We start from the raw sequence: 144,179 nt of genomic DNA on the forward strand, positions 1-144,179 counted from the left end.
GAGCGCTGTCCGACCATCGCCTCTGCGCGAGCGCACCCGGCAGAGGCCGCGCTAGCTGCATCTTGCACACTGCCCGTTCCATATAGGGATGCATATGCACTCACAAGCTGGCGATCCGGCGTTCCAAGGACCTCCGTTTTCACAAACATTTGTAGTTCCGAAACCCGTTCCGAGGACCCTCCTTTTTACAATAAGCCCGCTCCAAGGCCCCTGTTTTTTGTCTCGCCCGCGGCACACCCCTACCACTTTTTTGGTCGAGTGCCCCCCCCCCCCCCCCCCGGATCCTATACCGTTTTACCATAGTAGGTCCATGGTTATACCATGTATAGCTCCATGGTAGCTCCATGCATGGGCGAAAATCCCAGGGGGACGCGTCCCCCCTACCCAAAATAGTAGGGGGGACACAATATCAAATGTCCCCCCTACTACTTTTGTCTTTTATGATGGAAAGAAATACATGATTCAAAATCGAAATAAAACATGTATTATAGATGAGACTTTTGGGGTGATAACCTAATAAGCCAGTTCACGGTTAGCTCATGATCAACTTTTCTCCAATTGACCTTTGTGATTTTTCATTAGGATAAGCACTATCATTTTCAAATGTAGATGTTGCGTAAGCTTTACCGGTAGAGTATTCAAATTCTAAGAACAAAAGGCATTGTATAGACCAGGTGACTAGAATAGTACATCAGGGATAAAGTTTGGAAATCTGTTTTATTGTCTGCCTTTGGCACATTTGACTATTGTTTAGGCTACTGTCAAATACCAGTGACTATGAAGGCTCTATTTATTACTCTTCAGCTTGGATGTGATAAATATTTTGAAAGGAATACATCAATAATCATCAAATCACAAATGCCTATGTCAGTGAATTTGAAAGCCACCTTCATGGTCGTCTCCAATGACCTTTTCTGCTCGTGCGCAGTTTACAACCGTGAACAGGCTTATTGGGGAGAGATTTCCGCCTATGGGTAGCTCCATGTACATGTATACCTTTATCAGATGCAGAGGCAGCGTTATAGTGGGGGGGGGGTAGAGTTGGTAGGTGCATAGCCAGCTAGGGGGTAGTCCCCCCCCAAACAAATGCCCCAAAAGAGAAAAAAAAAAGAAGGGGGAAAGGGAAAAAAGGGAAGGAGGGTAAAGCTTTATTGAATTTTTTTGTGTTCTTTTTTGTCAAAATAAAAACCTAAACAAGACGTTCTTCTCTCTCTTCATACAAAATTTCGAAATTGCCTTTCCCTTTGTTTCCCCACATCTTTTTTATACTGCGTTTTGCCCCTTCCCGGCTATGGGAATCTTGCCGGAAATTATAAAGTAGGACCATACAATGTACATGCATGTAAAGAGTACCTTTTTTTTAATATTGACACAAAATATCCACTTGTGATTGTCAAAACGTAGGCCTATCAGAGGGCTATCAGCTAATGCTGCGCTGCGCGCTCACATATTGATTGGTGAGTTATGTATACCTCTATATCAATTCTATAACAAGCTACTTTAAACTTCCCATTTTCATTACAGTTTATTTTTAAAAAATTGGATCGCGATTTGCGCTTGTATTAATGTTAAAAATGTATTAACCCATGTGTCCTATTTATAACTACAAAATGCTTAAAATTTCCAGTTTTCAAGACTTAATAATCAACAAATTCCACACTCTCATTAAAGGGATGGTCCAGGCTGGAGATATTTATATCTTAATTAATAAAGTAAAATTCACAAAGCAAAATGCTGAATTTTTTATCAAAATCGGATAACAAATAACGAAGTTATTGAATTTTAAAGATTTGCATTATTCCGGTGAAACAGTTCTAGGCATGTCTTTGTGAATATGCTTTAGGTTGGCTGATGATGTCATATCCCCACTTGTTCTTTTGTATTTTATTATATGAAATTAGGTTTATTCAGATTTTTCTACCAAGAACAAAACAATGGGATTGACAACTAATTAAGTGCATTAGTTATTTATTGCCCCAACTTATTTCATCAAAATGGAGACACATCATTTACACATGTATGAAAAAATGAAACATTTATTATTTCATGTAATAACATAAGAAAAAGGAAAGTGGAGATATGACATCATCAGCCCACCTAATGAATATTCATGATGTACATATAACTGTTTTCACAAAATATTGATAAACTTTAAAATTAAATAACTTTATTTGTTATCAGATTTTGATGAAATTTTTAGCATTTTGCACTGTGAATTTTACTCTATTTATTTAGATATAAGTATTTTTAGACCGGACCATCCCTTCAAGAATATAAAATCCAGAATGAAATGGAATAATATGTTCATATTTACGTTTGTTTTATACTTGACATTATCTTTCTGAAATTTACCCCTCCAGCAACCAAACGCATGCGGTGTGCCACATTTAGTTTGATACCCTTTTGAACATCACTTCATTTTTGTTAGAATTCTGTATTTAGATTAATGATGTAGAATACTGGGGAACCTACAAAAGAAATGAGAATTTAAAAGTTTATGAAAGGGAAATAACCATGAAAACTTTTTAAAAAAGCATCAGGTCAAAATCTATCACAGAATTAAATTCTTGAGTAAAAGGTCAAAATTTTTTGCTTGCTCACTTTGCTAGCTCGCAGCTTTTATAAACTTTACCCTTTACACCATGTCTACCCCCTAAAAATGTTAGACCTAGACCCCGTAACACCAAGGTTAGCAATTAATCGCTAAATGAAACAGCCTATCAACATCATTGATCATTGGCGACGGGAGCCAAACATTTTAGGGGGGAACACCAAAATTTTTTGACAAGCAAAAAAAAAAAAAAGTCTTCAACTAAAAATTAAGGGGGAGACCGTCACTTCTGCCGCCTATGTCATTGATACATGCGCATTTGCTCAGTAGATTGCACTGGAACCAATCAAAACTGTTCTTTGTGTTACGGGGCCCTGGAAAGTCTAAAATCCCCCCTAAAAAAAAAGATGTAAAAATGTATTTTCAGTCTGGAATGTATTTCTCTTTTCAAGTAAACTTTGAAGAACAAAGAGAAAAATAAAATCTGATCATTCACAGATATAGCAGGATTTTATTCAAATATTTGAACAAATACTTTTTATAGAAAAGACAGTCAGCTTCTGATGCCTCCATAAAATGATTAATCCATGCTGGCCATTAACATTTGTTTTATTTACATACAACATTTTATAAAACAATACACACACTGCCTAAGCTCAATCCAAGAAGAAAAATTCCTCCAATTGTAAAGATATTCTACTGCTTTCAATTGATGTTTGTATTCAAACATTCACAATGCACACCCAGTAACAAAGAAGGGACATAGTCTGCAGAAGAAAAAAAACATGGAGTACATAAAGAGCCCAAATTTGGCCTTTATAAATTCATTGATCAAGTTTGTTCGAAAATTATGCTTGTAAGAATGGATTAGAATTGTAGTATCTGTATAAGTCAAATATCTTTGGACCATAGATATCTGTTAGAGTCTGAAGAAAAATGAGTTCAAACTTTTTGAATAACACAAGTTTTGCATTATCTGGTTTGAAAATTTTTATTGACATGTGCAAGATCAAATTTGGTAGATTTAATTGTGCACTATAGAGTATGCATAACTTGATATTCCACCATTCAAATAATACTTCACTAAAAACCCTTTAATTGTGGACTAAAATATGTGCTACTTGCATCTCCTAAATCAGATTTTGCCTTAGTCTCTGAGATTCAACTTTGGCAGATTCAACTTTTGGATAATGATGTTTGAATTGAATTACTTTTCTATCACTAGCAACAGAGCAGCTATCTTAAATCGAAACTTTCAATATCTATAGATCCCAATTAAATAACTTGTCAACACAACAAAACAATTCCATCATCATCTAAGCACATTACTCCATGTCATGAGTAGCTCTATTTAAGGCAAAAAGTGACATTGAATGCATAGTACAATGCAGTACAATTCATTTTCAAATTCGAAATTAAATCATAAGTTCTTGGCTCTTGATTGGGTGATTTCAAGTTGGCCTTGGTGTTGGTGTTGGAATTTGGATTGCTTCCCCTAGCTCCAAAACTCATTCAGTTTGTAAAACTGATCCAGATCACATTATTGACATCTCAACAACTAGTGATTGACTTTTCGAGACCATCTTCATTTCATGTTTGGTGTAATAATCCTGTAAAAATTGACCGAAAACCAACACCAAAAGGTAAACACAGAACTTGAAATCACCCATTATCAGTTGTGTGGCCTTATAAGAATAGATCAGTTGTACAATTAGGCACAACATGTACAAAAAGTTACAAAATTATAGATATCAACTTTATCCCTTTAAATTATCCCCCCCCCCAACTGGAAGGCGGAGGGGGGCATTGAGAAAACATCAAAGTTAAATGGAAGAAAATGCTTTATTATGCTGCTATATTCTTGTCAATCAAAATTGACTGCTGCTGATGTAGTATGATTTTTCGAATTACAAATAAAAACTCAAATCAAATACAAGACTCATTTGTCATGAATTGGCAACATTTTTAAATTTTAAAGAGTACTCTTTTTGCAATTTGGATTTCGCTTCCTGCTGATAGCCCAGGACTACAAGTTGAAAATAGCTGAGTGTGTATCGTACAGACATAAGATTTAAAATACAACTATGTTGAAGCGATCTTTATTGCTTGGCCGGCGGTGTGTATTTCCCCTCCTTGATCAGTTGATCTCTGTGCTTGATAATTGTCTTCATTCTTTCCACCTGAATATTGGAGAAAGAGAGAGATGGCAGAGGGGGAGAGAGGAAGAGGGTGAAGATGATAGAGAGAGAGAGAGAGATAGAAACACATAAAGAGAGAGAAAAACAGAAAAGAGATAGAAAGTCAGAAAGAGAGGAAAAGGTGTGAATGGTGGATAAGATGAGAATGGGGAGGGAAAGAAAGATAGAGATAAACAAATTCAGTTCAGCTCAATATCAACTCAGAATGGAAATAGAATACAGCAGGCCTAAATACAAACTACATAAAATTTGGATGAATAGAGAAATGGATTCAAAATACAACATTTATGTCTTTTGATTGATAACATTATTTTCAACATTTTCTTATCAAACTCATATCATTACAAATGACAATATGAGTGAAGTGGGGAAGTCAGTGAGAGTTCGGATAAATGTTATTGTAAACAAGGGGTAAAAAGGCAAATAATGACAAACAAATTACCCTATAATTATGCAAGATTTCAAATTATTTGAAGATTTATTTGTGATAGATAAATGCTTAGTCTAGAATTCTAACAAATGTAGAAAAAAGTTCATTATCTTTTTTAAGAGAATGGTGGTGTCCCATTCTCTAGCAAGTAGCAACCTTCTTCATCTAACTGCTCTTCCCATTAATCTTGTTTTTAAAACTGAAAATGTTTCAGAATAAAATTATAATCAATAATTCATTATTTTGCTTATCAGTGACACTCTATTATTATCTAAGTTTTATGAGATTATGGCATTCAAAAACCTAACCTTGACTTTGACAAAGCTGTCAATGTTATCATTAAAAATTTTAGGGCTTAATTGTCACTTCTGCTTTGCAGGTGAGCCAAACAATACAGTTACGTTAAGCTTGCAATATTGACACCGCCTTTGGGAAAGCGGCACCTATATTTTGCTTCGATGCAGCCAAGATAGATATTTCATTGTTATGTTCTTCTTACCCTCTTGGAGCCTGTGACACACTCCTTGAAGTCTGCTAGCTCTGGAGCACATTCCTTTTGAGCCCTAGTAATGCCAATCTCAGCTGCACATCTAATGTAATCTGCCTCATAGTACTTGCACTTTGGGTCAGGGAGCCCACCAAAGCCATCTAAACCTTGGTGTGTGGTGTAAACCTTGTCAAAGTCATAAAACCTGAACAGCGGCATGTCTGGATATGAAAAAAAAATATAAAATCCATATTTTATTGTTCAAAATAGACACAAGAATTGAAATACTCTGAAAATTTGTTTTGCCCAAATGATCGTGGGCCCGGCAGCCGCTATGATGGAAAGATCGCTGTCAGTGAGGAACTGCATGTATATAAACTGGCCAGCAAAAGAAAGTACTACCCACTTCTTTCAAAGGCTGCACACAAAAATTCACCCCATATAAATAAACAATTTTGTACACAGGTATGGTGCAATATCCATTAGTAATCACATACCCAACAGGAAGTGATTATCTTTATTACAAAGAAATAAAATGACATGTACAGCATCTTGGTCACTGAATCAAAAGTCACAAAATGTAACAGAATGAGCCGTCCAGGTTTTACACAACAGTCAATGTCAAAGGATGAAATAAACAGACACAAACAACAATGTTCAATAATGTGTATGTCCTCGTGCCTGGACACATTCCAGGCATCTCTGATGCATGCTTTGGACAAGTTGTCTGGCGTAGTCCTGGTGAAGTTCTGTCCATTCCTCCTGCAGAGCTTGGATCAATGTTTGCCGATTGGCATGGTGTGCATGCCATGCTCTCCTGACCTCAATCCCATTGAGCATCTGTGGGATGAACTTGGCAGACGGTGAGATCAAGGGAACAGCCTCCTACCAATCGGCAAACATTGATCCAAGCTCTGCAGGAGGAATGGACAGAACTTCCCCAGGACTACGCTGAGGTAAAAATAGGGTTTAAATGGAGTAAACAAAATCAACAGTGTCTGATTGTATGACACTAAAAAGGAAAATATGAGAGGCCACCTGTGAAAAATCTAATTTATTCATTTTATTTGTCAGATATAACGCAAGAAATACAAATGTAAGTGTTTAGAGTATAAACATACCTCAGTTGCATGATGAGTAACAGAAGACAAGGAAAATATGAAAATTGCTGCAAACATGTCCAAGTGAATAAAGTAGTGCTTTGCAATAATAATTAAAACATAGAAAAAGGTGTGCAATCCGCAATGGAAAAATACTATTTACAGAAATAATGCTAAAAATTACAATGATCATAAACGTTGATCACTTAATTTATGGAAGCTTATATAAGAATATAAGGTTTAAGAATATAAAAAATATATATGTTCAACATTTCAAAGTTGAGTAGAGACTACATTATTGCTTTAACATTACATATGGGCCGAAAGGGGCCTACCCTACGATTTAAAATGCGCCTCTTCATATGTAGGGGAGACCAGGGTTAGTTGGAATGTGGGGTAAGTTGAAACATTGTAATTTTCTTTAACGCCTTTAAATAAATTTATGCAATACTGCCCTCAATTTATTGCTATTATCAACAGCCATCCACCATATTACAGACAACACATGTGCAACAAGCCTGGTGAAGTTAGAAAGGAATTTTTGTTTTTTCACCTTCTGAGTAATTTTTTTCTCTTTCAGAAATCTTTCATTATCTCAGAGAAGTTTATATACACAACAAAAAAAGTAAGTCCCCCCTAAATCAAATTGCTGTAACTTTTGAACGGAGTTATTTTTAGATATGATATTTCGTAGGTGGTTTTCTACACTCATTAAGCAACTCCTGGGGGAAAATGAGATTGATCGGTTGAGTCATGCATGAGTAATTAAAGATTGAATTAAAAATGACCATTTTTGAAAGTCACAAGAGTCGTTTTTCAGATTGTGCAAATACAAAGTTGGGCAAATGTTTTTTTTAAGGTGAATTTTATGGTGTTATGCTGTTTTACTATCCATCATTTAGCCACTCCACACACAAAATTGATATCGTATGTTCATGGTTGAGTGAGCACAATATCGCAGGGGCCGCGGAAGCGGGGGTGGGGGCCACTTTTTTCCAAAATCATGTACAAAAATGTAAAAACGACCATACGATTGTGATTTTTTGCATGGTCAGCCCCCCCCCCCCCCCACTTTTGGCTCAGCCCGCTCCCCCACACTTTGAAAACCGTTCCGCGGCCTCTGTATTGTGACGTATCATCATAGGGGTTTTTGGTAGTATCCTCGACAACTTAAAATTTGAAAATGTTGGTGGCTTCCCCAATTATAGGCCCCTCCCCCATTTTTAAAATTCTGGATCCACCACTGATTTGTCCATAAATTAAACTGATCATGAGAAATTGTTAGGAAAAGAATACATTTATGCAGTATGAAGAGTACATTCATTCCTAAGTTTTCGAATGTGCTCGCTCAACCATGAAAATGTTAAGTTCGGTAAGTGTGTGGTGATAGAAATGATGGATGATAAAAACAACATCAATTAAAGTCACATTTGAAACCGAATTTGCCCCCAATATTCACCTTATTACCCTTTAAAATGAGTCTGTGACATTGAAAATACCAATTTTCTCACTTTGATGCGTGCTCACTCATCCGTAAATAAACAAATCGATTTCATTTTCGCACAGAATTCTGCCCATAGGTTGATAAACATTACTGCCAAATGACAATGCTAAAGACAGCCTTGAAAAAAAGTTCTACCATATTGAATAAGGGGTTACTTATTCTTAAACACATGCACCCATAACGTACACAAGTCTATGAGAGAGGAAGTCAAAATTTTAACAAATATGAAATAAGGGGTTTGTTTCATGGACGGTTTTTGTTACTTCTGCTAACAGTTATTTCATGAAACTTCGCACATGGCTTCAGAGTAACACTATCCAAAAGGTGCGCACACCAAAATAACAATTTGATACGGCAAAGAGTGGGGCCAAGGCCTTGAACTTTCTTCTCATTTGCATACTTTTCTAATATTGTGTGCTCACTGATGCATTAAACATCAGGATTTTCATAAAAATCAAATCAAATGAACCATGCAAGGAGGTTTGTGACAGATATCCATAGTTACAAGTTGCATTTTTTGCAATAACGTAAAAAAGAGCTAATCACATTCCACATGTTCATTCAAGCGTGAATGTTTAATTAAACACCTTTGAATCATTGAAGCATGTTAATTGGTCATAAACATAACGAAAAAGTTGATAAAAGATCAGTTTCAGTTACCAAAATGAAACAATACTTGCCTATGATATTTGAAAATCATATTTTTTGTTTTCAATAAATGTTCATTGAACCGTGAAACGATGAATATTATTGAAGATACTCTTCCCAAAAATAACTGTCACCATATTCTATCATTTTTGTTGATGAAAATGTGTAAAAAATCCAATTATAGCAAATTTGGACTTGTGTTTATTGAACCGTGAAATTTAGCCCCAAAAATTGTATCGTCTTTTAGAAAGTACCTTTTACAAGCCTTCTGACTATTTTTCATGATGAGAATGTGGAATCAGTTCCAATAAAATGGAATCAAAGTCATGATTTTTGGCTTGTGACTTTTGAAAAGTGACATTTTTGCCTTCTGACGGTGCTCACTGAAGCATGACGTAAAATATGTCCATAACATTTACTCAGAGGGTAGCTTATAAAATTACCTACACGCTCATGTAAAAATATATCAAAAACTCGCATTGGTTCGGAAATTATTGATGTTTGTTCAAGGGGGGACTTACTTTTTTTGTTGTGTATAGATCAAGTTGGCCTGTTTGGGGGTATAATGGACACTTGTACCAAGCTACAAAATAAAGTTATTAATATGCCGTGGTGAAGTCCCTTTTTTGTGCTGTTGACTTATAAATGTCAAATGGGCCTCCAGGGTTAGTTGGAACAAAATTGAAGGGGCTAGTTGGAACATGTTTCAACTTACCCCAAACATAATTATGAATAAAAACATTGCATATGAGAAAAAAATGTATTCAGTATTTCACACTCTTCTGAACATGTATTGTATACCATGCTTGTTTTTTTCTCAGTTAGGTCTGAGTGTGCATTTAAGGCCTATTGTAGGCCCCTAATGCAATATTTAAACCCTTATGAAACTGGGGGGGGTCAATTTAAGCCCCCACTTGACAAATTTGGTCACTACGCCGTCGCGCAAAATTTTTTGACCGCACCGCTTGCTGACTTTTTACTGTCAAGTCTTGCGCATCTTTCGAGCCCAAATTTGCGATGCCTGGGTGCTTGTTTTCGGAATTATGCAACATTTTGTACGTGCAGGTCGGACCCAAAATTGCTCAAAAATGTGATTCCGTGTACAAGGTCAATGCAAATTGTGTTTTTCAATCAAAAATCATAAATGTATGACTATTTTTATTTTTGTTGGTTCAAATGGATTTATTTTATGCTATTAATGATCGCAAAAGAGTCCCCGACAAAGTTCATCGGAAAAAACAAAGGTTCGAAAAAACAAAGAAATACAAGTTTAAAAAATAAAAAATACATAAAAAATTATATTTTTTGCAAGTTTTTGTGGATATTTGTTATAAAGGTAAAGATTGATACTCTCACCAAAAATTAGCATTCTACTAGCTTAATGAATTGATTTAAAGGCAAAAACATACAAAATTTTAATAGGGCAAATTTCATATGCTTATTTGCATAATTAATTAATAAATAATATAAACAGTTAATTTTTGTCAAGTAACTTTGATGCAGAAGTACAAGAAATTGCTGATAGTACACTTAATTGCATGTAAAATCAAACGCACACAAATAAGCGGAAATCTACTACACAGTTGGCTGGCATGAGTGGCTGTATAATAGAAAACATAAAGTTCAACAAATCCACTTTTAATATTTTGAACTTGAAAAAAATAAAGCAAATATGCTGAAACCATGTAATATTACGGTTGTAAGTAGTTTAAGTATAATTCTTAATTGACCATGCAGTGTTCCAACTTACCCCATACCATGTTCCAACTTACCCCGATGTAGGGTAAGTTGGAACGCTTGCGATAGTCTTTTTCAAGGTGGATTTTTTTTCAGTAACCATCATAGATTTAAAAATTTTATGGGGTACATTTGAAGCCCTTAGATATATGCTTCAAGCTGATATATTGATTGTTTCTCAAATAAAGTCTAGGCCTATTTGGATTTTACAGCCATTTTTGTCCAAAATGTTCCAACTAACCCCGGTCTCCCCTACTTTCCATAATCTTTTCTTTAATGAACTTATCTTCATTTGTAATGATTGCGATGGATTCGTAAGCTATAGGCCTAATCTGTGTCTTAAATTCAATTAGCTATTTTGTTACTGCAGATTTTTTGTTTTGTTTCACTGTTTCACATCCCAAGTTAGCCCAAATCCGACAATTAATTTTCATTGATTAAAATTAATCTCAGCAAAAAAATAATAATTATAATGGAAATGAAATAAAAATGAATAAATGATTTACCATTAACATTTTAGTTTTGTATCGTGTTTTTTTTTGCTGAACGCTATAAACACGTTTTTTACCTTATATAGGCCCTAATTTCTTTTAAAGAAATTTATTTTCATGTTGTTTAATAGATAAAGAGACAGCATGAGGGGTCAGAGAGATAGTGCCGCCCATTTCGATATTTCAAAAAAAAAATTAATGGAAATGGTGTGGGGATAGGACAGGGGAGAATAAAAGAAAACATATTCAAAAAAAATATTTGGGCCTACATTACCCCCGGACATAATACCCCGAAGAAGTTAAAATGACATCCGTTTTCGGTCGTCTTGCCATGCAAAAAGACGACCTGAAATTGATGACAACTAGCCCCCAATAAAAAATAACTTGGCACCATCCCAGATAAAATGAATCAATGAACCTTCTTGAACCTTCTGAAGTTTGCACCGGCAGGGCAGTAGACTGCAAATGGCCAGCGTGCTGCTCACGTGTGGGTTAGAGTGTTGCTCTAAAAAAACAAACCAAAAAATGTTTAAAGGTGATGTCAGTGTGGCTTGCCGTAAACGCATTTTCTCTCAATGCCGACGGTGGCGGGCGGTGTGCAAAGAAGATCATGCCTACGTAGGACATGTTAGTATACTATTCTACCTGCACTGGAACTGTGTATGTTAGCTGCAGTATACTTACACAAGTTTCATTATTGAAGGGAAAAATCAAACATTTGAAATATCTTGGTACACACATTCCATATTATAGCAACTCATCAGCAACTTTGGATAATGACAAACCTTGGATGACACCACAGATAAAAGCAATCATAATTGAAAGAGAAAAAGCTTTTGAGAAGAATAACAAACCTCTGTGGCGTAGTCTCAGAAATAAAGTAAATAGAATGATAAAAAGTGCAAAAAAACGTTATTATAACACACGTGTATCTCATCTTAAATCAACAAATCCAGCAGACTGGTATAAACAAATCAAGATTATTACAAAAAAGAACAACACATCTAACGTAATTGCTGTACCTGGTGTTGAACCTAATGATAAAGATCGTCAAGAGAAGACTGCTGATACCATTAATAAACATTTAATTAATATAGCATCAGATTTGGCGCCGTTGGATAGAAGTTGCTTACCAGCTTTTTTACCTTCTCCTTGTGTTTGCCCAGAAGTACAACCTTATCAGGTTTATTCTATGCTAAAGAAAATAAAATGCAGTAAAGCAGGTGTAACAGATGACTTACCCCCTCGTGTAATTCGTGAATTCGCTTGTGAACTAAGCCATCCTCTTGCCAATATCCTTAATACATCATTTCAACAAGGGTTAGTACCTTGGCAGTGGAAGCGAAGTCAGGTTGTTCCCATTCCCAAGTCAAAACCACCGAATATTAAAGAACTTCGACCTATATCTCTTACATGTCAATTCGCTAAAATTGCAGAATCATTCATTACGAAATGGTTATTGGAAGATATTTCTAAATATATTGACATTCATCAATACGGAAACAGACAAGGTCTGTCAACTACCCATTATTTGGTAAAATTATTGCATTGTGTATTGGACAACTGTGAAAAATCTAAATCAATATCCACTATTGTTTGCACAGACTTTTCCAAAGCCTTCGATAGACTTGACCATAATATTCTGATTCGAAAATTAATTGAATTTAACGTAAGACCTTGCATAATTGAGTGGATAGTTAGTTTTTTAGAAAATCGTTTTCAATCTGTTAAATATCAGGGTGTATTGTCGTCGTATATTAAAAATCATGCTGGAGTGCCTCAAGGCACAAAATTAGGCCCGATATTATTTTTGATCATGTTTAATGATGCATGTCAGAATGAATCTTTACCGCACTTTAAATATGTTGACGATCTTACTATAGTTGAAAATCGTTCAATACAAACTCCTTCTGTATTACAATGTCATCTCAATGCACTCGTTACCTGGTCATCTGATAATCATATGAAACTAAATCCGAATAAATGCAATGTAATCAGAGTTACTTTTTCTAAAAATCCACCATTACCTAATCTATTGCATATTGGTGACACTTCTCTGCAATATTCAGAAACTGTTAAAATACTTGGTGTCTATATTCAGTCAAACTTAAAATGGGATAAACAAATTTCAGATATTATAAAAAGGTGTAACAAAAAATTGTATATGTTCAGACTTGTCAAACAATATAAACTCCCTATGTCAGACCTTGTTCAAATTTACATTGGATATATTCGTCCAATATTGGAGTATTGTGTACCGGTATTCAACGGAGCACTAACTGCTAAACAGGTAAAAGACTTAGAAAAAATACAAAAAAAGAGTTTGCAAAATAATTCTTGGCTCAGATTATATAGACTATGAAGATGCACTAACAAAATGTGGATTAGAATGTCTTGAAAGAAGACGAAAAAAACTGTGTATGGAATTTGCTAAATCTCTTTTAAAAAACCCTCACTGTAACAACTGGCTACCAAAAAGAAAAAATATCTCAATCTCATTAAGAAGTGTTCCAAACTTTGCTCAGATAAAATGCAAAACAGATCGTTTTAGAAAAAGTGCAATACCTTATTTCATTGATTTACTAAATTCTAAATAAATTTCTACTTTCATACCCTTGAAGTCAACTTAAATCTTTGCCATTGTTTTAGTCTCCATTTCAATCCAATTGATATTTGAATTTTTAATTGTCTAATATTCATCACTTTTAATATTGTATTTACATAGTTTCTTTACCATTCTATTTTATTATATTTAATGAATTTTTATGTACACTTGCTCTTTAAAAATTATTTATTATTTATGTACATTACAGTACATGTTTAAATTGTAATTGTTGCTTTTATCCATGACTTGTGAACATTTTATTGTAAACATGCTAACTTCAGCCTTCTGGCTGTGTAACATGTATTGTTTTTATACGAAATAAACCATGATTGAATTGAATTGAATTGAATCTCGCAATATGTGTGAGTGGTCTGGAGGTGTCTTTCCAAGGACCATTCTTTGTATCGCCCAAATCGCCTTTGTGAAACAGTTGAGCGATATCTCGTTCTTACGTAGAATGGTTCTACGAAAGACCCTTTCAATGCAACAGGCCCCTGGTGATATCTAGCGGAATTAGTTTCGGCTAACAATTATTCGCGTTATATGAAGCTATGTTAACAGACAACTCTTGGCATGCTTGGTTTGCGTAGCCGTAGTCTCGTACTTCGTAGACATGTTCACCATGTTCACAGACAGTGCGAGGCCGAGGTTAGAAATAGTAATTATAAATTAGTATACTTACTAACCTCGCAATACGTGTGAGTGAGACACTAAAGTTAGTGAGAGTAGGCCAGCGCCATTATTATAACCTCGTTCGTAGGATGAGTGGCCAGGACCTAACTAACGTTAGATAACTTAGAATAACTTAAGACCAAGAGTTAAAACTTAGATAATTATAACAACATGAAAAAGCATGTGTGGGGCTGTAAAATTGGGCCACTCCACTCCCACCTCATCTGGAATAAAACGGGATATGGATTTTCGAGAGTACAAATAGCCATATGACATGTATGAGTTGGAAAAAAAAATATGATGAATAGGATATTCAAAAGGGGTTATTAAATGGTATAATTTTGTAATTCTCACCTCACCTCTAATTATAATTTAACAAGATCAAACGGCCCGAGCTCGGATCCAACGAAGATGGCGCTATAGTAATTCAATTCTGTGTATGTTTATGAGGCGAAGTTCAACGGTGGCGCTGGCAGTGCAGTGGCGAAAAGCGTCTTTGTTTTCCGACTTTTCCAGCCCAGATTCTTTTTACTTTTGTTCATGTGAGTTCCAACAATTTGTAATTTCTTATTACTGAGGCGTAACATAGATTCACGTACCTTACGGTACCGGTATGTGGTCTGTACTTTTTATCTTTAAATAAAAAATGAAACTTTTTCAAGTTCAACTCCTTTCTTAGTCCCATTCATTCAAAATCGTGCATTGAAAATTCGAGTTGCTTGTTTTGTATGAGTGTCCACCCCCCACCCGGGCCGCGTATTTTTTATTTACACCACTGCTCCGCCAAAATCCACAAAAATACGAAAGGAACGGCTCGCGGGCAAGTCTAATCTGTGCGCTCAAGCAATGCAAAGCTCTCGGATCGTTCTCGCGTGAGATTTGTGTTAAGTTCTCATTTGTATGAAGTTGATTATAGCCACTCCTAGTATGGTAAGACCACCTCTTTTGAAACCGACCACCTTGCGCGCGTTAAAATTATTGCGTATTACAAACGATACGCGCGGGAGAGTAGGCGCAGTGTCCATAGAAACGGTAAGAATCGATTTTACGAGAAAAAAAGAAGCAACAAACAGTAAAGATTTAGTAGAATTAATCAAAATTGTATTGACCAAACCCAAAACCCGCTGAAAAACCAAGAAATCCGATAGGAAACGGCTTTAGAACAAATATCCGTCGTCAATCGTCGAATCATGCGTCGGAGCTCGCAGTGGAAGTAGTGAGGCGATCATTTAGCATGTTGACGTCACTCATAGAACTGATTTGAAAGAGTAAAAATATTTCGCCACCGCGACAAGAATCGGCCGTAAACTTAGTGTACCGCGGGTGGTCGGTTTCAAAAGACGGGTGCAAATGAGCAAATGGAAAATCGTCGCATTCGTTGATCGTCGATATATACGCAAATTGAATCGGAGTCGCCGAGCGAAACATGGGAATCTGATCTGCTCAATTTTCTGCACAAATGAGACGAAAACTGGGTAAAATTGATGAATATTTTCGCAGATATGATGCTTAGAAGATTAGGTGGTCGATAAGGGGTAGTTCCAACCATACCAATGAGGTCCAAACATTAAGATGTATGGACCTCATAGGCGACATTACCCAAATTATGGGTTGGACAATGCTGTTCTGATTTCCAACCCAAGACTTTGGTAAATGTACACCTTAATACAAGTTAGAGTTATCCGATATACCTTTCATTCGGACGGCAAACCTTTATTTAGTTGTAAAAATAGTTGAAATTAAAATCGATTATTGTTAAACTTACATTTCAGGCCCTTTTTGTTGATTTTCGGTGAGCATTCCACACAGCTGCGACGAGTGATCAACTCCGAAGTGATACGCGTACTGGTCAGCTGATCGGTCAGGTGATCGGTTGGATATCTTTTTGTCAGACGTTCATAATTTATGTTAAGCGTATCAATCTTCAGTATCTTGATTTCAAAGCATCAGTATTGCAGAGAAAAGTCATTATTGATTGGAATCAGTGGCGGGGGGGGGGAGGGGGGGGGTGAGCATTTCTGCCCGTTCCCCCTTTTGAGATTTATAGTAAACATTTTGGAATTAAATATGTTATTAATACTAGTTATGGGGTGCCCCCCCCCCCCCCTCATGAGAATCACGTACAGCATTATTTGTAATGGGGATATTTCGTTCATATTCTTTTCTCTTTTTTGCCTTTTTTTTTAATTGCCAAATTCAAAATTTTACTGGGAACAAATTAACAATATGACTTTCTATACATCACTTTTAGGGACAAACTTTTTTTTATGGGGGTGGGGGTTGGGGGCTTGCCAAATATAATCAATGGTGGAAAAAATGACCTTCTTTTTAGTGACAACTTTATAAAAAAATTGTCAAATTTTACGCGAGACAAAATGACCTTCGATCATTGCTATAGTTAAAACCTTTTTTTTTTTTTTTTTCTTATTTTTGTGGGGGGGGGGGGGGGCTTGCCGAATATTACGCGGACAAAATGACTTTCATTTTGAGTGACCATTTTTTTTTAACTTGTCAAACTTTACGCAAGACAATATAATGACCGGTTTTTTTTTTTTAGTAAGAATCTTTTTTGGGAGTTGTCAAATTTTACTTTGGATTTCACCAAAAAAAAACGGGATAAGAGAAAAGGAATGAAGGAAGGAAAAGAAAGAAAGAAAGAAAGAAAGAAAGACAGAAAGAGAAAGGGAAGAGAAATAAAAGGCCATAAAAAAGCAAAAGGAAAGAAAAATGCATGCGAGAATAATTCCGAATGTTATGTCAAAATCTATTGCAAAATTGATATTTGTAATAAAAGTGACAAAGGTTTTGCTCGCTCGCCTCTTCATCTGGTAGGCGCGTAGCTAGGGGCGGTGCCCCCCGAAAAGGTCCCTCCCCCCAAAAAAAAATAAGGAGGGAATAGAGAAAATAAAAAGCGAAATGAGAAAAGGGGGATGTATATAACTTAGTTTATAATTGTTTTTCCTTTTTTTGGGGGGAAGGGGTCAAAACATTAACGTTATGTTTTTCTATAAATAGGTCTAATTGCTAAATATCCAGAGTTATCGAGACCCACCTGCTGATATTGCACTGGGGGTACACGATGGAAGGGTTAGGCCTAGGGGCCCCCGAAAGTTCTACAACCAAGATAAAAAAGAAATTAAGGGAATTAATGAAAAGAAAAGGAAAAGTGTAAGTTAAGATATCTATCTCAAATTTAGATTTGCACGAAAAGTTTTTTTCTCGCTTGCTTCACTCGCTTGGAACATATAAAGCAACTTTATTCCCACGCGCCATGTATGCCTACATTGGCCCTCTTTCTTTCTTTTATTTTTTATTTTTTTTACTCATCACGCTACCGTACTGCCACACACGGGTTTGCCCTAATGATCGTGGACAATCATAAAAAATATTATTTTCATACCATGTGACTGGGAAATTTTTGGCTCCACCCCCCCCCCCTCTCGATCCCTGTATCGATTTTGACTTGATAGGGGCCTATACCTGATGGAATTAGCTTCATTCAATATAAAATCATAACGGATAGAACGCCTTGAATACAGGCCAAACAGCCTAACGACATTGCCGTGTCACGTGATAACCAGTATTAAACGAGAATGTGCACAACCCTATGGCGACAAAATTTGCCGCAAAAGTTGAGCAAGTTCTGGACAAAAAGGCTTCAATACCCCAAGAAAAGATCAGGCGAGTACTATTTATACATTTTTTCAATTTAGTAATATCTAGAGTCTAATTTAAGAACAGATTTCGTCATGGAGCTCCATGGTAAGATCTAGTAATTTAGGTCCAACATTTAATTCGCGTGCACTAACTTTTTTAACACAGGAATTAATAGCCTTGGTGCTTAGAGTGATTATAGCCTATAGTATAGGCGCAGGCCTATGCCTGGCCAAAACCACCCGAATTCATCCTGTTACCACACTATTTTCTAAAGTAAAGTAAAGGTTATTGTTGATATTACGGAAAATCTCAGAACAAGCCAATACCAGAAGGCAAATATTAAAGGAAAAATAATAATTAAAAAGGACTAGGCCTAATTGCAATAAAATACAAAAGAACAAGTGGGGATACTCATCAGCCCACCGAATGAATATTCATGAAGACATGCCTAGAACTGATAATGCAAATCATTTAAATTCAATAACTCTGTTATTTATTATCTGATTTGATTAAAAAAAATCAGCATTTTGCTCAGGCTGTGAATTTTAGTCTATTTATTGCGATATGGATAGCTCCTGCCTGGACCATCCCTTTAAAAGGAGAGACGTATCCAAGTAGAAAAATTAGATGAACAAAACAAAAAACGTTTGAGGATAAGTTGGACAACTAAAAGAAAGTTATGAAATTTTAATCATATGAAAAAATGGGGAAATCACAAGACAAATTGCAGATTTTATGAAGTCATGGATGCACCACTAACCACTTAATTTTTTAACAAATGTATTTATACTAAAGATTCATTATTTGACAAAAGTTAATCACATTATTTTTTCAGAACTCGAATCAAGTTTACATTTTCATATTGTTATGTAGGCCTTCTTAAAACATCTAATGAACTAAAAATATTGAGCTTGACTATATTTTTTATACCTTTAATCACTCAGTTACACTAGCGTACCTACGGGGGGGGGGGGGGGCAGGGGGGGCACTCTGCCCCCCTGACGAGCCACAACCCATACAAAATACATATCACTGCCCCCCCTGACGAGCTTGAAAGACCTTTTATGCCCCCCCCCCTGACGAGCTTGAAGACCTTTATTGCCCTCCCTGACGAGCTTGAAGACCTTTTTTTTTTTTTTTTTTTTGCTTGTCAATTTTTTTTCTGGTACAATAACCTTTGTTTTTTATTGAAGACCTTTTTTTTTTTTTTGCTTGTCAATTTTTTTGGCGGCCGATTTTGCCCCCCCTGTGGAAAATCCTAGGTACGCCACTGCTCAGTTACTATAGATATCGAATCATAAATTCATATTTTTATGGTTGTTTAAGAGAACTATAAAGTCTGTATAATAATGGAATCATGAACACATCAATCATCAAAATATCCTGGTAAAAGTTTCAAGGAAATCAAAATTTCGGAAAAGGTAAAATTTTGTAGTAATGATCCTAACAGATAAAATAAATGGTTATAGTAGTGCACCTATAATTAAAAATTTGTTACTTTCTTATTAGTTGTCCGAATTCCCTCAAACTTTTTACTTCTGTCAATCTAATTTTTCCGGTCCTGTTGAAAAAATTTTATTTTGGGGTAGACTTTCCTTTAAAAAAATTGAGAAAGAAAGAATAGAGGGGTATAGGGAAAAGATCTTATCTGCCAAATGAAGATAATGATAATAATATAAAATCATATTTCTACAGCGCATATAAATGCAGAAGCAGTCCCTATATGTGCTTTGTAAATAGTTAGAGAAAAGCAAAAGTATCATCGACAAAATATGCCTAATTTAACGACAACAAAATAGAGGTCTTTTGAGTTGGGCAAAAAGCAAGAGAGCATGCAGAGGCCACTGTCGCCCGAATACAGAAAAGAGCGAGATACGAGAGAGGATGAGTGCTGAAGAGACCCGGTGAAGAGAGGGGAAAACTTAAGACGAAGAAAAGAAAAAAGAGAGTCTGCAGCTATAAGAACCCTAGTTCTTTCTTTGGTCATGGATCTGCATGAATATCTAGAGGTGCCATAACTGCGAAAAAAATGTTCGTAAGATTCCTACACATGTAATTCAAGCAGATTAGGTCCAAACAAACTCAACGCTTTTTAAAAGCTATATATCTTAATCATTATCGAAATAATGTGCGCGGCACGACGTTAGACTCTTGCGCGAGCCGTTTCTGAAGGGGTTTTCAATGTTGTGGCGGAGCAGTGGTGTAAATAAAAAATACGCACCCGGGCCCCACCCCAGGGGGGGGGGGGCACTCATATTATATTTTTGATGGGGGTGTGCCGCAACAAGGGTAAAATACAGGGTCTTGATCTTGGCACTCATCCTACGAACGAGATTATAATATAACCTCGTTCTCGGCAGCATACAGTGCTATTGTGCAAATATACATTGCTCATTTTCCCCCCATCCGTCATTCAAAGTATCACGAACTCATGCAATTTTATAAATGTGATACTTAGCCTAACATCTTTTCAAAAGAAGATCATTCTTACTGACCTTACAACATTACAAAAATGAATAAAAACTCACCGAAATTTATGCGTGATGGCGATGGATCCTCTGGGTTGCTACTATGGTGTTCAACAGTGACAAATCGAAAAAGAAAAAAAATCTCACGAAACCAGAGAGGTTTATCCACCCGTTTGGACGAAACTCAGCTCGTGATGCATTCTGGTAAGGAAGTCTCGATAGCCTCTATCAAGACAAATTGGCAATCTTGCTTCGTCTCGATAAACATATTTAAAGAATAAAACAGTGTAAATGACATTTAAAAAATGGAAAAGGGGAAAAGGAGAAGAGAGGAAGGGAAAGAATGAGAAGAAAAAGAACTTGAGGGCCCGGGGGGGGGGGGGGCACTCAGTATATAATGCATAGTGGGTATGTGCCGCGGAGGGGACCCCCATTTTTACACTCAAATTTCCGTTCCGAGGCATAGCATTTTTGTCTTATTGAGAAAAAGAACAAAGAAAGCCGCTCCAGAGCATAGCATTTTCTTCTTCTCGAGAAAAAAATCCGCTCCAGGGCTTCGCATATTTTCCGTTACGCCGTTCCGGTCGCAATTTTGGTGAAAAGCGGCCGCAGCTCGCTGTCCGACCATCGCCTCTGCGCTAGCGCGCCCGTCAGTCGTGCCGCCGGGCTAGCTGCAAGTACGTTCCATAGGGATGCATACGCACTCGCACACAGGCGACCCGTTCCAAGGACCCCCGTTTTCACAAACATTTGTAGTTCCGAAGCCCGTTCCGAGGACCCTCCTTTTTACAATAAGCCTGCTCCAAGGCCCCCGTTTTTTGTCTCGCCCGCGGCACACCCCTACCACTTTTTTGGTCAAGTGCCCCCCCCCCCCCTGGGCTTGAGGGGGGGCAAGAAAGGAAAATGGAAAGGGAAAAAAGAGAAAAGTAGATGAAGGGAAAGAAAGAATATAGAAATAAAAAGTCCAACGCGAGGAAAGAGTGAAAAGGAAGGAAAGGAGAACATAATGTGAGAAACTCATCCCGAAATGCTAATAAATGAGTGAGAAAGGGGAAAGAATTAAGAGATAGCAAAATGGAATCTATAATTAAAAAAAGAGGAGAAACGGGAAATAATGGTAGAATGGAAAGGCTATAGGATACGACCAAGAAATTAAAAAAATGTGAAAGAAAGAAAAGGAAAGGAAAAGTGTAATATATTATGCTATGTTCTATTACTATTTAAGATTCTTATGAAAAGGGAACAAAATTTTCTTGATATTGAAGTTTACTAAGAAATATTTGCCGCACTCTAAAGCTGTGTCCCTTCTGGATTTTTTTTCCCTTTGCTTTTCAAATTTATCTGGAATAGTTTGTTCTCCATTTTGGTTGTGAAAACCTTTTTTTTTTTTGGCTTTGCATATTTAATTGAGCACCCCCATTCAAAAAAAAGTTCCCAGGGCCCTGTCAATTATAGCTAAGATTTTTCTGGAAATAAGGTTCAAATATTTGACCCAAATCCCCTCCATTTGGATGCGATTTTTTTTTTTTTTGCTTTTTTTTTTTCTGACGAAAATCGCTTGCTTCCTTCCTTCCTTTCCTCCATTCTTTTTCTTTCTTTCTTCCTCAGTCTTTGTTTCTTTTTTTAGGGGGAACTATTCCCTCTATCTAAAATTTAGGAGGACGTGTCCCCTCTCGCCCCCCCCCCCCCCCCCACTTCCGCCACCTGTGACAGAAATATAATTCTGATGTACAAAAATAGTGATAAAAAAAAATTAGTGTCAGGTGATAAAAAGACTACCTTCGCAGGAACAGGCTTCACCGGAAACGGGTATTGATCAAAAGCATGAATATTCCAGCTCTGTGTTCGCGCTCCCATTAGCTTTCTTTTATTCAGCACAAGAGGGCGTTACGGCACTCTACATAGGATTCTATGGACAGACGAGGATAAAGAAGAATTTCCTGACAATTTTATACGATTTCGAAAGAAATCATAGAAGAAGGGATAATATTTCTTGGATGTGAAGTTACAACAGAGCTACTGTGGAACCAAAATCTTCGTTTGGTTCTTGACAATCATTGGTAAGTCCAACTCTTTTACTCTTTTAGTCATAAGTAAAAAAATTGCCAGGAAGCAGGCCTAAACACCGTACAGTCCCATCCCCTACCTTTTGCTGTATGGCGAATGGTCGGGGATGACGAGTGGATCTTGGGAACTAAATTATTATCTACTGGGTGGTGTGGAAAAACAGGTGGCATTATCGTGGTTTATGTCACCAGTCCATTCACTGCCGTTTATTTCGTCAGCGGTGGTGACATCTTTCCACTCCCATTGACTTTGTACACAACGAGCGCACACACACCGACACACACGAGAAGAGAGGTGACAAATTTCACGATAAGGCCAAACAGGTGTTATAATATGTTAATCAGTAGAGGCGCACGGACAAATATTGCCTTGGCTTGGAGACTATCTCCAATATCAGAGACTTTTGTAAAGAATTTTGGTATCCAGTTTTGGAGTCCAATTTCCTTTGTTTACATTTGCTGCAAAAGGATTACCTTGGCGGCAAATTAAAATGTGATTCCTCATGAAAAATTACCCCTTTTCACCGTCTACTTTTGTTTTGATAAGGATTTTTGTTGTCAATCACACACTAAACAAATTAACCCAGGGAGCTCCGGCCCGCACAGCGGGCTGGAGCCCAGGGGCTTACCGTGTATTTGACCATACTCACGGGACTAGCGTGATTTATGGTCTAAATATTACTCCAAATGAATTGTGAAAACAGAAATTATGCACTTACCACGATTATATGGATGAAGCTGAAGGTCTAACGAGTGGCAGTTTCCTGACATCGAGGCACAGACTGGAACTTCAAAAAAACGAAAAGTTCTCTCCTTCTACCCCCGTCTCGATCGGCCATTTTTGTTATGAATCGTAACAAAATGTTCCCTGGGTTAAAAACAAATGGGCTTCTGACCTCAGTTAGACAAAATTTTGGGTGGAAAAAATCATGCTTTTGTTGGTGTTGTTTCTTTTGTCCTTTTGCAAAGCAAGTCTCCAATGTGGGAGATTGTCTCCCCTATTGGAAAGAGTCTCCCATATTGGCCGTGCGCCTCTACTGTTAATAGACCAAAAAGCTTCAGTCTCTATTTTGGACTTGGTTGTACCGCTGAACTGCGTTGGCTCGCTCACCAATACAAAGACTGAAGAGCTTGGAGGCCCATACGTACAGACAACGTATTAGAATAGCAGTAACGTTAGATCTAATATTCGGCGGAAACCCGATTTTCCGATCGTTTTTTTTACATAAAATGTCACAAACTCACATGAAAAAGAAATTACATCCATATTTACGAAAAAATGTATAAAATTCAGAAATATCGTACCTTAGACCACAGTTACCGCTAAATCCTTTCAAATGATGATCAAAACATCGTCATCTTCGATCCTTTCGTTGGTCAACGTAAGTTGCCATCTTGGATGACGTCATCATCCTTACTACCTCGGGCGAAGTTCGTGCAGGCTCCACTCCACTTCACTACCGCTACACTCCACCTACCCGAACTTCGGGACAGTGAATCAGTTCGGATATACCGAGTGACAAAGGTGGGATGAAATGATGGTTTATTGTAAAAATTACAGAAAAAAAATATAACGAAAGAGATAAATAGCTTAACAGGGTGCTACATAACTTTTTTGAAGCACTTGCCCAGTCGGGCAAGTAAAATTTCAAATAGTTGGAAAATACTTGCCCGAATATAGATTAGAAAAAAATCCTTCAAAACAAAGTTTTATTGCTTCAAAACAAGTTATAGGCTTTCGGTTTTACATACCATACCATTGACGGCTTTAGAAATACATTTTTCAACAGGACTACTGATGTACCTTGTAGTTGTATTTTTTTTTTTTTATCTTGAACATCATGACAAAATATGTGGTCAATATGCTCTTTAATTAATTTCCTAATCTCATATATATTCCATATATTTTGGAGGGGACTAGGACACACAATAAAAAAAAGGGGAAATCACTGAAAATAACCAGAGAAAAAAAAATAAGAGAGGGGGAGACAATGAAAGAAAAAAAAATAAGGAGAAAGACAGAAAGGACGAAGAAATAATGGAAGGAAGAAAGAAAAAAATAAAAATAAAGATAGAAAGAGAGAGAGAGAATGGCTGCGGGGAAGAGAAAGATGGAAAGACAGAAAGGAAGAAAGAAAGAAAGAAGGGAAAGAACTAAAAGAAGGATGGAAAGAAAAAATATTTAAAAAAACTGAGGGGAAGAGAAATGAAGGAAAGAAAGGAACAAAAGAAAAAGAAAGAAAAAAGGTAAAAAGAAAGAAAGGAAGAAAGAAAAGAGAAAAAGAAAAGGTAAAGGATTGATGGAAGGAAGGAAAAGGGAAAGAAAGAAAACGAGAGAAAGGAAAGAAGGCAGAAAGAAAAGGTATAAGGATAGATGGAAGGAAGGAAAAAAAAGAAAAGAAAGATAGAAAGAAATGAAGGAAGGAATGAAGGAAAGAGATGAAGGAAGGCAGAAAGAAAAAATAAGGAAGAAAAGAAAGGATAGATGGAAAAAAGAAAGATCAAAAGAACGAAAGACAGAAATAAAGAAAATCAGAAAGAAAGGAAGGAGAAAGAAAGAATGAAAGACAAAAAGAAAGGAAGGAATGAAGGAAAGAAATAAAGAAAGAAAAGAAAGAATGAAAGGGATGAAGAAAGTAAGACAGGAAGAAAAGGTAAAAAATGGATGGACGAAGGAAGACAGTAAGAAAGAATGAAAGGAAGGGGGAAAAGAAGGAAGGATTAAATAAAGAGGTAAACAAAGGTTGGATGGAAGGAAGAAAGAAAAAAGATAGAAAGAAGAGAATGACAAAAAGAAAGACAGCTATAGTAAAAGAAAAAATGAACAAAAGAAGGAAATTTAAAGAAATAAAGAGAGATTCAAAAGAAGGAAAGATTGAAAAGAAAAGAAGGAAAGATAGGCAGAAAGAAAGAAAATAGAGAGGAAGAAAGCTCAAACTATCCAGTCATAAATAAAGAAGAAAATTTATCAATTTCCTTGGCTAAAAAAAATAGTTACGAAAGAAACCACATTTATCAACATACACACAAATGCATATATGTGGGACTGTCAATGTATTTCAGTGTGTGCGATACAGACGATCATTCGAAACCCAATCTTTTTGAAGCATAAAAGAAGTGAAAATTTCTCCTTTTAATGCTTACAAATGACAGAGAGCTACCCCAATTTTTAGGGAATATGGACATTACAAGAATTTTCATTGGTAAGAAATGTGAATTTTGACAGTTCTGTGGGAGATTTCTTCCAGAGCAAACTTCGTTCGTGCAGCACCGTACTCCGTAGAAACTGAACTACATGCATCGACTGCATGGACTAGGCACTAGCTAGCTAGGTATGCTAGACTGCCATTGATTCTGTGTGTGTGTGTACGTCTCTGAGCTGTATGTTTATTGCAGAAAATGGCGCAAATTTTGCAATTCGAATCATGACTTATAAACTTTTTTGAAAGAAATTAATGATATTGCTTTGTCTCTTTTTCTTTTCTATATTTTGATGGTGAAATATGGGGAATCTTTCTAAAATGTAATTTCCATAGGAGAATTTTGCTTGCCCGATTCGGGCAATCAGTTTTTGTCTTTGCTTCAAAACACTTGCCCGACTCTAACTTTTACTTGCCCCGGGCAATCGGGCAAGCGCTTATGCCGCACCCTGCTTAATATCTTACTCTACACCCGTATTTCACTCCGTGTCCATCCTCCGGTTATCCTCAAAATTTGTGATTTTGGGCCAGTATCAAATTCCTCACACGTATTATTCACGGCCGATTTCAAAACATTGTATGCAACGAACGTAGAGGGCAGCAACGCACATCAGTGTTGCTATTACTAGGAAGGTCCACTCGATATTCTTATTTTTTTATACATATTTTGTTAAATAGCGCCTTTTACGTCGAGTATGAAATTAATATCACAGAATATTTTTTTAATTGTAGAGATATATAAAATATCATACAATTTTTTTGCTATATACAGTGCGTATCAAAAAAAAGTTTACACTTTGAAGAAATCCTGTAAAATTATACATTTGTAATATCCTGAAGATTTTTTCCACATTCTAACATTGGTACAGATCCATTTAAGCAAATGGAGATATAACTGTCGCAAAATATGTCCGCTTGAGTGAGCACCACTTACTTTTGAAAATGTAGTGAAAAATGATTTGCGCAGAACTTTGAAATAGTTGTGCAAATAAAAGTAGACCTTAATCATGAAGAAAACGTGGAATTTAGTTAGTAAAATTGATTTGAAGATATCTTTTACCTTTTTAAACTGGTTTCCTTGCCGAAAACACTTCCAAGTGTGCATTGCGCCCCACCCCACTCCCCCACACACCGAGGCCATCGAGACGATATTTGCTTTGCACTGAGCTGTGATTTACATGAAATAGCTTAGGCTTGATTTTAATTTTGTTAATCATTGTCAATCTTGGGAAAAGTGTGGAGAAACAAGTATTAAATGAAAAAATGAAATGTAAACCCACTTTAAATGATAGAAACTCAGTGAAAAAATGCTGGAGATGTCTGATATAAACTTTTGTTCAGGTTCAGTTATGTCCTCAGATCCAGCTGGCACAAAAAGGGTAATGGTTGTGCTTCCTAAATGTTGAAATTTCAATTTGGGTGGCAAAATTGTTACAAATTGCTTGAATGTATCCGTTTTATTTCAATTGACTAAAAGTGTAAGGAAAATGTATGAGAAATGTTTCGCAGGGTAAGTTTGATTTCGCCCTTTCCCCTTGACACAGCGTGAAAACGAGCATTTCTGCGCAAACAGATTCTGCGAGCTTTACAAAAATGGACAGTGCTCACTAAAGTGTAACATTCTGTCAAAACTTTTACTTTCATTGGATAGATGAGATTCAAACCTAAGATTATATGTGAAAAAATTACCCACATGTTGTATATTTTTGAATTCCCAAGGCTTTTTCAAAGTGTAAACTTTTTTTTGATACGCACTGTATATTTTATAATAAAATTTATAATAATTGACGTCTTTCAAAAAGGATAACAGATCGATCAGGTGATGACTACGCGTATCACGTGATCTGAAAATCAAATTTGTACCGCTTTGATTGCACTCGACGGTGACCGGACCGACCGCCAAGAAAAGCTGAAAAAAGGTCTCAAATGTAAAGTTTCCCTTTATTTTATTACATTGAAAGTATGACTAGGATTACATATCATGGACAGTATTTTAATCAATCATGAACAACCAGCATACAACTCGGATTTAGTGAGTAATATCATTAAATACTTGGGTGCAGGAAACACTAAACGGTTCTAACCAGTTTTCAAGCCATTGTCGCCTATGAGGTCCATACATGTTAATGTTTGGACCTCATTGGAACTAGGAGTGGTCTGCAATATAGGATATTGTTTTCCATAATGGTATGAATCGCCAATATCGGCTGTGCACCTCCACTGTTAGTGTTAGGCTGTATTAAGAAACCAGGGGTGATTTACATTTTGGTAAAATCAGCAATTAAAGGCATGTCATTATCATGTTGATATTCTATTCTTTATGTTTTGATTTCTTATATTCAATATATGTCCATTTTCATGAGAATCAAATTGAAAAATGCATTTGTTTTATTTTATTACCTTTATTACCGGATCTACTGAAAAAATGCAATTACTTATGCAGTCGAGTTTCCAGGTCTATCACTTGCTATCTCAATCTAACTATTAAAAGAATGTGTGCCTGTGTGCTGTGCCAGAGTTACTATTCCCAAGGGTGAGTATATTGCACTGCAGACCAAAACTTGTCTAACTGTGACTTGAATCTGTTCAACGTTGATGCAGTAACTATCTCTGCCGGCAAGGAGTTCCAGTCATTTACAACTCTGGCAGTGAAAGTATTTTTTGCTAGTATGCAATGACTAGTTGTATAGGCTAATTGTATAGGCTTAAATTTCTTTTTATGCCCCCGCAGACGAAATCTGGAGGGGGCAGTAAGCGTTGTCCCTGTCTCGATATAACTCGAAAAATATTTAATGGATTTTAAAAAATTTTGGTGTGTAGGTAGATGACACCAAAATACAGGCTAAGTTCGAATTCGGAGTCCGCACATCAAAGGTCATAGCTCATTAAATATGCGAGTTGGTACTCGCGCAATAACTAAAAAATATTGAATAGATTCTAAATATTTTTGGTGTGTAGGTAGATGATACCAAATTAAAGCTCGAATTTGGAGTCTGCAGGTAAAAGGTCACAGCTCATTAAATATGCGAGTTTGTTTCCGCACATGTGACAACTAATGAAATATTCAACAGATTTTAAAAAATTTGGATGTGTAGGTAGATGAAACCAAAATACAGGTTAAGTTCAAATTCGGAGTCCACAGGTCAAAGGTCACAGCTCATTATATATGCGAGTTGGTTCAAAGGTCTGAATTTGTTCATTATATACATGCATATTGGTTTCTGCACAATATTAAGTTCAATCATATGGAAAGAATTTCTGATCGCATTAAGCGGGGGCATCTGTGTCCTTTGGACACGTCAAATTTCTAGTCTTGTTTTTATTATACCTTGCAGGATCTCTCATCAGTAAAATGCAGCACTGCAGCCTTGCTTTCCTGATGTGAATAATGAATTGGGAATCCTAGTAAAAGGAAAAGAAACAATCAGCTATGGCAGTTACTGTTGGGATAGACCAGCAACTCCAAGAGATGCTTGCAGATGTGTTGGTAAGAGAAACTTTGCAAAATGATGAAACAAGCTGAATGATGCAGGCTTTTAGAAATTATACAAGGATTTATTCGTCCAAGTTTGGACTGGCAATTTTTTTTTTACTGCTGGGCGAAGGCATTACGAGTATAATTTTTTCTATGTCATACATGTATTTCACATACCTTCCTGTGGGTCAAATTCCATATGTACATGTAGTTTATAACTTGAAAAGTGATCCTCTCTGAATAATGTTTGATAGGAACATTCCTTGAATTTAGATAGAAATGGGCATTACTGTATATATCATTCACCCTTGTACTTGTAGATTTTTGTATTGGTGGGGGTAATATTATTGTAGAATATTAAAGTTGGAAAATCTATACAGTTTCATACTCTTTTTCTTCATTGCTCAGATATTTATTATGTTATACCTTTCTTTTATTTTCTCTGCAGAGAACAACTGCGATTGAGGAAGCGTTTGCAGGGTGAGTTGATATATAACATTTCAAGGCAGTAGTCTGAACAGTTGCACTTTAGCCAATTTCTTCCAACATTGAACAGCTGGATATATATATTGTTTTTAATTCAAGTCAGGGATTTTAAGTTAGACATGATTGATTGTTTACTTTTAAAGAATAATTATTATTATTATTTATTCGGCATAATCAAACACATAAACAACATATACAAGCAATAGGATAAGGAGAGTCACATGGATGCCGGGAAAGGAAAAGATTAGCTAAATAACTATAACCCGAAGGTCTTCCTTTCCAATCCATGTGACTTTACAAAGATAACATACATGAGTTTATAAAAGAAATAAAATTTTGTTAGGCTGTACCATTACCTTGTTTACCCCAAGCACAAAGTACATGTAAGTGTCCATTTGGGCTTTTATTCATATCATGTTAAATATTTGTACTGTAGGGTTTTTTTGTGGATTATTTGACAAACTTCACTTTTGTTTCCTGTTTACAGGTTTGTTTGCACACAGGACTCTGAGAAAAACAAGATAATTGTTTGCTTTGAAAATTTCATGCGTTTTTGGTCAACAGTTCCTGCTGTGAGTATTACAGATCTGTGCCTGTAAAATCTAACAAAGTCATTTATTTCTGTCACTCACGAAATATAATAACTAGGATGTACTTTAAAAACGCATAAAAAAATAACAATATAAGCACAGACGTGTCAACAGAATGGGTTTTCCACATTGTGCAATATGATTAGAAAATCATACTTTATGTAGAAAAATTGTCACTATTTGTTCCTATCTAATAAAACTTAAATAAAAATAGGCAATTGGATGAATTTCATTACTTGGACAAGATCAATGATTATTACCCCAAATTCATTGATTTCTGATTTTTGAAATAAGTTAAAACCATTAAGTCCGTATTTAAATGGTCATAAAAAAGATGAAGTAATTTCAGCTCACTAGGCCAAGATCAAAGGTCAATTGGAAGTCAATATTAGAAAATGAATTTTTGCCATTATGACTTGTGTGTGTGTGTGCGCAAGGGTGCAGCATTGCATGTAAATATGAATAACAAGAACCATGTACAATGTACAAGACTTGAGAATTATACGATGAGCAGAAATTTTTATTTGTTTTATTTTCTTTATTTTTACAAGTCCAACATCACCAATATTCTGATTTCTTTCCATGAATATACAGTACATGTATGTCCAATGCTGCATGGAAAATAAATCTTGAATTTAAAAAGTCAATAATATGCCTCAGTAAATATAATGAAATTATGTACCATATGTATGGCAAGATAATAAAGTCTAGTGATATAATAGAAATGGGTACGATATGAAAATATGTGACTTTTACAGTAATAAAATTAACTGAAGGAGTGCAGTTATCAGCTAATAGGCCCATCACGAGGATTTTTTTTCTTCATAAGAACAAGTCTTTTTTTGAGCATGGACATTGATTTAGTTGATAAACATGGTCCATGGTATTTGTATTTTATTAAAAAGATTTTTTTTACCTGTAGGAGTCTCAAGAACGCATGCTGAAGCAATATGTGAATCACATTCACACTCTGACATCCCATCAAAGAATCAGAATCCTTTGTGATATCCTTGCTACAGCTGTTGATAAAGGGATCATTCCAGCAAAGTAAGTAGGCTACAGTCACAATACTGATTCCAATTGATATATTATAAGAAATAACATGATAGATTTGGTCTTTCTTTGGGAATAAATGCTTTATAGATTTAATAAATGAGCTTTCCTGTCATGTCTTGTTAATTAAGGAATCGTTCCAGATCATAGAATCTTGCAAATGCAATAAAGCTTAGGGGAAATATTTTTTGGTGTAGCAGTTCTGACTCTCAACTACAAAAAAAAGCATTTGCTGATAGGGTGTTCCATCCCACGAGTGGTAAATAAATTAAAAAAACCTTCGTAATACGAGTGTCGTGTGTTTGAATCCCATCACGGCCTTGCGTCCTTTTGTGAGGCGTCAATCCACACATTGTCACTCTCCGAGCAGGTGCTAAATAAGTAATTGATAGGTTTTGAAAGCCATTGCATCAGTGGCACCTGGGTTGGAATACTGCCTAGGTAGTGGAGGATAATACTTTATGATAATCCTTACCTGATCACTGGATTCATAGTATCTTTTGCAGCATGTTATTATTATCATTATTATTATCATCATCATCGTTATTATTATTATTATTGTTATCATCATCATCATTATTATTATTGTTATCATCATCATCCTTATTATTATATTCATTATTATTATTATTATCATCATCATCATCATCATCATCACCATCATTATTATTACAACAAAAAGCTGAGCTATCTATTGTATAGTTGATTTGTATGACTGTTTGCTCCTAATGATTAATATAATCAATAATTAATGATAAAATTAGTCATACAATCAACCGCTATTGTGTTAAACGGCTCACAACAATCCTCCTGTCGCACAATCTCTAACAGTACATGATCATTTTATCTGCACATTTGACTCTCAAATAACTAAAAAATATCTGCTTATAAGTACTTAAAACAGTTTTCTTCATCATAAAAAAACATGATTAAAGAGCACAGTAAACATTAGAGATATGCAATATTACAAAAATGTGGCATTTTTGGTTTTCCATAATTAAAGCCTAGAGTTAGACCAGGGCTTAGGGTTAGTATATGACTCAGTATATGGGCCATATTTTTCAAACAGGGAAAAGATGAGCAATTAATACTTTTCTTCAATGTGTTTGACTATAGGCTAGTGTGTGAAGCATTGCTTACTTCAAAAGCTCTGGACTACAAATCTTCTTACATGTGGTGCCAGTCATTTCACATCATACAGAAGATTATCAACAACACAGATTACAAGGTAAGAGATAAAATTGGCTTGTCACCTTGAAGTAGATATTCATTTATTTATTAATTTCAAGAGACTCCTTCAGGGACTCAGTTTTAAGGGGAGTGAGAGTGATCACTCGCTACCGCTCTCCTTAATCCATTTTTGGTAGAGCGATTTATCACTCGCCTCAGCAATTGCTTGACAAGAGTGTCAGTCAATGATCAAACTTCCAGTCATCCTTGAAAACTTCATTCGCTGTCTTTGTTTTGTAAATAACGCACAATTATATTGTAAGCGATTAAACACACTTGCAAGAATGACATTAAAAAGTTCAATGAGATAAGTATTGCATAGGTCAGATCTATATCTGATTGTTTGTCTCCTTTGGTTGTGGGTTGTAACTTTATTTAGTGTACATTCCTCCATCCATTTTGAAATCAGACAAGAGAGCTCCCCTAGTATGTCAAAGAAGAGCTTTTTGTAGTGCTCCCCTTAAAAGTTTTAGGAGAGCTTTTTATTGCTCCCCTCATAATGATAAAACTGAGTCCCTGCTCCTTTAAATCCGAGGCACTCATAGAATATGGTACGTTCATCCAGATAAAAAGAAACAATACATGTACAATCAATTAAAACAGCATTAAAAAAAATCAATCCCTTTTTTAAACCAAATGTAACTCTGTTCAGACAAGGCTCGAACAGAGAAGGGGACAGCATCAGTCCCCCCCGCAAATCAGCAATGGAAGATGTGCTTCATGATATTGCATGTTAGAATGTTTGATTATCATTAGATAGTGAACTATGATCAATAAGTTTTTTGTGGATAATGATATGGTATTTTTTAATGTTGGTAATTCCAGCATAACGCAGCACAATTGTGCATCTTTTTTAAAGTTTTCATACAAAATTTCATAAAATCAATTGACTATTTAACTGAATGTAAAATATGTTTGATAAACTCAGTGAGAACTCTTTGAATATTGTAAATTTTACAGTGTATTTTAGCCCTCTTTTGAATAATTTGCATAATGATTGATACTGTAACCTTACTTGGTAACAGACAAGTTTAGTGCATTATGATTTATTATTGTGCTCTTCTCTATATATTTGTTAAATTAAAAGCAAATCTTTATACAAGATTGATTCAGATTTTCCATACCACCTTTTTTTTAACTGAGAACTACAGCTCCAAGATAGATCAGTTATACGACCCAAATCTCTCATGATTAAACTGATTAAGCTCTTATTCCTCCTTTCTTTCCCTTTTCCCTCTTTTTCTTTTTTTTTCACTACCAGTATTTAAAAATTCATGGAGGAGGGGGGGGGGGGTGAGCAGTGTTGCCTTACCCCTCTGTGGTGTCATTCCTAAGTGTAACCCAACTGCTTGTAAAAGGTTTAGATATTATCATCTTAAATAAATTAATCAAATCTTTTCTGTCAGGGATATTGTGATGTTCATCTTGAATCAACCAAATCTTTTCTGTCAGGGATATCGTGATGTTCATCTTATAATCAATCAAATCTTTTCTTTCAGGGATGTCGTGATGTTCATCTTATAATCAATCAAATCTTTTCTGTCAGGGATATTGTGATGTTCATCTTGAATCAATCAAATCTTTTCTTTCAGGGATATCGTGATGTTCATCTTATAATCAATCAAATCTTTTCTTTCAGGGATATTGTGGTGTTCATCTTATAATGGACCAATCAAATCTTTTCTTTCAGGGATGTCGTGATGTTCATCTTATAATCAATCAAATCTTTTCTTTCAGGGATATCGTGATGTTCATCTTATAATCAATCAAATCTTTTCTTTCAGGGATGTCGTGATGTTCATCTTATAATCAATCAAATCTTTTCTTTCAGGGATATTGTGGTGTTCATCTTATAATGGACCAATCAAATTTTTTCTTTCAGGGATGTCGTGATGTTCATCTTATAATCAATCAAATCTTTTCTTTCAGGGATGTCGTGATGTTCATCTTATAATCAATCAAATCTTTTCTTTCAGGGATATCGTGATGTTCATCTTATAATCAATCAAATCTTTTCTTTCAGGGATGTCGTGATGTTCATCTTATAATCAATCAAATCTTTTCTTTCAGGGATATTGTGGTGTTCATCTTATAATGGACCAATCAAATCTTTTCTTTCAGGGATGTCGTGATGTTCATCTTATAATCAATCAAATCTTTTCTTTCAGGGATGTCGTGATGTTCATCTTATAATCAATCAAATCTTTTCTTTCAGGGATGTCGTGATGTTCATCTTGTAAATCTACCAATCAAATCTTTTCTTTCAGGGATGTAGTCATGTTCATCTTGTAAATCTACCAATTAAATCTTTTCTTTCAGGGATGTAGTCATGTTCATCTTGTAAATCTACCAATCAAATCTTTTCTTTCAGGGATGTCGTGATGTTCTACGTCTCATCCTAGAGATCATTAAGGACATTCCTAAGAGTGTTAATGTATCAACAGGCAGACAATTGGATGCAGTCACCAAGGTAATGTATGGAGTCATTTGCAACATCCTTTGATAATTCTTATGTATTTGTATAGCAATTGTCGTGTGAATTTATGAACAAGTTCATTAAATTATAAAGTACAATCTATGACCTTGCTGCCATTAAGGATGTAGATACAGAGCATCTAGTTTTTGTCCAAGTCTTACATTGTCTTATAAAATAGGAGTAAATTTTGCACCCCATTGATACCACTGTATATTAGAATAGCATACATTGTACAACGCCTACTTAGCTTGTTGTACGCTAGCAAATGGGATACTGAATTGCAAACATTCGTACCGTTGCACACACAACATACCATCCAAAGTGTACCGTTGCACGGCTGTAGGAGCTGACGTCACAATACGATTTAATTCTTTGCGCTCAGTAAAACTGAAGGTGCAATCTCGTATAGCCTGCTGCTAGATGCGCAATGCTGCCCAAGGTCATGTGCACTTGTTTGTGGGATTTTGCTTTTTGTTTTCAATATTTTTGTTCCCTTTTCATAGATTACTGCAGGGGAAAACTCTTTGTTTTTTTCATATTTTCGCTAGATTCCGAGGCGTTGTACAACACAAATAGCGAATATTCATATTCATGCAATGGTGCGAGATTTTGGATTTGGTGAAAGAAAGAGACGCTCTATAAATAGATCATCTTTCTTTCACCTCATGCGAAATCTCACGCCATCGCACTCATGCCTATTTGCTATTTGTATAATATAACTTCAGAATTGGCCATTGTAGCTCCAGACGGTTACAGTTACTAAAATTATTTGTGCTAATTTGACCTAATGTACTCAAAGCTGTACATTATTTTGTGCTATTCAATGATTAGCCATATAACAAGGCTCCACATTAACTTTTTTTGGTGGTGGCCCGTTCGGGCCACCAAAACCTTCAAATAATTTTTTTTTGGTGGCCCGATATTAAAGTTTGGTGGCCCGAAAAATATAAAGAAAAACATTAAAAAAGAATAAATGGTTTAACCACTGTCAAAAAAAATGAAAGAAAATAATAAAACGGCAAAAAAAAAGTGTGAGAAAATTCCTTCCCTATATTTGCCAAATGTTGGAAAAAATCACATTTCATATTAATGAAATGCCTTCCCAAAGTATTTACTTTCTCAAGAGTTGTTTAAGTTAAGTCATTTAGAAACAAGAAAGAAAGTAACTGTCTGTTTATTTTTGGCTAGAAAAGACCGGAAAAAAACACAGCTTCGAAAGAAACCAAGTAACAACATACATACAAATGCACACGTGGGACTGTGATGTACTCACCTATGTGTTTTTATGTGTATTATTTTCATTTGGAAATCGGTCTTTTTGAGTCAAAAGAGAGGTCATGATTCCTCTTTTTAATGCTTGCAAATAATCGGGATACACCAGATTTTAGCAAAAAGGTCTGTAGAAGGGTATTTCATTGGTGTAAAATGTGACTTTGACTTGGATTTTCACAGTTCTGTGGAAGATTTCTTAGCAGCAACATTTCGTATTGCAGCTCCCTGAGTCTGAATAGGCTGCTAACGCACAGCTGCTTGAAGCATGCAAAGCTCACGCCAGCCCGCCGGCACGGCCAGCTGGATAAAAGCTACTTAATGCTATAGCGGTAGGCCAACTTTGTGTGTGTGTTTGTGTGTAGATCAACAAAAAGGGCGCATGACGAACTGGCTTGCAATTTGAACTGTAGAAAGTTGATAAATGCGTGCAAAATGGGGAGAAAAATTGCGCTATTCTGAAAATTATTGGTTGCCCGATTCGGGCCACCAAAACTTAATATTTTTTCAATAATGGTTGCCCGAGGTTAATTTCTGGTGGCCCCGGGCCACCGGGCCACCGCTAATGTGGAGCCTTGCATATAACTTATCTGTTTCTTTTTTACATCGCTTTTAATCATTAGGTTGTACTCCATATAATAGACCGTAATAACTGTCTGCTACCGGCTTACTTTGCTGTGACTGAGATGCTTAAATTGTTTCCTGAGAATGGACCAGCCATACATTGGGTAAAATCTTTGTTTATTATGTTTGCAATTTTAGGGGATGTATCATCAATCTTAATACAATCAATTACAAGTTGAGTTTAGCCCTCAAATCAATCATAGCTGTGCAAATGATAAGATAAGATAGGATGATAATGGATTTGTGTAGGGCATGTATCCACCTCGTTAGGTGCTCAAGGCACTCCTATAATACCCCGGCTAAGCTAGTCTACTGATTCTGGTGTTCACAGCTTTTTGAGGAATTACTTCCTGCTGGTACCCATTTATCTAACCTGGGTTGAGTGCAGCAAAATGTGGGTAAATTTTTTGCTGAAGAAAAACGCGCCTTGGCTTGGAATCGAACCCATGTCCTTCAGATTGGAAGACGAAAGTCATAACCACTAGACTACGACGTCACAAGTGATAAAAATTATGATGTTGTTACCATGGAAGAGAGAATATGTATTCATTTGCTTCTTAAGATAAATTGACTGTTGAGTTATCAAATGATTTCAATGCTAGCAGTACCCTGTCTATGATCAGACATAATTGTTTTTCCTGTTTTGCTCTGTCTCTAACAGGCCATTGGCGAGGAACTTGCAAACTATGTGGATTCCTTCAAACCTGTTGCTAATCTTATCACAGTTACAGGTATGTATCTAATTCTTCTTTCTCATCTATTCTTTATTATTCAATTGCTATATCACTGTAAAGAGTATTCAACCTAAATGTGTGAGAGAAAACATGAAATGTGTTTTCTTGATAATTAATTATGCTTGATATAGTAGTTTGGGGGCTTTATTTCAGCCAATATAAAAATTTAAAAAAAAACAGACCTATAACCAAACCCTTATTCAGGTTGTTAAAAAATTGCATGAAACAGCAGCAGTCAATAAATCTATGCATTTTGTATTTTTTATTTTCAAGCTCAAATCAGGCTCTTGTTTTATTGTCATTTTCATTATTGATTTTTTTTTTAGGGCGGAGTCTTTTACTACCTGTAATTGGTCATTTCAACAATACCAGTAATTCTTGGAGATTGGATCCAGTTACGCTTGCTTTCCCCACTAGAGGGCTCCTTCCATTTGAACCGGTCAGTGATTGTTTATAACCCAGGATAATGTGTGATTATTCAAAAATGAGAAATTACTACTTCTTATATTTCTTTTCTCCTATAAGGGTATATGTAAATGTATATGTTCGTCCTTCTAGGCGACCCAGATTGGCTGGCTCCTCCAATGCACCTTTGAATGTCTTTGACAGATATATGGCGCTATACAAATGCTGTGCATCATGTTATATTGTGTTTTTTATGATTTGATTTACACTATGTAACAGCTTATCACTTATGTTATCACTTGTATATTATGTATAAAATTGTATAAAATTTGTTTATCTTATTCTCCATTTCCCCTCTATCTCTCTGTCTTTTTCTTCATTTTTCTCTATTGTAAATTCCTTTTTACTTGTATCATTTGATAAAGGTGTGACTTCATGGTTCAGTTATTTTTTCTTTGTTGTTTGCTCAGAATGTATCTTTTCATAGTTGTTAACATTATACCAATAGTTACATTTTCAATGCTCTCTCAGTTATTTCTTCATTGGTCCATTTCATAAAGTAAATTTGTTATTACTAAATAGGTTCATTATTGCGGACTGAAATAATCGCTAGAGGGTATTCATTTGTCTCGCAATCTACTATGGTCAACAAGAAAATTTGTGATCACTCTCACAAAAAGTGTTCACTAGCTTTCTAGGAAATTCGTGATCACTCTCGCAAAAAGTGTTCACTAGCTTACAAGTTCACAAGCTTTCGAGTGCCGCTGCAACTCTTTATCAATTGACGAAAATTATCTGATAACGTAGTCTATTTATACCAATCCCCAGGACCGTATGCGGGAACAATAGGTGGGCACTGATCCGTTGAGTGATTGGTCGGGCGTTTCACCAATCAGTGCGTCGATGTACGGTGCGGCCGGTGATCCGTATATGCAAATAAGCCTGAGGTATATGCAAATACGCCGCGAGTTGGCAATATGCAAATAAGACAAAATTGGCAGGCTCGCTAGTTTCCCGTGGGTGGGGGTTGACTAGCTGAGCGGTCCCTCGCTCGGGGCCGGGAACGATCGGGTCGGCGTGCACTGCCAGGTAAGGGGGTATTGTGCTGTCGGATGGTTCGCATCCAGAAATCGGGGATGTCGATCCCGCTGTCTCTGTTGAAGTTGTTAGGACAAAGACGTATACTAATAGCCTCCTTAATCCTGCGTGTATACCAATGTCTCTCTTTGGCAACGCAATGTACACCCTCCCAATCTGGGTGGTGTTGCTTCTCCCAAGCATGTTCTGCCACCGCGGATGTGTCGGTTCGCTGTAACCGAACATCGCGCTTGTGTTCAGAAATGCGTTCAACTATCGGTTGGGCTGTTTCACCGATGAAAGACCCGTCACATTCCTGGCAAGGAATGTTGTATACTACGCCATCACGTCTGTGATCAGGGATGGGGTCTTTGGGGTGTACAAGCTGTTTGTGTAGGGTGGTGTCCGAGCGGAAAACCGTTCGGATACAGTGACCTTCTAATCGGCGTTTGAGTTGTGGTGAAAGACCATCTATGTATGGCAAGACTGTGCAAGTCTTGAAAACTTTCTGATCCCTTGGCGGATGTTTCTTCTTGAAAGTGTTCTCGATAAAACGGCGTGGGTAGCCCTGGCTGTATAAGGCGCCACGTATGTGTGCTCTTTCTTTCGGGAGTTCAGGTGGGTGAGTTATAATACATGCTGCTCTGTCGAACAGGCATTTAACAAGACCCTTCTTGACTGATTTGTAGTGGTGGGAATCATATGGTATGTATTGGTCTGTATGAGTGGGCTTGCGGTTGACAGAGGTTGACAGATAATTTTCGTCACTTTATAAAGAGTTGCAGCGGTGCTCGAAAGCTTGTGAACTTGTAAGCTAGTGAACACTTTTTGCGAGAGTAATCACAAATTTCCTAGAAAGCTAGTGAACACTTTTTGCGAGAGTGATCACGAATTTCCTTGTTGACCATAGTAGATTGCGAGACAAATGAATACCCTCTAGCGATTAACTTTGTTATTGTTACAACTATCTTGGAAATCTTGATTGTAATTGGCTACTGAGCCCTGTAAACATGGTAGTTGTCATAGTTGTCATAGTTCCCACAGTCCTTTTAGTCCTTTGAGAAACTGGTTCCAGATTTGGCTCTCAGGGATCTGAGTAACTCTGCCATGTCATCAGTTGGATTTCGAAACTTTGTATCTCAAAATTTAAACGTTTGAAGACAGCTCAGAAAATACTGTATTTTAGTATAATGTCAGTGGTACTACTATCATCATCATCAATCATCATTATCATGAGATTGATAATGATTGATGATGAGGATGATGATGTGATGAGGATGATGATGATGATGATGGTATGATGATGATGATGGTATGATGATGATGATGGTATGATGATGATTGATGATGATGAAAGCATTAATACCAACTTCATATTGTCTGAAAACAATCTAACTCTTTTAGAGAAGGTTTCTACTTTTGTCATAATTCTAAAATATGTTTTTTTTTCCAATTTTCCATCTACAGTAATCACTGAGAAGATGATTTATGAAATGGAATTCCAAGTTTACAAGAAAATGTTTAATTTTGTTCATTGTTTAGGAGACTGTTAAGCCCCAGACTGATCTGTTACGCTATGTATTAAAGCAACCCTATTCAAGGGATATGATCTGCACGATTCTAGCACTCAATAAAGGGGTAAGACAACATACTACTCTGATGTTTTATTCACCAAGGGGTTGGAATCCTCACAGGTTACATGTATACATAGCTCCAAATTGTACCGAATAAAGCCTTCTGCAGTGTAATTTATTTGCTTATATTCCTTAATTTTTTCCATTACATAAGCAACGAGGTGTTCAACCCCATTTACAGTATTGTTTGCAAAATTCGTATTGTTTGGAAACAACTTGTAAGGAATTTGAATGCATTTTTGAAATGGTACTTTAACTCGACTTTCATATTTGACATGCATTAGGGTGAATTGATGTCTGAGTCTGCTTTTTCCAGCTCACAATATGCTTGACCAGGGGCGGATCCAGCTTTCGCCAATAGGGGGGCCGAAAAATATTTTCATCAACATTTTTCTCGATTGGCCGCTATATTCTGATTTTTTGTTGGTTTTTTAGGGGGTAGTCCTAAGTAAAGACTGAAGTTTTATTTTTTATTGTTATAAACAAGATAAGGTATCTCATGGGTCTTAATATAATATGCGAGTGCGAAGCGCGAGCAGAAATTTTAATATAGTAACGTGAAAAGGGACTCAATTAGGACTGTTTTTAGTGATTAATGGATACAGTATCACCAATTAAAATAATGAGTGTGCGAAGCGCGAGCTCAAAATTTTTGATATTCCGACCTGAAAACTTGACAGTCTAAGCACGTTTTTATTTAATTAAAGAACAAGATGTGTCTCAAACATATAAATGCGAGCGCGAAGCACGAGCTTAAATTTTTACTGACATGATATAGGGGCATTTTGAGAAATTTTGGTAAGAATTTCCAAAGAGGATAGGTATCTCACAAATCAAACAATGTGAGCGCGCAGCGCCAGCTGAAAAGTTTTATATATATTAACAATTGGTATAAATCAAACAAAATAATGAAAGCTTGATGCTCGAGCTAAAATATTGTGTGCAAATTGATTTCAGAACTGGACATATTAAGTGCCATTTAATCATCTTGAATGAGATTCATTACACAGGCAATGCGAAGCGCGAGCAAAATATTTTATATAAATTCTATTTTCCAATTCTTCCCCCACCTTTTTCTTGTTTCCTTTCGGGTCGGGCCGGCCGTTACGAGGCTGTAAATTACACATCATTGGTATAATACCTCTTTCTTACTTTTCTTTCTGTTTTTTATCGTTTCTATCAAGTTAAAGAGTACACTTTTTTCTGCAGGTTGCCAAAATATAGGGGGGGCCGGGGCCGGCTCGGCCCCTTCCTGGGTCCGCGCCTGTTGACCACCTTATCTTGGTCACATACTTGTAAGTTTTTATCTTATTCTACCTGTACAGATTTTCAGGACCCAACATATAATACCATACATGTATGTGTTTAAGACCAAAAAAATCAAAGAATGAATGCATTGTAATGAAACGAAATGATTTCACTTCTCCATTTAGCAAAAACAGAAGAGTTTACCTCTTGAGGAAGAGATTGCCAATTTGCTGATCATAGCGATGGAGAAGGCGGAGCAACAAGATGGCAATCAATCATCCTGGCCAATGGCACCCTGGCAACACCTTTCCACACAGCTCATTATCTTTGCTCTCTTCCAGTTTGTTAGTTTTCCTAGTATGGTGGAGTCACTGCATCAGAAGGTGGGTTTTGTTTCTATAGTATGATATAGTCAATTATAGTAAAGCCACTATGGTACTGTCTAGATCAACCGTCGTTTCCTATTCAGTGGTCAATCTCTTTCATTACCTTGGAACATCAGTTCTACAGAATTGTTAGTATAGATGTTAATATAGATGTACATGACTTACCTCCTATGCACCATTTACCTGTTTGAAAACTTGCCAATAATAATTTGACTACTTGACCAGTGCAAGCTTGTATTTGTTAAATCTTATTGACACTCCACATGAACGAAAGCTCCTGTTTAATTGTATAAGCTCAAATCCTATGATGTGCACTCATAATACGCACAGAATGTTGTCTCATCAGTTTTTAACTGTTTGTATTGGATTTTGGGAATATATCAATCATCGTTTTAAAGTTTGCCCATCACCTTTGAAAATAATCCAGCAAGGGTATTTTTCATAATGTAGAGAGCAAAGGCTTGATCGTGAATATTATTCTCTTTGTTTCAGCTGAGTGGACGTAACCTTAGAAAAGGACGTGATCGTCTGATGTGGGTTCTTCTTCAGTTCATCTCAGGTAGTATCAAGAAAGCTCCGCTACCTGATTTCCTACCTGTACTTAGCCTTGCTGATCTGCTTTACCCTGAGAAAAAGGTCTGTTTATCTTCAGCTTTCATGTGATTAGAATTTGCTGTCACCTAACATGCTATGGGTATGCCTGTTGGTTGTGTCTTTATTGGGCTCAGCTAATTTTCATGCTGTCATACCAAGGGACCATTTCATGAAAGGACATATCGATTGTTTTATATGAATTTTTTTTTTAATGGCAAGTAACTACATGTTTAGTAACAATCATACACTAGTGCCTCAGCCAATTGACACAGAGACAGATTTCAGGGCCCTGTTTTACAAAGAGTTATAATTGATCCAATCAATCGTAAGAGTTACAATTGATCCAATGAGTCGCTACTGTATGGAAATCCATCAGTGTAATAATTTTTTTCTACAGGAAATTTGCACAACTTCCTTTGTAAACAAAGGAGAACACATCAAATTATCAAGAAGTTTATGAATATACATCTTATCTAGAAAAATGTTTGAACTAACATGCATTTTATATGTTTATTTTGCTGGCTTTCCATACTTGCATTGATTGGATCAATCTTGATCTTGATTTAACTTGATTCTCTGTGAATCACCTTCCTGTATGTAGGGTCTTCCTGTCCCAGACATTAACCAATCCATTTTAACTTGATTTAACTTGATTCTCTGTGAATCACCTTCCTGTAGGGTCTTCCTGTACCAGACATTAACCAATCCATGTGTACACATGTCTTCTCAATGGCTTGTATCTGGAATCATCTAGACCATAAGAAAGAAAAGGAGAAAGACAAAGAGAAATCTGCATTACAAAGGCCACCCCCACCAGCTATCAAGACACATCTTGAGTGAGTCATAGATTTTCGGGCCGGATGAGCTTATGCCATGGAGTGGCGTCTGTCACCTGTCGTCCGTCCACAATTTCAAAATGCTTCTTCTTCGCCATTTCAAGTCCGATTTCAATTCTGTTTGCTTTATACGATAGCACTAGGTGGGGGATTAAAAACTTGTACACAGAATTTTGAAACTCATTAAATATGCTGATTTATGCGCATTTTTCAAAAATCACAGAAAATGCTTCCTCCTTTTTTCATGACCGATTTTGAATTTTTTGCTTCCATCTGGTAGAGCTTTATGAGGTTCACCAAACTTCTACACAGAATTTTGAAATTTTGACTAGAACAATTTTTATGCTAATTTATGCAAAATTAATTTATGCATATTTTTAAAAATTCACATAAAATGCTTCTTCTTTATTTGTTGACCGATTTTGATTTTTTTTCTTCCATCTGGTAGAGCTTCATGAGGTTCAAATTTGGAGTAGAAAATTATTTATGCTAATTTATGCAAAATTCATTAATCACAGAAAATGCCTCTTTATTTGTTGACTGAATTTCAAGTCTGATTCCAATTCTGTTTGCTTTATTTGATAGCATTAGGTGGGGGATTCAAAACTTCTACACAGAATTTTGAAACTCATAAAATATGCTAATTTATGCGTATTTTTAAAAATTCAGATAAAATGCTTCTTCTTTAATTGTCAACCGATTTTGATTTTTTTTCTTCCATCTGGTAGAACTTCATGAGGTTCACCAAACTTTTGCATAGAATTTTGAAATTTTCATTAGAAAATTATTTATACCAATTTATGCAAAATGTATTCATAAATCACAGAAATTCCAATTCTTTATTTTTGTTCCATCTGAGAGCTACATGAGGTTCACCCAAGGTTTTACACAGAGTTTAGAAATTTTGTCTAGAAAATTATTTATGCTTAATTTATATGAAAGTTATTCATAGATCACAAAAAATGCTTCTATGTAATTTCTTCATCAATTTCAATTCTACATGTATATCCTCAATTTATGTCACCAATGTAATTCACTACAGTGTCAACTGGGCTGAAATTAAAATTGTGTTAAATTTCGTTGCGAGATGGCGGATGAGCTCCACATCATTGATGTGCTAGTTATTCCATCACATGCCATTGTTGGTTGCCAGAAGCATAAAATGCATCCATTTATTTACTGCTGATGTTTCATGCAAACTTTCAACAAGCATGTTATTTATTCTGGCGATAATCAAAGAACTGTTTGACAGATCAAATTTAAACTTGGTTCAAGGGTTTCAGATTGATGACAATCTGATAGTTTGGGAGTATTAAGGTCAATGACAATGGTCAAAGAGGTTGTAATATACATTGAAATACCTTGTTCTATTGAGATCTGAATAATTATTTGAGGAATCAGCTTGGAGATCATGTGTACATATTTAAAGGAGAAATATATTGATTATGAATATGGCCTTTTTATATATCAGTGGAAAGGTAATGATGTGGGGATTATCATTTGGTCATTCAAAAATAATGAAAATAATACATAAGGTGGAAATCGCCAATTAAAAAGCGCTAAAATGCCTCTCCAAAATATGCCTCGCATCAGTCTCTGAATCGACTCGAATTTGATGACATGTATGTCTGTACGAGAGACATGATTGGCTCTCCCACATCAGGCGCCATTGCGTGCAAAACCTGTTGCGAGGGTACGTTTTCTCCACTGTTACTGCATACTTCGATCACGAAATTGATTTTGAAATTGATGATTTTGAAGGTGGATTTGACCCGCGGTGCAGCTAGCAGCTGCATGAGTTGGTAGCGAATCGGCATGCAAGTTGAATTGTCCGACTCATCATCATCAGCGTAATTCCCCTAATTTACCTTCATCCACGTCACTTTGTTGCTCAGTAGAGCTAGAAACTTCATCATCGATCTCCTCATCTTCAAAATCATCAATTTCAAAATCCAATTCTAGATAAACTTCTGGGTTTTATTTCATTTCGTGATCGAAGTATTCAGTGACAATGTTGAGAAAACGTACAATCGCAACAGGTTTTGCATGCAAGTGGAGCTTGACGTGGGAGTGCCAATCACGTCTCTCATACAGACATACACGTCATCAAAAATCCCCAATTTCGCGGACGTAATTCTGCGTGTTTGAAGCATTCAGAGAGAGAACTTTAAACTATCAATTAACTGAGTTTCATCGGTCTCCATAATAAATGATGTACACCATCATGTTCTTCTTATTTTCTCCTTTAATTTGATATATAATTCTCCATTTTTAGGATATGCAATATATTTCTACTTTAAGAGACAATGTTCTATAAATTAGATTTGGGAATTACTGTGTAGTATGCATTGACTTTATGTTTATTTCTTTTGTGATATACATGCCTGAGGGTATTCTCTTGAACCTATTTATTATCTTCAGGTCATGTGTAGCCTGTTTAGGTGAAAACATATAATTTTCATATCATTCTATGACCTTTATAAAAATTATCTTTAAATTTCTTTATTTTGATAGATACTTGCAACAGACATACAAAACTCAACATCTCCCTTTATCAGACTACAGGATAGCATTGCAATTTAATGCATGTAAGTAATAATAATAATAATAAAGTTTTATTTACCCAGAGTAGCCACTTTAGATGGAAAACTGCTCTACCAGTGGGCCCTGCATAAAATAACATGTTATTATCACCTTTCTCCATTTTAAATGCTGGGTGCCTAGCAAGAAGGTATGAGGCCCCAGTTTTGTAAGTCTTTGGTATGACTTGTCTGGGGATCGAACCCACAACCTCCCATTCATGAGGCGGGCTCTCTACCACTGAGCCACCATGCCCGGTTAGTTATTTTACCTCGTTATGGTAACATAAAATGAGAGGCTACTAAGTTAGAAGCTACTTTGCTGAAAATAAATTGTATTATGTCACCTTATGACACTATTTGTAATCCTCGGAGGCCCCCATTGATAACTAAAACGCAAGATCCTGTGAACTTGAAAATTTGCATGCTGATAGATCTTTACATTATGCTGAATATGATGGTGTGATGTATTTTATTCAATTATGCATTTTTTTTATAATTAGCTTATTGATTATAGCATGTATTTCATGCATTTAGGGGATATTTTTGTAATTTCAACCCAAACATGTAGAAGAATGCATTTAGGAGGTCCTCTGTGTTAGGTTTTGGATAGAGAGCTTCTATACATCAACATCTAATCAGGGGAGCGTTTCATGAAAGGATTATATCCGACAAGTCCTATTTTATCCGACAATTACCATAGCAACAGTACATGTATGTCTCGGCTAATCAGAATCTAGGAAAGTTGTCAGATCTGACAACTTGTCGGACAAAAATGTTGATGAAACACTTCCCTGGACTACATTTACAGTCAATTTCAATATTTTTGTAATCCATGTCCTGTATTTATGACATTGTCATGACCCCTGTTTGACCCCTATACAGATTCCACTGTGGATGAGATGTTGACCAGACCTCTTCAAACCCTTGTGGATTATATATACTGTACTAATGCTAACTCCACTGTCCCTTTACCTGGACCGGCTACCTGTGTGGCTGTAGGATTGACCGTTCCCATTCCACTCTCACTCCTAGATTCACTGACCGTTCATGCAAAGATGAGGTACATGTATGGTGTAGTGGTAGATAAGAAGGGGGGGGGGCTTCTTCATTTTGTTAATATATGAAGAGTTTGGTTGCAGAAGAGGTTAGGTCCACTTTGGACCATTTCGAGAAAAACCTTTTTTTTTATTCTCACTTATTGCAATATTCTTATGAGAAACTAAATTGTCAAGATGTACTGCCCTATCATGTGAACATAAAATTGGGTATAAAAGAAATCTGTCTTAAAGCTTTTTCTACATATTTTTAGAAAAATTATCATTGTGGACCTAACCCCTTTTGCAAGCAAACTGAAAGGAATCCAATCTCTTTTGATAAGAAAAAGAGAATTTTCTTTGCCACTTTTATTTACGTTTTCACATGAATTTCAAATTTTCCTTGGTATCATCAGAGCAACTAAAGATTTAGAAGTTTTGAGACAGGAAACAAAATTTATGAAAAATGGACCTAAACCCCTTTTGACAAATGAGCTCTTTAGAAGAGTTTTGTTGCAAAAGGGGTTAGGTTCACTCCAAGAAAATCATTTTTTTATTCTCCCATATTGCAATATTCTTATGCGAAACTAAATTTTCATGATTACCATACCATGAGAACATAAAATTGGGTATAAAAAGAAATCTACCCGTCATTATATTTTTGAAAATATTCTTTTCCAAAAAAATTCTGTGTGGACCTAACCCCTTTTGCAACCAAACTGAAATGGACCTAACCCCTTTTGAAAAAAAATGATGTTTCTTTGCCTTTTTAGTTCAATTTTTAATGGGAAGTCCAATTTTCTTTGGTATCATCTCATAGAGCTACTAAAAATCTATACATTGAGACACAAAAAAATCAAATTTGATGAAAAACGGACCTAACCTATTTTGCAAGTGAGCTCTTCATATGTATGAAATGGGCACAAACATAAAATTAAAAGTATTGGATAAGATACAGCTGTATATTTTAAACTTTTTAAGTTCATGATGAATACAAATTACCCTTTTTTGTTTCATTCTCGATTAATCACAAAGATAGATAATGTCGAGTGAGATTTGATGGGCAACTCTAAAGACAATGGTTAACCTAAATAATAAGATTTTGAGCCTTTTTAATGGAGTTTGTGCAAAATATTGCATATCCCTGAGTTATTTTTAATTCTGATTAAATTTATCTGTAAATTAAATATTTCTTTTCTACATATTTTCTTTTGTAACAGTGTAATCCATCTGATTGTTAACAAGATTCTACAATGGCACAAACACCCAGGTACAGCACTATCACCAGCTCTAGTAGAAACATACAGTCGTCTACTGGCTTACATTGAGATTGAATCTCTAGGAATCAAAGGATTCACTTGTAAGTATAAATCCCAGCTCTAGTAGAAACATACAGTCGTCTACTGGCTTACATTGAGATTGAATCTCTAGGAATCAAAGGATTCACTTGTAAGTATAAATCCCAGCTCTAGTAGAAACATACAGTCGTCTACTGGCTTACATTGAGATTGAATCTCTAGGAATCAAAGGATTCACTTGTAAGTATAAATCCCAGCTCTAGTAGAAACATACAGTCGTCTACTGGCTTACATTGAGATTGAATCTCTAGGAATCAAAGGATTCACTTGTAAGTATAAATCCCAGCTCTAGTAGAAACATACAGTCGTCTACTGGCTTACATTGAGATTGAATCTCTAGGAATCAAAGGATTCACTTGTAAGTATAAATCCCAGCTCTAGTAGAAACATACAGTCGTCTACTGGCTTACATTGAGATTGAATCTCTAGGAATCAAAGGATTCACTTGTAAGTATAAATCCCAGCTCTAGTAGAAACATACAGTCGTCTACTGGCTTACATTGAGATTGAATCTCTAGGAATCAAAGGATTCACTTGAAAGTATAAATCCCAGCTCTAGTAGAAACATACAGTCGTCTACTGGCTTACATTGAGATTGAATCTCTAGGAATCAAAGGATTCACTTGTAAGTATAAATCCCAGCTCTAGTAGAAACATACAGTCGTCTACTGGCTTACATTGAGATTGAATCTCTAGGAATCAAAGGATTCACTTGTAAGTAAAAAGAAAAATAATATTGTTTCAATGATTCAGTGATTTTCACCAACAATCTACTGGAAATCTTTGCATCTGATTGGCTGAGTGCCAATGAGTTAGTAAGAATCACTGACCAAACTCCTCATGAAGTGCTTCATTGATAGAGTATTAGCTCAGCATGATATAAATGGACTTGCCCGCCAAATTGAGTTGCACTTTCATAAACATGCTTGAAAATTTGTGGCTTAAAGCCCTTGAGCATGACTGGTTTAGATCAAAATACATATAGTAGGTTTGTATGATTTACAGGGTTCCCACAGTCATGGAAAATCCTGGAAAAATTTGTGGTCATGGAAAGTCAGGGAATCGATTTACCTCTTGGCTATGGCAGCTTTCCAGTTTGTTGTGTCTCGCAACTCTCATACTCTGTGATCATACTCTGCTATTATAATTGGTGTTCATGATTTCCATTTTTCCCAGTTTTGTGACATCCCAAATTCTACATAACTCCTGGGACATCACGGGAAGTCATGAAAAGCAGCAATTTAGTCATGGAATTCTGTTTTCAAATTTCTGTGGGAACCCTGATTTAATAAGCAGTTTTCAAGTCAAGGCCCAGTTACCAATTACAGTCTTCACTGTACCAACTTTTATTAAAATACCGTAAGTAACGGACTATAAACCGCACCCCCAACTTTGGACTAAAAAATAAAAAATCCTTCTCACATTTACATGCATATTTGAGGTACGAAGAAACAAAAACTAACTTAAAGATTTCAAATTATCAAAAGAGATTACTGGTATGCGGAAATCTGCTTTTCTTGATCAATTCATATACAAATGTTTGCAAGAAAGAAATGTCCCGACAATATTGGCCACTAACACACTCACCTTACAGTCACAGTGTACACACACACACAGTACTGCCTTTCTTGTACATTGCAAACTATGATACGGTACCAGTACATCTTATCAAATTATGATCTGTGTCTTTCCCGACGTAGGAGGAAGAAACATTCACATTTCTTGCATCACAACCTCACAATCACTTTCAGAATTTGTCTAGCATTCGATGTCTTAGCATGAATTTGGGATACGGGATTACAGGAAGGTTCAAGAAACAAAGAAATTGGCATTTTTTCCAGTTTTTACGGCTTCGTGCCATCTCTCTCGTGCGTGGTGTACATGGTATCTTATGAAAAGCAAATGGGAAAGAAAAAATAAGCTGGCGCGAAACGGGACTTTGGAGGGGAGGAGTTAAAATGAATAGCGCCAGCTTAAGTCGCACTATAACCACAATACAACGCTAGCTCTCAGCTCACTCAACTCTCGCTCAGTTGTGACAAAATATTACCGAGTATGCTTGGCGTCTCTTTGAACTTAGCCAGGGAACTTCGCTGCTTTGAATCGAGAATAAAGTCGAAATTAGTGTCATGAAGGTGGGTGCGTTTGTTATGGTCAATATTTGATTAAGATCGTAATAATCGCTTCCAATTACCCGCGGCTCATACCCCTCTAAACGATGTGTTGTGAACTGGCAGACGTCTTACAACATGTTCGGGAGGGGTTACAACAGGCTGGCTCAGACCCGTCACCATGGATAAACCGCTCCCCCGACTTTTGCTTCCATCCCGCCGAGAAAAAGGTGCGGTTAATAGACCTTTATGGTAATTGTTTGTTTCTATGTCTGTTTTGCTTTTTCTGAATTTGTATTACTTCATTGCCTGTATGATTTTCTTTGTATAATTTCTAATGGGTTTGAAAAAAATCATGAATCAGGCTTTTATTCATTAACACGCATTATTGATATTATGGTCATTGATAAGGTTTGGCGTTACAGAACAAAGAGAATAAATTCAGAGGTACATGTATAAACAAATCAAATTTAAGAACATTAACTACAGCAATGTATGTTACATGAAAAGGAATATGACATTAACCTGAGTGAGAGTTGGAGAAAATTCTTACCCTGTGATGTTTGTTGTAAATAAATTTCTTTCTCCACTCCCTCACCATAAAATACCCAAAGATAATTGGGTAGGTGTTGGTTGCAACCTTGTCAATATTTATGTGCTATTTCCACTCGTAACTAATATTCATTAATCAATTTGTCAGCTGATTTGCTAAATGTTTATGATTATCATGTATCTCATGCAGGTAGCGTATTTCCAAAGGTATGCGAAGTAAGAGCATGGGGTATTCTGAACACTCTTCTTGAATTGCTGAGCTATCGTCTCCATCACATCCAACCTCACTTCAGAGTTCAGCTTCTATGTAATCTACATAACCTAAGCACACTACCGCAAACCAATCATAATCAACTCTTCTACTGGTAAGGCATTAATGATGGGTTGATGTGGGGGTGTTAGTGGTAGGAGACGGGTTAGAGATTATGATAATGATAATCACTGTCATGATGGTGATAATATTGGAAATTGCCATGCCAATAGTTACATGTATGATAATTGATGTGATGATGATTATGATGCAAGTGATGATGATGATGATAAGATCATGACATATTTATAATGATTCTCTGCAACCTGATATTTTCAATCATCTCGATCCTCATCTTGATCCTCATCTCGATCCTCATCTCGATCCTCATCTTGATCCTCCTTTCTTTCTTTTCTCCAGCATTGAGAGTACAGCCCTACGTATTATCTCAAGTCTAGGAAGTGCTGAGGTTCAGCCACAGCTCTCACGGTTTCTCAAACAACCAAAGCAGTTATTATCTCAAGAATCAGAGGAACTGAACAGGGCAGTTGTCCTAACATTAGCCAGAGCTATGCATGTCACAGGTACAAAATTCATCATTTTACCTTTTAATGGATGTAATGTTTACTGATTAGGATCCCGTTGCATAAAATGCTTACCATATTGGTAAGTGCTAGTTTCAAAACGGCGGTAATGGTTGCATAAAAAGCTAATGCTAGATATCTGTCAGTATTATAGGTAGTTTTACCACAGTCCTCCACTCTGTTGGTATTTCAGATCACTCATAGACCGGTGAACATGCTAAAAAAACGGCTCGTTTACCAATAACATATCTTTCCTAATTTGAAGCTAAACAAGATTTTCACTAGCGATGTAGGTCATATTATATGAAATGATATTAATTGCACAATCAATGTGATTTTATTTTGTGTTCAAATCGTCAAGAAACAAAAATATGTCCAATGAATGAGAATTAACTTCTGATATTAAATGGATTAATCACATTCATTAGACAGGCTCAAGCTATACCAAGTGTTACTAGATCTAGCCATACCATCTAGTGTTTTTCTTATCAGTTCAGTGATTTGATAAGTTCTTGGTCCTGGGGCCCGTTGCAGAAAGAGTTGCAATCGATCGCAACTCTAAAAATCATTCGCAACTTGATTTTCAACCAATCAACAGTGCGCATTTCGGACTTGCGATTAATATTTTGACTTGCGTTTAAACGCAACTCTTTCTGCAACGGACCCCTGGTGGTGAATTTTTTATACAACTTCGTTTCCAGTCGATCGTAGGTTAAAGATTTGATTTTGATATTCCAGTTGAATTGAAACACAAATTGTGCAGTGGGCCCAGGAGTCTGTTTCAGAAAGAGTTGCATTAAATATGACTCCAGAAACCAAACCGAAGTTCCAATGTACGTTTCTTATTTATTAAAAAAATCAATTATTATTTGATTGCAGCTTGTTTTTCTGTTTCCTGTTTTCTCGTAATCCACATTGTAAGTACTTCTTCACCCCTGTTTTATGTAGGTTCTGAGACATTGAGTGGTAGCTGGTGTACAGATATCCTATCAACGCTACACCCCTCATAGCTGGGCCAGTCACACTCTCAAGTTCTCCATTTATCTACTTATTACCAATTTGAGCCCATTTTTTAGGTTCTTAGACATTGAGTGGTAGCTGGTGTACAGATATCCTATCAACGCTAATCAGTAACACCCCTCATAGCTGGGCCAGTCACACTCTCTAGTTCTCCATTTATCTACTTATTACCAATTTGATCCCATTTTTTAGGTTCTTAGACATTGAGTGGTAGCTGGTGTACAGATATCCTATCAACGCTACACCCCTCATAGCTGGGCCAGTCACACTCTCTAGTTCTCCATGTATCTACATGTACTTCTAACCGATTTGATCCCATTTATCAGGTTCTGAGACATTGAGTGGTAGCTGGTGTACAGATATTCTATCAACGCTAATCAGTAACACACCACATAGCTGGGCCAGTCACACTCTCAAGTGCTTCCCATCAGCTCTTCAGTCATTCTTTGAGAAGAACAACATGCCAACAGAGATGAGAGGACTCAAGAGGGCTATAGAAGATGAATATAAGAGATGGACTAGTAAGTATCCTTGATACAATCAAAACCTTGTGTAGTTAGTAATTTGTTGCCTGGTGGTGTTTGGTGTTGCTTGGTGCTTGTTTTGATATTGTTGCTAGTGTTGCTGATGGTTGATAAGTTTCATTGTTAGTAGCTCAACTTTGCTTTTTTTGTTCACTTGTATGTAAGTAGTCATTACTTTTTTGTGAAATATTGTACAGCACAAATTTAATAATAATATAATAATAACTAGAATTTTAATTCGTCATGAGGACAAATTAGGTGATCTGTCTCTGATTTTCATGCTCACGAATACAATCACCATGTTTATCTAGATCAATACGATGATCATATTGAAAACGGAACTTTTATTACGAAAAAAACATGTTGAATACTCTTGAAAAGAGGGAAATGAGAAGTTTTGTGAAATAGGTGTAGGTGATACACATGGTACATGTTATATTAAAAGGGTTTTTAAACTATTTTATTGTGCAATATTTTAACTTATATACCTTGTAATGGTCATAAAGGACCATTTGTGAAATGTTGAAAAGAAACAAAAAAGAAGAAAAAAATTCTCATGTTCACCCCTGGGCTCGAACCCTGGACCCTAAGGACGCAAGTCCGATGCCTTACCAATTGAGCTACACTATTTCCCATAGACTTTACACATAAGTTAGAGGATCTCAAATCCAATTTTGCAAGAGAAATACGGGCATGATCCCGGCATCTGATTGGAAAATGGAGACCACATTGCGATAGCTTAGAATCTCAGCTACAACATACATGTACTCCAAGCTCGGAGAAAACCGACCAGAAGAAATGGAGATATGGCTCGCGAAATAGAGGGATGTAAAATCCAGTTTTGAGAAAAAGTCATTTCCCATAGAGATTGCACACAAAATGAGAGAAAATGACATGCCTCTATAACTTGCCATTTTTCAGGATGATCCGTTCCTTTCAATGTAAATATAGCCATCACATTAGAAAGAGTATGTCTTCAGCTACAACATATAAGAAACTGAGCGAAAATTGACAAATATTTACGGAGTTAGAGTCAAATTTGCATAACTATGATGACGTCATAAGTAGCAAAGTGGAAATTTTGAGTTCCGACGCCATTTTGATGACGTCATGATGAAATTTCTGATCAAATGTGGCATGAAATCATATCTCCCATCCATACTCTATTCGAATATGAAAAAAAAATTGGGGGTCAACGGACTTCCTGAAGAGCTATAATGAATTTTGTATAGGCATGTTTTTGCACATATATTTTCTATGGTTAGTGCGCGCGCGTGCGCGTGCTGTAAACTTTGATGGAGGCTAATTCCGTTATTACTTGTCGTAGAAGGTTGATCAAGGTATCAAATTACTCAGAATTATATTACTGATGCATTGATATGAAGAGGATGGTGATTCTATGTTGTATAGTGCCATTACGCGCGAGAACGCACGCGTAACCGTGCGTGCGCGCAAATTTTTGAAATGCTTAAAATGACCTAATTCATACTCTACTTTGGTCAAAAAGTGATTTTGAGCATTTTAAAATTTTGACGTGCGCGTATGCGCGCTTTGTGACCTTTACATGACCTTTGATGACATGGACAGTTGAACCTTGACCTAAAGTTAATGTGATGTAAATATAATTAATTTTTAATAATTGATAATGAAGATATGACTGATAATGTGATTTTACAAAATGGCGTCTAGATGACGTCATGATGACCTTTTGACCTTGAACCTGTTTCGTACACATGACATGATATGTCCCCATAATTGATAACATTTTGAAGAAAATTGAAGATGTAGATTTTGAGATTTTAGTGGAACAAGAAAAGGGTGGAAAATAAAAATAAAGAAATAAATAAATAAAAAAGAAAAGTTGTACGCAATTAATAGTTGATCTGTCGATTGACAGATCACCTAATAATAGCTGGATTTATATAGTGCTTTTTGCCTGAGGATACAAAGCGCTTGCTATTATTTCCCCACCTTTAGCTCGAGCTACCATCACCGGCGCTCAGTGCATGCAAGGAAGTATTCCTACTGGGTACCCAATCATTTCACCTGGGTTGAGTGCAGCACAGTAGATAAATTTCTTGCTGAAGGAAAACACGCCATGGCTAGTATTCGAACCCACGACCCTCTGTTTGAAAGATGAGAGTCAGAACCATTAGACCACTGCGCTTTGGGTTTTGTTAAGCATAAAAATTAATCATGCAAAAAAAGCAGTATTTACAGAAGTTTGACTTCTTGTTTTGTACTACTTGCATAATATTTTCTGAAAATGATTTTGTTTTTTATATATTAATTTCAGGTGTGATCTCTGAAGCAGATAGGATTCGTCATTTCTCCAATCCCAGCACACCCCCATACTTCCTGTGGTAAGTTAATTTAAATCAATCTTAAAGTTTTAGGTCATGGTTTCAAGTGCAAGACTTATGACATATTTTTCATTTTCACGCATTTACAGTGGACTTGCTGTCATTGCATTATATCATTTCTCATATGAATGGGAAAATTGGCAAATTTTGCCAATTTTACTTATCTGCATATTTTGATAGCGCATGTCATCATTCAGTATTACTTACTTTTGTAGATATTATGTTTTTATATATTTTGTTGTTATATATTATGTAAATTTATCAACCATTGAGTGTGTTTGTGTACTGTTACCTTTATTTGATACCAACCTATTCATTAAACTCGCAGTTTAAAAAGAATTGTTAGTAATTGATGTTAAAGAATGCTATTAAACCACTGAATCATTAAAAAAAAGAAAATACTTTCTCTAAATTATTCTTTTATACAAGGTACATGTATATGTGGTAAGCTATTTAACAGTTAATAAACATATGATGATATATGCATTCATAAAAAGATTTCTTTCTTAGGAGATGTTGGAAAATAATTGCAATCAATTGCATTTATTTTCTAATTTTAACAATTGATAGATCAATCTTATCTGTAGAAAATAAGGTTACGCTCCTTGCTGCAAGAAAGAGAACAATTTCAAATTTACAAATAATTTCAAGACAAGACGTGATTAAGGGTACCTCACATAGATCTTGCTGTAACCCAATAGAATTTATATTATTCTCATCTCTCATCAGTATTATTTGGAAGATGCTACTCGTCATGGATACGGAATGTATCTCACCAACAGTTGTTAAGGTGTTGGAGTTGATAGGACCTCGAGGGTTATCTAGGCATATTAGAACATTTGCAGACTATTTAGTTTGTGAATTCTCAACATCAGCAGGTGGACAGCATGTTAACATGGTTAGTCTCTATTGCTATAGTTTTGTTTTATTTGGTGTTTTATTTAACACAACATGTTAGATGTAAATTGAATCATTTGTTATTGCATTACTATATTTAGGAATATGTCTTCATTCTTTCTTGTCTTTATTTTTCAAAACCAAATTGAAAATCAATGTAAATCAAATTTTGCACTTGGAATGTCTTTGTAAATCACAAATCAAATTTGTTTGGTCTCTCTCTCTCTCCTCTTTCTTCTCCCTCTCTCTCTTTTCAACTTTATCCATTTATTGATGATTTGATGTAAATTATTTATCTAGGATTGGGTTATCACAGTGAAAGTCAGTATATCACAATTTCCACTTTGCGGATGGCAACCCCCCCCCCCCCCCTTTGATCCTTACAATAATAAATACTACAGGCTAGTGAAATGAGTTCTCAACAATGAATTGTTACGTAATTAGTTTAAAATGATTATGCACATTCATGCAAGAAAGGTAAATTAAACATAGGGAGAGGAGCTAGGGCATCATGGCCTTCAAATCCTGTTGGGGATAATCATAATTTTGAATTATCTTGTTTCAGTGTGTTGAGAAGTTAAATGCCATGGTATGGAAACTGAATATCATCACTCTAGATAGACTAGTTCTTAGTTTGGTGAGTATTCTCATTTTTTAATTAATGAATTGTGTAATGTGACCTATTTACAGATTTGATTGGATAGCAATACTGCATACAAATGCTGATTTGGCAGGAACACAACAATGAATAACGACATAGCTCTTGATTTTTGTTTATTTTTATTTTATTTTGTGCCCTTTATTTGCTGTGCCTCTTCATGAAAAAAATAATTTCTTTGATAAGTATAGGTGCATTTTTGTGGTGTGAATTTTTATCAATTGTCAACTACAATCTTGATAAATTCAAGGATATTGATATTGATGATTATTACCCATATCAGACATCTGAGCTGGTCATTTACAAACTGTATTGCCCTAGATTTCATGAATATCAGGAAGGGATGGGTATGTTATTTGTATTTTCCATGGTCTCACATCTGCATCAATGTGATTCTGATATGAGCAATGTATTTGATGTTCCAAAGCCAAGGCAAGTCCTCTTTTATAATATTGCTTTTTACCAATATAAACCATGTATACCTACTGTAATATGCAATACCATTGTTTATGATAGGCTTTAAGAAGTCACGAAGGAAATGAGGCTCAGGTGGGATTCTTCATCATCCAACTCTTAATCCTCAAACCAAATGAGTTTAGGACCAGAGTTAGTGACTTTGTGAAAGAAAACTCTCCTGAACATTGGACACAGTCTGACTGGCATAGCAAACATATGGCCTACCATAGGGTAAGAATATACATAGAAAAAAACCATATGGCCTACCATAGGGTAAGAATATACATTGCAAACATATGGCCTACCATAGGGTAAGAATACAATGTATACATAGCAAACATATGGCTTACCATAGAGTAAGAATATACATAGCAAACATATGGTCTACGATAGGGTAAGAATATACATAGCAAACATATGGCTTACCAGAGAGTAAGAATATACATAGCAAACATATGGCTTACCATAGGTTAAGAATATACATAGCAGACATATGGCCTACCATAGGGTAAGAATATACATAGCAAATATATGGCATACCATAGGGTAAGAATACATCAGTGATTTACAAAATTACATAAATGATGGTGTGATAGATAGTTATACCATGTAAGTACAGCTAAATGAATTCATAGGTGGATCACAGTGTGCTGCACTCGACCCAGGTGAGGTAAATGGGTACCCGGTAGGAATTAATTCCTTGAAATGCGTGTGCGCTATAAGTAATTACGGCCGCCAAGCTAAAGCCGGGGTAATAATATCCAAGTCCTTCGGAAGCGCATAGAGACGTTATATTCATGATGTGATATGCGCTATACAAGAACTGTTTATTATTATTATTATTATTATTATGGATGGATGAATGAACAAACAAACAAGTGAATGGATTGATTGGTGGATGGTCGTTAGATTAGAGACTGTTTGTTCTTTAACAAGTGAATCATTGTTCAAATGAGTGAGTTTCAAAAGTTTATTTTGAGTCTGATATTTACCCCCCCCCCCCCCTTCTCTCTTTCTCTCTGTAGAAATACCCTGAGAAGTTTTTCTTTGAAGGTTTGTGTGAGGAGACTGGTGCTACGCTACAAACTACCCCTCAGTATCTGCCAGTTTACTTCAGTAATGTGTGCCTAAGATTCTTGCCTGTAAGTATGAGAAATGATACCAATCTAAACCAGTCTACTTCTGCATGCCTAAGATTCTAGCCTGGTTTAAATTTACTTGTTTTTTTGTGAGCATTTGTATGCAATACCCTCAAGATATGGTCTTAAGGTGTAGTGGTAGCAAGGACAGACTAAAGCACATAGAGAACTATACTAGTTATTAATGCGCTTGATAATTATCCATTTTATAAATTTTCCCAACTAGTCACCATGCAAGTCAGACAAAGTTTATCATCTGAATTCACAAGGGTGCATGGTAAAGATCAGGGAGAATTTATTAATAAACAATTAATTTGGAGAGTTGTGGCCCAGTGGATGAGTCTTCTGACTTTGAAACAGAGGGTCAAGGGTTCAAATCCCAGCCATGGGGTAATTTCCTTCAGCAAGACATTTATCCACATTATGCTGCAGTCAACCCAGGTGAAGTGAATGGGTACCCGGTAGGAAGAAATTCCTTGAATGCTTGAGCGCCTAGGCAGCTCAGCTAAAGCCGGGGTAATAATAATAGCAGGGCCTGCTGGGAGAACAGTTTTCAGAACAGAAGTGGCTTCCCTGGGTAAATGTACCTACATGTATATTATTATTATTATAATTTAGCACATATGATATCTATAGGGTCCATTGCATTTTTATTCCATTATTCGTACATGGATTGCTTAAACACTGCTCTTGAATTACAAATTGAGGCCCATTACAAGCAAAGAGCGTAGTAGCAATAAATGTGAATTTATTGCCCTTTGACAAAACATGCATCCATTGTTTGATGTTATACATGTATCTGCAAAATTAAGCATTTATTGATATACCAAATTAGCATATACTATGGTTCAGATTAGGAGACCATAGATTCAAACTTTGTGAATTTTGTGGTATTTAAAAGAGTAATATCGTGAAATAACCATTTCAGATTGGTATACTGGTTTCTTTCCTGTAGGTATTTGATATCCTGATTCATCGATTCCTGGAGCTACCTCCTGTCACTAAGTCTTTAGAAACCATCCTAGAGCATCTAGGTGGTCTATTCAAATTCCATGGTAAGATGGGGAAACACAGAGATCCAAGGAAAAAAATGAAAACTGAAGGATTTAGTAACTCGAATAGTGCAATATCATTTCACAATTATTATCAATATTGATCATTATTGCTCCACAGCTCCACATTACAAACATATAAAATAAATCTGGAAAAAAGAAGATAAAGAAATATGAGAAAGTGAAGTTAGGTTACCTAAAGTTGTGTACTCAGTATATGTATTAAATAATACAAGAGATAAAACTCTGTGTGACATTGATCTTCACATGTTGTGCATAATATAGTTATTGATGTTTGGTATAACAAAATAAACTTGAAAATTATGTTTTTGATAACTGGTTCTTACAAGCAGAGTATCAGATTCTGTTCTAGCTCATTTAAAGAAGATTACCACAACCAGCATTTATCATTAATATTGTTTACTTCTCAGATCTGCATAGTTTTTCCGACGGTGGCAGTGTCGTCAACACTGAAATCTTGACGAAGGTTAAGTTTTTGAAATGTCATAATTTCTTGTATGATGACATTTATATGGACCTAGTTTATGAAGTAGGAGTGTAGTCAAGTATTACTGAATATCTTGCATGATATTTAGATCACATGATCAAGGTCAAAGGTCATTTAGGGTCAATTATTTTACATATTATTTTATTATCATATGAGATGAATATTTCAATTTGTATTCAAATTCGGCACTGCTGCTATATTGAATTGTGTGATGCAGTCAAGACTGTCAGAAGCATTCCACTTGTCATCCTTTTTTTTTTTGCTTTGGCATTTCTTACAGACCGTCCAGTGACTTACCTCTTCAACACTCTTCATTACTATGAGAAGAAGCTTAGAGAAAGACCAGGATTGAGAAGGAAACTTGTTGGTGTCATCATCGGAGCTCAGAAAGGCATCAGACCAAATAATTGGTATGATAGTCTGTCATGATGTTGTGTGAAGTACAAAATATAGATTTCATAATATAGTCAAGTTGAAATCTGATTTTTATTAAAGTCATTTAAATACAGACTTTTTAAACATCTTTTAGGCCAAAGAAAATATCTCTGTTTATGTAGGAAAGGGATATATCTAGATGATTTTCAATTTTTTTATCTAGCCTAGTGGCATCCCTGTAGAATTCTCATGAAAAACAAAATGAAATGAAAGTTTAATTGGGACTATACTGAATTCATTTTGATTATGTTAAAACAGATTATTTGGGGTATTTAATTTAGCACAGAAAAGGGTCTCAAGTCATGAGGAAATTTGTATAACCCTAACCCCAGGTACCCATTTGATGTGAGTATTACATTGTATTACATTGTTGCAAGGAGTGCCACAGTGGGATACACCCTGTGACGGAAAGGCAAGCTTCCACACATAAAAGAACATGATTCCAATGGTATGTGTAATATTTCAATGAATGAATTTATTTCCTTAGGTGTTTGACCCAGGCTTATCAAGACTTCCTTGCCAAAGGACCAGAAGATCTTGTATGGACACCAGACCATGAGTATTACATCACAGTCATCAAGAGACTTGTAGACAGTATCCTTTTTTTATAACCAACTTCATAAATATGTATTAGCTTGATTTTCTATGGGTAGCCTCTTCGACTTTTCTGGGGCCTAGCTGTTTCATAAAGAATCAAAGTAATGTTAACTTTGTTAATATTGTAACTACTATGGAAACCTTGACTACGATCCCTTTTCCAATGGATGCTGAGCATCTGAAAGCTCCCATTTTAATGTGTCTATACTAGGGCTCAAACCCCATGACCCTCAATATTGAGATAGCCACTATACCATATGGCAATCATCTGATATATGACTTCAAAATCAGTTGCAGTTAAAATCCTGAAGCCTAATATTTCATCTTCATTTGAAGCAATCCTGATGTCTTGCTAGTTGCTTCTTTGGCACTTGTGAAGATTTGAAGTATAATATTCCATAGATCTTCTAATAACCAAGAGAACCTGCTGCATGTTTAATTGTCATAGCAAACTTTAAAATCACATATTATGAAATACAATGTATGATGGAGTTGATTATTTTCTTGACCGTTGCTCTACTAAGCTCTATTGGACAAGTCTCCATTCCCAGTGTTTGACTGGAGATTCAATGAGTTTCCTAACATCTCAGCTCATGCATTACACTGTGTATGTGTTGAACTAATGGCTTTAGCAATTAACCCTAAGGTTGTGGGAGATGCTGTACTGGACGTTGTCCTTAAGAAGTAAGTATCAATTCCTTTCAGTGCTTCTGGAAAAATTTGTTTCCTGATCTTAGAATTTTCACTAGTATTATTGGTACATGACTACTGTATTGTCTATGTCTAACGTCATACGTGAGCAATGCTTTGAAATAATCATTGTCTTTTGAATGTCTGAACTCCATTCTCTCAAATTTTGCTTCACTACTCAAACCATGTTACTTTGAGAGCATTGCAACCTTTCATAATTATGAACTAGAAAATATGAACTAGAAAAGAACAAAAGATCCATTCCCAGTAGATCTCATAAATACGGGGTTGGGTTAGATCTACATACTTTATGGCATTGTAAATTACATGTGCGTTACTTTTTGTTAGTTTTCTCACATATTAATTTCAGAGCAACATGCTATCAAATATTTTTATTCTTATGTATAATAAAAATAATGTATTATTAATCTTGCAAACTCAAATCACTTCTATAAATGACGTGTTGATGCTCATTGCACATAGCTAAAAAAATTTGCTAAAAAATATGAGGTAGTGCAGAGTACAGACATCATAACACTTCCCAACTTGGGTTAATGAAAATGCATTTGTTCTGTATTAAATTCATATCTATTTTTATTTAAAAAAAAGTGAAAACTGATATACATAAGATATTTTTCCGATTCGAGCTACCCAAAACAGAAAATTTGAATCTTGTTTCTTAATTCTTGGTGGAGTACTTAGATATTCCAGTATATCATGTCAATGGAATTTTCATGGTCAATAAGGACAATTGGATAAATATTAAGACATGTCTGGAACCCATTAAATAAATTCATTATTGGTACAGAATTAGATGTTTTATGCTATTTGATAATGAATACAATCCATAACTATACACAGATAGTGCTCTGTAAAGCAATTATATATGACATTTTCTTTCTATCTAGCCCTTCTGAGCTTCCTCGTGAGAATGTGATGATATGGATCAATGCTATTGCCCTCATCTTAACTTCTCTACCAGTAAGTATTTATTTTCAGATATTGATACAATGTTGCAGTCAATGGCACAATATATATTTCAGGGGTAGATCCAGGATTTTCAAAAAAAAAGGGGGGGGGGCATTTTGGTACAGACAAACATTAACAAGTCTGCAAAAAAAGATCTCCACTCCCAATTAATGGTGATTTATGTAATTTGACAAGTAAAAAAAGGGTCCTCACCTTTGACCTCCGCCCAAACTTAAAAGAAAAAAATCCCTCACAAGAGGACAAAACAGCCCTCCCCCCATCCATGAATACAGATCGACACCCACGGCTTGCCAGTGTATATATGCTATAACGATGATTTGCTTTGAAATTCTATCAAGATAATGAAATGTGGCGCTTGAACATTTTGTTGACGTTGATGGCGCTCATTGATATTGATGAAGGAAATCCTAATCAGCGAGTCAACGAAAAGTTTGATGTTTGCAGTGCGAAAAAACAAAATCACAGGGCGGAAAGCATGTTGCGATTTGCTTTTCGCGTTTAAAAAAGAACAGAACCACAGAGCTGAATTCAGTTTTTCCTTTTCCACGACTGAAACAGAAAAATGACTTATCCATATGTCCCTTGATTCGGCTTTGCCCCTCCCTGGATCTGCTACTGATATCATTATACGTATAGAGCCATATAATATTGGAATGAGAGAAGGGTTTTTAATGACAAGCATTGTAGTTCATATATTGGGTTGCCTAAGCAATTCTGAGATGTAAAATGAGTTGATTTTTAATACAAAATTACAGTCACATTTGAAGAGGAGTAAAGTTGTAGGGTAGGGTTAAGGATGGAAGATGCATTAGATTAGGAAAACTTGAAGGAGGAATAATTAGCTCAAGCGTGAGTTAAATCCAGTCAGATTGAAAACTTTGAATAGATGTTTCTGCTTTTAATTTTTGTATTCAATGAATCAAGACATGGTACACATAATGGCCCATATTCTCAAAAGATATTTTAATTGTACCATTGAACAAGACCATGGTTTATGTAGATTTCATGTTTTATCACTCTTAAAGTAGTCGCCTTTTGCCGAAGCGTGCATTTCTTCTGGAAACAGTACTAGCCACCGTCTGGTGTATTGTCGTAATAATTAATTATTGGACTCTTCCATGAAATAAGTATAATTATATAGATGTTCATAAACCATGGTTTTGTTTCATGGTGCGATTGAAATCTCTTTTGAGAATATGGTGAAGTGATGTAGTACAGGAACATGACAAATCTAACAAACTTACATGTGTAAGTCATCTATTGATAAGTACCTGAATTGATTATTACAGGTATTGTTCATTATCACCAGTTATTGAATAATTATTTTGTTTGATATCAGGAAACATACCGTGAGATGATCCAGACAAGGATAGTAGAGGTCATCTGCAGGGAACCTTTGGCAGGGTCAAAGGTCAACCTTATGACCCCAAGGTCAAACCTGAATCACATGTTTGCAGAGTTCAGCTTTGCTTCTGCCCATCCTCTGTACATGGAGGGAGAGAGTGCTTACGTCATCGCAATCACACATGCTATCTGGCATCACTCTAACATTGGCCAACTGACGCCATTGCCTCAGTGAGTTACACGTCATCATCAAGCAGATATTCAAATTCTCAGATCATAGAACACCTGTCTAAACCCACTTGATCTACTACCAATTTGGTATAATAACCAGTTGGTACAACATCATTTGGTCTAATAATATTCTCAGTTGGTCTTAATTCCATTTAGTCTAATGTGCCAATGATCTGATTTTCAGTTTGTCTTCTTATTATTGTCTTCTTTGTCAAGATAATTATTTGGTTTTGTTCATCTAATCATAGATATGTTTTGGGACTACGTTTATTTTTTTCATGTTTTGTAATTCTGGAATAAGACAATTTAGTACCTTCCTATTTGAAGGTCAGTATGTTGTGAATGATGTTACTATCTTTTACAAGGTTCCTTAGAGAAGATCAGCATGTTTTACTTCTTAATGATAATGTTACTTTTTTTTTACAAGCTTCCTAAGAGAAGATCAGTATGTTTATGAGGTTACTATCTTTTACTAGGTTCCTAAGAGAACAAGTGAAACCTCATGTGAAGACCGAGGATCAATTTCTCTTCATATGTCATATCATTGGACCATTCCTTCAGAGATTCCATGAAGAGAGAACTAGATGCTTGTTAGAGGTATGTATGTATGCAATACAAAGCTGTGTATGGCTCCTTTTTAAAACGCATATATCAGTGTGTATAATGTGCCTATAAAATATAATGCACAATATTACACAGTCTAATCAGTAGTGATCGTTACAGATGATAAAATTATCTAGGATTGTTTATTTCAAGTATGTTCACCCTATCCAAGTTTCCTATCCAAGACTTATATGTACAGAATGCCAACCAGTTCTAGCATGAATTGAATAGACAAGGTTTCTTATGGAGAGGGGGGGGTAGGGAAATGGGGTCACTTCTTTCATACATGTTTTTAAGGTTATTTACAATTGTAATATGTCAACTTATCATTGTCTTTAATTGCCTTAAAATGCATGATAAACCCATATATTCAGTAATTCTGGGGTCTTTTTTTTATCATTCATGCTCAGTAAATATACCTTAGATATATTTTATTACATGTTTATATTCTTTTCTTTTCTATTCAGATTGCGATAGAGCTGTATGATATGTTACAGAGTGTTGACAGACATAGTAATCACATCTTGCATGCTGATACCATCTGTGATTTCTTGTATCCTTTGAACAATCTTCCATTGTCGTTACCTGAAATATTAGTGTAGATGTTAATAATGGAGCTGTGCTTATCTTGGAGCCCTGGCAAGTTCTTTCTTGAGACAATATTATACAGATATACCGCGTTTGAGAAAGTATAGTGGAAAAATTTTTGTCCGAGGTTAGTTTGGCAGTTACTATTTTTCCCCGAGGGGCGTGAGCCCCTCGGGGAAAATTAGTAACATTGCCGGACCAACCAAGGATAAAATATTTCCACTACACTTTCGAAAGAAACACCCGGTATATTTGTTTTATATCCCTTCCATAATTAAAGTTTGAACGAAAAATATTGGTAATCTAGTCCTAATTGGTCCATCTCCATGATCTGGACAAAATCTAGATCTGCTTGGCTCTAATTTAAGCAAAATTGGCTTATCACCCTATGCTAGCCGGTTCCTGAATAAACTGCACGCAGCTACCGTTGGCTCCTAATCTTAACTCAGGGTGGTTTGGTGTTGCACGGCGCGGCAGCTCTACTAGTGAGATTGATGATCTAATGTTAATAATTCCACTTACCGGTTGTAAAGGTTGTGAACTAACCCTGCTGAACTAAAATCAAGCAGCCTGAATCATTCAATGATCGAATGATAGCCATCATTAATTTTATTTTCAGCATACAGATTCATTGTAAACAAGCAAGACGCGATTTCAAATTGACAGTTATCAGAGAATTTGTGATTCAGCAAGCATTGCATTTTACCTGTGTTGATTGCGCTGCGCTCAGCGGTCCCCTGATAAAACATCTGCACTGTTGCAGACTCGCCCGGTGGAGGCAGTCCGTCATGCGCTGTGCCCGAGTGGTTGCGCGGTTTTCAGTCGGACGCAAAATAGTTAAAAAAAACTATTCTACTCTGACGTCAGGAACTATTTTGATCTCCGATGAATTTCATTTTTCTTGTGAAATTATGATGAAGGGCTCTCGCCCTATCAAATAAATTTTCAGTAAGGGATATAAACTCTTCTATGTAGTTTTACAATTCTCTCAGAACTGAGTCAATAAATGAATGAATAAAAATGAAATCAACTTTAACCTTTAAAGGACTGGGCTATTTGAGATGTATTCAAGACTAGGGCATGAATCCCCCATGCCCTAGTGATATTGACTGTCATTTGTGCGATCACATCAAGATATGGCATGCACAACATTTACAACATAATCTACAAGCCAGTATACAAATAATCCTGTAATAAATATTTTTTCATTGTAAAAAAAAAGTCAAACAGATTTCTGTGGTTCTAAATAAATTAGGCTGAGACGTAGTCACCTGTACTTAAATCTTTGTGAAACACCCCCCAGGACCTTGTAATTTGTACACTCCTTGACCGATATCCCTCACAGCTATCATTTGAAATACATGTTCACTGGTGATGCAGTCAAGGCAGATGCTGAGAAGGTGATAAGGGGCTTGAAACCACCTCTCAGAACCAAGATGAGATTTATCAGTAAGGGAGTTGAGAGTCTAGCCGTCATTTCAAGACCAGCACCATACAGCATCAACGCTCTCTAATGGGTTCAGAGTCTAGCCATCAGCACCATACAGCATCGATGTTTTCTAATGAAATCATCCCTCAGAAACAAGATGAGATTTATTAATCAATTGCAAGTCTATTTGTGTCACCAAATTAATAATATATCTTGCTACAGTTTTCGGTGAAAATCATAGACTGTATGTTTCATCAAATGGTTTCCTGTTCTGTATTGTATATCAATGATGTGTAATGATTATCAAGGATTTTACTTGTTTGAGATTCAGTTCCCTTTGAGCAAAATCACTCTTATTCTAACTCATCGGTTAAGCAGCCAATCAAAACCTAGGATTCCATGGAAATTTATATTTCATTATGCCCCTTTTTGACTTTGAAATTTATATTGATTAGCAAAGTTATGATAAAAGGGTGGCAAGACATTTGCTCCGGTCTTGATATCTCAGAGGGCATATGGTTAGAGTTAGGATTGTTATAGAGTTTTGGTTCAGAATTATATAAAGATTAGGATGAGGGTTTATTCAGTTTGGGATGTTAGATTTTATGTTTTGCCTAACAATAACATGCAGACTTTTCTTCAGAGCAATTGCCCCCAGAGCAATTGTTTTTGAACTGATAAAACTGATTATAAAACACATGCATTGATCAATGAATTCAAATTCAAAGCATCTATCAAAGTGGTGTGCTCAGTTTACATTCAGGAGTGTGAAAGTTCAGGTTTTTTAGCTGATTGCAGACCTTTTTTTTCAGCTTAATTTCAGCTTATTTTGGGCTTTCCTCTCTACAAAAAGTATAGGAGCTCTTTCTATTTCAGACTTTTTCAACACCTCAGCTTTTTTCAGATCTTTTTATTTGTGACCACTCACACCCCTGACATTAGAATACATTGCTGAGCCAGAATGATAACAAATGTATACATTGTAATTTGAACAAGTTAATTTCGAAAACATTCCTGAAGAGAGAAAACAACAGAAACTGGTGTTAATCATGTGCATAAAGGCAACAAAAATTCTTTGAAATTTTAAGACAAATTTACATGCTTTGATTTATCACCAAATTTATTCAAACGTCATTTATTTTTGTCCCCCAGGAGAGTTTTTCTTACACAACTGGATCTTGACATTTCTGTCCCCCAAGAAAGTTACCATAATCAAAAATGTAATCACTTTCAAGGCTAGGTCCTCATGTGTTCAATTCCTACTAATGCAAATATACTTTGACATAGTCAAATCTATTTTAATGCCAGTGGGTTTGACATGAATTCAATGTTAATCATAGGCATGAAATCTGTCTGTTACTGGGATATGATCCCTTGTATTATTTATTTGTTTTTGTCATTTTGTGACGGGAGAATGCATCGTGTGTATTGTAGTTTTGATGTTCATAGCCATAAGGTGCTTAGTGTAAATAGCGAATGTAAATTGGATCATGTATAGCTACATTCATCATCTTGATAAGATGTTAACTAATGCTGTAATATATTTCCAATTTTGATTATGAAGAGTAAAAACCTGACAAAAAATTCCATTTGTGGGATCAGTCATAAGTCGAAGTATTGGAACTCTAATCCAGACATGGAAAAAATTATTAACCTATCGTTTTGAGAACATGGAAAGTATAAAGATAATAATAGATGTTACTCTCAACAATGGATAACAAAAAGCTATATGTATGACTAGATTAATTTGATTGTATCTCTGGGATTATGTCACATTGAACACTGGTGATTAACTGGGTAAGTAGCATTCTAAAGAGGACATGTATTAGAGACAGGGGGGGGTGCCAGGATATACATGTATGGATAGGGCTACTATGACTAAAGGTGACATTTTTTTCTCAATTGAATTACCAGCCATGGTAATATAGAGTTCTACAACACAGACATCTCTTTGTGATACAATTTTTCTTCTCTTTTCTTCCACCTTTTTCTCTTTGTTTGATCTCGTATCCCCTTTTTCATTACTTGAAATATAATAAGAGGGGGAAGGGGTAAAGTTGGCAAACTGTTGCTCGCCTTCCCCCCCCCCCCACCCCCCACCTGTAGCACTCCCCCTGATACCCTTACTGGGTATTCAGGAGAGGTCATTTCTAGACCTTTACCAGTAAGTTCTTGTGTCATTTTCAAAGACTGTTTGAAACTTAAAGGTATTGTTTAACTTTGTGAGCAGCCGATTTAAAAAATTCTCAAACCAAGATTAAACATGTGTACCAGTGCATGTATTAGAACTTATAAACCCTGAAAACAACCATTATTGAGAATGAAAAGCTAAAACTACAAGGCAAACCCCGATTTTGTAAATAGGCGTCTTATAGACGCCTAAATAGTACACATAAGTGTATGGGATGAAATTAAGATGGTGTTTCGGTCACTTTATATTTCAATTTTTGAAGCACTAAATAATTATATTCTAATGCAATTTTTTTCTGGGCTTCATTTTTGTAACATATCACAGACACAGGTGACAAGTGTGACCTTCTAGCTCAGATTTTTTAAAAGTCAAACCAATGTTAGCCAATCACTTTAAGGAAATAAACTTTCCCACTCTTTAAACAGATCTCTCTTCTCATTCCCTTTGAATTTGATGACTTTTATTTTTGCCAGGCAGTGATTCTTGTTTATAGTAAAAACAAACCCTACAATGAGAAATATCTTCTTGCATTCAATAATGCTACAATATTTACATGTCAATGCTTATTCACTTTTTAATGTTTACCAACTGCTTTCTTTCTGCCAAAGAAGAGTAGTTGACTGTGATTTTTTTTAATGTACATGTATATGATTTGTAAATAAATGCCCTTGCTGACTTAATGTATTCTCATATTTGCACAGTGGATGCTGAAGATGTATTGTGGTCTTTATATTACTATATGCTCTTCCCATGGGTCCACAGGACTGAGGATTACATTTGTTAACATCAAAATTATTTACTGCCTATCCTACTTCTATAAAAACCTTCCTTTTGGTTTCCAAACATGCCCTAAAAGTGTACAAGTGTAGTTGACTTGTACATTGTTAAAATGAACTGGCTGAGCAGAAAATATTTTGATGAAGACAAACATACCTAACACTTGTGAACCCTCATTATCACAGTTATTCTATGGCAAGCTCTTATTTTTTCTTGTAGACATCCAAGTCATTCATACCAATAAAACAGTGAGGCTCAGGGAAAAGATGAATCAGAATAAGAAGGAATTAATTGGATGGATAGTTACATAAAAAAGATACATTAGATAGATAGATAGATAGATAGATAGATAGATAGATAGATAGATAGATAGATAGATAGATAGATAGATAGATAGATAGATAGATAGATAGATAGATAGATAGATAGATAATAGTGGATGGATGGATGGATAGATAGAGTGAGTGAGTGAGAAAAAGAGAGTAAGAGTAAGGGGAGGGAGAAACACAGGAAGAGACAATTAACTGTTGGGGAGAAAGGGACAGAGATTGGGGGAGGATGATGAGAGAGAGGGTATCAGAGTTGCCAGTTAGATATTATTTTGTAATTCTTACTGAAAATGACTATACTGAATTTCATGCAAACTGCTTATTTCCTCGCCAAGATACTTATTTCAGCTTTAAATATATGTTCTTGTCCAGGTAGGCAGCTTTGGTGTAGAAACATGTAAGAAAGAATTGAGAAGAATATAAGAAAAAGGCAAGGTATTTTGATACCAGCCGCGAGAAGACCAAACTGGTGCCATTTTTTTCTTCAGTTGAATAATGGGGGTAATAACACAGGTACTAGGGCTTTCTTTCTCCTTTCTAACTTCTCGTACTCCTTTAAGGTCAAGTCCACCCCAGAAAATGTTGATTTGAATAAATAGAGAAAAATCAAACTAGCAGAATGCTGAAGATTTCATCAAAATCGGATGTAAAATAAGAAAGTTGTGACATTTTAAAGTTTAACTTATTTTTCAGAAAACAGTGATAAGCACAATTCAGTGACATACAAATGAGACAGTCGATGATGTCCCTTACTATTTCTTTTGTTTTTTATTGTTTAAATAATACAATATTTCATTTTTTACAGATTTGACAATAAGGACCAACTTGACTGAACCGTACAGTATTAAACAATGCTCATTCCACAATGGGGAGGAATTAGTAATTATTTCACTTGACAATGAGGAGAAACTTAGAATAAACGCAAAAGAAACAGTGAGTGGATGACGTCATCAGTCTCCTAATTTGCACACCGACCAGGATGTGCATATTGTTTTGTGAAATTAAGTGAAACTTGTAGTTTAAAATGTTATAACTTTATTATTTTACATCCGATTTTGCTGAAATTTTCAGTGTTGGATTTTTCTCTTTTTAATCAAATCAACTTTTTGTTGGGGTGGACTTGTCCTTTAATTTCTCTTCTCCCCTTTATCCCCCTCACTACTTGCAAAACATGGGTGATAAGGGGCGTCAATCCCCCCACCCTTGGTAGCGCCGTCCTTAATTGTTGCTTTTTGAGTAACAGTATTTTTCTGCAGAAAATCATAGAGCAGCGATTGTGATCACGTGGTATACATTACCCGCATACGTCACGAAATATTTGACCAATGACATGTAAAGTACAGCATTGTAAATAGGGGCAACTGTGATGATGGCAAATATAGAAGTGATTTTTATTTTTCCAGAACTATTGTAGTTGCTGCAGTGGGCTTGTCTATTTCGAACAGAAACACTCGTTATTGACCATTTGTTGTCAACGGTCATTATTTGTATACGTATGTAAAAGTTTTCAACAGATAGACCACGAAGATGAACATTTTGCGTACTACTTTGGGCTTCTTAGTCGTGTTTTTATGCACCAACATCGGTGAGTCTTATTAACATTATTTTTTCTGTGCGTAATTTTACAAAACTATACTAAAGATGGAAAGGAGTTTTGTACGAATCACGATAACACGCTGAATTTTCGCGTGACGTTCCATTCATGTATATTGGGTTATAAACAAAATTATATTATGACCTGAAATAAATCGTTCAAAATATATTCAATATCTCTTTTTACCTTTAAAAGTACACAATAAACAAGGAGATGCCAACAATTAATTGCGGGACGATGTAGCCATTTCGGCGTAGTTATTCTTATGAAAGGTGGAATAAAACATTAATGGGTTTAAATAGGCAATCCTTCTTTTAGTCACTAAGTGTATAGTTTTTCTTTCGATTCGTTCTATCATATTAAATATATTTGCATCTCTCCTTGAATGAAAACACGAACAGCCATCAGTTTCAAGCTTAATTGCTGACGATGGCGGTGTCATGTGTTCATCAATTACTCGTTATATATGTATATTTATATAAATATATAACGGATAAGTTTGTACTCGACATCTTTACTTATTGAAAAACTTTGAACGCAAAAATAGCACAATATCTGAAAGAAACATTAGTGATAAAGGGTAAAATATGTTGCGGCCGAATTTTAGACACGACACAAACTGGGTTTTTTTAAGAAAAAGTACAAGCAAATCTAAACATTTAAATAAGTAATGTGGTAAGTGAAATGCCAAACCAATTTAGATAGTTTATTGGGGGTCCTCATTCCTTTTTTTTGTATAGAAAAGTATGATAATAATATTTTTAAAATGTTAAGAATACAAGAACAAGGTACTGGATTAGCAATGCTGTTTATTTCTAAAATATGAAGGGCGGCCTAAAAGTTTATCAGTATAATACAACCGATCTTTCGTTTAGAATTATTTGAAACAAGATATGATAAGGGAAGAGTATAGAGGAAAGTGAATAGGTGAAGTATGGAAATTGAAAGGGCGGATAGATGAAAATAGGTCGACATAAGTACCATCTTATGTCTCAAGTTTTGCAACGATCAGTCACATTTTCAACTTATTCCACTCGACTTGACGTATAAAAGGTTATGATTGATTCTACCATGTACTTGAAAATCTACAACGTCGGTCGGCCTATCTTCGAGAGAATACTTAAGGTCATCGGTAGAATAACACTTTAACACGATTTTTTTTATTTAAAATGGTAAAACAGGGGGTGTTCATCTTGTCCATTTTCCACCGGGGTGTCTTAAACAGTATGCCCATCAGAGGCGTAACAGGCAGGGGGCCGCCCCCTGGCGTATTCCACCGGTAAAAATATGAAAACTAGAAAAAGAAAAAGAAAAAAAGGAAAGAAAATGAAGAAAAGGAGGAAAGGGGGGAAGGAAAAAAGTAAAACGAAAACTAAGAAAAAACATGAAAAAGAAAAAACGGGAAATGGAAAGAAGAACATGTGAGAATTAACAAATCATCCCAGATAGGACCCGAAATACTAAAACATTTGAATGATTAGCAAGAAAGGGAAGGGAAATAAATCAAAAGATGAAGGTGCATAAAGGCAAACAAAAGCGGGAAATGAAGTTAGTCAAGAATGGAATGAGGTAAATTCGAAAATGTAGAAAAGGGACCCCACCCGCCTTCGGATGGAAGGGATTGGACCATGGTTCCCAAAAGCTCTACAAGCAAACAAAAAAGAAAGGAGCCATTCCTGCAGGAAAAAAAGCACAGGAAAGGTGAAAGATATTGTGCTGAATATATCACGTCAAAAATCAATCTCAAAGTTAGATTCTCATGAATAGGTGATTTTTTTCTCTCTCGACTTAATTATATTAAGCAACTTTTGCCACACGTACCATACTGTGCCCCCTCTAATGCTCGCGCACAATCATGAAACAAATCCTGCTCACAGTGGCATTAGTCCGGGTTATAATTGAGCAAGGTGCCACAAGAAAAAGGAGAAATTTTCATATAGTGCTTCTAGACCAGTTTTTTACGCTGAATATGAATATTTGAGGTAACCAGGCTGTATCCTGAAAATTAACCCGTGAGGGCGCTTTTTTCAAAATGGCCGCCAAACTTTCAGAACATTTGAATTTTCGTACATAGTTTTTGACATAAATATTCCATTGCCACGAAATTAGTGTCATATGAAAGACAAATAAATTTCCTACAATTTGGTACTATTTATAGGGGATAAATAGGTCATTTGGCTGAGATTTTAAGTAGAAAACTGCATTTTTTGTCATTTTTTCCCAAAAATTGAAAATTTTGCAAATACATGATTTTACATAATTCTGAGAAAAATGAATGAATTACCTTGAAATGTTCCAGAAAACTTTATTGATATACTATTATCATGTGGATGAAATTCCAACTCTGTATCATTCTTCTTAGCAAATTTATAAGGTATCAAACTTGAATACTTCAATTTCAGAAATGTCGCTTTTTGTATGCATTTCCATAGACTAATACGTATAACATGTACATGTATAATATGTATAATGTATAGTTTAATAAAATTTAAATGCAATTATCTCCGCTTTTTAAGCACTTGGAGAGTTAAGAGTAGGCTTTTCTCTATCAGCTACATAAAACAAAATGTTGGCACATCAAGGCCTGACCCTCTCATGGGGTGAGGGTGTCGAAGTCACCCCCCCCCCCCTTGCCCTTGGCTATATCATGTTGTTGTATATTGCCTATTTGTTGGGAAAATCACTTTTTTTTGGAGCACCCATTGAAGCAAAAGCAGGCATTTCTGCTATACAGTTCAGCCACTTTAATTACTTTGAAACCACTTGGAGAGGAAAAGAGTAAGCTTTGTCATGTTTGTTCTACCAGCTATATCAAAAGAAGTGGCACTCGGGGGGGGGGGCGCTGGGGAAGTCACCCCTCCCCCTTTTGCTTATTGCAATGTATTTGGAAATTCACCATTTTGGACCCAACATTGAGGCAAAAAAGCGTTTGTGCTTTATAGTATTTTATTAATTTGAGAGAGTAGAGTTTGTTCTACCAGCTACATAAATAAGCGCTAGCACATCGAACCCTAGCCCTGTCAGGGGCTGTCTAAGTCACCCCCTCCTCTATATCATGTATGTTGCCTATTTATTGGAAATTTCCCCATTTTGGATCACCCATTGAGGCATAAGGGCGTTTCTATATCATACAGCCAATTTTATTTTCTTGCAATTACTTTGAGAGAAAAGCGTAAGCTTTGCTCTATCAGCTACAAATTATTAAGAAGCGCTGGCACATCGAAAAATATCCCTCTCAGGGGCTGTCTAAGTCAACCCCTCCCCCTCTATATCATGTATATTGCCTATTTATTGGAAATTACACCATTTTTAATCACCCATTGAGGCAAAAGTGCGTTTCTACTATATAGCCAATTTCATTTTCTTGCAATGACTTGGAGAGGAAAGAGTAGGCTTTGCTCTATCAGCTGCATATAAACAAGTGCTGGCAAAGAAAAGCCTACCCCTTCCGGGATGCTGTTGAAATCACCCCATCCCTTTTGCATTATAGCATATTTATTGAAAAATTCACCATTTTGGAGTCCCCATTTAGGCAAAAAGGCGTTTCTGATATAGTTCTGCCACTTTTACTGCCTTGAAACCACTTAGGGAGGAAAGAATAGGATTTGCTTTATCAGCCACATATAAAGAAGTGCTGGCAAATAAAAGCCTACCCCCTCCGGGAGGCTGTTGAAATCACCCCACCCCTTTTGCATTATTGCCTATTTATTGGAAAATTCACCATTTTGGAGCCCCCATTTAGGCAAAAAGGCATCTCTGATATAGTTCTGCCACTATTACTGCCTTGAAACCACTTAGGGAGTAAAGAATAGGTTTTGCTTTATCAGCTACATAAAAAGATGTGCTGGCAAATAAAAGCCTACTCCCTTTAGGGGACTGTCGAAATTACCCCCCCCCCCTTGAAATTCACCATTTTGGAGCCTCCATTGAGGAAAAAAGGCGTTTCTGATATATAGTTCTGCCACTTTTAAATCCTTGAAACCACTTAGGGAGGAAAGAATAGGTTTTGCTTTATCAGCCACATATAAAGAAGTGCAGGCAAACAGCAGGAGGCTGTCAAAATCACCCATCCCTTTTGCATTATTGCCTATTTATTGAAAAAATCACCACTTTGGAGCCCCCATTGGGGCAGAAAGTCATTTCTGATTATGTTTCTGCCTTTTTTCACCCTTGAAAACTCTTGGAGAGAAAAAATAGGCTTTGCTTTAACAGCTACATATAAAGACATGCTCGCAAATAAAAGCCTATCCCCATCAGAGGGCTGTTGAAATCACCCCACCCCTTTTTCATTATTGCTTATTTATTGGAAAATTCACCATTTTGGAGCCCCCATTGAGGCAAAAAGGCGGTTCTGATATATAGTTCTACCACTATTACCGCCTTGAAACTACTTGGAGAGGAAAGAGTAGGCTTTCCTCTAACAGCTACATATAAAGAAGTGACTCTACTATATACCAGAAACACTTTTTTGCCTCAATGGGGCTCCAAAATGGCGAGTTTTCCAATGAATTTGAAAAAATCGTAAAAAAGGTGGGATAACATCTATATAGTCCCCTGAAGTGGGTCAGGCTTCGATATGGCAGCAATTCGTTATATATAGCTGAAAGATGGGAACCTACTCTTTCCTCTCCAAGTGGTTTCAAGAAAATGAAATTGGGTGTTTTATACAGCAGAAGTGCATATCGCCTCAATGGGGGCTCAAAAATTGTGAATTGTCAAATAATTAGGCAATAATGCAAGAGGGGTGGGGTGATTTGACAGCCGCCAAGATAGGTAAGCTTCAATGTGCCAGCACTTCTTTGTATAGCAAAGCATATTCTTTCCTCCTTAATTGGTTTCAAGGCAGTAAAAGTGGCAGAACTTTATATCAGAGATGTCTTTTTACCTCAATGGGGGCTCAAAAAAGGTGAATTTCCAATAAATAGGTAATAACGCAAAGGGATGAGGGGGTGATTTCGACAGCCCCCAGAAGGGGGTAGGCTTTTATTTGCCAGCAGAAAATTATGAAGCTGATATAGCAAAGACTATTCTTTGCTCTATAAGTGGTTTCAAGGCAATAAAAGTGGCAGAACTATATATCAGAGACGCCGTTTTGCTTCAATGGGGGCTCCAAAATGGTGACTTTTCAACAAATAGCCAAAAACCGAAAATTAGTGGGGTAACTTCTACAGCCGCTTGAAGGAGATACGCTTTGATTTGCCAACACTTCTTTATATGTAGCTGATAGAGCAAAGCCTACTCTTTCCTCTTCAAGTCATTGCTAGAAAAGAAATTTGCTGTACTATATAGTAGAAACGCCCTTTGCCTCAATGGGTGATGCAAATTGTGACTGTCCAATAGATAGTCAATTACCGAAAATTGGTGGGGTAAATTCTACAGCCCCCTGAACATTCTGAAGGGGATAGGCTTTGATTTGCCAACACTTCTTGATATGTAGCTGATAGAGCAAAGCCTAATCTTTCCTCTCCAAGTCATTGCAAGAAAATAAAATTGGCTGTACTATATAGTAGGAACGCGCTTTTGCCTGAATGGGTGATCCAAAATGGTGAAATATCCAATAAATCGGCAATATACATGATATAGAGGGGGGGGGGTGACTTAGACAGCCCATGAGAGGGCTAGGGTTCAATGTGCCAGTGCTTATTTATATGTAGCTGGTAGAACAAACTCTACTCTTTCCTCTCTAAGTGGTTTCAAATCAATAAAATGGGGTGTACAACAAAGCACAAACGATTTTTGGCCTCAATGTTAGGTCCAAAATTGTGAATTTTCAAATAAATTGGCAATATTAAGCAACCCCCCCCCCCCCCGAGAGGGGTAGGCTTCGATGTGCCACTTTGTATGTAGCTGGTAGAACAAAGCCTATATACTCTTTCCTCTCCAAGTGGTTTCAAAGCAATCAAAGTGACTGTACTGTATAGCAGAAATGCCCGTTTTTGCTTCAATGGGTGCTCCAAAAAACAGTGATTTTTCCAACAAATAGGGAATATACAACAACATGATATAGCCAAGGGCAAGGAGGGGGGGGGGTGACTTCGACACCCCCACCCTATGAGAGGGTCAGGCCTTGATGTGCCAACATTTTGTTTTATGTAGCTGATAGAGAAAAGCCTACTCTTAACTCTCCAAGTGCTTAAAAAGCGGAGATAATTGCATTTAAATTTTATTAAACTATACATTATACATATTATACATGTACATGTTATACGTATTAGTCTATGGAAATGCATACAAAAAGCGACATTTCTGAAATTGAAGTATTCAAGTTTGATACCTTATAAATTTGCTAAGAAGAATGATACAGAGTTGGAATTTCATCCACATGATAATAGTATATCAATAAAGTTTTCTGGAACATTTCAAGGTAATTCATTCATTTTTCTCAGAATTATGTAAAATCATGTATTTGCAAAATTTTCAATTTTTGGGAAAAAATGACAAAAAATGACAAAAAATGCAGTTTTCTACTTAAAATCTCAGCCAAATGACCTACTTATCCCCTATAAATAGTACCAAATTGTAGAAAATTTATTTGTCTTTCATATGACACTAATTTTGTGGCAATGGAATATTTATGTCAAAATCTATGTACGAAAATTCAAATGTTCTGAAAATTTGGCGGCCATTTTGAAAAAAGCGCCCTCACGGGTTAATTTTCAGGATACAGCCTGGTTACCTCATATATTCATATTCAGCGTAAAAAACTGGTCTAGAAGCACTATATGAAAATTTCTCCTTTTTCTTGTGGCACCTTGCTCAATTATAACCCGGACTACATACAGAACAAGAAAAAAAAAGAGAAAATAGAAGGGAAAAAAAGGTAAAATACAGTATTATTTTCTGAATATTAAGTCAAAATCTTTCACAAAATTTGATTTTTGTAATAAAAATGTCGAAATTTTTGCCCGTTCGCTTCGCTCGTTCGCAATAAAAAAAAAAAAAAGATTTTTGCCCAATACTCTCCTGTGTTCTTCCTCCGCTAACCGGTGTGTTGGCTCAGTTGGTAGAGCGTCCGTCTCGCAACCGGGAGGTGGGGGGTTTAAACCCCAGCTGCGTCAGACCAAAAGACGTAATAAGATGGGAGTTGCTGCTACCCTGTTTGGCGTTCAACGACTAAAGGGAGAGCCTCGTCGATCTGGCGCTGCACAGGGGCCGCCGGGCCCACGATCAATTGGGCAAAGCAAATTTTCGGAGTATTTCATTTCATGACTATTTCGAATAATAAATTATGGATTTATTTATTTATTTATCTTATCTAAGGTCGGAGATATCTGGCCCCTCAAAATTGTTGCCTCATTATACGCTATTGCCTGTTCATTATGACCGGGAAAGTTTTGGCTCTTCCGGGGGGAAGTCCCCCCCCCCCCCCCCCCCCCGGCCACCGACACCTGTTACGCTCATGATGCCCATGCCTACAAATGTGGAGAATATCGAAATATGACAATTAAAGTATCCTCGAAAATGTTCAAATTTTTGTTATGTATTATTGAAGGCCTATAGTTGTTACAATCGACGGACTACCTTATTGGGATCTGAAACATGGTGAAAGAACTTATCTTTTAGCCGGCCGTCTCTCCTTATCTTATTTTCGGGTCCTATCATCATATTCACGAAACATTACATCGGACACAGTTAAAACGTTGTTTACCATGAACTTTACAGTAGTTATCTAGCTAACAGTTTAAACAAATGTTTAAGCTATTACATCTTCAATAAATTGAACGTGGTTGTTGAAACCGCCAAACAAGGTTTGTGTAAAGCTCATGTAGTAAACAGTATTAAAATTAAACAGCGTTTTTACCGTTACAGCTTGGTGCCAAGATGCGACCATGCCCACCCAAGATACGACCACGCCCACCTGCTACGACGGGGTTGGTTCTTATACATTCTCAGTCAGCTTCGGTACATGTCATCAACGCTCCCCGAGATCTACGGCAGAGATCTGTTCCAGCTTTACTCTCATATCAAATGAGACACGAGAAAAGGGTGGGGTTGATGTGAGCAATCTATCAAACCCACCATTCGATTATAGTCGAGATACCAAGATTATAATACCAGGGTTTACCAATGAATTCCTGGATGAGAAATGGGATCAACTTAAAGAGGCATTTCTTGATGAGGTACGTTTACAATAGGAAGGGCTCTACAGGGGCAGGGGTGATCGCCCCGGTGATTGAAAATATCAATCAATCTAATCTAGGGTCAGAATCACAATATAGGCATACTTTAGCTCCGCCCCAGAACCCCTTCACTCTTAATGCATATCTTTTGAGAAACATGTCCTCAATATAACTTAATATCACCCCTTCCCCTCCCACGAAAAGGGTCTTTCCAATTATTCCTTTCAATATACCCATCTGTTTCTTAAAGTACTAGGGAGAATTTCATCGATTTTCCATCAGACAAATTCTCCGATCTGACAAATTTTCTAGATTTTGTTTGACTGAGAGGCCCTTATGATTATTGTCACCTTTGCTTGTACTCGGAAACCGTCAAATAATTCTTGTCGGATAAAACGACTGACAAGTCCTTTCGTGAAACGCTCCCGAGTTAACTCCTATATCATTTTGGATTTAATCAATCGAATAAACAATTTCTGAGTGAGTTTGTAATGGTTATTATATTGCTACACATGGAATCTCAATTTTCTTGGCCTATAATTAATAGATATCGCAAACATTTGCAATGGGTAAAACAGACATATCACACACCACCATGATTGCAAAAGCACAAATTTCTTCTAAAGTCTACCAAATAATCACTTTGTTTGTTGACTAATATGTATTATATATATTCATCATCAATTTAATCAAAACAGAATTACCCTCAACAATAGACGAAACGCTCCTTAAAGATGATTAACTACAACCAATAATATGAAATTTATTAAAAATTATACCCAAAAGAGAAACAATGTTATCATGGTGAATTGGAGTCAAGCAGCGAACCTAACCAACTACGCCCAAGCTCGTGCCGATGCTCGTGTTGTAGGTTTCCAAGTCGCACACGTCATCTCGTACATCGTAAATAACACCAATGCAACATACGATCAGATGCATCTCATCGGGGGCGGTATGGGCGCTCATGTAGCTGGTTATGCTGGGAGTACGGGGCAACAGATGGCCAGGATTACAGGTAAATAAATGTTTATTTGAATTGAAAAAAGGTAATTATTGTTATAAATGAATGGGTTGAATAGATAGAGAAATGAGAAGTGAGAGGGGGAGATGAGATGCAACATCTACCCCTTTCAAAAGGGAAATCTTTCCTGCGTTCCTTTCTTCTTCTTCCTCTTCCTCTTCTTCTTCTTCTTCTTCTTCCTCTTCTTCTTGTTCTTCACTCTTCTTCTTCTTGTTCTTCACTCTTCTTCTTCTTCTTCTAACTATTGATTTCCCCCATACCCGTATTTAATGTTTAATCTACATGTATATTTTTCTACGTATGTACAAGGCCTAGGTATTTATGACGTCGCAATATAAAATGGTGAAATAACAGCTGCAATCGTTACTGGAATATAAAAAAATAATCAGATTTGTGTGTAATATGTCGACTTAAGAAACCATCTTGTATCTTATATTCTCTTTAGAAATCAATTAATATAATGTAATTTAAAGTAATCGCAACATATTTTACATGATCGACTTAAAAAGACATTTGCGGAAACATGACTGTATACGATCCTTGTATAATTTTTTTCATATTCACCAAATTAATTTAATCATTTAGATCAGCTTAAATAATAATAATAAAAATAGCTCTTCGAAGCAAGACAGTCCAACCCCAAAATCAAAATTAAGTGTGTATTACGTAAAATATAATTCATTTCATTTATCGTCTCTCCTCTTTTCTTATCAAGGTCTTGATCCAGCCGGTGCAGAGGGTAACCCAGTAACCTTTGGTCTATCTGGCGGACCGTCACGTGGTCAGCAATGTCGACTGGACATCACTGATGCAGAATATGTGGATATCATCCATACAAACGCCCATAGTGGACTGGACGGGGGTTATATCGGACTGCCTTATCAGGTAACTTGCTTCAATTTGAATAGATTCCTATTAGAGTTTGAGCACCTAAAACATTTTTCTTTTAAATTGATATTATTATCAAGTAGGTGCTTGTCAAAATGCATAAGTTCTGATGATGAAATGAAAAGTCATATTAAGTATAAAATAGTAGCTCTCTGCTAAAGTTTCTAATAAAATATGAGTATAATGCCAGAGTGAAGAGATTGGACGGAGTTTATTCGAATAATCAAATACAAAGTCATTAATACTATAATATTGAATTGAATTGAATTTATTTGCTCCACTCTTACAATACGTATACATAACGAGTATTATATATTATTGAATATAGTGTTTCAAGATAATAACTAGGTACACTACAGTATTTGATAAAAGGAGGGAGCCTAAATAAAAAACAAATAAATAGTACAGTTGAAAATCAACAAAGAAAATAATGTGCGGGCATGAGATATGTTGTATACAATATTTTTTAAGTCTAATTCAAGACTTAGTAATCTTTATAACAAGTCCTTATTATTATCATATTCGATGTTGACTAATATAATTTTTTATTTCGGCTAAGTCGTTTAAAACATTGAATGAATTACAACTAAAATTTGATGCTTAATAGAGAATCATTGGGCCTAATTAATGCCTTGGGCTTTATCCATTTTATTTAAATCCAGCTTATAGAGGCAGATTAATTGGCCTTTGACTGCATGGGATTCTATTTGCCTCCACCCCCTACTTCCAGAAATGTACCGCGGTCCCTGCTGGGATTAAGGTTCTGATATTTTAGAATATTTTGTTCTACTTCGAAATAATGCTTTTCACCTAGGGTACCTATAATAAGTATCGCGTAAAACAACAATATTCTCTCTCCTTTGTTTATTTGCGATATATAGCTGGGTCATCAAGATTTCTTCGTTAACAGTGGCACCAACCAGCCGGGATGCAATGAACATGGTGAAGATGAGGAAGTCTGCAACCACGGCCGAGCTCTGGACTACTTCATCGAGAGCGTTCCCTTGGCAAACTACGGGAGCTTCCCTTGTGAGGAGAAAGCACACACCCTTGAGGAACTCCAGGACGGTGCCGGAGTGGCATGTAACCCGGAGAACCCATGCCCAGAGATGGGATACAGAGCAGAGAAAATTAAAGGAGATGGGTTTGCTTATCTGGTGGAGACCAATGCTGAGTCTCCATATACTATGCCATACCCTACCATCCAGCACTGGACCAGTACCACCGGTGTATCCGGATCAATCGAATAATTAGATAATATATTAGGCAAAATATGCTCGGGGGAGGGGAAGGAAGCAGCGCAATGTGGACACCTTGCTCGTACATAAAAACTGCACGTAAATGCATTGATTCATCTATCCCCTCATTTGCATACCGACCAAGATGTGCATAATTGTTTTGTTGAATTAAGTGAAACATTGTAATAATAATAATGATAATGACATAGCTTTTCTATCATTCATCCTATTTCGATGAAATTTTCAGGGTTATTGTTTAATTTTTCTCCTTTTATTAAAATCAACTTTTTTTGGGGGTGGACTTGTCCGTTAATATTTGAAGCATTATAGTGCAAGGCATCTTTGAACAGACAATTACTGGTTATTTACCGACCTTCGGGTAGATTATAGTGTTTTCGATCCGAACGGTTCTTTTAAACCCTGCATTTATAAGATTGTTTTATTGTTAATTTATGAGGAATTATCATCGATAAATGCTTGAATAAATACAATATAAATAAATTTCAGCTTAAATCTTTAATTAGCTAACGTTTTCTTTCGAAATAATCAATAATAATTGATAGCTCTAGTTTTACATATTTATCCATCTTATGTTGTACGTCACATCTTGATATTAAATCTGCCACGGTATATATAGCTACACTGTAAAAAAAATTGTTGAAATTACTCAATAAAATTGTTTCAACAGATTGCCTTAATTTTTTAAAATATTATGAGTTTGGCAGTTTTAAGTAAACTTTACTTATTTTCTTTGCATCCATTTCACTCAAGAAAATTAGGTTACAATAAATTAATTCAATTTAGTAAAACAATCACTAAAATGTTTGAAAAAATCAAATGGGGGAGTGAACTTTCGTTATTCGAAAGTCCGCTCCCCCATCGTCCCACTTTTACTTTAGTGGCATCATTTTCATCTTAGACATATTTTATCCAAATATTAGACTCTGTGCATTTTCACTTACCTCTTACATATATAGGTACTTACATTGATATTTATACGCGATCGTTTCATTCTTACAGATAAAACAGTGAGAACAATATAATCATTTTCCGAAAACCTAAAAAGACATCTGAAATTTTCTGCTAAATGACTATTTAATGTTGCTCTTTCTTTGATTCAAGAAAAGAATAAAATAGTTAGCACACCCTTATCCAAAAAAATTCAAACACAAATAGATATGACAGTTATTTAAAAAAAAAACATTTACTTGCTCTAACATTTCTAATGAATATTCATGTATTATTTAAATAAGGCGTTAATTGAAAAATATAAGTTCATTCAACAAGGATTTATAAGTACTAATCATCTTAGCCTAATTGAGTTAGATTTACTCAATCAAAGCAAGCCAGCAATACGTGAATTTTCTTAAATGTATATTGAACCCAAATAAATCAAGTAAATTAAAAGACAAGTTAAAACTACTTAAAAAATGAAAAATAATTACAAATTATAAATTCTACTTATATTCATTAAGTATTAACTACTGATTCATAATTTTTTTTACAGTGTAGTCTCTTCAGAGTCTTCCCTTTCTCATTGTTTTCAATCCATAATGACACGCGTATATCTCTTCTTTTATGTTTGTTCCTGAGTATTAATGTTCTCCTGTATCATGCTATAACATGTTATATTGTATATCCCAGGCTCATCGCCACAATATGTTTTTCTTTGTTTTAAAAGATGTAGGGACAATTATGAAGGGATGTCGATTTGGCAGACGATCTGGCTCGTACCTGAACAGGAAACATCGTGCATTCCTCCCGATGTCATATCCACTAATACACAATGTTTGGTGGGATCGTCTGGTTGATCTGTGTCCCAGTCTGAAAATAAAAATGAGAGACAAAAAATAAGTCTCCGAATAATGAAGTGACTTTGAAATATCCCGGGAGCTAATCTATCTGGTCTGCAGCCCACCGTACATTACTTTCTACGACGACGACGAAATAAAATGAAATATGGTTAACTTTCTTCCTAAAAACTCTATTATTATCTAAATTACCAGTCTGTTTAAGATTCGATTTTATGATGAAAAAATAATAAACAATATATATGAAATAAAGTATACAGAAAAACACTTTAGGTGTTCTTTCAAAGACGGTTCAATGATAGTCGCTCCTAGCTGCCATAGTTGTTTCTATGAGATAAACTAAAGCATTAAGCCAAATATAATCCCTATATTCTTTCAAACGTGACCATGTCACTAATCTTAATCCCCACTACATTTTGAACCAGAAGTTTTATCTCATCCTATAAACCAAACCCCTAAAATAATCTTTAAAGAAATAATCGGAGGAGTATTTGTATTAATGTCGCGTTACCTCAAAGACAGGTATATATTTCTTTTTTAATTGCATTAATTACTCATTTTACAGATGATATAAAGTGATATGATAAACCTCTGGTTGAGATAGGCTGCAGGCATACGCTTTGCGATATGTGTTAATTATTTCCCGGCAAAGGCGTGGGGGCACTCAATATCATTGACCATCCCTTAACGCATGAAAAACTATTCTCATACTCAGTGTAATATCATACTCACGTATTTGCAATATGCCCCCCCCCCCTCATAATCAAAGCCTAAATGCTCACATGAAAGGTAAAAGTATAGTCTGCGTCTCAAACTACCCCCTCTTCTGAGTGATTTTTATTTTTTCGTTTGTGACGTCATGATTGATGATTGTCAACCAGTAAATCATTTGTAGGTAGCGCGTGTGGAATCCCACCTTCACACCAACCACACCGACTCAAAACCTATTCGAAACCGACCCCAAACCGACTCCAACCGACTGCTGGTATATAATATCTTTGATCGGATAGAGCCGTATGTTCCCGTGTTGTAAAGCGTACTTACTTCTATATGAACTAGTTGTGCCTGTGTGATTCCTGATACACATCCAGGTATCTATTTCTTGGAGATCGTTACAATTTATCCAGGCCGAAGCAGGTGATACGTGTGGTCTCAGAAAATTAACCTCTTCATTGATTTCAATGAACAACATAGATGGTTTAATCATTTCTCCATTCTTTAGTGTTGCTTCATCTAGATTAGAGCAGTAATCCAAAGCATCCTGTCAAGTTCCTTGGTCTCCAGTCACTCCTGTCACCAAAAAACATTTTGTTCTCCCAAAAATCCAACCATCAGGGCAAATTTCTAAATTATCTGAATAAAAAATATAATAACAATATGAAACAGAAAACAAGAAAAATGTCATAAGTATCAAATTCAATAATAACAAAACCAAAATCGAGTACATTGCCTAAATAGGATTCAAGGTTTCGAATATTGTAAATCTTTCAACCTTAAATGAAAATATGCAATAAAATTCAAATTGGTTTATTGAAAGAAACATGTGTCGCAACCAGAAAGTGAATAAAATGTGTGTATAATTTAAACGGGCATGCAGATACATGAAACAAGTTCGATAATAACTGAAGAACTGAAAGTGCTCTGCCCTCATGTTGCATGAAAAATAATGAAGTTTATTATTTCAAAGGACACAAATTATAATCGCTGCACATGACCTACTTTACAATTTTGGCCTACTATAATTTTATGGAGAGGGGGGGGGGGGGGGAGAGGGATAAGCAAAATTTACATGGAAGAATACATTAAAAATAATGTTTCAAGAAAATATACACATTACATCCTGTAACTAAACATAGTGTTTCATTTCATGCAGAAAGTTTACATTTGTTTAGTCATGTATGACTTTTGACCCCATCATCCTCAAGAACACACATGTCATTTGAACTAAGTGTGGTCAAAATTCCATAAATAAAGAAATGACAGAAAGTTGAACCAAAACCTCAAAAATGAAAGGACATGACCTTATATTTCATTTGACCTTTTGACCCCTAGACGACCTTTGCCCCCAATTATTTTCAAGGACTCACATGTGATATTATATCAGGATCATACCAAGTTTGAAGATATTTGGTGCAGAAATAAAGAAATGAGAGCATGTTGAACAAAAAAATAACATTTATGTAACTGACCAACAGGGTAACAAACCAACGGACTAATATACTATAACGCACCAACAAGAAAAGTGATTACTGAGTCTCTGCCGATCCTTGTTCAGGCGAGACAAAAAAGAGGTGATAGTTCGATTTGAAGTGAGAAGATAAATAATGAAGTCACTGGGCGCTTTAATTTGTAAGTAATTAGGCAGTTCTAGTGTTGACTGTGACAGTATTAATTGATGATTTATATCGGATGGTACTGATTGATAATAATTTCCGAAATGAAAATTTGAAAAGAACACAAATAATTCACTACATGATTAATATTTAATGATAGTGGGTTAAATTTTTTAAATTGATGATTATAGTTGCTCTAAACACCCGCTTGGAGATATTCAATACCATCGGGTTTCGATCTATGATGATTACTCTCTTAAGATAATTAGCTGATTGAATTGTTTCCATCATTATGAAAGCAGGTGAGGTATAAATATATATATATATATACATATGAAGAGTTTAGTTGCAAAAGGGGTTAGGTCCACTTTGGACCATTCCGAGAAAAACCATGTTTTTTATTTACACTTATTGCAATTAATATTCTTATGAGAAACTAAATTGTCATGATGTACTACCCTATCATGTGAACATAAAATTGGGTATAAAAGAAATCTGCCTGTCTTCAATTTTTTATATATATGAAGAGCTCACTTGCAAAAGGGGTTAGGTCCATTTTTCATAAAATTTGATTTTTTTTTTGGTCTCAATGTATAGATTTTTAGTAGCTCTATAAGATGATACCAAAGAAAAGTTGAAATTCCTATTTAAAAGTGATCGAAAATGGCAAAGAAAAATCACTTTTTTTCAAAAGGGGTGAGGTCCATTTCAGTTTAGTTGCAAAAGGGATTAGGTCCACACCGAATTTCTTTGGAAAATAATATTTTTAAAAATATGAATAAAGGTAGATTTCTTTTATACCCAATTTTATTTTGTCATGGTAAGGAATCTTGAAAATTTAGTTTCGCAATAAGAATATGCAATATAGGGGAATTTAAAAATGATTATTCTTGGAGTGGACCTAACCCCTTTTGCAAACAAAATCTTCTGAAGAGCTCATTTGTCAAAAGGGGTTAGGTCCATTCTTCATAAATTTTATTGTTTTCTGTCTCAAAACCTCTGAATTTTTAGTCGCTTTGATGAAAACAAAGAAAATTTTAAATTTACATGAAAAAGTGAAGAAAAAAAGTGGCAAAGAAAAATCACTTTTTTTATCAAAATAGATTGGATTCATTTCAGTTTACTTGCAAAAGGGCTTAGGTCCACAATGATAATTTTTTTAAGAATTTATAGAAAAAAAATTGAAGACAGGTACATTTCTTTTATACCAAATTTTATGTTCACATGATAGGGTAGTACATCATGACAATTTAGTTTCTCATAAGAATATTGCAGTAAGTGAGAATAAAAAACATGGTTTTTCTCAGAATGGTCCAAAGTGGACCTAGGCCCTTTTGCAACTAAACTCTTCATATTTAGAAAAAAATCATCATTTGATAAAATATAGGGAGAGAAGATAGATTAAATTGAAGCTAAGAAATACATAGGAATTCAATCAACTGACCCACTTCTTCCCTTGTTAACGTGTTGCAGATACTTTCCCGATCTCTTACTGCTATAAGTTCTTTCAGAACATTCACATCCAGTTCTTTACATGCCGGGACATCACAGTCCTTACTCTTATTACATTCACTGAGAAAATATTGCACCTCATTTAAATTATCACAAAAGGTTGAAAAGGGTTCCTTTTGGCATATTTCAAAACCATTCTTATGAATCCCGACCCAGTCTCCACAATTATGTTATTAAACTTTTGAAATCTATATCTTAAAGCATTCTCAATAGGTTGATAATCAGACAGTAAAGCTACCAAATCACAATTGGTCATATTATTAATTCTCCAAATTTTTCTCAGAGCTTTCCTCCAACAGGTGCATATGTTCAATACAGCTTTACTTCTTAATTGCCACAAGCATGCTCCATAGAAACTACAACAATATTGTTTGAATAATAAACACTGCACTGATGATTTAATATGACCAAAATCAGGTAGGGGGGATTTTTGAAACTTTTCCAGAATTTAGCAGTAGCTAAATACATATATGGAAGTTCATCTAATGATCGAGGATATGTTTGAAATCAAGGATTTAACATACAATTCTCGCAGTGTATCCCTTCGTAGGCTGCCGAACAAACACAGTTATATCCACTTAGCTCCTCCACGCAAGTACCTCCATTGAGACATTTCCCTGAGTGACAATCTGAATGACATAATCTATGGTAACCATGGCAATTTCAATATATACGAAAAGACAAGGGACAACATTTCAAGGTGCTAGAAGCAAAACGGAATGTTTTTCCTACTTTTGAAGAAAAAATCGAAGTAGTAAAGTAAAATGGTAATAGGAAACCAAGAGGTTGCGGTGATGGTAGTATAGTAGTATGCACCATATCGTGTTTCGAAAATCGGATAATATGTATTCTACCTCATAAAACTTTATTTCGATTGTAAAATTCGTTAGTTCTTTCATATATAACTTATCATATCCCTTTTATTAATATTCATGAGCATAATTGGTCAGCTGGTAACAGCTCACGTGATGAAAAAAGCATTAAATCTTCCGGCGCAAAACTATTCTCCTTTATAAAAAGAAAAAAGTGCCTATAATATCTATTTTAAAAAATTAAGAAAAAAACGTGTATTTTTGGTATGCGTGATTTACCAGTGTAGTATTAGAGCATATTGCGATAAGAATAAAAATACAAATTGATATCAAGCATGGTTCTTGTGTTCACTTTTAAAGAAAAGTTTATCACTCATCTCGATGTTTCGTTTTCCTTATATATTTCCGACTTTATTGTTTATAATAATGATTTAGTTCTGTATATGCATATGCAATCACATTTTATACTTGTATCATACTAGAAATAAAAGCAAACAAGTTGATAATTACCTGGTAGTGCACAGTACAGGACAGTGAGGTTGACCTTTGGAGGTTTGACGTTATATGCAGGATGTTCATGTGGTAGATACTTAGGGACCAAGCTCACTGTCTCTCCGGTTGATTGAGAGATAATATGATAGCAAGCATTGGGTGTAATAGAGGGGCATGATCCAATCCCAATCGTACCTGATATTAAGATTGTGGTAGAGAAACGGACTTACAGACCAACAGGTCTCCACTTCTTCCGAACTTCGTTCGGGCGAGACAAAAAATTGAAGGCGAAGCTGAAAATTCTCAATATGCTGATATGACAACGGACATTTGGTAGTAAGTATTTATGAGCAGGATTGATATATCACTAAACAACTGCAAGCACGAGGTGCGAGCTATATTTCTTATGGCCGGGAACATATTGACCTGAAAAATGGACATTATTTTGGAAAATTCAAAATTCAAAATTAAGCGGCCTCCAAATAAGATCACTCTTCTCTTATTAAAATAGCTTAAGAATTTACTTTGAAATACATGTATGATAGTGATGAAAACAATGGACCATAATAAAAGCGATAATATGGACCATTTATACATGTATAGCGCAGCTACTGCGCTTAACATTTGGTATCATAATTATCATGATTATTATTAATCCAGATAATAGCTTGAGCGTCATAAAGGCGCTCAAGTGTTCAAGGAATTTCTTCCTACCGCAGGTACCCATTTACCTCACCTGGGTTGAATGTAGCAAAATGTGGGTAAATTCCTTGCTGAAGGAAAACACGTCATGCTTTGGAATGGAACCCACGTCCCTCAGATTGAAAGACGAGAGTCGTAACCATGGTAACCACTAGACCACGACGCCCCCACATATTATACAAAGGGACGACCGGGCCACACCCAAAAATCCTTAAGTTATTACTTGCTTTAATCTCCTTTAAAAAAATGTCCAGTTGCGATATCTCGCAAACGACAGTCTTAGCCAAAGACATCTTTTTTTATATATAATACATGATAAAAGGCCAACAATACCATTAGTAAATTGACTTCTTCATCTGCAGCCATGCAAATCATAATAATCGAAAAGACGCATCAGCTATTCTAAAATATGCATGATAGTGACAATAAGAAGACAATGATTTGGCCTTTAAATATTTAATATGCTCTTCAGAGCGTTAACAGACCAGTCATTGCTGCCCCGGTGTTTATTAGACGTGATAATAACATGATAAAAAACGGAATATGGGTATTATTATTATCGCTATTAAACGGTTTTTTTCCTGCAAATTTTGTCAAATTTGTTTTCATAGATCAATTCCAGAACATAATTTCTTGAAAAGCTCCAATCGTTTTAAAAGGAAATGTATTGGTTCTGGTAGAAAAACATGACTTGTTTTTATTTCACAGATTTTAAATGATTATTGCTATCAATTTTTAACTTTCTGTTTACTAAGGTTAGTGCAGTAAAAGAGCCTATTTCTTTACCTTTATAAAATATGAACTTTCCAAAAGCTACTATGATATTCATGAGTACTAAATGCTCACGAGCATTCCATATGAACATCAATCTTGCCTTACTTTGTCATGAATCAAAAGAAAATCAACATATATATACATACTTCATAGCAATATATAATGCAATTTATGGTAGAACGCTTCATATCCATGTTACTGCAAACTTGTTTCGTTTTCCATAAGAACAAGTATTATGACGAAGCCATATAAGAATTTGATTTATATTAATTTGTCTCATATACTGCTGCCATATCTAATTCGTCTTTTGATTAAATGAATATAACAAAATACTGCAAATGAAGTCTTAGAGATAATTTATGATCTTTTAACTATGAAAATGAAAGTGGTGTTATGTGTAAGCCTCATTTTTTCCTCTATATGCAATCAGATGCCTTTTCATGTGATAACGTTATCATGGAATTTACAGCACTAGATATTGGGGAAAATGAGAGTAAAAAATGTTGCAAAATAATGTCTCATTTTTTTATCAAAGCCTCAACTTCTTGTAAATATGCAATGTTTTCTGAAGTTTGCCCATTTGATGTAAAGTTTGCTTGAAGTTAAAGCCTTCATCATGTTCATGGGTACAAACGTTCCACAAACAATCAAACCAACATTTACAATTTATTTTACATCTTTAAGAAAAACAAGTCATTAAAATCAATATTATTCCAAACATGGGTGTCGATCGGTGATCATGGTTGGGGACGAATGACACAAATATCTTTCTCTGGGAGGGATTTCTTTTTCTTCTTTTTTTTAGAGTTTAAGGGGGATCAGTGGCGTAAATATAGTATACACTTTTTAGTTGGCCAAACATGGCTTTAACATTAAATTTTATACAAAGAGCTGCGAAGCGAGCAAAAAGTTTGACCTTTTTAAATAAAAATCAAATTTTGTGAAGGTATGAGTGATAGAAGCGAGCAAGAAAAATTGTCACCTCTTAAAGGTCAAATCCTACCCAGAAAAATGTAGATTTGAATAAATAGAGAAAAATCAAACTAGCATAACGCTGAAAATTTCATCAAAATCGGATGTAAAATAAGAAAGTTATGGCATTTTAAAGTTTCGCTCATTTTTCACAAAACAATGATATGCACAACTCAGTGACATGCAAATGAGTCAGTCGATGATGTCCATCATTCACTATTTCTTTTGTTTTTTATTGTTTGAATTATACAATATCTAATTTTTTACAGATTTGAAAATGAGGACCAACTTGACTGAACCATATAGTACTAAACAATGCTAATTCCACATGTTCAGGGATGAATTAATCCTTGTTTCACTTGACAATGGGGAGAAAATTATAATATTTCATATATTATATAATAAAAAAATAAAAAAAAAATCGTGAGTGAGTGACATCATCGTCTGTCTCATTTGCATATCACTGTTTTGTGAAAAATAAGTGAAACTTTGAAATGTCATATTTTAACTTTTTTTTATTTTTATATCCGATTTTGATGAAATTTTCAGTGTTATGCCTGTTGGATTTTTTGTTTTTTATTGAAATCGACTTTTTGTCGGGGTGGAGTTGTCGTTTAAAGATGGCCGCTATTTTCAATCATATCCCGTGTTTAGGTTTTACAGCACACACTAATCAAACGTGTTATGCTAGTTTGATTTTTTTTTTCAAATCAATATTGTTCTGTGATGGCTAAATCAAGGAGCTCTGCCCCCGGACTACACCTACATGCAGTGGAGTAACTACGGGGGGCATGGGGGCACGTGCCCCCCAATCGGCTGGCAAAAAAAAACGGGGAAAAGGAGAAAAAGGAAGAGAAACGTAGTGGGAAAGAAGTTATTGTTCATTATAATGTCATACCATGATTATGTTACATTACATAAGAAACATTTATGATACATAATTTGCTCAGGGCCTATGTCTTCATTGTTTCTGGTGCTCGCATTGTCTGTTTAACGAGATATATAATCCTGCTGTACTAAAACCTGTTTTCAAGTCAATATACACCAAAGATATTTCCTCGCACTTCGAGTTATTATTGTTTTATGTAGTGACTCATGATTCTTTTTCATGACTACTTGAAGTGATTGCCCCATTTTAAGATCTTACATTTCCAGTCCGTGCTTACGTTTGCATTAGTGGATTGGTAAGATATGGCTGCTCTTCATGAATTCCTAAAATCAGTCCTTAAAATTTCCCCTTTTCTGATCTGAATATCAAAAATTTCCAGCTCGCGCTTCGCGCTCGCATCATTTGGTTAGTGAAATAGGTATGGTCTTAGTGCATTCCTACAAACAAACCTTAGAATGTCCTAATCACATCTGAATGTCCAAATTTTTAGCTCGCGCTTCGCGCTCGCAATATTCGATTAGTTAGATGCGTATGATAATCATGATTACAATAACTACAAAAAGTGCTTCATGTGTTTAGATGTAATTCTAACAAAATCAGCAATCGCTTAGCACTTGCATTAGATGACTAAGGTGAAATATGTATACTCTTAATGGATTCCTAAAATATAGTCCTTAAAATGTCCTTGTTTGGGGTCAATATATACAAAAAAATCAGCTCGCGCTTTGCGCTCGCATTGTTTGTTTTAAGGAGACAGGTACGTATCATGATTACAAAAATGTGCTTAAAATTTCCCTTTTTAGGTCTGAATATCAAAAATTTTCAGCTCGCGCTTCGCGCTCGCATTATTTGATCAGTGAGATACATATTCGTTCAATGGCAATGTCCTTAAAATGCTTCTATTATATAGATCAGTATACCTGGCAACTGAGCGCGCTTGCGCTCATTAAGTGACTCAAATTTTTTGCTGGTGCCCCCCCCCCAATTCCATGACCCACGGTACGCCACTGCCTACATGGCACGTGTGTACAAATGGAGGGGTTTGGGGGATGACCCAAAAAGTTTTACGACCATGCAAGAATAAAAAGGAAAAGGGACAGGAAAAGTGTAAAATGTAATGTTATATTTTTTCTAAATATCATGACAAAATCTATCACTATGTATAATTTATGTTTGTAATGAGAAGCTGAAAAAGAAATCACTCGCTTTGCTCGCTCGGGACTTTTATTTTGAATCTTTTGTCACGCGTGTCCTGCTTTGCCCCTCGTTTCTTTTTACTAATCACGATACTCCTACATACAGCTTAATTTATGCCAATGCTTGCGTACATCATAAAGGAAAATCCTGTTCGCTTCATGATTATGACCGGGAAATTTTGGGCTAGATTAACTTGTTGAGATGTTAAATGAGATCAATATTTCACATTGGAAATGCCTTCTTTAATTACGGTTACCATGGCAACTTAAGAAAGTTGCAATATATACTCACCCTTAAACAACAAACAGAGGAGGAATAATCCAGCTTCTAACTTTGACATGTTGATACAGGAGTAGATACTAGTAGCAGCCTATTTAGAAAATAAATGAATACTCAATATTACTATGAATATACAAACTTTTTGCTTTTTTTGCTAGCAAAGGTTGCAGTAACGATGCTCGGATTTTTAAGTAGGGGTGTGGAAGTAATAGACACGCGTGTGCCGCAAAATTGAATTTTATGCAAGAGATTTTATAAACTGAGTGAGAAAAAATAGATACTTTAATTGAAAGCTGGAAATTTGCCATTCTGAACAGATCCCCCCCCCCCCTCATGAGAGACTAAAAAGGGTCCTCAAATGTAATAGAATATGATCCCAATTATTTGCAGTTAATTTAAGAACAAATCAACATTATCGTTAGAAGAATTTAAATAGAATTGGGCTTCAATTTAGTCCTTGTCATTCTTACTATGTATTTTGTTTTCAATTACTTTATATTAAGTATTGGTTGCAGTAAACCTAACACAACAAAAAAAGGAGAGGAGTGCCTTTTACGGAAGATATGATCTCGCTGATAATAAAAATTGAATCGATTGCAATGAAAAATAACAGTTAATTGCCACTTTGGGATGAAAAAAATGTCATTTTGATATTTCCTAGATACAATGTCAACATCTCTCTAATATAAGACAAATAATACATCAAATAATACGCAGGACTATGGTTAACATCCAAATGAATTAAATTATAAAACATGGGACAAAATTACAACTTCAATATCCAATAAAAAATGATGCCATACCACTGTTCATACTCATGTTCATGGGATCCAAACATGTACCAGGAAAGACTGTCACAATCGGTGGTGAGACTGCTTACAACCGCTGCGATTGTGTGCAACATAATATTGTGACCAAATTATCGCAAACGATCGCGATCTCGAATGCCGTTGGAATAGTTTCCTTTTCGTAGCCACACCCACTAGACTGATGCTAAACAGCATCGAGATAGATTTATTTAATGAATTAAAATATATGTATATATGTGTGCTAAACTCAGAACCGCGATCAGACTGCGAGCGTGAAACACAAGCTGAAAATTCTGGAGATTTTGACCAAAAAAGTGAAAAGTTTCCACCACTTTCTTTATTCAATTCAATTCAAATAAAAATAAAAAATTCCATTTCATTACATTTTTCGTAAACGTTAATTCACAGGAAATAAATTTGTTATGATGAATATAAATATGTACATGCAATTTATGAGCAGGAAGCACATTGTAATAAACAATTTTTAATGTGAGTGCGAAACATAACGTGTAAAACATGTAAAGAAAACAGTATTTAGAGACGATTTATAGGAATTTATGAAAAGGATTCACAGCCTATATATCTCAAAATTGTGAGATGATTTTTTGTTCTATATTCAGACCTGAGGAAGAGGGACATTTAAAGGTTCTTTTATATTTTTTATTGTAAAGAATTATATTTGTTCATTTTTTTCCTCCAAGAATAAAAAAAAATTGTATTTACAACCGATTTAATTGCTTAGATGTTAATTGCTGCACAATACTGTAGGGGATACATTATCATACATGATGTATGGAAATATGAAATAAGTATGATTGCATGTAGTAACATAATAAAGTGGGGACATGACATAACCAGTCCATCTATATTCATGACAACATCTAACTGTTTTCACAAATTATATACTTAACTTTAAAATTTAGATTTTGATGAAAATTTCGGCATTTGGTCTGTTTACTATTGTATAACTATTTTCAGACCGGAGTACCTATTTAAAGCACTTTTTTAATTATGAAAAGTATGCTAATTTCAATAAGCAGCGCGAGCAGAAATGTTTATTGTAAAGTGATTTGATTATGGGATATTTTAAGTGCTATTAAGTCCTCTTGGAGAAGATGTGTATATTAGTAAACAGGCGGTGTGAGCGGGAAGCGCAAATAGATCGTTTCTTTTTACGTAATTACCTGAGATGGTTGTTAGTTTATTCCTTTCTATGGTTACTCTTGACTTATATTAACATCGGGGGACTGTTTTTTTTTTTAGATATCTATTGTAACTCTGCTATTAAGGCATTCGATTCCAGTTTACATTTGCAGATGTTTATATCAATTAAATTCTCAAACTTAAACTGATTTGACTGACTGTCCTACTTTATGATGTTTAAAGTGGTATCCTTCGTTTGAAATAATACGATTTGGACAGATGGAGCAAAATCAGACAAACAAAATTAAGACAATTTTCTCAAATCGGACAAGGAATAAGTTCACAGTTCACATATTGATTTCCTTTGGGGCCGTGTGGAACATAAAATGATAATATAACGTTTTGCATTATGTCGGTAAAACAGTTCTATGCAGGCTTCATCAATATGCATAGGTAATCTGGTGGTGTCTTGTCGCCACTTAATCTTTTTTTTTTGTAGTATATGAAATTATATTTTTTCAAAGTTTGTCCACCAAAAATGAAAGAATTGGACTGACAACTGATTTGATGTATAGGCTGCAACTTGTTTTGTTAAAAGGGAAACATACCATACGCACGTATATGAAAATATGAAGTAATTTTGATTTCATGTAATATGGGGACATGACATTATCAGCCCAGCTAATGAATATTCATAACCGTGGGCATATAATACTGTTTTAAAAACAGTGCTTAACTTTCAGATTCAATTAATTTGTTATTTGCTATCAGTGTCATATCAATTTTCAGCGTCTTGCTCAGTGCATTTTACCATATTTATTCAAATATAATAATTTTTAGCCCGGAGTATCCATTCCAAAGTCTTAGCAAGAATTCAATTTGGTTGAAAATATTAGTGTTACTATTTTCAGAATGATAAAAGTCAAGCTAATCTTGTCCGTGATTTGCATTTTTCGAGGGTGGATTTCAACTCTTTCAGGAGTGAAAATCACTAGAGTGAGCTATACATCCATAAATTACAATTCACTCAATTCAATTCAATTAATTCAATTCAATTATTTTATTTTCCACTTTCAATTTCATATTTACAATTATGATACAATTGACATAGTAACATATAATCATATTTGAAGTACATACAAAAATTGATAACATTATAAAATTACAATAGACAATTATCAAATCGAAATATAAATAATTGAAAGGGAGGGAGGGCCAACTGAAAAGCAGAGCTTGTATAATGTAGGCCCCCCTAATGTTGTAATTACGTGTTTATAGCAACTGAATTGCTATTTTGTAAAAAACAAAAAACAAAAAAACATAACAATATTTACATTATGTATTATATACATTAAAATACAAATCATATGCATCATATTTAAAAATTATATATATAAATCATTCATAGTATATACAAATTATTAAAGGTTTCCTCCTTAGCACTGAAGGCTTAATTTGTAATTGATGAATTAAATATTTAGTAATAATTCAGGAGCAATTATTTAAGTCGTTTTTTGAACATTTGTATAGAATTGCATTGTTTTATATCAATTGTAAAAGAATTCCATAGTTTAGGACCCATAAAAATAAACGTTTTTGAGCAAATGGTATTGTTCAGTGGTAAATGAAAAGGGTTTGCTTTGCGAGTGAAGTGACTATGAATCGAACTATTTTTAAAAAACATTAGAGGCAAAGGTAGTTGTTTAGTATTAAGCTTGAACATAAACTGTCCAAGTTGAAAAGTGTACAGTTCTTTAATTTTCAGAATTTTATTTTTCAAGAATAGATTATTTGTATGTGCCCGGAAATCTGCATTATTTATTACACGAATAGCTCTTTTAGCTATTATACGAATAGCTCTTTTTTGCAATATAAATGGTCTATAGATCAGCCAATTTGTTGCATTTCGAAGGGATCCGTCACTAGTATTTTATTATTAGTTGTTTTTTTTTCATTTAGAGCGTACCTGACTCACACTCGACTATATTTCTCATTCTTATTATCTTATTACAGAGAAGCTTAGGGGCATACCCCTCCCCACTACTACCACCAACACCACAAAGGAAAGAGGGATGGAAAAGTAGGGAAGGAAAAAAGGGGATAAAAAAGAACGGTAAAACAAAGAAGGAAATCGAAGAGTTGAAAAAATAGGGGGAATAGTCGGGCCTCCGAGGTCGAATATAAGCATTGTCCCCTCGTTGGTGGCTCACTTTCTCTTCCAGGGGAGATGTAATTAAAGGGAGTACAAGAAAAGGAAGAGGAATATAGAGAGAAATTAAACAAGAAGAATAAACGAAGATTGAGAGAGCGTGAAGGGGGTCGAGCTGAAACTAAAAACTACAAGATGTGAGATTATACACCGTGAATAACAGTGCTGGTACAGTATGCAATGAAGAATTAAGAAAAGGGGATAGAATTTCTTTTTTATGCAACAGTGCTCATTCTCAATTGACGACATACACCTATATTCCGGAATGGGGAAGGATCACTATTCACTTTCGCGTTATCATGAACAGAACAAAAGTTACCATACGAAATGACAAACTAAGAACTAGTAGTTTTGGCCCAAGTTTCGGTTCTTTATTCAAGGTGAAATATATGTGATGGGTTTCTCTTCATGATGGAGATTGTAACTATTATCAGACTTTATATCACTTGGACAATCTCAACTTCTTTATGGACCTCTGGTGAGTAGCATTCCTCTTAGATCCACATAGTAAGTTTTTTGTTATGCTTAAGACATTAAAATAAATGAATTTTCCGTGGTAATTTTAACGAGAGATTTGTGTGCCTGGGATGGAACTGGAACAGTATGAAAACATGATAAAAAAAGAGAAAGTTGAATAGAATGGAAGAAAGAAGAGCGTAGTAATGATAGATCTGGGTACCACTAGGGTTAAGGTTATTCGAGAAAAGATACAATGATGTAATATTTATTAGGACATGTAGTTACCTACATTCAATTGTTAAAGACAAAAATAATGACAATAACAATAATGCATAATAATAATTAAATTATAATGATAATAATAATGATAATAATGGTAATAACAATACATAGAACTTGAATAGCGCACTTTATAATGCTCTGCATGGGCGCTTCAGAGCAAAACTAAAAATAAAAGGAAAATACATCGCAAGTTCGAACAATATTGTACAAGGATAATTTTGCCTTTTCAAACAGATTTACATGACTTTTTGTATGAATTCTAAACCAGAAGATGTAGAACTGTTTGGAAAATGGGGAGGGGGTGTCCATGTAAAAAATCACGATTCGATGGTTATTTTTTTGTTTTTTGTACACATATTGGACTATATTACTGCTTATAATCATAACGTTTGACTGGCAACCCTGGATTTGATACACGGGCTGTCAGAACTTCATATAGCGATAGAAGATAAATCACTATTACTCATGCTACCTTCAGGCTCATACCAGCACAAAATGAATGCATCATTATGTTTCTCTACTCCAGTAGGTATAATGCCCAGCTTCCCGGAAGTTGGTTAACATTCTTTTTTGTCTTTCGTACTCGATCCGCTTTACCTAAGAGATACTTCGGGTTTTATAATTATATGATTTGAATATTGTAAAATTAGACTCACAAAATTGGACGAGGAATAACAAAGTTATGACATTTCCAATATTGCATTATATCGGTGAAATGGTTTTTAATGCACGTCCTCTTTATGTATGACTATACAATGGGCGAGATGATGATGTCATATTATCTTAGGTGTATTCAAAGTTGTTCCTATCGATAAGAACAGAGCCCTGTCCACGGAGGATTAGTCTATTGTTAGGCTGGGAGTGCTGAGCATTGTCACAGCACCCCCAGTAAAAATAGATAATCCTACGTAGCCAGGTCCATGTACAATGTAGAAAAAAAGACAACTGATCGACTACGTAACATCATCATTGCTGAAACATATTCCAACAAAACCATTGCTGAAACATATTACAAAAAAATCATTGCTGAAACATATTACAAAAAAAATCATTGCTGAAACATATTACAAAAAAAATCATTGCTGAAACATATTACAAAAAAATCATTGCTGAAACATATTACAAAAAAATCATTGCTGAAACATATTACAAAAAAAATCATTGCTGAAACATATTACAAAAAAAATCATTGCTGAAACATATTACAAAAAAAATCATTGCTGAAACATAGTCCATGACAATTAAGGGAGGACGTTGTTATAGTAGTATGAACATAATGACATAAGTTTGATTTCATGTAATAAGTAAAATGAATGAACTCAGTATTGTACATGTTCGCTTAAGACATGCCTACAACTGTTTTCACACAATTGACAAAGTTTTCGATTCAGTACCTTGATTATTTGCGATCAGATTTTCATATAATTTTCATCGTTCGCTTTATAGGCCTTTTTATGTAGATATCATTATTTCCATTTTCAAGAGAGCGGAAAATGTAACACTATGAAGGCTATAGTACCGTGGTGAGCGGAGGCAAATTACAAGTCAACCATAAATAAAATTAATTTAGGATTAATTATCGTCTAACAGTTTAATGGGAAGGAGATTGTGAATCTCTTGAACACCGGGGGCGCTCAACCAAAGTCATTGGGCTGGGGATGCACTGGATGCACGTCAGTGCACCCTCGATCCCGCTGAGCAGAGGAGTTCTAACACTGGCAAGTAAAATTAAATTTGTACCCCTTCTGCTTTCAACAGCTGATTTTCCAAACTTAAGTTTCACCTCCCCCAAATGTGCATTCCATACGCCTTAATTCCACCTCCCCCAAATGTGCACTCCATACGCCTTAATTCTACCTCCCCCAAATGTGCACTCCATACGCCTTAAAGGGATGGTCCGGGCTGAAAATATTTATATCTCAATACATAGAGTAGAATTCACTGAGCAAAATGCCGAAAATTTCATCAAAATCGGATAACAAATAATAAAGTTATTGAGGTTTAAAGTTTAGCAATATTTCGTGAAAACAGTCGTCATGAATATTCATTAGGTGGGCTGATGATGTCACATCTCCACTTTCCGTTTTCTTATGTTATTACATAAAATCATTATTTTTTCATTATTTCATACTTGTGTGAATAATATGTCTCGCTTATAATGAAATAAGTTGCAGCAATAAATATCTAAAGCACTATTCAGTTGTCAATCCAATTTTTCTAGTTCTTGGAGGAAAAAATTGAATAAACCTAATTTCATATAATAAAATACAAAAGAACAAGTGGAGATGTGACATCATCAGTCCACCTAATGAATATTCATGACGACTCTTTTCACAAAATATTGCTAAACTTTAAAATTCAATAACTTTGTAATTTGTTATCCGATTTTGATGAAATTTTCGGCGTTTTGCTCAGTGAATTCTACTCTATTTATTAAACTATACATATTTTCAGCCCGGACCATCCCTTTAATTCCACCTCCCCTGGATGTGTACCTCAAATCGTATTTTAGTCACATAATTATTCTTTTGTTCCTTTCAAATATGTGCAACGTTTTCTTGGGGCTTCCATTATACTAAAGATCATGTTCCGTTTTATTGAAGGGGTTGTGCTCCGGCCAGTGCCAGTACTAAAGTGGTCTTATCTACGTTTTTTGTTTAACTTACATATGATTTTTTTTTTGCTTGTCAGATTTTCCGTTAGCAACTATTCTGTCGACAAGTTCTATACATTATAAACCCCTCAAAAAGTTTGGAAATCTGAGTTTGGTTATTAATTTCTCCCAATTCCAAATTTTACACAATGCATATTTGACATCATTCAAAAGATCATTTAATTCTCTTTAAAATGATACCATGCTTGTTATGATCATGCCATCACGAAAAGAGCAGGATTCAAAAGTGTTGGATGAGGTCTGAATTGAAAAGCTGCAAAACGAGCAGAAATAGTCATGAAGGGTCAATACAGAACATGATTCGTTTGTCTGTGTCAATAGAGACGAAAATCCATTCAAATCAAGCCCCTGCTTCATTTGTTATGTTTTGTTGTGCAGTGGCGTACCTGGCATATTTCGTCAGGGGGGCAAGCGACAAGGATGAGCAAGGTGGGGGGGTAGTAGGCATGTATGGATGTATATAGGCACAATTTTTTCAAGGGGGGGCTGATAATAATTGCCCAAATTTTTTCAATTATTATTTAGCCTTTTTACATGATGTGAAACGTGCAGAAATTATACATTCGGTCATAAAATTACCAATACACGAGGATATTTGGGCACCTCGCAGTCCTCGTTGCCCTGCATTTTGCAGCCCAGCCCCCCTCCCATACACGTTTGGATGTGTAGGTCTGACAGTGGCACTGAAGGTGGGAAAGGTTACCCAGGGGGTACCCAATAAAACAGTTGTATCTTGCTACTACTGATATTTGCTATCGGCGATTGCACTTTATTGTCGAAATTAATTCTTTTTTTTGTATATCATTCCAGAAATGAAATGGATCGTGATCGATATATTTCTAATCAAGTGGTAATTGCAATGTTTATATTAAAATACTTCCTTTGTTCCCCTTTAAAGGTGTTTAAATTATGTTCCCAATTCTGCTCATTTGGAGACGTTATAAAAGAGGTATTTGACATTGAATTCAGTTAAAAATAATAATATAAAAATAGTAAATGCGAGCGCGAAGCGCGAGCTAAATTTTCTCTAAAAATTTAGACCTAAAACGATACATTTTGATTATGAATAGGATGGGTATATTCCTTAATAAATTATGCGAGCGCAAAGTGCGAGCACAAAATTTTGATATTCCCATCTGGACACTAGACATTCTAAGCAGTTTTACAGGATAGGTATCTAAACAGTCGTGCGGGTGCGAAGCGCGAGCTAAAACTTTTGATATTCCGACTTAAGAACTTGATATTCTAAGCACTTTAGTAACCATGAACAAATTGGTTTCTAAGTGAATAATTAATTGATGCGAGCGCGAAGAGCGAGCTGAAAATTTGAGAAATTCCCCTCTGAAAAGTAGACATTCTAAGCACCTTTTTTTTTTTAACTATGATCAAGATGGTAGTTAAAAACAATTAATTGGTGTGAGCGCGAAGCGCGAGCTGAAAATTTTTGATATTTCGACCTGAAAACTTTACATTCTGAGCACTTCATTAAATTATGAACAGGATGGAATTTTATGCGAGTGCGAAGTTCTAGCTGAAATTTTTGATATTCCGACCTAATAACTTGATATTCTAAGCAATTTTTGTAACCGTGAACAAATTGGTTTCTAATGATATATTTCTGACATTTTTTATTTTTTATATTCCGACCTGAAAACCGGACATTCTAAACACAAGATGGTAAAAAAAACGAATCAGTTGGAACAGCCCCGTGTGCCCGACAGTTTATTTTTTTTTTCCGACAGTCTACAGTCCAGTTTTTGTTTTCCCCTTTCTCTTAAACTCTTTCTTATTTTTCCCCTTCCCCCTTTTTCCTCTCTTTCCTTTTTCCTCTTTTCTTTTTTCTTTCCCTATTTTTTCGCTTCTTTTTCTTCTTGTAACTCGTCAGGGGGCAGTCTGCCCCCCCTGCCCCCCCCCTTAGGTACGCTAGTGTTGTTGTGGTTTATGTAGTGATGGTTCTGTGAAATACCATGGTTTGAGTCATTGTTTGAACTACCCATGCATTGTTTGTTATGTGTTTGCTTGTGCAGAGGTGTGTTTGATTCCATGTAAATGTTGATGTTAAGGTGCATGAAAACAATTAAAAGAAACCGCTGAGAAACTCACTCATCACCACAGAAAAAAAAACAGTGACTTTCAATATTGTGTCATTTTGCAACTTTTGAATTTTGACCTTGCCCCACATTTCAAGGCACTGTACCTCCATGTGAACCGTAATCATATCATGTATGGTATCATTTTAAAGAGAATTAAATGATCTATTAATTGATATTTTTCATAGTTACACATTGATATTTACTAAAACCGAGGAGGGATTATCGATCAAAGTCAGATTTCCAAACTTTTTTGAGGAGTTTATATCTCCATCGACGAGAACCTTATAGCATAGTGAACCGCTCAAAAGCAGTTTATATAAATATCGATTTTGCGCTCGATGCCAAATTTAACTTTCCATCAATAGAGAAGGCTTGTTGGTATACGATCAGATAAAAATAATGTATTCACAATCAGAAATCATGAGGAATGCTTATCGTATTTCTTATTTATCAATTTCACAGTCGAAGAATACTTAGACAAGATAGTGTGCTACAATGGCCTAGGCTGTTTTCCCACGAGTTTTCTCAGCTGGCATCACCGGCAACCATCAACACCAGCCGAGATCAACACTACATTTACCCTCTTCACTCCAGAAACGATGGGAACGACTGGGGAGAGTTTAACAATCGAGACGAGTCGACAAAAATGGCTGAATAGTTCTTCGTTTGATTCTATGAGAAATACTACGATGTATATCCATGGTTTCCAGGATAATAGATTCAACGAATATTCATTGAAGATGCAGCATATTCTTCTTAATACTTTGGTAAGACAGATTTTCAGATGAGCCCCGAAACACAAAGTTTTGAACACGGATCAAAGTACATGATTCAATCAAAATAGAATTTACATGCACAGTACAGGACATCCCTGCCCCTCCCATTCATAGTACAGGGCATCCCTGCCCCTCCCATTCATAGTACAGGACATCCCTGCCCCTCCCATTCATAGTACAGGACATCCCTGTCCCTCCCATGCATAGTACATGACATCCCTGTCCCTCCCATTCATAGTACAGGACATCCCTGCCCCTCCCATTCATAGTACAGGACATCCCTGCCCCTCTCATTCATAGTACAGGACATCCCTGCCCCTCTCATTCATAGTACAGGACATCCCTGCCCCTCTCATTCATAGTACAGGACATCCCTGTCCCTCCCATGCATAGTACAAGACATCCCTGCCCCTCCCATTCATAGTACAGGACATCCCTGCCCCTCCCATTCATAGTACAGGACATCCCTGCCCCTCCCATTCATAGTACAGGACATCCCTGTCCCTCCCATGCATAGTACAGGACATCCCTGCCCCTCCCATTCATAGTACAGGACATCCCTGCCCCTCCCATGCATAGTACAGGACATCCCTGCCCCTCCCATTCATAGTACAGGACATCCCTGCCCCTCCCATTCATAGTACAGGACATCCCTGCCCCTCCCATGCATAGTACAGGACATCCCTGCCCCTCCCATTCATAGTACAGGACATCCCTGCCCCTCCCATTCACAGTACAGGACATCCCTGCCTCTCCCATTCATAGTACAGGACACCCCTGCCCCTCCCATTCGTAGTATAGACACCCCTGCCCCTCCCATTCATAGTACAGGACACCCCTGCCCCTCCCATTCGTAGTATAGACACCCCTGCCCCTCCCATTCATAGTACAGGACATCCCTGCCCCTCCCATTCGTAGTATAGGACATCCCTGCCCCTCTCATTCATAGTACAGGACACCCCTGCCCCTCCCATTCGTAGTATAGGACATCATTGCCCCTCCCATTCGTAGTATAGGACACCCCTGCCCCTCCCATTCGTAGTATAGGACACCCCTGTCCCTCTCATTCATAGTACAGGACATCCCTGCCCCTCCCATTCGTAGTATAGGACACCCCTGCCCCTCCCATGCATATACATAACACATGCCCCTATACTAGCTTAATCATGATTGTGAGTACAAATCAAAGTTCCCCATGCAGAGATATCCTCCCTTTTGGATATTTTGTTAAGACACCCCCCTCCCCCCCCCAAAAAAAAAAAAAGAAATCGAACCCGGGTCCCAGGTTTAGAACGTCGGGGCCTTCGTCTGTTATACATTACTAAAAACTTTTTATCAGTCAATTGGATCAGATTCTCCCTTGCCATTAACCCGTCTCTGTAGTCTAGGCCTAATATGGCCAAGGTTCATGAAAGCTATCCCTTTTTGACAAGTTTGGTGAAAACGAAATAAAATGTCTCTGCAGTGAATTGAACCCGGGCCCCAAGTTTAAACATCGGTGTCTTTACCAATAGATAGAGGAGTTAAGTGGCGAGGGGAAACCCCGGTCCGACTCTTGTCGGAGATGAGTTTTGAAGAAAAAAATAATGATAACGATAGAGTGCATGTTTGAGAACAGATTATAAATGTAAGAAAACGCGGCAATTAATTTAGTACAACAGCTTTGGTAAGTCTTTTATTTAAATATGTTGTGAATTGAATGGAGATAGATAATTCAATCAACTCTTGTGTTGTTTTAATCCTAGAATCGAGGCAAGTTAAACAGCGCCCCTTTTGACCAGACAGAAGGTGATATCACGGAAATATTATTTCCGTGGGTAGCACTAGCGTACCAACGGGGGGGGGGGGGGGGCAGGGGGGCAGTCTGCCCCCCTGGCGAGCCACAACCCATGCAAAGGACGTATCCCTGCCCCCCCTGACGAGCTTGAAAGACCTTTTTTGCCCCCCCTGACGAGCTTGAAGACCTTTATTGCCCCCTGACGAGCTTGAAGACCCTCTTTTTTTTCTTTTTTTTTTTGCTTGTCAAATTTTTTTCTGGTACGAAAGAGAATAATGACGGCGATATGGCCATTCTAAAGGTTCACTCAAGCGTGACGCGCGCACAAAAGAATATGACGTAATACATTAGCATAACAATGAAGGGTTGAATAGGGGAAATTAGCATAACAATGGAAGGGTTGAATAGGGATAATTAGCATAACAATGGATGAATAGTCTGGAAAGATGGCCATTGAATAGGGGTCAATTAGCATAACAATGGAAGAGTAGTCTGGAAGGATGGCCATTGAATAGGGATCATTAGCATAACAATAGCGAGTGCGGAAAGATCGGATGGCCATTGAATAGGGGTTGATTAGCATAACAATAGCGAGTGCGGAAAGATCGGATGGCCATTGAATAGTGGATATTTAAATAACAATAGCGAGTGCGGAAAGATCGGATGGCCATTGAATAGAGGATATTTAAATAACAATAGCGAGTGCGGAAAGATCGGATGGCCATTGAATAGAGGATATTTAAATAACAATAGCGAGTGCGGAAAGATCGGATGGCCATTGAATAGGAGATATTTAAATAACAATAATCGCAGTGACGTAGTAATGTTACGTATCTGTTAGAAGGGACGCGTAGTCTCCTTGGCAACGAATGAACAACCATAAAGTTGAATGGAAGGATTAAAAGAGTGTTATTGTTAGAGTAGATTTTGGGTAATATAATAGCACTGGGAAAAAAGGGCAGGAGTGTCAAAGTTTGACTTACCCTTTTAATATTTCCATTCGAGCGTCGATCGTCCAAAATATTGTCCATATTAACATTGTCATAATATTCAAAACCTAGTTTCCCATGTCCATATATTACAATGAAGATTAAGTGATGCCATTATACATATATACAACTCATATTCTATGGAAAATTAATCGATTTCATCTATACCCTGATAGCAGAAACTGGTAAAAATGACGTCATAATTACGTCAGTTTAACGACGAGTGTCACGTCATTTTGACGTCGTATCATGACGTCTTATTGACGGGATCTTGCACCCGCGAATAACGTCATTATGACGTCGTATATTGACGTCATTATGACGTCTCCAAGAGTGACTACGACGTCTTAATGACGTCTTAGCAACGTTTTTACAACGTTTTCCTGACCAGTATCAAGGGTCAGAATGACGTCGTGTATTGACGTGATTATGACGTCTTCGAGAGTCAACAACGACGTCTTAATGACATCCGTGTAACGTGTTCCTGACCGGTTTTAGACGTCATATTGATGTAATTATGACGTCTTTAAAAGTCATCTACGACGTCTTAATGACAACTTTGCGACGTATTCCTGACCAGTTTTAGACGTCATATTGATGTAATTATGACGTGTTTATAAGTCAACTACGACGTCTGAATGACGACTTTGCAACATATTGCTGACTAGTAATAGACGTCATATTGACGTCGCATATTGAAATGAATATGACGTCTTTTGGAGTCAACTATGATATCTTAACGTATTCTGACGTGATAATGACCTAAACATTAAATTCTACATGCAATGTACATACACACATCACTTCAAAGACCTTGTCATTGAGGATTATCTATATTTGGTGAATACTGAGGTGGTCTGACAATGTCCAGCATTCCCAGTAACAATATAATGATCCTCCATGCCAGGGCCTTGCATAACTTGTCTCGGTCTCAAGATCATGACCCCCCCCCCCCCCCCGAAAAAGAATATATACAAAAATGGAAAACGAAATCAAATACATGTACGCATTTCAATTACGAAATCGTGGCAAATATTCTATTAATAAATAAAAGTTGCATAACATATTACCAGCAAAAAAAAAAGGAATACAAAATGTTGAAAACTCTAAATAGATTGAAAAAAAAAAACACTTTTCTATGAAAATGCAGTATTAGGGTCAAAGGAATGAAATTACAATGTTTGTTATACCAATACATACAATTGTACATGTATAAATACACATTAATACATAACAGAGGCATAATGATCTCCAAGAATAAAGCTTTTTCGTTGAAATTGTAATTAAATATACCTTCAACTTTAGACAACTATGTAATGTAGGTAAAAATATACTGTATGTAAAAAAAATACCCGAGTTGGAATAGTTTCAGGATTTATGGAAGCTCGCATTTGGGTGAAAGAATCATACATGTACATTAATTCTTATGAAATGTTTGGGTTGTATTACACTATCACTTAGGGCCAGGGGTAAAAGACAGTAGTTGCAGCAAACAATTATTTCTTCGGAAAGTCTCTTAAATTAAGGTTAATTGTCAAAATATTGTACATAATCTTGATCTGGGCCCTGTCTTACAAAGAGTTACGATTGATCCGATCAATCATAACTCTATGGAAATCCATCAGTGTCATAATTTTTTCTACGAAAAATTTGCACAATGTCCTTTGTATGCAAAGAGAAGCGCAGCGAATTTTTGAGAAAACAATGAATGCATGAACATACATCATAGCTAGAAAATATTTTGAACAAACATGCTTAATAGATGTTAACGTTGCTGACCGTCCATAGTTGCGATTGATCGGATCAATTATAACTCTTTGTAAGACGGGGCCCTGGTAAATTAATGTAAACTTGTATCTTTGTAAAATCATGAATTTTGATCTTAAAATCAATAATTCTGATGATCACTAACACAGAAAAGCATATGTGGGACAGGACAGTGTATTATGATTGATTTGAAAAATATCCGACATTTGATAGAATTACATGCTTATTTTGCTCATTTCTCAGCAATTACACATTTTCTTCCCGAGCTTTTTGGCACACATCTTTTATATATACATACACTTTGCTGGTAATTCTGTTGGATTCTGTTCGAACTCATTTTAAGATAGTTACTACTAGAGGTGCGCTATTAACTTAAGGCAACTATGCAATGTAGGACAAAATATACTGTATGTAAAAAAAAAAAATACCTGAGTTGCAAAGTTTTCAGGATTTATGGAAGCTTGCATTTGGGTGAAAGAATCATGCATCAATAAGTCTGATGAAAATAGTTTGTGGAACTGTTGTATTACACTATCACTTAGAAGGAAAAGACAGTAGTTGCAGCAAACAATTATTTCTTGAGAAAATCTATAAAATCAAAGTTCATTGTCAATATATTGTACATAATCTACATCTGGTACATTAATGTAAACTTGTATCTTTGTAAAATCATGAATTTTTAAACTTAAAATCGATAATTCTGATGATCGCTGTAAACACAGAAAAGCATATGTGGGACAGTGTATTATAATCGATTCGAAAAATATCTGACATTTGATAGAATTACATGCTTATTTTGCTCATTTCTCAGCAATTACACATTCTCTTCCCTACATGTAGTTACGTAGGCTTTTTATGTGAGCTGAGAGATTTCATACCAGATTTCCTTTGCTTGATAAAATTCTTTAATAATTAGTCTGTGTATCAGCATAGCATGTGTTCAGTGTTTTGAACCCACTGGAAATTGTGCATCATATCTTTATGTATGGAAGTCATTTTGCGTCTGCGGTCTCCATGGTTTTGTCAGGATCTATGTGTTGACTAGACCAGTCCCATATTGATATTTTCGTGCTGTGTCACTTTGGAAGGCCGTCTCTAATTGGTTGACTGGTGAGTTGGCAGATGCACAGCCCATCCCACTTTTCAATTATATCATTACGTAATCTCTAACATGTCTAAGATATCCACCAGATCAAGAGGCCGTTTGCACTCGGCTAACGCATGTACACAATCCTCTGCTTCATCATTAACTGGATCTAAACAAAGCCCAGCATACCTAGATCATATTGATACAGTCGTTCAAAGAGCGGTGGCCGTGGCAATGGAACGCGAGAGACAAAAACTCAATGATGACATGGATAAGCGCGAAAATAAATTGCGTGAAATTCTTGATGAAAAGCTCACTAGTCTACACGTTCTTGAAATATCTATCGATACTAAATTGAAGCAACTCCGTGATTTTGAAAAATCGGTTTCTGATAACATGACTAACACCATAATGCTTTGTCAAATAGGCTTGACCACATCGAGCAGTACTCCTGTCGCAATAATATCCGTATCCGTATGAGATTGTTCGAAATGTAGCAAAGCAGATTGGTATCGATCTTACTCCATGTGACATTGATCGATCCCATCACCTTTGCCGACCAACTAGCAGTCATGATGTTCAACCCAAAGGATCATACCCCGGCGTGGCCCTGTAATGCCAACTTAGCAGCTCCACCAATCAATGTGAAATTCACTTCATACAGGCCGAAACAAACGATGATGAAAAATAGAGGAAAATGAAAATGAAAATGCTCAGGAACAGATGACTGGGTGCAGGCAGGCAAGGCAGTTCAGGTGGGATGAAAATTTATTGGCAGGACACCTTCCGTTTCAAATTACAGCATCTGCAAAAATAACAGAAGAGGAGAAACATAAAAACTTTTTCTACATAAACTATTTATTAATCTTCATTAAAAATTAGATGGTTTCAATATTAATTTCCAATTTATTTTAAATGATTAAAAAACGATGTGGGGTTTGTTACATATTTTATACTTCAAATATTAACATGTTAAGTCAAGTCGGGGGGGGGGGGCATGATGCCCTCAAGACCTAAACCATCTCTGTATAAGGAAGGGAATTTTAGAATCAATTTATTTGACACATAAAACATATTATTTTTTTATAATTACAATTTTAATTCATGCCTTTTTTATGTGTTTTAAATGGTTATGGGGTAACCAGGACTGTCAGGACCGAGAATTCGAACTTCGAGGCTGAAATACAACCATTCCCTATGCCTGATTTGGCTTAAATTCAGGTCAAGGATCAATTAAATATATATTTTGAAAAAAAAATCTGACAAATTTAGAGGTGGAATTAGTTTTCTGGCATCGCGAGATCGACCAATGCAAAATTTAATTAGCGCCAATTTACCATCTAAACTTGTCATTGAAATTAGAACGTCCAAACCGATCTAGTACCAGTACTAGCACAATGAATCAATCAGCTATGCATGTGCACCAATTCTGTATTTCTTGCATACGTACGTCACTCGAGTTATGGTTCATGTCATTGCGTTATATAGCGTGGGAATTGTAAGAAAGTGATCCTTCAAAATTTTTACCTTCCAACAATTAACATTTTTTAAGCCTTTGTATGCATTTAGAGTACAAAAGCTTACAAATTGGACAAATTAAATGTTTGCCCCAAAATTATTGTGGGAAGGGTGGATTTTCTAGGGAAATCCATCCTAGTGTACAAAGTTCTACAGGCAACAGAGACTTGTCTAGGCTCCGTGAGTGAAAATACAATGAAAAAATATCACAGAGTCCTCGAAGTACAGTCAGGACCATTAACAGATTATAAGGTGCCCCGAGTTTGTGCACACCCAAATCTGCGTGATTCTGATAATAGAGGTTCCCAATGATCCCCCCCCAAAAAAAAAGGCTTTACATCTGAAATAGCCTTCTAACTTACCTACTGCCCAATGCCTCCTATCATGTAGGGCAGCAACGAAGGATCTCCACTCCTGGCATCCAGCGATTCTGGGCCTTCTTCTGGAAACTCCCCCAGGCCAGGTCATATTCACTGACTTCATCTCCTCCTCAACTCCTCATGTGTGACACCGAGACAGGTGGTTTTGTGTCTCCCTCTCTTTCTCCTGAAATGTCAAACAGATCTATTCATTAAAAATCTTACTCAAAATGGTGCTTTTGGTAGAAAAATAATGAATATAGGGCATTTCATGTGACGCCCTCAACCCTTATTAAACTGGGGGGGGGGGTCAATTTGACCCCCCCCCCTCAACAAATTTCATCACTACGCTGTCGCGCAAAAAAATTTGATCGCGCCGCTCACTGACTTTTTACTTTCAAGTCTCGCGCAAATTTTGAGACCAAATTTGTGACGCCCGGGTACGCGGTTACGACATTACGCAACATTATGTAAGTGCATGTCAGACCCAAAATTGCTCATAAACATGATTTCATGTACAAATCCAATGCAAATTGTGTATTTAGCCAAAATTCATAAATTTATCATTATTTCTACTTTTACTGATTAAACTTAATTAATTTTGCCTTGTTTATGATTAGAATTAAGTCTAGAACGATTTCCATCGAAAATACAATAAAAAACAAAATGTAAAAAAACAAAGAAATACATGATTAAAAAAATAATAAAATACATAAGAAATCGGTCTTGGTACCAGATTTTTTTTCATTCACAATTGTTAGGAATGCTATAAAGAATATTTTCACCCAAAAAATAGCATTCTAGCTTTATTTAGTGAATCAGAGCAAAAAGTATGATTTCATGAATAAATTAGCATAATTAATTCATATAAAATAAAAAAATATGAATTCAGTGAAATTTACCAATGCAACTACGTAGATTACGTCATTCTCTACCATCATGCAAATTTTCGTTGTGATCGTGCAATCCACGGCCGAGATCTTATAAGGGGGGGGCAATAATACCCCCCCCCCCCGGGAATGACAAGAATCAAAATACCCCGGTAGATTTAGGATTAAAAAAATTGTCAGTACGGTATATCATCGAGGATCTACATAGTAGGATGGGGGATCGGGTGTCCGGACACTTTAATTTATATTTTTGAAGCCTTCTTTTTTGTCTTTGGATTACACTAAAAATATGAATTCAATAGTTATATTTTATAATCATCTTCGATTTTGTTCTCTCTAATATTTCCTAACATTTTGAACTAAAAATTGATGAAACTTCGCTTGTAAATTTTTCCAAATTACTTTCTAAAATTGATCGTCCGGACACACAACCTGTCCGGACACACAACAACTGGGTATACCGGTACATGTAGATCTGGTACAGTTAGTAAACTGAACTTTGTGAAATCTTGAAATCTACGCTGAAAAATGTTCAAACTGAAGATCACCAACACAGATAAGAGCACGTGGGACAGTTATTATTGCTCTGATTAATGTCGGCCCGACGCTTGCCTTGGCTCGAGCTGACCCGAATCCTGTGCTTTTTTTGCTTATTTCGCAGCAATTACACAATTTCTTCCAGAATCCTTTGGCACATACGGTATATTATTTATAAATATAGACAGACACTTTGGTGGTCATTTCATTGGATTCTGTACGAACTCATTTTGATATCTTCCTTCCTGGTTTTCTCCCTCCGCTGCTTTCGGAGATCAGCCCTATGAAGGCAATAGTATCCATAATAAATAATCATCCAGGGTTAAGAGTAGACAGGACAAGTCGTAAAGACATAGTTCATGCAGTTTAATTATGGTTATATGCAGGTTCTGAGCATGTATCAATATATTTCAATCGATACATATGAAGTTTATAGATAAAAAATAATGTCTTAAGAAGCAGGCAGTCTTTGATAGAGACTGGTGGATCAGATACAGGAGGAAGAAGTACAACACAAGTGAACAGAGTAGGGTTTGCTGAGTTATAAGAAGAGATCACATCTGGGTAGTCTTTCAGAGATTCATTGAGTAAAGATATAAACTCAAAGCGAATTGAGTTGGAATGGGGACATGTGGCGATAAAGTGTTCTACTGTTTCGTCTGCACTATGGCAGTGCTGGCAGGTTGAGTCAGCGGTCTTAGCAATTTTGTTCATTCTGGTTTGAAGAAGGTAGGTGGAAGAAAGAAGCTGTGCTCTCACTGTCAAGGCCTTTCTAATCAAGGAGGATGGAGGGTTTCTTGGGTAGAGGTCCTTGACGTCCATAGGCAGATTACCTGCCCAGACTGAAAGACTGGCTTTCAAAAGGATGGTTTGCTCTAGATCCTCATTGACATTTCTCCTCATTGCTATGTTGATGGTGCGCTTCCAAGTGTTGTATTGAGGTGGATCTGTAATTAGATCTACAAGTGGTGGGAGATGATATTTGGACAGAGTATCAGCAAACATCCGGATGGTTGGAGTTGTTTTCTCTGAGGCATGAAGGAAGATTCTAAACTCAAACCGACAGCGATCAATAGAAAGAATTGACCCAAGGAGGAGGAGTCTGTCCAGTTCTATCTGAGCAGACACTGGAATCAAGTCTGTGAGAAGATACACAATTTCATCGGCTGAAGTGATTGGTACTCCTAGGATCCTTTTGAATAGCTGAAGTTGTGTTTTGTTCAGTTTCTTTAGCATTGCCTGGGTGAACTTCAGAGTAGCACAGCCATAGAGCATACGTGGGATGCAGTAAGACGTCCATAGGCGGGCAGTCACTAAAGGCACAAGACCCTCCGAGTATGCACCAGTTCCTACCATTGCATAGAAGGTGTTCAGACCTCTTGTAGCGATCATATCAGATTGGTCTGATTTCGTACTGGTCTTGAGAATTCCTAGATGGGTGTGTGAATCGGTCCGCAAGATTGCATCATTCCCTACTGTCCAACTATCCTGGTTACTGGCTTTGCGAGGATTGGTGACCACGATAGCACTCTTAGATGGGTTGATACGATAATGCCAACAAGAAGCATATTGGAACGTCACTTCAAGCATTTGTTGTAATTCTGAAGGGGAGTTGCTTAAGAGAGTGATGTCATCAGCCAGTGCAATCACACCTGCGTATTCCGATCGTATGAAGGTGCCGAGCCCAAGTGACTTTAGATGTTTTATGAGGCCATCAACGAATACGGTATATAAGGTGGGAGAGAGGATACCACCCTGCCTGACCCCTTGAGTGATAGGAATGGGATCTGACACATCTCCATCCCAAAGAACATGGCTTTCCATCCTTGAGTGTAGATTTTGTATGAGACGAACAAGGGAGATGCTTATCCCAATGGACTGCAACTTATCAATTAAGCCTTCATGCCACACACAATCGAATGCTTTCTCCGCGTCAAGATAAGCGGTGTATGTCGGAAGTCTCGAAGCAGTATTGAGTTCCAGAATAAGTTCAAGGCACAGAGATGTTAACATGCATGAGAAACCTTTCCGAAACCCAAACTGGAGCTCATCGGGTGTGTTGGCAATCTGGAGTTGACGATCCAAGGCAGGTTTTACGCAGAGTTCAAGCAGTTTGCCAAGGGTGGAGGTCAGGGTTATACCACGATAATTTTTTGGATCCTCTGCATCCTTACCTTTCCCTTTGTGAAAAGGTAGTATCAGACCTTGTTTGAGATTTTCAGGCCAGTGTGAGTGACGCAAGAAAGCATTGTAGGCTAGAAGGAGGAGCCTAACAGCAACCGGTCCAAGATGCTTTATATGTTCACTACTGATGTTATCCATACCTGCTGCTCTTCCAGACTGAAGTTGATGTATTGCAGCTGTGAGATCTTCAAACGATAATGTGAGATGTGGCGAGCAGTCAACGTGAGGTGATGAAGGTAAGAGCATACTGCTGACTCCATGGTATGTCGGTTTTGTAGGCTCCGGATCCATACATGTAGATGCTATGGCCATTGAACAGCCCTGTTGACTATTATTAACTGGGGAATCAATGTGGAGTTGTTCAGTGACAAGATCTTGCGTGTTTACAGGACCAGAAGCCAGATCCTTGAAGTAAAGCTGCCATCCAGAAATGAGGCTATCGCCTTCATATCTCCGATTCTTGTATGTGATGGATCGAGTTTCCGCTTGTTGTCGGTCACCTTTGTTTTTCTTGATGAGTTGATAGAAAAGCTTTTGATTGCTCTTGGAGGCACGCTCAGTTTGCGTGATTTTGTTCTTTTCGGCTATGGCAATAGATTGGCGATAGATTCTTCTAAAGTTCTTCTTGGCAAAGATGCGCTCATCATGAAGAGTGCCTTCTTTAGAGTTACTTTGGGATTTCCAAGCTTTCCAAGCAGCCAAGGCTTCATTGTGAGCTTCTTGGGTCTTGGTAGACCAACCTGGTTTTCCCTGCTTTTTCTTCATAGCAATTGAGTGGGGAAGATCACTGGAATACTGACACATAGCTTGACTTAGCTGAAGAAGTAGATGGTCGGCTTTATTGGCCTCAAGCGACAAGTTACTGTCAAAGGATTGAAAGAGAGCGGCAGCTGTTTTCTCCATAGGGATTGTATAGTGCATCTCAATCTCCTCAGAGGTGGCTTCATTCCACTTCACCTTGAATCGCTGAGCTTGGAGACTAGCAGTAGGGCATGTCATGGAATCTCGACTCTCCCTGTTAGGCTGGATTAAGCAACTCATTGTTGTGGAGACAAGACAATGATCTGATGTGTTTAGGTCATCTTCGGAGATGTCGATCCCACGAAATTCACTGGATTCATAAGTATGAACATAGAATCCATCAATATTGGATTTGTGTCCAATATCGTTACCACAACTGGCATTTACCTTAAAGTGTGCACTGTGTCTGTGCAGACTTGGGCCCTGAGCCCACCAGCGCAGCCTGTCCTATTCAGCATGCCGGCGCTCGGGGCAGCCACCCCGGCCGGGTAGTGTCAGTGCACGAAATCTAAAGCCAAAGGCAAGCCGCGCTCCGAAAAGAAAATCTTAGAAGATGGTTATCTAACTTACTGTTTGGTCTCCTGCGAATGCCTTCGAAGTCGTTATCCAAATCTGAACCGTGTTCTTAAAGTAGTAGAACTATTATTAACGGCCATCTTCGTCGCACTTAATTCTCGATCCAAAATTAGGCTGCAACATTTACGGCGAAAAACGGGCGCATTCCTTTTTCAAATTAAATGGTTGCGACTGCGCCAGTTGCATGCAGTGCAGCGCGCATGCGCGCGCAGGCTCGACGCCCGGCGGCGAATTAATTCTGCGGATCATGAATTTTTTATAGGGGGTGAGCCCGGGGGGGGGGGCGTGCATGGGGGGGGGGGGGGTGAGCTAACTAGATAAGAGGTTTGCATGACACCGGGGCATGACACCACTTGCGAAAAAAAAGTTTTAAAATAGATACAAACTTCTTTGACATATAAAGCTTCCTCTTGTTTGGTTTGGTTGGCAACCAGTTAAGAAATGATTATTTTTGCCACTGCTTTTGAAACTTTTTTTCTTTGAAGAATTATATACTTTACCTAAAATAAAAAAAAATCTGTACTATTTTTTTTTAGTTTTACTTTTCCTTTTATAAGTAGAAATAGCCTTGCTAACATGGCAAGGTTGAAAAAATGGCAAAATAGTATGTGGCTTTGAAATTAAACTTGTAAATTTCCTCGTCGTTGATTGGTAAAATTTGATGTCATAATCACGTCGTAACGTGGTCATATGAAAACGCAAATTTCTTTGTCGTTGTTTGGTAAATAAATGATGTCATAATCACGTCATAATGTGGTCATATAAAAATGCAAATTCATTTGTTGCAGATTGGTCGATAAATGACGTCGTAATCACGTAATAATCTGGTCATATAAGAAAGCAAATTTACTTGTCGTAAATTGGTCAGTAAATGACGTCGTAATCACGTCATTTAATCTGGTCATATAAGCGAGCAAATTTACTTGTCGTAAATTGGTCAGTAAATGGCGTCAAAATCACGTCATAATCTGGTCAAATAAAAATGCAAATGAAAGTTGCCATTCTAAGTCGTCAAAATGACGTCGTAAGAACGTCATAAATACGACGACATGACGAGTATTACCACTTTACGATCAGTTAATGACGTCATTACGACCGTGTCTGCTATCAGGGTAGGTAAGATCCCGTTTATGGTTCCTTTGTATAGAATTTTCGACGCTGTGTATCCTTTTTTGAACCAGCATGGATGTTTGTAGAATGAGAAGGAGGCTGCTGGAATCTTCGTGCTTGCAATGTGATTGAGATAGACATCGATGAATAATTTATTATTACAAAATCGTTGAAGAATTCGTCTCTTCCACCCTTTAGACCAATCTTCTTTCAACTCGTGAGGCATGCCGTGCCTGTGTAAGAGTTCGAATTTCTCTTGGTCTGAAATAGTTTCGTAGTGATTGGAGATGAGACACCCTGGTATCGCTACGCAACGATTTTCTATCGACGCCATCCCTGGAACACAATCCTTCTCAAACCTGTCCAGCGTGTCTTTGTGATCTCCCCAAATTAATTCCTTTGCAACTCCTTGATTTTCCATCGCTTCCATCGATTTTTCCTCTTAATTTTGGATCTTCCCCCATACTCTTCTCCCTCTATCATCTATATTATAATAGATGAAAGAAAACGAACCATTCAAGATGTCATGGTCGAAAACAACCTTTGATTTTCTAACAAAGCGAGGAATGCATGAACTAATCTTTGTATCTTCACTCCAATCGGTTATTTTGGTAAACGGTAGAAAGCAAACTACTTAACGATGTCTTGGTCGAAAAAACTTTTGATTTTTCGAACAAAGCGAGGAATGTTAGAAACTAATCTTTGCATCTCCGCTCCAATCAGTTCTTTCATACTTCCATAGTTTTCAATTTGACCCGCATACACGTCTCTCTTTATTGGCTTTCTGACTCACACAAATTGTATTACATAGATGGCACTAGCTTCAGGTCAACTCCATTCACGCACATGGTGATAACATAGAACACTGTACAATTATATGTTATTATTATTCATTTTTATTCCATTTTAAGTCCAGACATATACACAAAGCAGATTTTGATACAAAGGTAAAAGTAATCGAAGTTATGTAGTAAACGTATGTTGTAGACAAAATAATTGTTAACTGTTATATCTTCGCTGTAACACAATCCATGTATAGGCCTATGGCTGGTATGAATATTGACGATAGAAATAATAGAGTTCAATCTGTCATTTATGTTGACGGAGTTTTCCAGTTCTTGGATTATTTTGTTGACAAGGTGGTGTTGTGCCTTTAGTTGTAGACTCCATCCTCACTCTCTGTTTCTTCATCATCGTCGTCATCGTCACCTCCATCTTGGAACTGGAATAAACCATCAAATTGTGGACCATGCCTGGCTAAGACTCTTTGTACGGCTTTCTGGAATTCCATGCCATTTTCTAGTCTTTCCTTGAGATCAGAAACGATCTCGTGATTGACGTCAGCTTCTCCTAGGCTAATGTTTTGCTGCAAGAACTTGGAGTAAAGATCGAAAAAGATGCGTTTGACGGCCCACAGTAATTTCACGTGCGCTTTTTCTTTAGCGTCTTCTTCTTCCATTCCCTCTGAAATATATTTCTGATATTTTTCGTCTCTCAGGTCCTTGGTGGCTGTCATGGCCTGCTCCAACCATACTTGGTAAGCAAGGTTGTCTTCAATTTCATCCATGTTATCTGTCTCTGACATTGACGATTCATCCTCTCCATCGTTTTCTGAATCACTAGATTCTTCAACTCCCTCCGTTTGAGAGGGTGGTTCGGAGTAATCATCCTCACTTGTACCTTCTTCAGCGTCGGAAGATTCAATTTTGCCTTCATCTTCTGTATCAGGGTGAGCTTTTTGTTCATGCCTCTGCATATCAAACTTCCGACTATAGGTCCTATTGCATTGGGAACATGCGTAACGCCGGTTGGACATATCAAGAGCGTTCATGTTGACTCGATGCTGTTTAGGTCAGAATTGAAGCAAAGTGTTATTAATCGTATCTTTATACATGATGTCAACATCCATAAACGAATCCGTAGATCCGTAATGGAATCCGTAGATCCGTTAAACGAATCCGTAATTCCGTTCAACGATTCCGTATAAATCCGCTAAACGAATCCGTAGATCCGTAAACGAATCCGTAAATCCACTAAACGAATCCCAAGATCCGTAAAAGGATTCGAACTTCTTTGAATCATATTGATAGAATTGACAAAGTTTAATCTGTTTTAAATCAAGGAACAACCAATGACTTTGATATTGGAGTACATATTTTATTACTACCAATGGTTTAAAGAGTTATACAGACCTCATGTAGGAATTTATGACAATACTGATGATTCGCAATATTTGGGATTTTACTATAAGGATTTATGACGTCATTACTTCTCAGATTACGCAATGCATTCTTGGATGGTGCAACGTCGAATTGATTTTGTACATGCAATACCGTGTTATGCACGAATGATCAAGCATGCATCGGCTTCATGAGCGTGGAAAATCCTATCACTTCCCCTACTTCATTGAAAGTATAAAAAGTCAAGATTTAATGCTCAAAATCAACTTTGTTCGTATACGATGTTATCTGTTTGGAAAATTCAATGACACACTTTATTACCCTACCATATGTAATATTCAGCGTTATGTAATATCGTTGCGCACGGCCGATCGAGTGGGCATAATTGACGTCATGCTTGAGGGAATACCCAATAATGTTTATCAGGGCCCCGTCTTAGAAAGAGTCAATCAATTGTAACTCTATGGAAATCCATCCACCATATTTTTTTTCTATGGGAAATTTGCACAATATCTTTTGTAAACAAAGAGAAGCATATATAAATTTTCAAGAAAACAATGAATGCTTGCATATACATCATAGTTACATCATAGACAATATTTTGAACAAACATGCATACCAGATGTTGACATTGCTGGCGCCGTCCATAGTTGTGATTGATTGGATCAATCGTACATGTAACTCTTCAAAGACAGGGCCCAAATGTGCTTGAAGACACTAGCTGCTGTGTGAACGTACAAACAAGATGCAATATTTTCAAAAGTTGTGCAATAGGCCCATCGTTACGTTCGAATATGATCATGCAAGCACTCACTAGCTTGCTTCATGTGCGGGGGGTGGGGGATACACATCCCGGCCCTCTTCATTATCATTTAGATGATGTCATATCTATATATAGGTATTACGTCACAATGACATTTTGCATAGTCATGATGATATCATATCCGTTTTTAGGTATATGGCGTCATTGTGGAGCAACCCATTGTGGAGCTCCACCTGCTCCACCTATTGAAAACCCATCGTTCCATAACACTGTAAATATGGACAATATACATATCTACATGCGCGGGTAAAGATACTAATTTTGGAGGACAAATAACAATGTAAATATGGACAAGGTTCTATATGATTGTTGAAATACATGCATGCTCAGCTGAAGATACTCAGATTAAGTAAGTCAAAGTTCCTCTTTATTCGTTCACATAAGTTTCCTCTCCCAATTTTTTCACTTTATTATTTATACATTGTTAGTATTTTGCCCAAAATCTACTTTCCAACAATTACACTCTTTTAATCCTTCCATTCAATTTTTTTGTTTGTTGATTCGTTGCCAAAGAGACTGCGCGTCCCTTCTAACAGATACGTAACATTACTACGTCACTGCGATTATTGTTATTTAAATGATCCCCTATTCAATGGCCATCCGATCTTTCCGCACTCGCTATTGTTATGCTAATCAACCCCTATTCAATGGCCATCCGATCTTTCCGCACTCGCTATTGTTATGCTAATTATCCCTATTCAATGGCCATCCGATCTTTCCGCACTCGCTATTGTTATGCTAATGATCCCTATTCAATGGCCATCCTTCCAGACTACTCTTCCATTGTTATGCTAATTGACCCCCTATTCAATGGCCATCTTTCCAGACTATTCATCCATTGTTATGCTAATTATCCCTATTCAACCCTTCCATTGTTATGCTAATTTCCCCTATTCAACCCTTCATTGTTATGCTAATGTATTACGTCATATTCTTTTGTGCGCGCGTCACGCTTGAGTGAACCTTTAGAATGGCCATATCGCCGTCATTATTCTCTTACGAAATCCTTTATTTGTGATTGAAGACTTTTTTTTTTTTTTTTTTTTTTGCTTGTCAAATTTTTTGGCGGACGGTTTTGCCTCCCCTGTGGAAAATCCTAGGTAAGCCACTGGTGGGTAGTGAGATCGTGATTCGTGACCATATACAGAGAAGAGATTTTTGTGATAGGGTGAATATCCGATCACCGAATAAGCTATGGTGGAGGGGTTTATAAAAGCTGAATCTACGGCGACTTCTGTTTCCTTAAGATAGGCATGAAAAACAAGCATTAAATAAGTACTACTGATAGTTATCATTTTTAGATCTATTCGACGAAAAGACACATGAAACTCATGGTATTTCTTTCGACATGTTTTACACCTATATAAAAAGTAAAGATTTGTTTCATCCCCCGCCCAATCCATTTGATTCATAACTGATTGTAGGCCTTCCGCGTAATCAGATCACATGAACATTTTCCAAAGTCCTCAAGATAATTGTCGATGCATGTCTTGTTGTCTTTTTTCGGTTTTATCATTTTAAAGTCATATTTATTCATCAATATCCTTTTTTTCCTATTTTTATTATTCATTAATGTGATTTTATATTTTCAGAACGTGAATGTGATCATGGTTGACTGGAGTAAGGCAGCTGATAACATAGACTACGATCAGGCCAGAGCTGATACACGCGTGGTAGGTGTCCAGGTCGCAAGGCTAATCGAACGCCTCATTGATGAGACTGGTGTTTCCTATGAGAGCATTCATCTTATAGGACATAGTCTTGGTGCCCACACTGCTGGCTACGCTGGTGAAGCTCTGTCTGGGATGGTTGGAAGGATCACAGGTACGAACTAAAAAGAAAGAGAGGGGAATAGAAGACTCGATCCATTACTTATCTTGCCGATAACTACAATACATGTACGAAACATGATTATTATCGAATATGAACTATTCTTAAACCTGACTTTAACTTTGACTTGTATTTCAAATACTTGTGTATTGTAAATTTTGCGTGAACCATGTATACCTAGGCCTGACTGAGTTGGATTTATTTCCTCATGTTGACATGTTTTCAGCATCTTTTGTTTTGTTATGTGTGTAAATACATATATTGTATCTACAAGTGTGTAAACCAGTGAAAAAAGAATTTCCTTTATGAATAATAAATTTATTCAATTCAATTCAATTCAGTTGCATGAAATAAAATCGCTTTTATCACCAAGATCAGAATGTGGGATGCAGGCACGGAAATCAAATTTCCTTGGATGCAGGTGAGGGTAGAAACACTGCCCTCTGGGTTCGTTGGTTTATCAAAAATGGGATGCGGGTGGGGCAAGACGGCCTAAATTTAACAAAATATTTTTGTTTTCTCAATAAATGAGTTCCACTACCCAGATCTCTCATTTTAATACACTTTGCCCTCCCCCCCCCCCCCATACTGCCCTGTTCCCTTCCCCCAGGAGCCGCCCCCGACATAGTGATTTTCTTTGGGAGTGTCTGTACATTAATTTCGTTCTATTTTTTTGCTCAAATATTCTAATATCATTAGGTCTGGACCCGGCTGGTCCTGAGTTTGGTGGATCTTTAACCAGTGCTGAGTGCAGACTAGACCCAACAGATGCCATGTTTGTTGATGTTATTCACACTGATGGTGAAATAATCGTCGCAGGGGGCTTCGGTCTAATGGACGAGGTATACTTTAATGCCTATTTGCAAATTTTCATTTAGGCAAAATATGAAATAAAATGAAACTCGCTTTCCGATAATATTCTTGCGAATAACAACGTTGCTGCTAAACTTATTTTAGGGGAAAAAAGATAAACAGATAAAACAGATAAAGTATTTTCTTTTATAGTGTAAAAGTTAATAGCATTTAGGTACGAGAGCATCGTCACTGCAACATTTTTGTCTGACAGATTGTCAGATCTGACTTCTTTCCTAGATATTGATTGGCTGAGAAGCACAGTTACCAAGGTAACTGTCGGATAAAATGAACATGTCAGATAAAACGTCAGACAAACTTTCATGAAAAGCTCCCCTGACACTGGGCTATTAATTTTGCCAAACATTTTTGGCATTCTGGATCTGAATATGAACATGAGGAATATAGGTATGAAATTTGCCATCATGATTTTCTCGACATTTGTGTCCTTCTTGAAAGACGTTCGTGTGCCCGAGAAAACAAAACCATATTCACGAGACACGAACAATACTAATTTATGAATGACGAAAATTTCGAAAAAATACAAAGTTCAGCAATCACATATGCTGCATTTAAAGTTCGCCGAACTTGCACGGGGGGGGGGGTGAAACGGGGTTGAAAGTGTCATCAATCGTTTCATTTTCTTTTAGTTTGGCAGAGTTATAAAATGTTTTATCATTATTTTTTCTCTTTTTCTAAGATTATTCACTTGAACAATAAACTGACGAATGACAACGCTCCGTCCAAGTTTGCCGAATTTTCAAAGTTTACGATTTCTTTCGATATTCGTCCGCCCTCTCCCAAAAAGTGAGAGGAGGAATGTGTTGATATCCCGAAACATCTGTTTCTTTGAGTAGCTACATGTTAGTTCAAATAGATGCCCATGTTATTATCATATTTCTTTCTTTAATGGAAGCTGTCTATTTTATAATCTCTTGCAGCTTGGGCATCAGGATTTCTATCCAAACGGTGGTGAATCTCAACCTGGCTGTGTTATTAATCCGGTATGCGATCATATGCGTGCCCTTGATCTCTTCTTCGAATCCATCACCAACTCGCCCACAACAAAATTCACCTCAATGAGAACAGCTATTGATTGGCATCGCATGGAAGAAGGCGACTACTTGCAATGCAACCAAACAGTTTCGTGTCCCACTATGGGTTATTGGGCCGAAAAGAGAAAGGGTGATGGTGTCTATTACCTTGAGACAAAGGAAGAACCACCATATAGCCTGAGTTGATGAACAAAATTTAAAAAATAGTTGTTTGGAGAGTATGTTATACAGTGTTGGTTAAAATTGCCCTATTTATTCTAATAGAGTGTTTCTCGTGTTTTTCTAAACATGCTCCAGAAAACTACAATTAAATAAAGCGAAATGAAAAGGAAACTAACAAGAAAAACTCTTAAGCCTGTTAAATGATTAAAGGGCAAGTCCACCCCAGGAAAAACTTGATTTGAATCAATAAAGAAAAATCAAACAAGCATAACCGCTGAAAATTTCATCAAAATCGGATGTAAAATAAGAAAGTTATGAAATTTTAAAGTTTCGCTTAATTTTCACAAAACAGTTGTATGCACAACTCAGTGATAATCAAATGAAATAGTTGATGAGGTCACTCACTATTTCTTTTGTTTTTTATTGTTTGAATTATACAATATTTCAATTTTCACAGATTTTACAATAAGGACCCTCTTGGTTGAGCCACAAAATGTTAAAACAATTGCAATTCCACATGTTCAGTAAGGAATAAAACTTTGTTTCTCATGACAATGAGGAGAATATTGAAATATTCCATATTTCATAAAAGAAAATACAAACTAAATAGTGAGTGGCCTATATACGTCATCGGTTGTATAATTTGCATACCTACCAGGATGTGCATCTGAAATTAGGCGAAACTTTGAAATATCATAACTTTCATATTTTTCTTCTGATATTGATGAGATTTTCAGTGTTATTCTTGTTTTATATTTCTCCTGTTATTCTAATCAACTTTTTGTTGGGGTGGACTTGTCCTTTAATAATAAAAATAATATGTCCGATAGCGCTGTTACTTTGTGCATAATTATACTCAACTGCGCTTTGATTCGGTGCTATAAAGCGTCAAGATTTTGTTACTAGTTCATCACTCTGTCTACTCTGTTTCCCCCTTATACCTGTGCAACTCAATTTCTCGATATTGCCCGACACGAAGTCTTCGTTCTTCATCAGATACATTGTTGCTTCAGATACCAAGAACCAGACACACATGGGGGGATAGGGCTTTCTCTGTCATGGGTCCAAAACTCTGGAACGAACTCCCGCTACGAATTCGACAGTTGTCTTCTACAGAATCATTCAAATCCCAACTAAAAACCTATCTATTCCCCTGAAATGATTAATTTAATAATTTAATTTGCCTTGTCCAGGAGATATTTTATTTCATTATTCTTTCTTTTTCTCTTTCCTTTTTTTTTTTTTTTTTTTTTTTTTTTTTTTTTTTTTTTTTTTTTTTTTTTTCCTAAGCGCCATGAGCACCTTAATGTGGACCTGTGCGCTATACAAATAACCACTATTATTAAGAAATCCTAACGGGTACCCATTCACCTAACCTGGGCCGAGTGCAGCACAATGTGGGTAAATTTCTTGCTGAAGGAAAACACGCCATGGCTGGGATTTGAACCCACGTCCCTCTGATTGAAAGACGGGAGTCGTAACCGCTAGACCACAATGCCCCCACTGAACTATTAAGCACTATAGGCCTACATTTTTAAAACAAAATGTAAGCGATCTTATAATTCCTTTTGTTTCATTGTATCTATCTTTAAGAAAAAAAAGAAGTCCAGCTTTTTTTTTAATCCCCTCACCAAAGCTTTTTCGGTGATCGGACATTCCCCCAATCACAAACATTATATCACAATATTTGTATCATGATTCAAATTCTACATCTACAGAGAGAAATTAAACTTTGTTTTGCATAATAGTGAGAAAATGAAAATATTTCATCTTTTATATGATAAAATACAATGTATAGGGTGACGTAATCGACTCCATCATTTGCCTATTATAGCAACTATGATATGCATATAATTGTTTCGTAAAAATAACTCGAATCTTTAGACTAAAAATAAAATCTTGCACCCATTTTTGATTAATTTTTCACTTGCTTGATTTTCCTCTGTTTTTTTCGAATCAACTGTTGTTAGGATGTACACTCTAAAAAATATTGGGTAAAAGTGCTCCATGAGGTTAGTTATGTGTCCAACTAACATCATGAACATTGGACATTTTGAGAAGAAAACACGTGGACAAATGATATGCCATTGCTCGCCGTTTAATTCCGTACGAGGCATCAAAACACAGAGGCAATATGCCTAAATAACATAAGAGGTGATAAACCTCAAAACAGTCTGAACAATGTCGTAAGACATAACGAAAAACTACATCTGTGGCATCCTATTAATCTTACTGAAAGATATGGGATCACGTGATCGCCAGGAAGGGTAGTAACTCCTCCCTGGGACTGTTGATCACGTGACCCACCCGCAGGATAGTAGTTCCCACGGGTGTTTCCCTAAATCTTGGTAAACAACATCTTTGGAGCATATACTTTGATATCAATATTGGTGATCTGTCAGGTTTCAAACAAATTGTTTCTGAACAAAAACCTTCTACACTTCTAAAGCAATGTATCATGACATGCTCCTCCTTACCATTTACATATAAAAGTCATAATTAGCCACATAATGCTCTATGCTGCCTGTCCTTAAGTCCTACCCAACCTCCCAGCCATATTGTAGGCCTAGTCACTTTAATATGACTATCTGGACAGTGGACTTCTTTAAACCTGAGAATATAATATGTATGACATATAAAAGTATACCTCTATCATATGGCCATCTATTCAACAATGTTGTATATCTGCCTTCTTGATAAACTCGTAAGTGCCCTGCCCAACCTTCCAACCTTATGCAGGCCAAAAAAGTTACCTCCAGATGTCCTTGTTCCTAATCTAAAACATAAAATCATAAAATAATTCAATATCTCTCCCAACCTCCCAACCATGATGAATGACTGTCTAAATTCTGCCCAACCTCCCAGCCTTAATGCAGAAATCAATGTCTTTCCAACCTACCAACCATGCTGATCTACTGTCGTAACTCTGCCCAACCTCCCAACCATGATGACTGACTGTCTAAATTCTGCCCAACCTCCCAGCCTTAATGCAGAAATCAATGTCTTTCCAACCTACCAACCATGCTGATCTACTGTCGTAACTCTGCCCAACCTCCCAACCATGAGATGTTTAATAAGAATATCATAAATCGTGATACACAAAATTTCCTACACACGGTAATTCTCAACAGTAATTCAGCTCTACGCATGGACTAAGATATCAGCTTGTATGGTAACATATGTGCTAAAGTCACCGGTACACTGCATTGCCTCAGAAATATGCAATCCCCTTAACGATCCCGTGACTAAATTCTGTATTGACGCCGGGTCCTCCCATCCCGATAATATATTACCAATGTACCTGGGTGGGAGTGGAGGGGAAAAATTTGTTGCCTCGAAGGAATTTCAGACTGCAATGGCTTTATTACGTGCACACGTTACTAGTATATTCCACAACGCACATGTTTCCCGCTGTGATTAGATCACATGTTATCCGGTTAGTGATCACATGCACAATCTGTATCGATTTGGACTTTTACACATTATATTCCTCTATGAACCTAACACTTGTTTCTCTCAAAAATTTACTGATCACTGAAAATGATCATTACCTTTTGAGAAGAAAACACGTGGACAAATGATATGCCATTGCTCGCCGTTTAATTCCGTACGAGGCATCAAAACACAGAGGCAATATGCCTAAATAACATAAGAGGTGATAAACCTCAAAACAGTCTGAACAATGTCGTAAGACATAACGAAAAACTACATCTGTGGCATCCTATTAATCTTACTGAAAGATATGGGATCACGTGATCGCCAGGAAGGGTAGTAACTCCTCCCTGGGACTGTTGATCACGTGACCCACCCGCAGGATAGTAGTTCCCACGGGTGTTTCCCTAAATCTTGGTAAACAACATCTTTGGAGCATATACTTTGATATCAATATTGGTGATCTGTCAGGTTTCAAACAAATTGTTTCTGAACAAAAACCTTCCACCCAATTAATAATTTTTTTTTTTTTTTTTTTTTTTTTTTTGCCCCGTCATAAGTCGCATGATTCTGGAGCATACATGAACTTGTCATGCTTGCAAATAAAGCTACCTAATATATTGGCATGGAGCTGCATTAAACACTTAACCTCACATGAATGGATGCAAAATGCCTATAAAAGGACGTTCCTTCTAGGGTAAACTAAAGCAACTTCTAGTTGATATAATCATCTCAGGACTAAATGCATATAAGATGGAGGATACTGAGCACAATGGCCTGGATAAGGCATTACACACCATTTACAAACATTATCATGTATCCCTTAACAGCAAAACCTTCCAAAGACCATCAGTATCCTTTCAAAGAGTATAAACAAAACAGTATATTTTGCTCTCCTGTCTTAATTATCGTCCTTTCTTTCCCAGTTCGTTTTCGGTTCTCAAATTTATGCACGTCACCACAGGGACATCCTGTCTTGCGATTTCTGATCAACTAAGCAATTCCAAGAGTAAATAATGTATTGTACAACTACAATAAACAGGCTTTACCAAGCTGATTCATTCGAAAGAACTGGTTTGTCATAATTGACATATACACTCTCCCGTGCAGTCCCTGCTTCTCACCCCTAAAATACGAAGAATAAAAAAGAATTGTTCGTCTATCTATTCATTCTATTCAGTTGTTCTTTCTTTCTTTTTACTTCCAAGTGTTATTATCCTCAATCCAGACACGTGCATATCATTATTGATAATAGCAAGGTAGTACTGTTGACGGTGCCCTTCAAAAAGCCCGTAAAATGAAGTATGTACATAAACAACTAGAAACAATAAACGTAATAACACTAAGATACATTACAAAAGAAAAAAAACCTTGCCAGAAGCCTCGAGTTCTCAAAATGTTTCTCAAGCTCGTCTCCTCTCCATATCTAAACAAATCCTGCTTCCCTTGCTGCAGTTCTGAAACTGTCAATGAGAATGTCTGAACCCGAATCAGAGAGGTGCACTCTATCTCTATTGAAGAGGCTGTGGATTGTGGGGTCAAATTCATGTTTGATGATGGTGGTATCCGACATCCTGGCTAGTTTCCTCCTAGCGTATTTGTTAAGAGACTTACGAACTCCATCCAAGGCCTCCTGTGAATTAGAGCCTTGCTTGCGACCATAGTAGAAGAGCCGCGGTAAAATACCAGACCAGGTGATATGGGTGTGCGGCATTCTTGTGCGTAGATCTTGGATGGCTGTGTCAATTGCCATCCTGCACCGGCAGACATCATACTGTCCGATGTCATTTGATCCTAAGTGGACAATAGCTAATGCAGGAGGAGTGCCGCATCTCAGCCGGTTAGAGACCATCCTGGGGAGATCCTGGAGCGTGGGGCCGCCTTGCCCATGCCAGCGGACCACGATACCTCGCTCTCCAAATTGCTGATAGTTGCGTTGTGAAGCTCGTTCTTTTGCTCTTCTGACCAGGCTATCCCCTACAATCCAGATCCAGTCCCCTCTGCAATAAAAAAATGAGAGTTCCCGGAAGTAACATGTTCTACACATGTACACATGCCCAGTGCACTGACATCTTTCTTGTCATATTACATTTATAGCTGATTGGCTATTATCTCTGTTATTGTACTTTGACAACTGATTGTAGTTAAGTTGATAAGTAGGTTAGGATGTATGATGTAAAGAGCTTTGAGAAAGTTTGAAAGGCACTATATGAATATTGAATTATTACTCATTATTGTCATCATGAACTTGGATATCCGTTCACACGCAAAGGGTAATTACAAATATGCACCCTATGCAGTATCCAATTGTCTACATTGTTATTAGCCGGCTAGATATATCTTTATTATTATTGTGTTACTTCTGCTTACATACATGTTTAGACAAATTACAAATGTGCTCCCCATGTAGAAACCCACTACTCGGCTAACTGGATTCTACCTTTATTATTATTGTATAGTTATGAATAAATGTAATAATACGTGGATGAAACTGCGACCAAGTATAGCGAATTATAAGTATGCTTCCTGAGTAGTAACCACAGGAACCATCCATAATTGTTCGCCCATAGCTTACATAACCTTCCCACATGTTAGCTGTGGTAGTTACAATGTCGCAATAGGTCACCTTATGTAACGTAGATAGGCATCACTACGCCATCTACCCATGGTCATAATTTGCTCGGGAGGTATACCCTTTAGGGCTGCCATTGTGGCTGCCCCAATGCGAAAGGAGTGTGTTCCATATTGGTTAGCCCCGACCCCCGACACAAACAGTGCCTTCTTCAATACTGCATTGAACTGATACCTGGAAAGGGGGGAGCCATTCATATAGCAGAAAAGTGGCCCTCTCCCTTTAGGCCGTACCCGTAAGTACGTCTCCATAGCCTTGACAGGGCATGTGCCCTCCGTCTTATTTTCTTTGATTCTAAGCGTGGTACCCCTCCCGTATTGGTCTGTCTTTGAAAATCTAATCTGTACCAACATGAATTGTGAATTTTCTTCCTGACCCCATTGGATATCATCTATAGCCAATATCTTCCTCCCATCATCACTCTGACTCTGAACCGTGAATTCTCCAACCCTCAAGAAGCCAAAGAAAGCCAACAAAAATGCCGCTTGAAACATTATTGACTCATACCTCGAGATTTGCAGCCGGCACGCCTGGGCGTTTGCCCTCTTTGTTTACCCACTGTTGATGAATGGGGGCAGGGCCCCTTGCCGAACACCACCCCCTACTACGTGGAGGAGCCACAACTCCCCGTTTATCTCCGCCCAGGAACCCCCTGTGGCATGAAATCGGTGCCGAAATTCTATATCGTAGTCCCTCCAACCATATCCGTAGTAGCGTGAAGCAGCAGAACGAATGAGGTGACAGTACTTCAGAATTTCATGAGTGTGTCGTGGATTTGCTGCCAGATAGACGCTCATGTATATTAGGAAGGCATTTGTCCAAATTTCAATGGACATGATTTTGTTTTTGGAGGGGGCATTGTAGGGCTTTAACACCCATTTTCCTTCCTCCTCGGCTATTGCCAGATTAGTTCTCTGTTCTGCTGCTTCGCGCAGTGTGTGGGAGGCTACATCTTGGGCGTTAACTAACAGATTTAGATTCACATACTCCCCCTTCCAAATCTTTTCTTTTATGCTTTGGGGAATAGATACACCCAGTGTGTCACCTACAGGGTTTAACGGGGAATGGTGAGGGTGGTGATAGCCTCTATTCATGTTCTCTGTGTTAGGTCTACGTTCTGTATTGATTATGGTTTGGTTATTTGGCCCTGTGGCCTCATTATCATGGACACAGTGTGAATTTTGAGTTAGGTCGGTTCTTATCTGAACACTAGGAGGTACAATTGCGGGGAAGGATGATGTGAATGGGGTCTCTCGTACCATCCCAGACTGACTTCGTTCTCTAATATTGTGCGATTCGTGACCTGTAATGTTATTATTAGTATGGCCAGGTACGCAGAACGAATCTGTATGATCTTGTATTTGTACTGACATGTATTCAGGTCGAGAAGGCTCACCTGCGGTATTATTACTAGTGCTGGGCCTGGGACAACTCTGAGTCTGACCCTGAGTGGATGGTAATTGCAGCACAGGCCCTTGTGAAGCTGCTGGCCTCTTATTAGCTGAACGGCTGGGTGAACGGCCGGATGAACGACCCTGCTCAACGTCAATGGGTTCTGGCGCTGCTCCTACTGCAGTGGCAGCGGGGGCTTGTCCGGGCTCATTCCCCGTCGTTCTCGTAGGCCTACCGCTTCCCGGTGGAGCTACCGTCCGAGTTGCGTGTGAGGCAGCTGTCGTTTTTGTCTGGCGGGTGCCTCGACTTCTACCTCGTTTTGCCCGAGAACGCGTCTGAACCGGTTCAGTGGTGGCCTTTCTCCTCTTCCCCATTGTTTTCCGATTCTGTTCGATTATGGAATGACTAAAATAGAAGACAAATATCGCTATTTCGTCGTTGGGGAAAACAAAAACGTTGCGACCTCCTGAAAAATTTGTTGCCTCGAAGGAATTTCAGACTGCAATGGCTTTATTACGTGCACACGTTACTAGTATATTCCACAACGCACATGTTTCCCGCTGTGATTAGATCACATGTTATCCGGTTAGTGATCACATGCACAATCTGTATCGATTTGGACTTTTACACATTATATTCCTCTATGAACCTAACACTTGTTTCTCTCAAAAATTTACTGATCACTGAAAATGATCATTACCTTTCTTTGGGGAATTTTTAGTTATCCAGTGTGATGAAAATTTTGCCCATTCTAAATTAATTGCTGCTTATTTTTTAACCTTACTGGACAATATGCTTCCCGCATTGGGTAAAATACTGCCCCAAATTGATTGGACACATAATTACCCTCGTGCTGGTTTAAATTTTACCCAATATTTTTACAGTGTACTTAACCTTTAAAATAAATGACATTTCTTTTATCAAAACTTCCTGATTTTGTTTCCTTATAGGCCTATATTATGCGAAGCGACCCCACATTCCCACTGCCTTGAATAAATGAATACGTATCCATGATAACGATGCAATAAAACGATATTGTGCCCTTTGTACGCAATCTCTCTATATGTATTTGGCAAACATATCGATGTTTAATCTTGTTATCTACAGCACAAAATTATTAATCGCAATGTAATTCGTTCGTCACATGATCATGATGATCGAACCTTACATCACATGACAAAATTGAAACCGACCAATCGCTACTTGCCACATTGTTGCAAAATCAGTTGATATATGTCCAGCACTTGGAAGAAACATGATAAATTTTCCAGATGTGCTCGATGTGAAAGTTTTCCTGAAAACGCCAGCAGGACTTTAGGGCAAGGAGAGTTACTGTTATTTCACTGAACCCGCCAAACGCTTGAAAATTCATTCCAAGCGTTTGGCGGGACTGATAACGCAACTGTTAACTGAATTGCTAACCAATTGGTGATCCTTTCTTTTTATTTTTTGCTTTTCTGAAAGTGAACCACAAAAGGTAAGTATCTTTGTTCTTCTGCTATCACACTTTCTTACTTAGGTTTGTTTATATCGCGTTAATCCCAGCAACAGGAGGAAAAAACAGCCACAAAGCTGATCTCAAGTGTGTATGATTTGGAGAAGTTGAAGAAAAGCTGATCTGATCATGTACATGTACCTACATGTACAGTACTTACCTGTCTCTGTAATTGTGAGTAGCTAGCTGTACCCACCTACCTACCTGTATACTAAACATTTTCATTGTAGAAATCTTGCCAGCAGTTGAATTAATTAATATGCTTATGGTTACATTCACTCCGAAGCTACTCCTTTCCTTCTATCTCTCTCTTTCTGAAACGAACATTTTTATCAATTTATGAGTAGTCATTATTTATGTGCTTTTGTTAAAACCTGTTCATATGTTATTTAAATGTCTATTTCAACGTCTTGTTCTTTTTGTTTGAGGCAACTCCCTAATTTGAATAATCATGAATGTCCTTTTTGTAAGGAGAGTTTACAGGAGCATGCTTCTGTGGGGACTGTAGAAAATGATTTTATTAATGATACCTGCTATTATCTGCCACCTCAATTAAATGATCACTTTAGTTCTTGCCAATATAATCTTAATGACCATAGTACACTGTCAGTTGTGCATTTCAATTGTCGAAGTATTAAGAAAAATTTTGAAAATATTGAATCTCTTTTGTCTACTTTGAATTTTTCATTCCATATCATAGCTCTGTCTGAGACTTGGCTAATCAATGACGAGACATTTATATTCAGTGGTTACAATTTTGTTGGTACTGGGCGTAAGAATAAGCGAGGTGGAGGTGTTGGCTTTTTTATTAAAAATTGGTGTGAGGTTTCATCGGCGCACTGATCTTGATGTTTTTAATGATTCTATTGAGTCGATTTTTATTGAAGTGTCTCAAAAAGAAAAAAGCTTAATTCTTGCCACAGTGTACAGACCCCCTTCTCAACCTGTCACTGATTTTTTTAACTTTTTTGAGCCATCGCTCCATAAAATATCAACAGGGCAAAAGGAATGTCAATTGATTGGTGATTTTAATGTTGATTTATTGAATCCCACAATGAATAATGATATTGATAAATTTATTGATTTTCTTCTTACATTTTCCTTTACTCCGTTGATTCTTAAACCAACACGGATTACTGATAATTCTGTGACTCTTATTGATAATGTATTTACAAACAGGCCTGAATACAACCTTGGTACTGGCATAATTTTAAGTGATGTGAGTGATCACCTGCCTATTTTTACCTTTTCTAAATTTTATAGTTTTCCCCATAAATCACTGTGCAATAATGTAAAATATAAGCTTGTTATAAATGAGGTTAATATTTCTAGATTTTGTACTAAATTGCAAACTGTTGACTGGAATATGGTTCTTGAATTGCCAGATGTTGATATCAAGTTTGATTCATTTATGTTGAGTCTTACTAGTATTTACAACGAATGTTTTCCTCTTCAAACAGTAAAACAAAATATATCTAATAAAAATAAACCCTGGTTTGATTCAGGATTAAAGAAAATGATTAATAAAAAACATCTTTTGTATAGGAAGTATCTTAAAAATCCAACAACGTATCGAAAAAATGTTTACTGTACTTATAGAAATCTAGTAACTTGTGGGATACGTAGACACAAGAGAGAATATTATTTTAATTTGTTTAAGAAATCTTGTAACAACACAAAAAGTACTTGGAAAATAATTAATCATATTTTGAATCGAGTGAAGAACAAGTTACATTGTCTATGCATTAAGATTGACGATGTACAAATTTTTGACAAAAATACTATTGTAAATGCATTTAATAATTTTTTCGCTGATGTTGGGAATGACATTGAAAGAACATTACCAGTTGTACAGAATCATTTTTCAGAGTTCCTTCCTAAGAAATATCATATACATTCTATGTTCATGAATCCAATTGAATGTCATGAAATACTAGAAATTGTAAGACATCTAAAATCTAGTAAAAGTCCTGGATATGATGATATAGACGTTGACATTATTAAAAAGACTATTTTATTATTTGTAAAACCTTTGTGCAATATTTTTAATTGTTCTTTACAAAACGGGATTTTTCCAAGTAAGCTTAAGTTAGCGAAAGTTATTCCTGTCTACAAGAAAGGAGATAAATGTGTATTAAATAACTACCGTCCAATTTCAGTACTCTCTACATTTTCTAAGATTTTTGAAAAACTTGTTTATACTCGCCTCATGTCATTTCTATGTAGTAATAATATTTTGTATAATAGACAATATGGTTTTAGGAAAAAATATTCTTCGTATATGGCACTACTTGATTTTATTAATACCATTTCTGAAACATTTGAAAATAAGCAATTTTTGATCGGAATATTTTTAGATTTATCAAAGGCGTTTGATTGTATCAATCACAATATTTTAATAGAAAAACTGAAATTCTATGGAATTAGAGGTTCCTGCTTGGATTGGTTTGTAAGTTATTTAAGTAATAGACTCCAGTATGTATCAATTGATAATGTTTCCTCTGAAATAAAATCAATTTCTTTAGGCGTACCCCAGGGATCAGTATTGGGCCCGTTACCTTTTCTTTTATACGTTAATGATATTCAATATGTAAGTGATATACTCGAACCAATTGTTTTTGCAGATGACACTAATTTATTTTTAACAGGGGACAACGTACAGACGCTGAATAACACACTCTCTACTGAATTATCTAAGGTCAATTCATGGTTTTTAGCAAATAGACTTAAATTAAATTTTGATAAAACTTTTTGTATGTTATTCCAACCTAAAAATAAAAATATAAATTGTAATGAAATAGATGTATGTATCAATGGTTGTAATATTCCATTTGTTCATTCTACTAAATTTTTGGGGGTTACCATAGATGACAAATTAACTTGGAAAGAACATATTAACAGCGTGTCTTGTAAAGTAGCAAAAACATTAGGTGTCATGAATAGACTTAAACTTATATTACCTTTGAATATCCTTCTTAATCTGTATTATACAATGATTTTACCACATTTTAACTATTGTAATATTGTTTGGGGAAATTGTTCTGATTGCCATCTGAGTAGATTAAGAATACTTCAAAAACGTGCAATAAGAATTATCACAAACTCTAACCCTCGTACACATACAGCACCATTTATTATAGTGGTTTTTTTAGTGTTTTGTTGTTGATTCGTCTTCTAGATGGGTATTAATGTAAATTCAGCTTAGTTGCCACCTTTGCAACCTTTTTTGCAATGTTCTTAATTATGGTAACTCCGTATGAACTCGGCATGCAGGACATGTTTTTGCTGGTAAACGCCAAGCTGGTATACCAAGGAAACATTTTAAATCTAGTTTAATCAGTCATACTGACCTTATAGACGAAATGTATTACTCTCGGGCCTTTTTTATCAAAATGGAGACAATGGCAGACTAGGGATTCGAACTCACAACCTTGCGATTATGAGTCCAATGTTCTAACCACTAGCCCACACAACCCGTTAGGCAAATTAGCATAACCATCTTAGCATGTATACAAAATGCAATATGCGACTAACCTTAAATTAGAAAGACCGAAAGCATAAATAATACCATTTTGCTATGGGTTCCTGTGACGAGGAATCCATTCATGACATTAGTTTTTGTTTTTAAGAAATGCAGTCATCGTAATAAATGTAATTAGCATAATGAGCTAATTAGTATAAGTGTAATATATACATATGTTTGAATGTCTATCCAGTAAACCCACAAAATATATATTATACAGCCCTTCTAGTGCTTGTAAGACGAGGAAGTGGACAGTGCTCACTTGAGTGTAACATTCTGCTAATTTGTTTATTTTCATTCGATATAGATGAGACCAAAAACCAAAGACAATATGTGAAAAAAAATATTCCCATGTTGTATCGTTTTCAATTCTCAGGACTCTTTCAAAGTGTAAACTTTTTATTGATAAGCACTGTATATAAATTATATTCCTTTATATCGAGAAAGTCTGGAAACATGAATAATACAGCTATCTTATGGTTTTATATGACGAGGAATTGATTTATGGCATTGCTTTTCCATTTGAACCAATGTAGGTAGTGTAATTATCATAATTAGCATAATGCACTTATTAACAAAAATGTGCAATATGATATATTTTTCTGTCACTGTATTGTCTAAAACGGCTTGAAAACATGTATAATACAGGGATACAGCTGTATTAAGGTTTTCTATGACGAGGAATTCATTTTTACACAAGTTTTCCTCTTTAAGCAATGTTACCATGGTAATAAACATAATTAGCGCATAATGAGCTAATTTGTGAATATAACCATAAACGTAAAAACCATAAAAAAGCATTCTTAAAGTTTTGCGCCAGTGACAGAGAATTCATTTATGACTCTAGTTTCCATTTTTAATCAATGTTATCTTTGTAATAAGCATAATTAGCATAATGCAATAGAGATTTTTTTTTAATCAATCGACTTTTGTATATATCAAGAAAGCCTGGAACGACGCTTATTTGAGTACTGAGGAGCAGGAGACTTGACGTTTCGGACAGGTTGAATGTCCGTCTTTCTGGAATATGTTAGCTGGAGATGTAGCTCCTGCTCTACAGCTCCACTCGCCGACTCAAGCCAGCCTTTCTCCAACCCGAACCATCCTTCTACTCAAGCCTTTGACTCTGGCCTCTCACCCTACTTACCACTCAGCTTCCCACTCCTTCTGGTTTACAGCCTTTTTAAGGACTACACTCATTTCGAAAAGAATACTTCCCAACCTCAACTTTCTCGCCTTGCCACTTCACTTATATCTGTATCCACTTTTTATCTCAGTCCTAATGACTGTACACATGGTGAAACTGAATATCACTTCTCCGCGTTGTTCATACCACCAAAGATAATTATATATTCCACTAAATTAATCGGCCGGCCTAAAATGGGGGACCTTAAATAGTAATTCGTGACCAGGAAATTTATCTTGCTATTTGACTAGAGAGAAATCGAAATATTTTAAGCGGCATGTTACCGTCATGAAAGGACATAGATCTCAATAAGGTAATGCGAACGATAAGCACGAACTGACAAATTATTTTACAATAGTGACCTGAAAGTTAAGCTATTTGCCAATTTTATTTTTTGTCTCTTAATATGAAAGAAAAAAATAGTGTTTAGAAAATAGATAATAGGCATACTTTAATTCTTATTTTCATTAGAAAATCGGTCAAAAAGTGATGAAACAGTCACGACGCTTTATCGGATTACCGTAAAATGTTGAAACCATCTTGTAATCATTGCCTATTTACGTAATAGACGGGTCAATATACGACCAAAAATACCCTTACCCGGAACAAATTGCAACAAATGATTTTTCAACGGTTTTTTGTACTATTTGACCTCAAGAATAACATACTAAAAATCTACCAAAATCCTTATCCGGGAAGCGCGTTTCCGTTTTACACCCTGGCGAAGGTATTTTCCGCAAAAATAGCCACAAAGCGACCAGTGAAGAGTCTACACACGTCGCTGGTTGCAGCGTGCGACACAGGCGAGTCCCACACCACCGCATGCAATCTGCACAGTTACTGATCAGAGCATAGAGTTCCTCGGCACTTCATGTACAGAGAGCAGTCATATGAGTGAAATCCGAACATGCTTTTGCAGTTACGTTTTTGTTATGAAAAAGTTTTTTTTTTCTAAATATAAATTATTAACTAAATGAATAGAATGACAGACAAAATAAAAATAAACAGATACATATAATAGAAAGAAATTTGAAGTTTGATGGATTGATACACTTAGATGCCGAAAGATAGATCCCGGAGATAGATATAGAAGACTGATAAATAGATAGAGACATAGATAGATAGATAGATAAATAGATAGATAGAAGTAGAGAGAGAGAGAGAAAGACAGAGAGATGGATAGATAGATAGATAGATAGATAGATAGATAGATAGATAGATAGATAGATAGATAGATAGATAGATAGATAGATAGATAGATGGGGGGAGAGAACTTGAGAGATGGAGAGATGTTATAGACTATAGATAGATAGATATATGCATGGACGGATTAAGAGAAATAGAGAGAGAGAAAAAAAGACAGACAGATGGATAGATAGAGAGAGAAAGAGAGAGAGAGAGGGGGAGAGAGAGATAGAGAATCTGATAGATAGATAGATGTTAGATAGATAGATAAAGAATGAGAGAGACAGAGAAGATAGACAAATTAACAGATAAATAGAAACTGTAGTTACATAGATAGATAAATATATAAAAGATAGATAGATAGATATATAGATGGGGGAGAGAACTTGAGAGATGGAGATATGTTATAGATAGATAGATATATATATATATGGACGGAAAAAGAGAAATAGACAAAGAGAGAAAAAAAAGACAGACAGATGGAGAGGGAGATAGTGGGAGAGAGAGAGATAGAGAATTTGAAAGATAGATAGATGTTAGATAGATATATAGATAGATAGATAAATAGATAGATATATATATAAAGAATGAGAGAGACAGAGAAGATAGACAAATTAACAGATAGATAGATACTGTAGTTACATAGATAGATAGATAAATAGATAGATAGAAGATAGAGAGATAGAGAGAAATAGATAAAGACAGACAGATGGATAGATAGATAGAGAGAGGGAGAGAGAGAGAGATAGAGAATTTGAGAGATAGGTAGATGTTAGATGGATAGATAGATAGATAGATAGATAGATAGATAGATAGATAGATAAAGAATGAGAGAGACAGAGAAGATAGATAAATTAACAGATAGATAGATAATGTAGTTACATAGATAGATGAATAGATAAAAGATAGATAGATAGATAGATAGATAGATATATAGATGGGGGAGAGAACTTGGGAGATGGAGAGATGTTATAGATAGATATATAGATAGATAGATAAATAGATAGATAGATAGATAACGAATGAGAGAGACAGAGAAGATAGACAAATTAACAGATAGATAGATACTGTAGTTACATAGATAGATAGATAAATAGATAGATAGAAGATAGATAGATAGAGAGAAATAGAGAAAGACAGATTGAGAGATAGATAGAGGGAGAGAGAGATAGAGAATTTGAAAGATAGATAGATATATAGATAGATAAAGAATGAGAGAGACAGAGAAGAGCGACAAATTAACAGATCGATAGATACTGCAGTTATATATAGATAGATAGATAGATAGATAGATAGATAGATAGATAGATAGATAGAAGATAGATAGATAGATTGATAGAGAGAGAGAGAGAGAACTAGAGAAAGACAGATGGATAGATAGAGAGAGAGAGACAGAGAAGATTAATAGATAGATACTGTAGTTACATAGATAGATAGATAGATAGATATATATATAATTTGAGAGATAGATACATAGACGGATAGAGAGAAAAAGACAGACAGATGGATAGATAGAGAATTTGAGAGATAGATGTTAGATGGATAGATAGATAGGTAGATAGAGAATGAGAGAGACAGAGTAGATAGACAAATTAACAGATAGATATATCATGTAGTACCATAGATTGATTTATAACATAGATAGTGGATAGACAGATATGATAGATATAAGGATAGATATAATATGAAAAAAAAAGTAATTATGTGTTTTATTTTTCAATATTTTAGCTATTATTCGTTTTCATTCATATAAACGTTCATGTGCGATAAAGTAAAAAAAAATCATGAAGCCAACGTATATAGTTCAGCGGAACAACCAAAATACAGAGACTGAAGCTTTTGGTCTATAAGCTCAGCTGCATTTGCACGTATGTTCTGCGGATATCTCGGACTTTTGGATCGCGCGCCCAGCAGCTGCTGATTATGTAAACAAACGTAGACGTAGACTCTTCACTAGTCGCTTTGTGGCTATTTTTCCGGAAAATGCCTTCGCCAGGGTGTAAAACGGAAACGCGCATCCGGCGCAGTGGTTATTTTCAAGATGGCGTCCAAGATGGCCTCCATTCACTGAAAATTGATACAACTGACATATTATCCACCCTAGAATCCTATTCCGATTCATATTCCATGGTCTAGGGGGTAAAAACAATTGTTGATACAGGCTAGAGTGAATTGTAAGCCCTCCAGTGTACCTAGCAAATCCAAGATGGCGCCCAAAATGGCTGCATGCCGTAGGCTGAAAATCCACAATTCATCTAAGTGGCTTTAATTTTGTTTTTATTAAATTGTTTAGGGATGGAGTAGTACATAGGAACAAGTTACAAGGATAGCCAGTGGTCTGGTGTGTCCAAAAATCCAAGATGGTGTCAAAAAATCCAAGATGGCTTAAAAAATGGAGTTCAAAATAGCTGTTGATAATTAAAATGTACATAGTTCATTTCATATCCGTCTGGGACATAATGATTTTGGTGTCTAGACCATGCTTCTAATGGTCAAATAAGACACTGGGACAAGTTATAAGGACTGTCAGTGGCC

General features: G+C 36.3%; 7 protein-coding genes and 1 long non-coding RNA gene across 10 annotated transcripts; 3 read left to right on the top strand and 5 right to left on the bottom strand.

Annotated features, from left to right (window-relative positions):
- Nucleotides 1–3,042: 3,042 nt before the first annotated feature.
- On the bottom strand, nucleotides 3,043–14,871 carry LOC129281085 (NADH dehydrogenase [ubiquinone] iron-sulfur protein 5-like). Of its 2 annotated transcripts, none has more exons than XM_054917074.2 (3): nucleotides 14,783–14,871; nucleotides 5,679–5,887; nucleotides 3,043–4,731 (listed from the first exon to the last, which is right to left on the bottom strand). In XM_054917074.2, the coding sequence occupies exons 2-3, from the start codon at nucleotides 5,883–5,885 to the stop codon at nucleotides 4,651–4,653; spliced, it is 288 nt and encodes a 95-aa protein (XP_054773049.1). In that variant the 5' UTR covers nucleotides 5,886–5,887; nucleotides 14,783–14,871; the 3' UTR covers nucleotides 3,043–4,650. The 2 variants fall into 2 exon arrangements, with proteins under 2 accessions (XP_054773049.1, XP_063968332.1); XM_064112262.1 differs by having other exon boundaries at nucleotides 14,778–14,850.
- Nucleotides 14,871–70,801, top strand: LOC129281047 (mediator of RNA polymerase II transcription subunit 23-like). Of its 2 annotated transcripts, none has more exons than XM_064112260.1 (35): nucleotides 14,871–14,965; nucleotides 22,424–22,608; nucleotides 29,150–29,301; nucleotides 29,738–29,769; nucleotides 30,263–30,347; nucleotides 31,288–31,412; nucleotides 32,535–32,646; nucleotides 35,020–35,118; nucleotides 37,017–37,121; nucleotides 37,679–37,748; nucleotides 38,078–38,190; nucleotides 40,776–40,871; nucleotides 42,301–42,498; nucleotides 42,994–43,137; nucleotides 43,774–43,931; nucleotides 46,446–46,519; nucleotides 47,396–47,573; nucleotides 48,768–48,907; nucleotides 51,759–51,933; nucleotides 52,239–52,402; nucleotides 53,749–53,943; nucleotides 56,243–56,309; nucleotides 57,039–57,207; nucleotides 57,772–57,843; nucleotides 58,381–58,551; nucleotides 59,346–59,462; nucleotides 60,415–60,514; nucleotides 61,300–61,429; nucleotides 61,942–62,048; nucleotides 62,576–62,735; nucleotides 63,650–63,722; nucleotides 65,071–65,306; nucleotides 65,783–65,903; nucleotides 66,377–66,462; nucleotides 67,843–70,801. In XM_064112260.1, the coding sequence occupies exons 3-35, from the start codon at nucleotides 29,245–29,247 to the stop codon at nucleotides 68,009–68,011; spliced, it is 4,098 nt and encodes a 1,365-aa protein (XP_063968330.1). In that variant the 5' UTR covers nucleotides 14,871–14,965; nucleotides 22,424–22,608; nucleotides 29,150–29,244; the 3' UTR covers nucleotides 68,012–70,801. The 2 variants fall into 2 exon arrangements, with proteins under 2 accessions (XP_063968330.1, XP_063968331.1); XM_064112261.1 differs by having other exon boundaries at nucleotides 14,873–14,965; nucleotides 22,409–22,608.
- A 1,800-nt stretch (nucleotides 70,802–72,601) lies between these two features.
- LOC129280517 (inactive pancreatic lipase-related protein 1-like) lies at nucleotides 72,602–87,086 on the top strand. Its single transcript, XM_064112492.1, has 5 exons — nucleotides 72,602–72,808; nucleotides 80,627–80,937; nucleotides 81,724–81,952; nucleotides 82,674–82,843; nucleotides 83,728–87,086. The coding sequence occupies exons 1-5, from the start codon at nucleotides 72,751–72,753 to the stop codon at nucleotides 84,094–84,096; spliced, it is 1,137 nt and encodes a 378-aa protein (XP_063968562.1). The 5' UTR covers nucleotides 72,602–72,750; the 3' UTR covers nucleotides 84,097–87,086.
- Nucleotides 87,087–108,319: 21,233 nt separating this feature from the next.
- LOC135157257 (uncharacterized) lies at nucleotides 108,320–118,956 on the bottom strand. Its single transcript, XR_010296273.1, has 3 exons — nucleotides 118,782–118,956; nucleotides 113,803–113,986; nucleotides 108,320–112,727 (listed from the first exon to the last, which is right to left on the bottom strand). It is a non-coding gene; the product is annotated as an uncharacterized LOC135157257 (long non-coding RNA).
- A 1,718-nt stretch (nucleotides 118,957–120,674) lies between these two features.
- LOC135157161 (uncharacterized) lies at nucleotides 120,675–123,112 on the bottom strand. Its single transcript, XM_064111892.1, has 2 exons — nucleotides 122,697–123,112; nucleotides 120,675–121,740 (listed from the first exon to the last, which is right to left on the bottom strand). Exon 2 carries the CDS (start codon nucleotides 121,726–121,728, stop codon nucleotides 121,051–121,053), a length of 678 nt encoding a protein of 225 aa, XP_063967962.1. The 5' UTR covers nucleotides 121,729–121,740; nucleotides 122,697–123,112; the 3' UTR covers nucleotides 120,675–121,050.
- A 1,361-nt stretch (nucleotides 123,113–124,473) lies between these two features.
- Nucleotides 124,474–128,025, top strand: LOC129279788 (pancreatic lipase-related protein 2-like). Its single transcript, XM_064111893.1, has 3 exons — nucleotides 124,474–124,724; nucleotides 125,430–125,572; nucleotides 126,524–128,025. Exons 1-3 carry the CDS (start codon nucleotides 124,508–124,510, stop codon nucleotides 126,821–126,823), a joined length of 660 nt encoding a protein of 219 aa, XP_063967963.1. The 5' UTR covers nucleotides 124,474–124,507; the 3' UTR covers nucleotides 126,824–128,025.
- An 824-nt stretch (nucleotides 128,026–128,849) lies between these two features.
- Nucleotides 128,850–132,278, bottom strand: LOC135157162 (uncharacterized). Its single transcript, XM_064111894.1, has one exon. The coding sequence runs from the start codon at nucleotides 132,276–132,278 to the stop codon at nucleotides 131,658–131,660; it is 621 nt and encodes a 206-aa protein (XP_063967964.1). The 3' UTR covers nucleotides 128,850–131,657.
- Nucleotides 128,850–134,629, bottom strand: LOC129266320 (uncharacterized). Its single transcript, XM_064111891.1, has one exon. The coding sequence runs from the start codon at nucleotides 134,627–134,629 to the stop codon at nucleotides 133,415–133,417; it is 1,215 nt and encodes a 404-aa protein (XP_063967961.1). The 3' UTR covers nucleotides 128,850–133,414.
- Nucleotides 134,630–144,179: the final 9,550 nt, after the last annotated feature.

Source organism: Lytechinus pictus, chromosome 17 (genome assembly GCF_037042905.1).
Source record: "Lytechinus pictus isolate F3 Inbred chromosome 17, Lp3.0, whole genome shotgun sequence".
Lineage (NCBI taxonomy): Eukaryota > Metazoa > Echinodermata > Echinoidea > Temnopleuroida > Toxopneustidae > Lytechinus > Lytechinus pictus.

Coding starts and splice junctions, on each gene's coding strand:
- LOC129280517 (XM_064112492.1), top strand. CDS start 72,751: ATGAACATTTTGCGTACTACTTTGGGCTTCTTAGTCGTGTTTTTATGC. Junction 81,953..82,673: donor ACAGATGGCCAGGATTACAG/GTAAATAAATGT, acceptor TTTCTTATCAAG/GTCTTGATCCAGCCGGTGCA. Junction 82,844..83,727: donor ATATCGGACTGCCTTATCAG/GTAACTTGCTTC, acceptor TGCGATATATAG/CTGGGTCATCAAGATTTCTT.
- LOC129279788 (XM_064111893.1), top strand. CDS start 124,508: ATGGTTGACTGGAGTAAGGCAGCTGATAACATAGACTACGATCAGGCC. Junction 124,725..125,429: donor GATGGTTGGAAGGATCACAG/GTACGAACTAAA, acceptor TAATATCATTAG/GTCTGGACCCGGCTGGTCCT. Junction 125,573..126,523: donor GCTTCGGTCTAATGGACGAG/GTATACTTTAAT, acceptor AATCTCTTGCAG/CTTGGGCATCAGGATTTCTA.
- LOC129281047 (XM_064112260.1), top strand. CDS start 29,245: ATGGCAGTTACTGTTGGGATAGACCAGCAACTCCAAGAGATGCTTGCA. Junction 40,872..42,300: donor TTCTAGCACTCAATAAAGGG/GTAAGACAACAT, acceptor TTCTCCATTTAG/CAAAAACAGAAGAGTTTACC. Junction 42,499..42,993: donor TGGAGTCACTGCATCAGAAG/GTGGGTTTTGTT, acceptor TCTTTGTTTCAG/CTGAGTGGACGTAACCTTAG.
- LOC129266320 (XM_064111891.1), bottom strand. CDS start 134,629: ATGGGGAAGAGGAGAAAGGCCACCACTGAACCGGTTCAGACGCGTTCT.
- LOC129281085 (XM_054917074.2), bottom strand. CDS start 5,885: ATGCCGCTGTTCAGGTTTTATGACTTTGACAAGGTTTACACCACACAC. Junction 4,732..5,678: donor GTGTCACAGGCTCCAAGAGG/GTAAGAAGAACA, acceptor TCCAATATTCAG/GTGGAAAGAATGAAGACAAT.
- LOC135157162 (XM_064111894.1), bottom strand. CDS start 132,278: ATGTGTAGAACATGTTACTTCCGGGAACTCTCATTTTTTTATTGCAGA.
- LOC135157161 (XM_064111892.1), bottom strand. CDS start 121,728: ATGAACGCTCTTGATATGTCCAACCGGCGTTACGCATGTTCCCAATGC.